The sequence below is a fragment of the Lytechinus variegatus genome, chromosome 11, assembly GCF_018143015.1.
Source record: "Lytechinus variegatus isolate NC3 chromosome 11, Lvar_3.0, whole genome shotgun sequence".
In the NCBI taxonomy this organism is placed as follows: domain Eukaryota; kingdom Metazoa; phylum Echinodermata; class Echinoidea; order Temnopleuroida; family Toxopneustidae; genus Lytechinus; species Lytechinus variegatus.
In genome coordinates this window covers 15549569-15656314 of record NC_054750.1, presented here as the reverse complement: position 1 = coordinate 15656314, position 106746 = coordinate 15549569, and the positions used below count along the sequence as shown (strand labels likewise).

Here is a 106746-nt window from a genome sequence, read left to right as displayed (position 1 = left end):
GGGTAATTTCTTCACATACAATCCTGGATTTGGGTCTCATCTATCTAATGAAAGTAAAAGTTTTGACAGACTGTTACACTTGAGTGAGCACTGTCCATTTTTGTAAAGCTCGCAGAAATCTGTTTGCGCAGAAATGCCTGTTTGTATGCTGTGTCAAGGGGAAAGGGTGAAATCAAGCTTACCCTGCGAAACATTTCTCATACATTTCCCTTGCACTTTTAGTCACTTGAAATAAAACGGATACATTCAAGCATTTTCTAACAATTTTGCCACCCAAATTGAAATTTTAACACTTAGTATACACAACTTTTACCCTTTTTGTGCCTGCTGGATCTGAGGACATAACTGAATCTGAACCAAAGTTTATATCAGACATCTCTAGCATTTTTTCACTAAGTTTTTATCATTTAAAGTGGGTTTACATTTCATTTTTTATTTAATACTTGTTTCTCAACACTTTTCCCAAGCTTGACAATGATTAACAAAATGAAAATCAAGCCTAAGCCATTTCATGTAAATCACAGCTCAGTGTAAAGCAAATATCGTCCCGATGGCCTCGGTGTGTGGGGGAGTGGGGTGGGGCGCAATGCACTCCTCGAAGTGGTTTGGGCAAAGAAACAAGTTAAATAGGTGAAAGATATCTTCAAATCAATTTTACTAGCTAAATTCCACGTGTTATTCATGATTAAGGTCTACTTTTATTCGCATAACTATTTAAAAGTTCTGCGCAAATCATTTTCACTAACTTTTCAAAAGCAAGTGGTGCTCACTCAAGCGGAAATATTTTTCGACAGTTTTATCGTTATTTGCTTAAATGGACCTGTACCAATGTTAAAATGTGGAAAAATCTTCAGGATATTACAAATGTATAATTTTACAGGATTTTTTCTAAGTCTAAACTTTTTTTTGATACGCACTGTAGAGTGTAACTGTTTCGTGCAACAGACCCCAGCTGGACATCGTAACGTTGTAATTCATGACCTCCCTATACCACCACTCTCAGTCAAAATAAGAAATAAATAAAGTTGCAGGTATGTTTATATTTTAGGCCAAAAAAAATATCAGCACCGATTTTATCCAATTCACAATTATCTTTAGTGGCCCTGTTGTATTACATCAGAAACATTCACAAAAAGTAATGATTTAATGAAAAGTCTGATTTTTTTAGGTATGAATAAAAAGGGATAGAAATAGTATAACTTTTAAGTCACCGAATGTCATTATATAATGAGAAATGATAATTCATATATTCTCTGCAAATATGAAATTTTACAATAATATACATTTCAAAGAAATCAACACAAACCTATAATTCTAGCAGATGGCATGATTTCTAGAAAAAAAATAATTTCATGAAGTGGGTGGACATAGTTATGTGTGGAGTAACGTTAAGTCTATTCAGGATAGCTCTCATTTATTAAAAAAAAAAAAAGGATGATAGATAGCTTTAACGAAAATGTTTAATTTTTCCTTTAACTAAGTGAGAAATGCACAATATAAATTGTACCGAGATAGAAAACAATTTTATTTAAAATGATTTATTCAGCATCCTTATCAGTATAAAATCACGTTGCACAAGGATAAAACGATACAGCCAAAAAGTGACCTTAAAGAACTTGAAAATATTAGAATGTAAAAGAAATGAAAAATACAATTAGCATTAAGTAAATAGAATCCATTACACTGTAATGAATCAAGATATGTCGTTAAAATGATAATAATCACCAGTCATTCTCTAGATTTGCATTTAAATTCTAAAGCATTTACTCTCTTTCCACGTTTTTCTGATGGGAACGTCGTGGTGTAGTGGTTACGACCCTCTTTCAATCAGATTTGGACGTGGGTTCGAATCCCACCCATGTCGTGTCTTCATTTAGCAAGAAATTTAGCGCAGTTGCGTTATAGTTTTATGCACCATAGAAACTCTATGATATGCATAGAGTATCTGCGATATAAGTGGACATATTATATTTTCATATTATTAATATTTTTATTTCTTGTGGATAGAGTCTTGTGAATTATGTTCAGATATCTATTTACATTTATTCATTTTGTTTTATTACTTTTAAGGAACCTGCAGACGTTACTAGTACTGCTTGTTGTGCATGCAGGTTCCTTCATATTTCACTTTATTTACTGCCATTAATATCTCTTGTATTTTGTAAGTTATTTCTTGTATATGTTATTATTTTGTTATCTTGTGAAGTATGAAAATAAATTCAATTAAATTTAATTCAATTTTATGGCTGCAGGATTAGCCTGTTTAGTTTTGAAAAAAAAAATGATTTACAAAGGCTCCCTGAAGTTAAAGCAAACATCATCCAACATGCAGGGCCTTGCTTGTCCACTGAGGATTAGGGTTACTGGGGGTGCTGACCATTGTCACAGCACCCAAAAAATAATCCTCTGTGGCCAGGTCCATGTCAACGTGTAAATACTACGAACAACATAACGAGAGTGGATACTTGGTAATCTAAAAAAATAGATACAAGTTATGGATAGCACTGTTGATTAATGCTTTGAATCAACATAAAAGGGCTTGCGTCCAAAACAGGGGTGCACAAGTCTGAATATTTACAGAGAGTTCATTACACAACTAGTTGAAACATGAAAAGGATTTCTTTTCCATTCTGTCCTTGCATGGCCAGGGGAAGTGATTGTCTACAAAGCACTGAATAAACATGCTCTGGACAGAGTATTTAAGTAACTATTTGAGGGCACTTCGGCCAACCAAGATATTTAAGAGAAGGAGCTTTCGATTTCTAAAGAAGTACAAGAGAATACCACTCTCGTACACTCCAGTAGCATTTGGTGGCGACCTCTGTGTAATGCCACCAGTCTCATTGAAAACTGGCAAGTGATTTGTGTGGAAAATATGTAATTGAGAATATTTCCGGGAATATTTCCAATTTTATTCAAACACAAAATGTTGATAATAAAACACATGACGAAATCCCAAATTGTTTCCTGAAATTGGGCGAAATAACAGTTTCAAAACCCACAAAATCTGACAATTTTTAAATCAACATTTTGTAAATTTCCATGTCACATTACAAAAATTAAAGATAAGTTTCGGGGAATATATCTATTTGTGATGTATAATATGTCACAGCAGCGGCTACATGCGGTCAGTCGATTAATTTTAAATCATTGCAACATCTGCTGTCCCCGTAAAAGTTAGCAATGTCATATCCGCTGGATATCCGACCAAAGGTTGCGAAAATAATTACCATTACAAAGGAATATTTCCTATTCTATCTGACCAGGGGCCCGTTGCAGAAAGAGTTGCGTTTAAACGCAAGTCAAAAAATCAATCGCAAGTCCCAAATGCGCGCTGTTGATTGGTTGAAAATCAAGTTGCGCATGATTTTTGAGTTGCGATTGATTTTTGAGTTGCGATTGATTGCAACTCTTTCTGCAACGGGCCCCACGGTGAGTCTGTAGTGAGGTGGGGAATCTAATACAGGGCCGTACGCAGTTTTTTTTTGCGGAGGGGGAGGGGGGGGGGGGTAGGACGCATGTAATTTTTCTGAAAAAAAAACCGAAAGCGACGAAGCTTTGCACGGGGCGCTGTTGCATTTTGTCCCGCATTTCGTAAAGTGAAATTGAAGGATTTCATCACTTTCGTGTATATTATTGATGAATTTTGTGAAAATTTTCAGTTAAAAAAATGTATAAGTTTTCAAATTAAAAATGTCTTAGGCTGGTGGGGGCTCCGAAGTTTCAAGTATAACGCTGGCAATATTTAGAACAAGCCTAGGTAGCCTACTTTAATAATCCGAGCGCAAAGCACGAACTGAAATTCTTTAAAAATTGTCCTAAAAACCATTCCCGTTGAGGACTCTTAACGGTTTGTGGTTATTCATTTTTTATACAATAATTTCATTTCTTTTATATTATATTCTCCACTTAATTTACATCATGAACCTGAATAAAGAAAGCTAACAAACATGAAGAGACTTTCAACATGGAAATAACATATATGCGGCACACCCCATGAGCTTGGTTGTGGAGAGGGGTAAGTTTAAAAAAAAGAAGATTTTATCATATATTTTTTTTACAATAAAAATAATATACATACGTTTGTTTCCGAAAGGAATGATTTCATTCAATGGCAATACAGGAAATCATGAGAAAAACAATACCAATGGACATTATGCGTAAATAAGATAACCATCACTACCGTCACCATGGTAATGATTATCATTATCATTTCTATTACACCCATGGGCAAAATACAAACAAAAACAATTTCCATTATTTTTGAATTATTGTTTTAGTTTATTATTGTTTTGTACTTGTTTCTAGTATAAAAGAAACTGTTAACGCCCTCTCTGTTTATTGCCTGACAGTTTTCGGCTGGCACAGAAGAAGTTTTGTTGTTTGGGTGTTACTTGATGCTGTCCGAACACATTTGCATGATTTTGTGAAGTTTAAAGTAATACTGCGTATAACATTAGCTGAAATGAGTCATCAACCGGTAAGAAAATCGTATTTCATCCCAAATGTTGAAGAAGGTCGTCTGTTTTATACAAGTTTTACTTTGATAGCGAATTTGTGTCCGTGTATTGTTAAGTCCCGCATGTTGAAATTTGTATACGCCTAGAGTCTTACTCTTAGACAGCTGGCAGCCGTCTGTTTCGAGGAGTTTTTTAACATTTTTTTTTTAAAATTTCTCCTCATACACAGACGGCTCGCTATCGTGCAGCCACCATTAGGGGACTTGCAATGCAAAATCCCCCCGTCGGGGCTCTTCAATTTTTGTCTTTTTTAATGAATAAAAATTTTGAAAATTAATGCGACCATAATGCAAATTAATATTCCCTCTTGTCTTGGCATTAATTGCCAAAAAACGGAGAAAAATCATGTAAAAGGAACAAAAACAGTGACTTACCTCGGTTGTCGCTCGAATTCACTTCCCCGTTTTATCCACTCATTCAATGAACAAGGTTATAATATAACCTTGTTCTCAGTTATATCTCCATGTGTGGCAAAATAAGGGTGGCAATGTTTGGCTTATTTTCTCTTTTTCTTTGGGGCAAATGTTCGATTTTTTTACACTGACAGTTTTCATTACACCTATTATTCATACTACTTGGCTCTTATTTCAATTTGATTCTTTAAATAATTTTCTACTTAATTAAAAATAGAGATCAAAAAATGAAAATTTTCTTGCCATATTACTTTCCACCAGTCTGCTTTCCACCAATAGAGGGCGTACACAAAAATATGCCCCAAATTCAACTTTTTGAGCGCTCTGGTGAATACAAAAATTATTCCCAACTAATGAAAAATAAATTGCAACTGTATGAAAATTAGTAATTTTGGTCACAAAAATGATATTTTAATGATTTTTTGAAGTGTGTGCTCTGTTCAACATTGGCATACCATAGTCCTACCTGTAGATTCACCACAGGCAGGGTGGTAGCAGTGAACAAGTGTTTTATCCGATCTTAAGTACATAAACATATGGCCATTGAGTCCCCTGTACAGATCGCGCTAGAACTTCGGTCTCTGTATTTGGTGAGTTAAGCCAACGGAGTTCAGCTGAACAACCAAAATAACAGAGACCGAAGCTTTTGGTCTAGTAGAGTCTAGGCCTAGTCATTCTAGACGACAGCCCCATAATTACTTTACATGTAGGCACTTGTTCACTGCTACCACCCTGTCTGTGGGGAATCTACAGGTAGGACTATGGTATGCCAATGTTGTACAGAGCACACACTTTAAAAAATCATTAAAATGTCACTTTTGTGACCAAAATTACTATTGCTGTTGTCGATAGGCCTCATATCGACATTGATGTCGACATACGAAGGATTTTCAATGTTTCCGACATGTCGACATGCACGCACCCACATCGACATGCAAACATAAAATAAAAAGGGGTCTAGCCTAAAGTCACGAGTATAAAGCTTAGCTGAAAAGTTGGAAGCTTTTATCCACAGTAAGTGGCGCGATTAAAAGGTTTATTCAGCTATAAAGCGGCACATTAAATGAAAAAAGAATACCTGCGAGCTGCGCGGCAGCAGAAATACGTCAGTGCCTGAGCTGAGTCGAGTGTGGGCCGGCCTGCCCGATCGAGCTGCCGCGCCCCTCGACGATCGCGAGCGTAGCGTAGCCGTAGTAGCATTCACCGTACCCATCCATATGTACCCATCGCTATTCACCGTGCTTGATAATACGTTGCTCCTCAATGCATTACTTTTCACATAAACGTTTTTGTCAAAGTTGTGACCGCCGCAATTGAGCGCTTAATTCAAATCACGAAGTCACAGAAAACTTCCCTTCCTTCGTTTGGAGATCGTTGCACGGATCGCCGCGGAAGTGATACTGAAATTATCGGTCGATTTTTATTATTTTTTACTGTCAATTTGAGGAGCTTGCGTTTGCAGCACATGTGTACCAGCGTATAATACGCAATGATCACTATTGTAATTGGTGATTCTCAAATTGGCTCCGAGTGTTATTGCGCAATGCTTTCGAGACCGGATCGTGGTACAAAACTTGATTCTCCAGAAAAAGATGTGGATTAAATCGGTGATTTTGAAAGTGAATTCACTCTAGCTTAGTGAAAATATGTTTTCCCGAACTGAGCCTGTATTATATAGATCTAGATCTAGTGTGGGGATATTCTTCGTGTCAAGGTGAATACGTTTGATTGAGAGTGTTATGTTCCACGATCGAATGATTTTTTTTTGTTAGGGAGCCTAGGCTAAATTACGGTCCCTTTTTCATGTCGACATTGTCGATGTCGGGATTAATTTTTAAGCGACATGTCGACATGGATTTTTGTTCCCGACAACAGCACTGAAAATTACTAATTTCCATACAGTTGCAATTTATTTTTCATTAGTAACTTGTGAATAATTTTTGTATTCACCAGAGCGCTCAAAAACTCGAATTTGGCCCTTTTGGGGCATATTTTTTGTTACGCCCTCTATTAGTGGAAAGTAATATGGCAAGAAAATTTTCATTTTTGATCTAGATATTTAATTAAGAAAAAAATAATTTAAAGAATCAAATTTAAATAAGAGTCAAGTTGTATAAATAATAGGTGTAATGGAGACTGTCAGTGTAAAAAAAATCAAGCATTTGCCCCAAAGAAAAAGAGAAAATAAGCCAAACATTGCCACCCTTATTTTGCCACACATGGAGATATAAGTGAGAACAAGGTTATATCATAACCTTGTTCATTGAATGAGTGCATGTAGGCCTAGATCTACCTGTGCATATCTGTTAAGAAACTGGGACTCCACTCACGTGCATTTGGGTTGCTCTAGCTTAGAACGAAGCTTTATATCACTAAAAGACAAGTACTCTAACAAGTAAATATATGCTACTTAATGAAGTAGTATTAATGTTTAATCTGTACTCACCAGTTCTTTTCTTGAATTTTCTGGCAAATTCTCATGCTTCTGAGTTGTGGTAGACAGCTACACATGCAACTTTATTTATAAATGGAGTGCCCCTTACGAGAGTTGTTAATGCTGCATTTTGGTCTGTGTTCAAGGCGTTATTCTGTTCTATCTTTTATACTAGGTATGAGATTGAAACCACAGCCATGACAGCAAGTATTTGCACTCTTCCATAGCCTGGAGGTGTCTGGGGAGTAAAAATCATCTACTTTACGTAGGCTTACTCCCCTAACGCCTGGCTCGGCTACCTATGCCTGGCTGTAGAGGCCAGGATTACCCATGGTGAACCTAGACCTAAATCACCAGTTTTAGTTTTTCGCCCACAGTTATGTACATGGGCAAGTTTTATGTTTACTCCCATTTAAACCATTCTTTAATAATTTTCATTCCCTAATAATGCTAAAAATTGAAAGAAGTTAAGAGGAAGAGCGTTCACTTACCCCGTCTGTTTAGTCCTCCATTTTGATTTCTTTTGTTATTAATACCTAGATACACACGCGGTAACAAGTGTGCAGAGCTGCAACTTAGATTTAAAAAATACTTGCATTTGTCAATAAAAATCACGATCCGAAAAATATTTGTTTCGGTTGATAAATATCAAAGTAATTTATATGATATTTATCAATTAAAACAAATATTTTGCGATTCCTGATATCTATCGGCAGGTGCAAGTATTTTTTTAATCCCGATCAACAATGAAGCGATGTTTGCCGACTAATTCGAAATCCAGGGTCAAACACGGTCTATTGTACGAGGTTAGTACATACTAACCTCGTACAATGTGTGAGTGGGAAAGAAATACATCATTCAAAATTGAAATAAAACGTACTTTGGACGAGATGACCTTACTTATGGCGTGCACCTTCATGTTCTTTTTTTGTTGTTGCTTGTTTGCTTGTCAAATTTCTTTTCGTCGAGATGACCTTCTTTTTTGTGGGTGATAAACTTTTTTTTTTTTTTTTTTTTTGCTTGTCAAATTTTCTAGCCCCTGGTCCCCCTACCTTGCGAATCTGCACGGGCGTCGGGGGCTGGGGGATGAGGAAAAGCGATGAGAGGAGAAAAAAATAGAAGGGAAAAAGAGGACAGAAAAAAAAGTGAACGAAAGAAAAATTAATGGAAAGTAAATGAAGAAAATAGTGAGAAAAGTGGTGGGGTAGGTCAAGATTCCATGCAAAAAGAAATGCGCAGAGTTTGAGATTTTGTCTGTTTGGGCTAATGTCTGTCTGTTTGTTGGACTGGTGCCTGTTGCAAAAATTATTAAGCTGATGGAATCAGGAAATGTTCCAACTGCTTCATGTGATAGAATTTAGCTGATGTAGGTATAAATCGCGCTCTAACGCTCTAAAATGTGTTCCTTATTAAAAAGTTTTCCTTCATATTCATTTTTGCAAAAGAATATAAAGTTTTCAATCAATTGTCTAGTTATTCTGTTTATGATAAAAATACTTAGAACTTACACTATTTTTTCACCCTGATAAAAAGATTGTGAAAATATAAGAAAAATCATTTAAAAATATCGGTAAAGGTTTTATTTGAAAAAAAATTGGAGTTAATAGAATTTCGAATGCTTGATTTGTGACGTCATAAACGAGCAGTTGCTCTATCTTCTATGTAATATAAAATGCCAAAATTTCCCATTTTTAATGGTCCTTAATGAGTGACCTACTTTTCTTCTTTTTGGAACGAGTATAAAGTTATCTATCGATAAACTGAATGTACAATAAAAGTCATTCATGTATTTCTTGACATTTTATTTACTTTTTTTACTATAATTATATCCGATATAGCTGCTCGCAAAGGCCTATGCCGTCACAAATAATTTAATCTTGCCTTTGAAAAAAAAATTTTTGGTGGGGGATAGATTTTCCTCAAATGCATTCCAATTTTAAAAAAAATTCTGCTATTTTCACAATAAGCTTTAAATGAATTCAACTTTGCACTACTTAATTTTTTCAAAGACAAAATATCGAAATTACATCTAGTCATTATCATCAACATCACCAATGTTATTATCATCATCATCACCAACGTCATTATCATCATCATCACCACTGCCACCATCATTATCTTCATCATCATCACCGCCACCATCATGACCATCATCATCTTTCTTTTTTCTTATTTTTTCCCCTTCCCTTATTTTTTTTCTTCCTATTTTCCTCCTTTTTTTAGAGGGGCACACCACCATGCCCCCTCACTGGATATCCGCCTCTATATGAGTTTGTTGGTGTATAAATTGGCGGATACCTCATGAATATTGATAAGCAATATATGCAAAAAACAGTTAGATATACAGGGCCCACAGTATGGAACTCATTACCAACTTCGATTACGGAGAATGTCTTTTTGAATACTTTCCAAAAAAATCTTAGTTTATCTGTTGTCATATTAATTTAATCTAAATTTAGATTTTAGCCTATGATATTAATTTTGAATTTTACCTGAGAGAGAGATGGGTAGGGGGGTGGGGGAGTCGGGACAGGGGGCAGGTAGGGATAGGGGGGCAAGACGTATAATTCAAATACATGCGCCATCTAATATTATTATCATTATTATATTTGTATTTTGTTAACTTTTGGACTCCTGCCATTTACAAGCTTTCTTAAAAGCTTTCTACAGGTGTTCCATTTTCCATTTATTTCTATCACTTACAATATTAATTTACTATGCTTATGTATTTGATCTATTTTTGTATAAACATGTGTATTTCAAATGTACATATTTTGTTGTTTTTTAATGGAAAAGAATGAATGAATTGAATTGAAAAAAAGCACGAGCTGACCTTTTTTTTATATTTAAAACTGATAGAGAGACACATTTTAAACAATTTATGAATCTTATTAATAATTCATTAGCTTACCAATCGAATCATTCGATTGCGACAAGATCTGAGAATTGAGTGTTTTTAAGAATTCATTAAAAGCATAAAATTGTATCTCAACATTAAAATAAGGCGGGCGCAACACATGAGCTAAAGCTTTATATACCGATAAATTTTTTTTGACATTTTAAGTATTTTCGGTATTCATGAAAAAGATTGATATTTCATGAAAGCTCAAATCCCGAGGAGGAATATTTTTTATTAATTGACTTAAAAAAAACTGTTCTAAGCCCCATTTAATATTTGATTATAAGTTGCGTTAAACAGCGGAAAAGCAGAAAAAAATAAAGTATATTGTGTTCCTCTATCATAATTCTCTTTCTCTTTAACCCTGGTTCCTTTTTTTGGGGGGGGAGTATTTTTTTTTAAAAGAGAGAAAAAAAGATTTTGCTGGCTAGTGGATGTAGTGGTAGGGACCTACCCCCCCCCCCGTAGTTACATGTTACGCCAATATGGGACCGAATGATCCTACATGTCCAAAGCGAAACTTGTGCAATCAATTAAACATTATTTTTAAAAAAATGAAAGCTTGCGCTGTTTAACTTCAATCTCTTTTACCTAAATTTGCGATGAATGCTAGCATTATAAAATATATAATTATCAACATCTGGCGAAAAGAATAACCAACCGATCAGCTGACGAGAACGCGTATCACGTGATCTTTATATCAGCTTCGATCACAAGTCAGAAGTGAAGAGCAACTGCCAAGAAAAGCAGGAAAAAGTTTTCAAAATGTAAGTTCCTCTTTATTTCTTTCAATTTTTGTTGTTGTTGATAACAACTATACAGTGCGTCCCAGAAAAAACGAAACCGAGATTTACCGATCATTTATCATTACTTAATCATAAATAAAATAGACAAATGACCTACCAATTTAAAGCTTAGAATCACCTCTTTCATCTGATATTACTAAGATTATTTCTCATTCACGCATGAGTGAGCAAATACAATTTGAAGAAAGGATATCAAAAACTCATTTGGCGGGGGGTATCTGGGTTTCAAAGAGAAAACCACATTTCTGAAAAGTTCAATATCTCCTTTTTAATTTGATACCTAAATTACAGAAAATGATCAAGAGATAACAAAGTTCTGGTCATTTGAAATAAGGCTTGAATTTCAATAATTTCATAAAATGAAGAGGTTCTCCAGGCTGGCTTTCAAACTCACTCGACACTCCATTTTGTTGACGATCAGCCATGCATTAAATCTTTTGTTCACCATGCGAAAGCTTCTGTGGGAAAGCGGTGAAAACACGTTTATCTCATGAAATTATGGAAATACAAGCCTTATTTCAAATGACCAGAACTTTTTTATTTCTTAACCATTTTCTGTAATTGAGGTACCAAATTAAAGAGCAGATATTGAACTTTTCAGAAATGTGGTTTTCTTTTTGAAACCCAGATACCCCCGCCAAATGAGTTTTTGTCCCACCTGCGAAGCAGAGTGAGACTATAGGCGCCGCTTTTCCGACGGCGGCGGCGTCAACATCAAATCTTAACCTGAGGTTAAGTTTTTGAAATGTCATAACTTAGAAAGTATATGGACCTAGTTAATAAACTTGGCCATAAGGTTAATCAAGTATTACTGAACATCCTATTAGAGTTTCATGTCACATGACCAAGGTCAAAGGTCATTTAGGGTCAATGAACTTAGACCATGTTGGAGGAATCAACATCGAAATCTTAACCTGAGGTTAAGTTTTTGAAATGTCATCATAACTTAAAAAATATATGGACCTAGTTCATGAAACTTGGACATAATAGTAATCAAGCATCACTGAACATTTTGTGCAAGTTTCAGGTCTCATGATTAAGGTCAAAGGTCATTTAGGGTCAATGAACTTTGGCCTAATCGGGGGTATCTGTTGAATTACCATCATAACTTTGAAAGTTTATTGGTCTAGTTCATTAAACTTGGACATATGAGTAATCAAATATCACTGAACATCCTGTGTGCATTTCAGGTCACATGACCAAGGTCAAAGGTCAATGAACTTTGGCCGAATTGGGTGTATCTGTTGAATTACCATCATAACTTTGAAAGTTTATGGATCTGATTCATGAAACTTGTACATACTGTAAGAGTAATCAAGTATCACTGAACATCCTGTGCGAGTTTCAGGTCACATGATCAAGGTCAAAGGTCATGTAAGGTCAATGAACTTTGGCCATGTTGGGGTTTTTTGTTGAATAACCATCATATCTCTGTAAGTTTATTGGTCTAGTTCATAAAAAGTGGACATAAGAGTAACCATGTATCACTGAACATCTTGTGCGAGTTAGAGTAGTATTCAAAGTCAGTATTGCTGCTAAATTGAACCGCGTGATGCAGGTGAGACGGCCAGAGGCATTCCACTTGTTGGTATCCTTTCTTCAAATTGTTTTTGCTCACTCATGTGTGACTAAAAAATAACCTAAGTAGTATCAGATGAAAGAGGAGATTCTAAGCTTTATATTGGTAGGTCATTTGTCTATTCTATTTATGATTAAGTTATGATAAATGATCGCTAAATCTCGGTTTTGTTTATTCTGGGACGCACTGTATGTACCCTTGAAATAAAATTGCATGTTAGATAAGAATATAGCTCGTACTTGAAATATAAAATGGAAATATCATCTTCCCAAAGATTCATAACCCAAAATACTACTGATGTCGCCTATGAGGACCATACATGTTAATGTTTGGACCTCATTGGTACTAGGAGTGGGCCTAGTAGTACTAGTGTGCGGCACCGTAAATTGTTTAGTACTTAGTAGTGGATCGTATTACTAGGGATGCCACCCCAAAAATTGAAGTCAAGTGTTGTAAATCTAGTTTTAAATAGTTTAGCTGGAATAAGCTCTGAAGCATGAGTAAAATGACACCAAGATCATGAAAATTGGACCAGGGGTTGCCAAGATACGGCCAATTTAAATTTGGAAAAAAGGCAGATTTCTTGCCAAAAAGTGGCAAACATCACTTATTCAATGAACAAGGTTATGATGTAACCTTGTTCTCGGTTACATCTCCATGTGTGGCAAAATAAGGGTGGTAATGTTTGGCTTTTTTTCTCTTTTTCTATGGGACAAATGCTTGATTTTCTTATACTGTCAGTTTTCATTGCAACTTTCTAGGCTCTTATGTAAATTTAATTCAGTAATTTATTTTTTCTTAATTAAAAATAGAGATTAAAAAATAAAATTTTCTTGCCATATTACTTTCCATCATAAGAGGGCGTACGCAAAAATATGCCCAAAATTCAAGTTTTTTGAGCGCTCTGGTGAATACAAAAATTATTCCCAAGTTACTAATGAAAAATAAATTGCAATGTATAGAAATGAGTAATTTTGGTAACAAAAGTGATACTTTAATGATTTTTTAAAGTGTGTGCTATGTACAGCATTGGCATACCATAGTCCTACCTGTAGATTCCCCACAGGAATTTCCGCTTTCAGACATGCTGAAACGGAATTTAAGATTTTCTAAAACGGAAATTTTAAGAAACGGAAAATCACTGTCCTTAGAATTAATACATAGGCCTACTGTGAGAAAACTGTCACTGGCTCTAAATGACCAATTTTGAGACTGATCGGAGGATGGACATGGAATGAAATTTGAAGAATTGTAAGAAGATTAGTTTTTAAATGTTTTTAAGGTAGTTTTGTTGCATGAGTTTTACTTTAACGACCCTCTGTTTCAAAGTCCGGAGACTAATCCACTGGGCCACAACACTCCACATTGTAGTTAATGAGTCTTGGACATTAGGGTATTCCAAACCAATTTGAATGACCGCTTAAGTTCTTCTCCACGAATGCTTCAAGCACTCCCATTACACGTTAAACTAGTTTCCAGTATTTGGTTTTAGGACTGTAATGAGAACGGGGTCTATTTGGTGACGGATTACTGTGCCAGGTGAAACATTTCTGTTACTCATATGCACACCAATACATAGAAAGGAAGAGAAGAAGAAGGAGAAGATCCCGGGGAGAAGATGTATGCTTACCTCACGGAGAATACATAGCAGTAAATTACACTCCTTGTGATAAAAATCCATCTGAAATACAAATGCTACAAAAAGGATGCCTCTTGACACAACTGTAAAGGCAGATGTTATGAGCACTGTATATAATTATAGTTTATTTACAATTCATGCAGAATCTATGTGAAATTGGTAAATCATACAATTAGAAATCAGATATGACCAAGTGCGAGGGATCAAAGAATTTGACACCCTTCTGAACTTGTCATGCCATGTAACATGATACCGTTAATTAAGACTGGTGCTTAGTGCCTACTTCTTGTACAAAACCTTCATGACTGAGTGACTTATTCAATTATTGCATATCTCTTTCCTATTTTCTCATCATGATTCATTGTTTATTTGCCTTTTTTTTCTACATTCTTTGTCAAATATCTCTGATTTGATTTGTTAGCAATAAAACAGCATGTTTACATGTAGGTGCAATTTCTTGGTATTTTTGTTCTTTTAGAATTGGCTACATGTATCAAGTTGTGCATGTTTGAGATTGATATCAATCACTTGCATATATGCATGTACATGTATCTATTTCTGTAAGACATCAATATGATTTCTTTACAAGGAAACACAAGTTGTTTTAACTCTTTATATGTAAATTTAGCTTCTGATTACCTACAGTAACTTTAATATTGTATACATTAATTTCAACAGTTAGCATATTCAATATGTTAATTGGAATTTGTTGGTAATGATATTGATTACCTTTATGTCCATGTATCAAACCAAGATCTGAAATTGTTTGCTGAGCACATTTCAGTTATTATGAACTCAAAGTCATACTGACAAAATTATTTAGTAGTCCTTTGATGGATGATTATTTAATTTTGAATATTTTTATTTTAAGAATTATGAATTGTTGTAATTTTTTGTGCATACTTTCATTTCATAGAAAATAATATACAGTGATACTTGTTTCGTCTATCATTTTTATCTCTATTTCTCTTTCTCTCTCCTGCTCTCTCTAATTCTCATTCTCTCAACTTTCTTTGTCTCCCTTTCTTCTTCTTCTCCTCCTCTTCCTCCTCCTCCTTCTTCTTCTTGTTGTTTCTTCTTCTTCTCCTTCTTGTTCTACTTTGTCATCTTCTTATCCTTCTTCTTCTTCTTTATCTTCCTCTCCTTCCCCTCCTTTGTCTTCTTCTCCTTCTCCGCCTCTTCCTCCTTCTTCTCATTCTTCTTCTTTATATTTTTATCCTTTTTCTTCCTCTTCTCATTCTCCTTTTTCTTCTTTTTCTTCTTTTCCTTCTTATCCTTCTTCATCTTCTCCTTCTCCTCCTCCTCCTGCAATAAAGAGGAGGACACAGTCAAGGCCAAGAAAGATTTAGTTTAATGAAAAAAAGTTAGTGTATACAGTATCTCTATAAAGAGAAGTTTAGTATTTTGAAGGGAAAATAATGTATATATTTTCTTTTCATATTCACAGAGTACATCTTCATCATCCTTATCAACACCTGCTAGACCCAGTACAGGAGATGTGAAGGAATTCAATTTCAGATTCCCTCTGTAAGTGTACTTTTTAATGTTCAATGCCTATTAATCAGTCCTAATTTGTATCCTGCATATGAGCTTTTTTTCTCTCATGGTCTTAAAACAAGAGTGGCTGTTTCTACCACACTTCTACACCTTCATCTCCAATAACAAGACATCTCTATCCAACTATCCACTTGGTCTCCCGGGGGGCCACTTCCATTGACGAGTGGATACCATGCGCAACCATGAGATCTCAAAAAGCACCCTAAACAAATATTTTCCATATTCTGAAAATGCACCCCTTAACAAGTATTAGCATGTGAAACCCTACCCTTTAATAACAAGTACTAGTATTGGAAACAAAACAATACTATTGGCAAGTATTCCCTGAATATTTGAAAATTCCCTGTATTATTGAACCCCTAAACAAGCACAGTGATATTTCAAAATACTAGTACATGCCACGGATGTCGGTCGTCGGTTTTACTTTTACGTACATTGTACATCATTGGGCTTAGTACAGCCCCACTCGCGCAAATCGTACACTCTAAACACGTAGTGTTGACTCTTGGGGCAAAAAGTACATCCTTTATAAAACATTTTAGTCTTGATTTTTATACCCTTGCAAATTTTACCCTAAACACATAACTTTCCTAGCGAAACAGATACATGTACCCTTTGTTCATTGTTTTAGTGTTTTTGACGTAACGTGCCTTATCTTGAAAAAGACATCTTTTTTACATTTTTTTTTTGGGTCGCGCATGGCATCCATTCTTCAATCTAAGTGGCCCCCCGGGCTTGGTCTACTAGCAGATTTCAAATTTGCAAATTATCTGACACCATCATGGCTCTTTAATACAAACTTTGTCTATTATCAAATCGGTTTAATTTCTGTGTGGTCCTACCATCAATTGCAGGGCTCAACTTAAGAATTCAAAGATGTAAGGCCATTTTTGATTGGGCACTTTCAAGGAAAGGAAATGTGGTGCTCACTTTGGGGGCATCCAAGGGCATTAATAAAAAGGACCTCAATAGAAATACATGTATGTACTTCCAATGAGCCCATCAATGTGACACATACTTGTACACTGGATTGCCACATGTTTTTGACAGGGCAAATTAGGCTAAAGAGATGCAATGGAAAATAGGAGATTAGCATATGTATATGCATATGTATATGTCTACTGTCTTTGTTAAAGTTATTTTGTTACGTAGGATGTTAGATTTGGCTATGTAGCAATTGAACAAAAAACTTGAGATATTGAAGTAAATGGAACTTGATTATATACTAAAGAAAGGCTTTTCGGGAGCACTTTTGACTCTGCCCCTCCTCAAGCCCCTCAGTCATACATTTTACAGTGATACTATTCTTTTTTTTCACAGGAATCAACGGAAGAAGTACAGTGTGATGCAATTCAACAGAAATGACAATGTTGATCTCTCCAAATGGAAGCAGGTACACATGCAATTGTATAGTTAATTAGTGGATAGTGCAATGGGGGGGGGGTCACAAACCATGAAATTCTGACTGACCACAAAATCTCAAATATCCAACACTTATGATCTATGAGGTGATGTGTTGTATACCACATGCAGAGCTGCCAAGTAGTACGATTTTTCCGTATTTCATACGGAAATCAATTTAAAATACGGAAGTACGCTTTTTCATGATAAAATACACGAAAAAACAAATTAGAGATGAAAAGGTATTCTGTGTGTTGCTGCCCTCTACGTTCAATGAGTTATGCTTTCATCAAGGCTTTCCGATTAGAATTTTCGATATCCTGGCGAATCATTGCGGGTGACAAGTTCCGAGCGCACGCACGTATTCTACAAGCGCAAAGCAGCGGCTCAAATCGCGATATTTTGCGACTGGTAAATACGTCTGTAAGGACGATGATGTCATCCAAGATGGCAACTTACGTTGACCGACGGAAGGATCGAAGATGACGATGGTTCGATCATAATTTGAAACGAATTAGCCGTAACTGCGGTCTAAGGTACGATATTTCTGAATTTCATACATTTTTCCGTAAATATGGATGCAATTTCTTTTTCATAATGTGATATTTTATGATTTTATGTGCAAAAAAAGATCGGAAAAAAAACAGGTTTCCGTCGAATGTTAGATCTAACGTTACTGCTAATACGTTGTCTGTACGTTCGGGCCTCCAAATTCTTCAGTCTGGTGAGTCAGCCAACGCAGTTCAGCGGAACAACCAAAATCTAGACTGAAGCTTTCGGTCTCGTGTGCGACGGTGTGGGGCGCAAAATAATGTAAGAAGTGATTGAACTTTGCCATTAGGCATGCATATTTATCTCATGGTAAAAATATGGATTTTTTGTCAAAATACTGATTTTGGGGGATAAGAATACTGAAAATGCAAAATACAACTTGGCAGCTCTGCACACACAACTCAAAATGTAAGTGCAATCTTAATTCAAACTAAGATCTGTACATGTATGTGACCCATCTTTCACACCTCTCTCTGTTTTGATCCTCTGCTCTTCGGAGATTAGTGATAAATTGCAGTTAATAGCATAGATGAGATAATCATGAAATCTAGCTCATTATTTAGGTAGCATGTGAAGAGTACAGGCGATGGGTATGAATTTATTTCTCTATAAAATACAGAGTCCATTCTTATATATAAAACAATGATATTGCGATTGATTAAACCCTGGTGATATGAAATAAGTATATTACATGTATATTTGACAATCATTTCTAACAGCCCAGTCTTATTAAAGCTTTGTGACCAGTGTTTAAGATTTCATTGATACTTCATGAAAATGAGAGTGTTTGACTGTTTATTAAAACATCATACTATGTACTATCTAAGCCAAGAGAGTTAATTTCTTACTCCAAGACATACATGTATCTACAGTTGGGATATTTCTATTAATTAAATATTCATGCTAGGGGAAATGTTTTTACACGTCTTCTGAATGAGTTTGTTTGGATTGTTTTTTATTGACGGAGATTGTTTGGATTGTTTTACATCTTCATGAGTTTTTTTTAATCCGAAGATGTGGACAAATAACTTCCACAATACCTCCTTTGACCACCATTCTCCAGGCTAAGATGGAACGAGAGAACAACAAGATCCACTACAAGACAGACCTCGATGACCTCCCAAAGTTTGGGGCCGGGAGTGAGTTTGGTCGTGAGAGGAAAGAGGAAGCAAGGCAGAAGAAATACGGCATCATCGCACAGAAGTACAAGGAGGAGGATCAGCCATGGATTCTCAAACAGGGAGCAGCTGATGGAAAAACGGCTAAAAAGTAAGTGAAGTATATATCATTAGAAAAAGATTGAGAACAAGGAAAAGGAGCAGTATACATAAAATGAGAAGAGGAAGAGGGGAAAACAAGAGCCAATGATGATTGTGTTGATGAAGAAGAAGAAGAGGAGGGGGAGGAGGAGGAGAAGAAGAAGAAGAGGAAGGAGAAGAAGGAGAAGAAGAAGGAGAAGAAGAAGAAGAAAAAAGTGAGGAGGAGAAGGAGAAGATGAAGAAGAAGAAGAAGAGGAGGAGGAGGAAAAAGAAAAAGTAGAAGAGGAGAGTAAAAGACTGGAGGTGAGGCACTAATTTCTCTACGGACAAACAAAATGACACTGAAATTATATTTTCAATGTGCAAGCCTAGAAAATGTCTATTTTGTGTAAGCCCCAAAAGCGTCTATTTTTTGTCCCCCTAAATCCTTGTGCCATGAAGTGACAGCCCTGGGCCCCATCTTACAAAGAGATACGATTGATCTAATTAATCTTGACTCCCAACAATGTAATAACTTTCCACAGGAAATTTGCAAAGTGTCCTTTGTAAACAAAGGAGAATTGACAAAATTTCCAAGAAATCGATGAACTTATAAATATACATCATATCTAGAACTTTTCTTGTGAACAAACATGCATAATAGATGTTGACGTTGCTGGCCATCCATAGTTGCGATCAATCAGATCAATCACAACACTTTGTAAGACGGGCCTCTGGTCATTTATAAAGAAAAAAATACATGTAGTCTACAATTTAGAAGACAATCGTGTTTTATTAATACACATCTTTATTTATTTTGAAATAATGTGTAATGATATAACTAGAGTCTGTCTCTTTGTTGCAGGTATCGTGGAAGGAAGGAGGGAAGGATAAATGAGAACTCTAGTTACTTCATCCTCTCTCAGCTGGCTGATGGAACGTTTGAGGCGTACCCTGTTGACTCCTGGTATAACTTCACAGCGATGCAGACGTATAAGACGCTAAACGCAGAGGAAGCAGAGGAGGAGTTTGGCAGGTAATCTTGATAACTTTTATTTTTATTGTCTCAAATGTTTCATCACTTGAATCAAAGGGGACATTCCCTCTGACATCAAGTTGCTTTAGTTAAAAGGATAGAGGTTTTGTGGCTGGACATTGCACCTCTAGGTCCAGACTTCAAATCAAAGGGGACATTCCCTCTGACATCAAGTTGCTTTAGTTAAAAGGATAGAGGTTTTGTGGCTCAGTCTCTGGACATTGCACCACTAGGTCCAGATTTCAAATCAAAGGGGACATTCCCTCTGACATCAAGTTGCTTTAATCAAAAGGATAGAGGTTTTGTGGCTCAGTCTCTGGTAATTGCACCGCTAGGTCCAGATTTCAAATCTGACATCAAGTTGCTTTAATCAAAAGGATAGAGGTTTTGTGGCTCAGTCTCTGGATATTGCACCGCGAGGTCCAGATTTCAAATCAAAGGGGACATTCCCTCTGACATCAAGTTGCTTTAATCAAAAGGATAGAGGTTTTGTGGCTCAGTCTCTGGTAATTGCACCGCTAGGTCCAGATTTCAAATCAAAGGGCACATTCCCTCTGACATCAAGTTGCTTTAATCAAAAGGATAGAGGTTTTGTGGCTCAGTCTCTGGACATTGCACCACTAGGTCCAGATTTCAAAACAAAGGGGGCATTCCCTCTGACATCAAGTTGCTTTAAGGATAGAGGTTTTGTGGCTTGGTCTATGGACATCGCACCACTAGGTCCACATTTCAAATAAAAGGGGACATTCCCTCTGACATCAAGTTGCTTTAATCAAAAGGATAGAGTTTTTGTGGCTCAGTCTCTGGATATTGCACCGCGAGGTCCAGATTTCAAATCAAAGGGCACATTCCCTCTGACATCAAGTTGCTTTAATCAAAAGGATAGAGGTTTTGTGGCTCAGTCTCTGGATATTGCACCGCGAGGTCCAGATTTCAAGTCAAAGGGGACATTCCCTCTGACATCAAGTTGCTTTGGTTAAAAGGATAGAGGTTTTGTGGCTGGACATTGCACCACTAGGTCCAGATTTCAAATCAAAGGGCACATTCCCCCTGACATCAAGTTGCTTTAATGAAAAGGATAGAGGTTTTGTGGCTCATTCTCTGGATATTGCACCGCGAGGTCCAGATTTCACGTCAAAGGGGACATTCCCTCTGACATCAAGTTGCTTTAATCAAAAGGATAGAGGTTTTGTGGCTCAGTCTCTGGTAATTGCACCGCTAGGTCCAGATTTCAAATCAAAGGGCACATTCCCTCTGACATCAAGTTGCTTTAATCAAAAGGATAGAGGTTTTGTGGCTCAGTCTCTGGACATTGCACCACTAGGTCCAGATTTCAAAACAAAGGGGGCATTCCCTCTGACATCAAGTTGCTTTAAGGATAGAGGTTTTGTGGCTTGGTCTATGGACATCGCACCACTAGGTCCACATTTCAAATAAAAGGGGACATTCCCTCTGACATCAAGTTGCTTTAAGGATAGAGGTTTTGTGGCTCAGTCTCTGGTAATTGCACCACTAGGTCCAGATTTCAAATCCCACTGCAGCATGTGTGTCCTTTGGCAAGACATCTGTCTACCCTTGCAACTCTCCATCCAGGTTTAGTAAATTTGTATTTGGTAGGAAGGAATTTCTTGAATGCTTGAGCACCCAATTAGGGTAGCCATGCCAAAGCCAGGTAATATTATGCAGTGCTGAGAAACAAATTCTATTGATTCCTATTTCTTTTATTGCTGTTGTTGTTTTAGCTTATACAGCAGGTATCATTCAGTAGTGAATATTTGCTCTGATGATCTAACATCGTCTTATAATAGTAGCATGAATTAATTTTTCTGCTGATACATTAAATGAACATGAAAATGGCACTTATGGGATTAGGGAGCTGCTTGAATAATGAAGAAATTAAAATATGAGTAATAATGTGTCAAAATGAAATTGTGTATCTTACTTTATAGTTTAAAATGCCTTTGTTCTTTTTACGATGGAAAAATAAATCTATTCATCTGGACTTACTTTGATTGGAACAGAGAACAGTTTCACGTCCAATCCGGGACGCTTCTTCAGCTCTTATGAATTGACGGGATATCGTTGTTGCCGATTGGCGCCGAAGCACCGTCGATGTTATTGGCTTGGAGACGTCGAGAAATTTTTCGGATTACAGAATTGTAAATTTGTGATTTGTTCTTTTTACAGGAGAGACAAAACGATGAATTATTTCTCGGTGATGGTGCAGAAGAAACTCAGGGACTCAAAGGAGGAAGAAGAGATAGAGGAACAGTCATCTAAATCAAAAGGCTCTGATCTTGTAAGATTAACTTACCTTCCCACATTATCTGTCAAAATATTCTTCATGTTCTTAAGGGAGGGATTTAGGCACCTTATCAAATATCAGAGGTGCATATTTCCTGCTGGAATCGTGCGAGAAGCTTTTCATTCTGAACCATCACAGTCAACAGAGACCAAAAAAATGACTGGAGGAGAGCAACAATGAAAAGAAAAGCATAGCATCCTCGGGACCCTGCACAGACTTTTGACAAGTTACCTTCTGTTATATTGACTGGCCTTGAGGGGAATATTGTATTAGCTGCCTGCACTAGAATCATACTGCCCCGAGTCGCTGAACGAGGTCAATAAGATTCTTCTGAGGGCAACATTTTTGTCTCGATCTGCTATGCAGGCGAGACAAAAATGTATAGGCGCTGCTTTTCATTTCATTGAAATCTTAACCAAGGTTATGTTTTTGAAATGAAGAAAGTATATGGACCTAGTTCATGAATCTTGGACATAAGGGTCATCAAGTATTCCTGAACATCCTGTCTGAGTTTCAGGTCACATGATCAAGGTCAAAGGTCATTTAAAGGTTATGAACTGTGGCCGTGTTGGGAATATGTGTTGAATTGGCATTATAACTTAGAATGTGTATGGATCTATAGTTCATTAAACATTGACATAAGGGTATCAAGTATGAATGATTGTTTTGCACATGTCTTAGGTGACATAATCATGGTCTAAAGTCATTTTTGGTCAATGGACATAATATTTTATAATCATATTAGTGTTTTCTTCTGTGAATAATTTTTCATTAGCTATTTTAAAAGGCAGGACTGCTGCTATATTGATTTGCGTAATGCAGGCCAGACTGCCACAGGCATTCCACTCGTTTTCTGTTCTCCCCTCAAGGCCAGTCAGTATTATTACCTATAGCTGTAGTACATGTAATTCAAGCTATTATATTTAGCAAATTATATGTGTTTGCCTGTCAGTTTCTCAAGTTCAGGTTCATCATGTACAAAAATGTAATTCTAGCAAAGTAATTGTAATCTAAACTGTTACTGTGCAAATACCATGATTGTGCACACATTCTTGCACAGGGTTCGATGAACTGGGAATATAGACCAATAATTTGATACAGAGAAGCATTAGGGAAATTACACATTTTTCAGAGGAGAGATATATGAATATTAAAGGGGAAGTTCACCCTGACAAAAAGTTTATTGTAAAAATAGCAGAAAAACTTATAAAAAATATTGCCGAAGGTTTGAGAAAAATTCATCAAATAATTAAAAAGTTATTAGAATTTCAATTATTTGATTTGTGACGTCATATGCGAGCAGCATTCATACATAGCGAATGGTATAAAATCAAAGAAATGTCATTTTCTCAGAAAATTGAAAATGGTTTTCACTGTACCTTTTATATATCAATAGACAAATCATTTCACACCCGATCATGAATAGAAAACAAAATTAAGTCATCAGGAACCATAAAAAAATTGAAATTCATGCATTTTATATTACATAACACATGGGGCAGCTGCTCGTTTATGACGTCACAAATCCAAAACTTTGAACTCTAATAACTGTCTTACTTTCCAACGGATTTTCCTCAAACCTTCACCAATATTTTTTACTAATTTTTCTGCTATTTTTACAACAAAGTTTTTTTCAGGGTGAACTTCCCCTTTAAGGCCACAAGCAATACAGCCAAGGTTTCGCTTAGGCATTGTGACATATATTGTGTTGAGTCAATCAATTTGACAGATCAAATACATGTTTTTATTCTGTCTCAAGAACACTTCATTCAGGCAATAACAACTAAAGGTGAACTCACACCTTACAATTGGTCTGCGACCCGATTCAAGAACAAATTGATGCAAATATTGAAGCATGAAGCATCTTACTGTGCAAGGCTCTAAATCATCCAAATAATTATGTCCAAATCTGTGCCAATGCTACCTACCATTGTTATTAGAACAAAAGCGAATTCAATGTCTAGTCGTAATGACGTCATAGCAATCATACGATTATCTACGTTTTGAAACCAATTTGGCTTTTACTCCAAAAGAACAGCCTGCAATCATCAAAGATTGTTGCATTAGTATTTTTGCATGTATTGAACAAGAAATAAAAGGATACTTTTCATTCCGATTTTCCTAAAATGAGCAAAATGCAATTTGTTCCTAATTAATCGGATCGTGGATCAGTCGTAAGGTGTGCAGAGGCCTTTACTTGTATAATTGGCACATGAATGCGTGATGTGTTTCCATAATGTGTAGTCTTGACTTGAATATAATAGTCTTTTTTTATTTAATTCAGACCCTAATGGAGGATGATTACTTCTTATCATCTGGGGAAGAGAATGAGGATAGCGATGATGATGGTGGTGGAGGAGGAGGTAAGGGTTGTTTAAAGGACAAGTCCACCCCAACAAAAAATTGATTGGAATAAAAAGAGAAAAATCCAACAAGAACATAACACTGAAAATTTCATAAAAATCGGATGTAAAATAAGAAAGTTATGACATTTTAAAGTTTTGATTACTTTAACAAAACAGTTATACGCACATTCCAGTCACTATGCAAATGAGGGAATTGATGACACCACTCACTCACTATTTCTTTTCTATTTTATGGTATGAAATATGAAATATATTAATTATCTCCTCATTGTCCTGTGAAACAAAGTTTTATGTCTCCCTGAACCTATGGAATTACCATTGTTTAACATTTTATGGTTCAGTCAACTTTGTCCATAAAGGAAACCAAAACCCAAGACGAGAAGCAATCTTATTTGAAAGAGTAACATGAGAGGAACAATTTAAAAAAGGTTTCATCAAAATCGGTTATGGAATAAGCAAGTTATGGGAGTTTGAAAACTCTTGTACTTTCTATCGGGATCCTCAAATTGGCAAACGTGCTTCAAAATGGCTGATTTTGTGGACAACTCTCCATTTGTTTTGTACACAAATTTTTAGATTTTCCTCATTATCTTTCAAATTGCATTTTGCCTCCTGAGCACAACATGTCATAGGGACATATAATTCACACCACATATGTCAAGGCTCTGGAAAATCTGAAAATGTGTGTACAAAACAAATGGAGAGTTGTCCACAAAATCAGCCATTTTAAAGCATGTTTGCCAATTTGAGGATCCCCATAGAAAGTACAAGACTTTTTAAACGTCCATAACTTGCTTATTTCATAACCGATTTTGATGAAACTTTTTTTAAATTGTTCCTCTCATTTTACTCTTTCCAATAAGATTACTTTTCTTCTTGGGTTTTGGTTTCCTTTAATGTCAAATCTGTAAAAAATTGAAATATTGTATAATTCAAACAATGGAAAAAAAAAGAAATAGTGAGTGAGGGACATCATTGATTCTGTCATTTGCTTGTGACTAAATTGTGCATATAACTTTTTTGTGAAAAATAAGTGAAACTTTGAAAATGTCATGACTTTCCTATTTTACATCCGATTTTGATGATATTTTCAGCATTATGCTTGTCCGATTTTTCTCCATTGATTCAAATCTACATTTTTCTGAGATGGACTTGATTTTTGATCAGTGGGAACGTTTCTTGTCACAATACTTAAAACAATTTATCTGGTAATATTTGAGATCAACAGGAAGAAGCTTACTTTTTTTTTTTGGGGGGGGGAATAAAACTTTACGTCTGTGTTACAGGGAGCAGACCTAGTTCAGTCTACCCAAGCATTTTGTTTGCAACGTTACAACATGTATAGCAGCACGTTTTCAATGAATTGCATTTTTACCTGAAATTGGACACAGTAGATCACACTATCATAATGCACATTCTCAAGGTATAATGTATTTTTCCATATCAATTATTACTATAATTATTCCTTGCATTTCCCATTAGGCCCAAAGTGCTCTCACGTACCCTGAATTAAATTGTGTATTGTTTATTTAAGAAATGGATTTATGATGCCTTCTGGACGATACAAATCTAGATCAGGTGCCTGTTCCATAAACAGTTACAGCTGTTGTAACTGTGTCATTATGGCAACTACTATGGCAACAGGGCTCAGCAGCTAATCAAAATCAAGGTTACCATGGTAATTTCATAATGGCAAAGTTACAACAGTTGACACTCTTTATGAAACGGGCCCCAGATTTGTAAACTTTAGTCTGTGAGGCATAAAACGTCAGCTTATGTAGGCCAGCAAACACTCTCAATATTGGTAGTATAATACTGTATCTATCATATATCGTCTGACAGGTAAATCCAAGTCTAAAAAGAAGGTGAAAGGCAAAGATAAGAAGACGACCAAGAAGAGACCTAAGAAGAAAGATGTAGACAGTGAAGCTGAGGAAGAGAGTGATGAAGGTGACTTTGATGGCAGGGAGTTTGATTATATCTCAGAACAATCAAGGTACTCTATTCACATGGAAAGGAAAAGCATGATTTTAGAGAAATCTTTATCAAAAGGAAGTGTGTCTCAGAATAAAATTAACTCATTTTCTGAGAAAGGTATCACAGTTACCATACATGTTTTGATTAAAAATTTTAATACTCATAGCAAAAGTTAAATCTTTCTTTGATTTCAAAACGACTACTCATTAAATCATGATATATTTTAGGAGTTACCTAAATTAACCTGTAGAGTATGCTCTTTTGAAGTAAAAATTGGACACAACACATTTTATGGTTTTGGGGGTAGAGAGCTTCTTGCACCAAGTAATAATGTTCTTTTTTGATCCTTTAGTGATGATGATGAGATGGAACTTGCCAAAACAGACATCAAAGGTTTAGATCAAGAACTCCAACAATTGGAAGAAGAGGAAGATGATGAGGAAGAATCGAAAGAAGATAACAAAGAAACCAAAGAGGGCGACAAACTTAACGAATCAAAAGAGAGCAAGGGCAAAGATAGTGATGGTGAGGTTTTTTTATATTGTTAAGCAGTCTTAGATTTTTTGACACAACTTTATGATTTTCTTCAGACCTCAAGAGGCTAAGGCCAGGGACCAGATTTCCTAGACTCCTAGGCCCGTATTCTGAAGTCGGATGCAATTTGAACTTGGGTCTATAGTTTTGATCAATTCTGGATAACCAATTGTGACACAAGTCTCTATCAGTTCATGTTCAATATATCAACCCATCTTGTACAACGCTTATTGTTTAAAATGTTATGTTCAGATTGAGGTATGTTATGGCTAAATAATACATTGGGAGCATTTCATCAACATTTTGGTCCGTCAAGTTGTCAGATCTGGCAGGAAGCACCATTACTATGGTAACTGTCCCATAAAACAGTATTTGTCCGGTAAAACATCCGACAGTTTCTTTCATGCAACACTCCCAAGTATTTCTGCAAGTTTTTACCAGAAAGTAAAGTTTTAAATGTTATTTTTATTGTGGATCTTTCATGAAATGTATTTTGATTCCTAATGATAATCTTTTTGTTGTAATTATTTTATTTAGAGAGTAGTTCTGACAGCTCAGGTTCGGACAGCGACATCGATGAGAAGAATATACAATCTGCAATGCTTCTTCAGGTAACGATCATTTCTGGATGCTTTGTAGTTAACCCTGTGGAGACTGATGGGTGTGTTGTAGCACAGCTAGCCAGTATCTTATGAGTTATTCTTAAATAAACCAAAGCTGACTGTCTACAGTGAAAGGGTTTTGATTTGCAACTGTTTAAAGATAAATGAAAGTAGTTGCATTAAACACTGATTTCTCGAGAAAGTGTATGAAACCAGGCTTAATTGTCACTATATCATGGAGGATCTAGATCTGGTACAGTTACATAAACTGAACTTTGTGAAATCTTGAAATCTACGCTGAAAAATGTTCACACTGAAGATCACCAACACAGATAAGCGCACGTGGGACAGTGTATTATTATTGCTTTGAATGTTGGCCCGACGCTTGACCCAAATCCCGTGCTTATTTGCTAATTTCTCAGCAATAACACAATTTCTTCCAGAATCCTTTGGCACATATCTATACAAACAGACACTTTGGTGGTCATTTCATTGGATTCTGTATGAACTCATTTTGTAATCGTTACCACAACTGGAATTTATCTTTAAGGTATGCTTTACAAATCTTGCATGATATCAAATGAATGCAAACCCTATGTTCAGTCACATTGTCAAACAAATTTAGTGAAAATATGCTGATTAGTGTTGTGATAAATTCTGTTCTGTGTTCTGTTTCAATTTGATGGTGTGTTCAGAAGAAACATGGTCGAAAATCAAATGAAAAGACGCCCTCTAAGTCAGGTAGCGGGAGCCACAGTAGATCACAGACGCCTACCGTACCAGACAATTCTCAAACAGATACTACGTTATCAGATGCAGCTATGAAACTTGAAAATAAAGGTATGACGAATTATTGTTATTCTTATTATTATATCTTCATTATCGTCATCAGCATAATTTTGGTTTTCAATATCTTCATCATCATCATCAAATTTACTATCAGCCAATCAGATTGGAGGATTTCAGTAACTTTTAACTGTTATTGCACCTTTACTAATATATAACAAGTTTTATGAAAAGGGTCCCAGGCCTTTATAAATTTTGATAGTTTTAGGGCAAGGCCGCTTATCTTAAAAGCCCATTCTCCTGTCACTGCAGAAATGGAAAGAAAATGAAAAAAAATGGGTACCCAAAATATTGATGGCCAATTAAAGGGGCATTGAGGCCAGTGAACATGGCATCCAAGACCATGGGTTAGGAGTGATTCAAGCCTTGTGAGTTATATTATTGAATGCACTCTATTATTACCCTATCCTCCTATGACTTCCTTTATTCAGTGCCTTATTCATTGAGTTTATCTTTGTAATGCATTACTTGTTATATGATATATCATTTGTATGGTACTCATTAAATTGTTTACTGTGGAAACTAAATTTCCTGATAAGAATGTTGACTGATGTACTTTATGTAATTTTCTTTAGATGTATCAAGTAAGAAGAGATTGAACCCCACTGATTCACCTGCTACTAAGAGACCAAGGACGGAGAGTCCTGTTCCTGGTTCATCATCATCATCAAACAAGACAGCATCTGGGTGAGATACTTGTGCCCTGTGTGAACAAAAATAATACTAGGGCGAAGGGCCATTTTGGGCATCCATCCCCCCCCCAAAAAAAAAAAAATGTTAACAATGAATACATAAATAGATAAATAAATAAATGAATGAATGGATGAATGAATAAGTAAATGAATAAAAAATCAATAAGTAAATAAGAAATTAAATAAGATAAAAATAAATAAATACTAAAGCAAAAAGATAAAGATTATAAATGATAATAGAAATATAAGATGAATAACTAATTGATTAAAGAAATAAATTAATCAAGAGATAAATAGAGAAAATAAAAGAAATATGTGAAAGAAGACATCTTCTGGGTAAGGGCTATTATTTGCACTCTAAATGCCATGAAAAGAGGGCTCAGCAACCAAGCGTAATCAAGGTTTTACATGGTAGTTACAATAATGGCAACGTTACCATTGTCTCGTTTAAATGGGCCCCGGATGAAAGTCAGTAAACATATACAATTAAAGATAAATGAAAGTAGTTGCAGTAAACACAGATTTCACGAGAAAGTCTGTAAAACCAGGCTTAACTGTCACTATATCATCGAGGATCTAGATCTGGGACAGTTACATAAACTGAACTTTGTGAAATCTTGAAATCTATCCTGAAAAATGTCCACACTGAAGATCACCAACACAGATAAGCGCACGTGGGACAGTGTATTATTACTGCTTTGAATGTCGGCCGGATGCTTGACCCAAATCCCGTGCTTATTTGCTAATTTCTCAGCAATTACACAATTTCTTCCCGAATCCTTTGGCACATATTTTTTTGTTTATACAAACAGACACTTTGGTGGTCATTTCATTGGATTCTGTACAAACTCAATTTGAGATTGTTACCAAAACTGGCATCTATCTTTAAGGTGTCTAAATAGAATAATTAATAAACTATTTTTGCCCTTTTCATTGCTTGCAGTCATGTGCCCTTGACAGAGGAAGAGGTAAAACGATACTTAATGAAGAGACCTATGACCACCAAAGACTTACTAGTCAAGCTGAATCCCAAGAGGACTGGACTTCCTAAAGAACAAATCGAGACCAAGCTGGCTGAGATTTTGGGCAAGCTTGCACCAGAGAAGAGGAAAAAGGATAAAAAGATCTACTGGTTTATCAGAGAACATTCCAAATAGTGACGGTTTTCAGATGGTGGTTCCATGGACAGTGATCAGAAAACAAGCAGGAATTTGGTGTTCCTGAGAATCAGGGGTTGTGTGAGGTTGCATAAGCCTTTCTCGGGAAATAGTCATTGATAGTGATGCATAATTTCTGGCATCATCATTGCTGACAAAAGGAGAATCATGATCAGGAGTAGTGTCATCATCACCATTATCATCACCTTCATTATCATCATCAGAAGCAGTATCATTGATATCATTATCATCACCATCATCACCATCATCGTCATAAATACATGTACCACTATCATCATCATCATCAATTCCAACACCATCATCATCATCATCATCATTAATACCACCATAATCATCATCATCATCAAAAGCAATATCATTGATATCATCACCACTATCATCTATAACATCATTATCATTTGGTTATACTTGTTCATTGAAGGGTATTGGGAAATACATGTCCTTACTAAAAAAGCCTTAGCTACCCTTCTTGCTGGAGGATCTTCATGTGACCACTATTTACTGGAGATTTCTCCTATTCTTATGCACAGAAGCACCAGGAGTTAACAAGCAAGAACATTGATTTCTGTCGACCCAGGGCCTCCATTTATTTCGCAAACAAAATGTTTTGCACTTAACCCGTTGAAGACTGAGTGCATGCATTTGTGGGCTTGTGTTTTTGAGTGTTCTAACATTATCAGCAGCATTATGTGCCTCTATGGAATCAGGAGCATTTCATAAAACAACTTGTCTGTGATTTATCTGATGAATCTGCTATCAGCAAATAGATGCAAGGATTTCACAAGCTAACTCTTGTTGTTGTTGACTGAATCACACTAAAAAATGCTTTATGAAATGATCTCCATGTGATGAATGAACATGTTCGTACAACACAGGTCACCAGCATTAACCCATAGTTTAACTCAGAAGCATTTCATTTTTTGATTGAGCCAATTTTCATAAATTGCTACAAAACACATCTCCTAGCCATTTGAATCAGAATATTGGAATCCTAAACAACTATTCATCTGTGGAAAGCCAAGCAATGTTGAATACAACCATACAAGTTTCATTTCTTTTACTGTCTACAAACCATTTATTTGCTTTCGAAACATTAATTTTTGCTTGAAAATTGTTTTTTTGCTTACCAATATGAAATCTCTGATGCCATCTCATGTGAACAGAGCTATGTTTGTATGCATTTGTACAAATAAAAATCTCATTATTTTCATTTTGTCCATATTAGAAATAAAATTGAAAGGTAAGTAAATATTCTACCCCAAATTCTTTATGTCTTGTCAAGACCATATCTTTTTACAATACAGGCTGATGAGAAATGCATTAAATCTCAGTACTGAGGCTCACAGATTTAAGTGCTACTAAACCAAATGATTGGCTGGTTACTGATAAGATTGCATGAAATTTTTATAGATGTAGGTGTATCTTGTAGCATGTTTTAAGTATCTGAATGGTAGAATGGTAGATCACATAATCATGACAGGAATTTGAATAATGTTGAAACTCTCAAGGAATTCTGAAAATTGTTTCCTTTGGTAAAGTGTTTTGTAAATTAAATGACATGGATGATAAAAAGATCCAATGAAATGCAATCACTCTCTCAACTTCTTCCGTAAAACATTTAATTTTTGGTTGAAATATGACATGTCAAAGTTGAAATGCTGGTGGTCTGTACAGTGATAATTTTCAGAATACCAAGTTGAGATAATATAGAGAGCTATGTGTATTATCCTAGGGAGATAAGACAAGATGAAATGGAATTCAACTGCAGGGTACATTCCTCAGCATTCCTTGATAGGAAACTTGTCAAAATTCTGTTCTGCATCATTTCACAAGAATCCCCGTATAGAAGAGCTGTGTATCTTTTTGGAGCAGCTTACCCGCATTTCCCATTGAGTGTTTCCTGTGATGAAATGTGAGAATGGGTAATTTAAAGCTGATTCCTGTGGTGCAGGAAAGACTGGTCTCTGACTTTTCACAAGGTATCTTAGAAGTGACGACTAATTAAATTTGACTAAATCAAGTACATGTATTAACTATTAACTTATGAGAAAACCACCCATAATGATTTACCATCCTGTCTGCAATTGCTGAAAGACTTTAGAACATCTAAAAACAAGGAAAATCATTTCCTCTCAGTTGACTGAACTATAAGCTTTATGAAAAAAGGGGAAATGTTGAAAAAGAGAAAATGGTCCTGCGTAATGCTTCTGTAGAAAGTATCTTTTTCTTAAATTATACATTTTTGAGAATTTGTATAAAATGTATATTTCTACATGTCAACGACAATAAACTACATTGAAAATGTACAAATCTATTTGCATTCTCTCTTTTTGCAGTCTCGGATACCTTTACTACATGGTTAACATGCCTGGTAAGGTCAACCCAGAGGCCCGTATTCTGAAGTCGGGTTTAACTCAGACCATGGTCTGACTCTGTGCTAAAATTATGGGAAGCCAAAAGCGTCAAATTTTTTAAAAAGTATTTGTCTTATATTTACTGTGCTCTTTACCGAGTCTTCAATGGGGAAGACGATCATTTAATTATACTTCCTAGACAATTATAAATGATTTGAGAGTCAAATAAGCTGAAATATGATATCTCTATTGTTAGTGATTTATGTAACAATTGGCTATCCATACTTAAACCACAACTTTAAACCCGAGTTTAAGTTAAACCCGACTTCAGAATACTGGCCGGAGTGTTTCACAAAACTCCTCATGTGTTATACACTACATAAACATGTTTTTGCTGCTTAGTCAGACTCAATCATCTTTTTTACATAAGCTGAAGTTTGAATATTGTCTTCTTGAGTAAAACACTTGTTCTAACAAGCATTTGAATACTCATTTAATTACTTGTCAAAATTTGATGAGAGTGTATATAGGAAATTCACTCCCATTTTGTTACTCCATGGAAAATTTTTTGTATCTCATTTGTTGCAAGAACTTCTATCGGTTATTCATGAAGTGATGATACCTACAAATGGCCCCGCATTTGGCATTGTTCTTTGGGATTCTTACCCATTGTCATGTAGTGATTGTATAAATCACTACAAACATATAGTCTAGACAGTATAATGTATAAACCACCTTCTCAGAACCATCCCTTTCATGTCCTTACCCCCTTCTCGGAACCCTTATTCATTAATTTAATCCAAGCCAAAACAATCCTTGTTGTTCATACTTTCAAACAACCCCTAATCAGAGAACAAAGAACTGCCTTCCCCTTCCCAATAATTGATTGATTAATTAATAATTTGACTTATATTGCGCCAAATCCACTCTGTAGAGTGCTCAAGGCGCTTTTTAGGAAATTATAAAAGAAATTAAGAAGAATTGAAGAGAATTTTTTTTTTTTAAGGTAATGTTTGAAAGTTTCAGATGTCAAGCACTGTTTGATGTTTTCAGGGAGGCTATTCCATAACTTAGAGGATGAGTAAACAAATGATCTTTCCCTCCAGGTTTTGGAAACTTTGGGGGTAACAAGAGAATTAGAAAAGGAGGAACATTAGGATCTTGTGTCTTTTGTCCTTCACCAAAACCCAATTATATAATGGGTGCACACCCAAGGGTGGAAGGTGAGAAAAGTTGAGATCGTCACATCTAGAGTTAATAGATCTACATCTACATTGCTATATTTTTTACAACTCTACATGTAATACTGCTCGAGATTGATTCTTGATTAAATTGTACTTGGAACAATCCTGTGTCATCACTGATGCTCGCAATCTGAATTGAACGATCCCAACATCACACCATGGCTTTTGCCCATTGCATCGCAGGTATTCACATTGCATCTTCCCAGCAGCTCTCTTAAAGTCCATTGATTTTTGTGTATGTCAAAATGGAAGGATTAAGAGTAGAAAAATGCCAAGGGGATGCATGTCTTCTGCTTAAAGACGTAGCATGGAAACTTAAAGGTACCTTATAATGTCCACACAATCATGGAGGAATTTACTATATTATAGAGACAGCTATTGCAAGCTATATACTGAAATATTTCCATCTGATCAGCTGAGACTCGTCCCCCAAAGTCACAATGCTTCATGAAATTTCCTCCTCTGTTGTAGAATTTCATAAAGGTGATGAACCACTCCGTAATTGCCAGTCTTGTCCTGAATTTAAGTCCTATATTAATGAATCATTTAATAAACTTATCCACATCTAGTGGCCTTGATCACAACTTGGAAATTCATCTCACTTGTCTGTTCAGTAGACGAGTGTAAAATAAGAAGAAAGTAGCTCCTCTCCACATTGAATCTCTCTGATAGACACAAGGGCAACAGTTCTCACACTTCTGTAAAGAAAGATAAGAAATTGGAAGTATAATGTCAGCTTCTAAAAATGTGGAGAAAATTTTTCTGAACTCAAGTGACATAATTCCAGGGGTAAACACTTCCTTCTGATTTTTTTGTTTATTTGTTTATTAGATTAAACAACCTTGAGCCAAATTTTGTTTATTCTTTTATAAATTTGATGGCAATTTTTGGAGAATGTTCTTTTTTGCACTCCAAAAGGAAATGCAGTGGGTTTGTGACCTTGGCCATCTGTCCTTCAGGGCCCTGTTGCAAGAAAAGGTACTATTATGGTAACTTTGCCATCCAATGGTAACTACCATGGTAATGATGCTCAACAGCCAATCACAATCAAGGATTCTGTTTCTGTTTATGGTAACTCCCGTAGGAACTCGGCAGGACAGCATTTTGCTGGTAAACGCCAAGCTGGTATATAACCAATTACCTAGGAAACATTTTGCGTCTAGGTTAATCAGTCAATAGTGGCTGACGTTATAGACAACAGATATCACTCTCGGGGCCTTTTTATTAAAGTGGAGAAAATGGCAGAGTTGTGGTTCGAACTCACAACCTCGCGATTATGAGTCCAATGCTGTAACCACTGGACCACACGACCCCAGACTTGGACATTCCATGCAAATAACCACTGCATAGCAAAGTTACCATGATGGTAAGAATAGGTAACATTTTATATGCAACAGGGCCCAGAAGGAGAGATGGCCAAGGCCACATACCCACTGCATCTGTCACTGTGCCTGAACACATTCAAAGTTGAAAATTCCAAGGTCTAAGTCAACCCATAACTGCACAAAAAAATGGTGGGTGTTTCATAAAGCTGTTCGTAAGTTACGTTTGACCGGTGACCCTTTCTTGTAGTACATGATATATCCCTATGTAGCTGACGTAGCATTTAAGAACATGTTCCAGTTGTACGTAAAGTCATGCTTAACTTAAACAGCTTTATGAAAAACCCACCAGGTCTCAAGGGCATATGAACTACCAAGTCCAACCCATGATTTTTTTTTCTCTCTCTCTGTCTGATATTTCTCTCTTGTTCTTTTCTATCCTCTCTCTGTAAAAATCATTGATAACCTTTCCCAGGAATTAGACTTCCTTCTGTTGTACAAATACTATATGAATTACTTGTACATTTATTCATCTGCAAATTTGAATTACAATCTGAGTTAATTGTGTGCTAAAATCATAGGTTTAGGTGGTTATTGTAATGATTTAATATCAAAGTTAGAGTTTAAAGTAACATCTAAGTACAGACATGAAGAACATTACTATGATTTTGGCCGAAAAAAAATCAAGAAAAATACTAACCTTCCAGCATTGCCAATATCCGGTAAAGTACTGAAGAAAGCATTGGGGATGTATTTCCTTAGTTTAATTGGAAAATCCAAAGGCACATCAAACTCTTGGTAGCACACATTAGCAGGAAATCCTAAAAGCACACACATGACCAAAGGTAATAGTGGAAAAAGGCTGCATGAGACTATGTTAAATTTGCCATTTTTGTCAAATAATTCAAGAAACATGGGTTTGAGAAATGTTTGATTCAGAATTTGATTGTAATCAAGCAATAGACCAGGGGAGCGTTTCATGAAGGACTTTTATCCGACAAGTCCTATTTTATCCGACAGTTACCATAGTAACAGTGCTTTTTAGCCAATCACAAGGAAAGTAGTTAGATCTGACAACTTGTCAGACAAAAATGTTGATGAAATGCTCCCCAGTTCATAGTTACTTCAGGGACAATTTTGGCCAAATGACCTTTCATTTCGTTCATTAAGATAGGCAGATTTCAAAGAAAGAAATTATGTATGCATGCCTTACATAGCAGGATGAAGAAATTGAATAGACCAGGTGATGAGAATAGCACATCAAAGAACACTCTATGAAGGTATTTGTTGCATTTTTACTTTGAAAGCATATTAGAGGATGTTGTACAATGTACTTGGCAAACTGTGAAATATACCAGTCATTCATGGACCCATTGTTTTTTGTGGATGTGAATGAAAAACACAATTCAAAATATATGAATAATCAAGACATCGAAGTTGGTGCTTATCTCTTTGAATTTTAAACCACAATGTCACTTTAATAGTACAAATGACCTTCCTCTGTTCATGCGCAAAATCTTCTGATCATGCACTATGAATTGGCTTTTTTCTTTGGGGGGGGGCATAAAAACAAATTTCTTTAAAATGCAAACTAGAGCTCCCATGCTAAAATGCTGGGTGTACTTCATTAACCTTTTACTGGTTGGAGAATGGGGAAGTTTGGAATGAGGCAATGCCGAGGATACAGATGCTGTACAGCGATTTGAACACAAAACCTCTGATCACTCGTGCTCTGTATGGCATGTGTAAGCGCTCTTCAGATGCATGTAATCGTAAAGATAAAAAATACAGTCAGACCCCAATCAACACAATGCTTGGCACTTTAAAGGTCAAATTAAATTAATCAAAAATACTTTGAGGGCACTGTAGTAGCTGCAATAAATACCTTTGTGCTGATTGTTGACATATTGTCCCACAGCCATAGGGTTCAAAGGGCAAGAGGTCAGCCAGGAAAGGTCACTCAACATGTAAGGTCCAAGTCTGTCTCTACGGGCACACGATCTGTCAGTATGATTGAAATCCAAGGCACTAGGAGGTTATATGTCATACAGGCTTTAACAGCATCACCATCAACATACACACAAAATAATGAAAAAAAATATTTTTTCCACATTGGGCAGATAAGCTAAATAACGCACTTTGAAAAATCCAAGAAAAGGGTAATGATCAAAAGTAGAACAAAGCTAAAAAAATGTAATTATTTTGAAAAAGGTATATGCTGTCATGTAATAAAAGTCAGGGATATTGGCAGAGATTTAAACCTTCACTGACAGGGATTGCACACTCCCTGTCTATGGTGCAAGTCAAGTTTGTTACAAAACTAGGAAAAATAACTGTTATCAAGTGGCATACTTTTCATTGTAAATTATAATGGGGGGAGCTTTAAGAGAGGAAAACAGATTATTTGCCTAATCATCAAGAGTTTATATTCATTCAATTAACCCACTTACTAAACTCTCTACTTCCAACTGACTCTGTAAGCTTCAGTCCGCATCCAGATCAGAAGTTACTAAGGTGACTCTGACTGTTCTGAACAATAATAAAAAGTTTATTCATACCTGTAGATCATTTTGGAAAGTTTCTTGTCATTTCCATCAATGTGAATTCCATCGAGGCAGCGGAAGACAAAAGGATTAGCAATGGACTGAAAAAGAATTGGTTCAGCTGGATAGTAGATAGTACCTATATCGGGCAAAAGAAAAGGAGTGACCTATACGTTTGAATTTTACATTGCATTCACATAATATGATATACAAAATAAGACTGATAAAAAATAAACTGAAGTACCTCTACATTCATTCATTCATCATTAATGGAAAAAATATAAAATGCAAAGAAATATACATTTATTTGTATTACATAAATCTAAGAATCATTTCATAATTTGAAAGAATTACTATTATTTTGAATGCAAAAGATCAAAAACCATTATGAGCAATTTTCTTGATATTGGAGATGACTTCAACTGTTTGAATTTGACTTGGGCAAGATTGTTTATATCACACTCTTAAAATTCAAAATTTACCTGGATACATTGCTACGACCGCTCCTTTTGGAACCACTCCCTTGGTGACATAGACCCCGACACCTCCGCCATCAATCTGACTTTGGCGACGCCCAACTGCGTAACCAAGAGTCTGGTGCATTACAATTGCTCCTGGGTCAAGGATTTCCTCCAAATTCTTATCTTGGTTGCTTAGCTTGTCCTGTCCAAGATGTGAACTTGTACTCTGCTGATGACTGTGAGTGGATATGGGGTTGGATTTCTGTCTCATCAGCGATCTAGAGTTAGGGCTGTGACCATTATGGCATTGGAGGTGGTGATTGTGGTTGTAGTGGCAGTGATGGTGCTGAGGATGAAAAGGATGCCGAGTTACAGATAATAGATCGTGATGAGAAGTAACGTTCTGCTGGTTACTGCAAATAAATTTCAGTAAACAGTTCCCATGTTGTGCATTAATATTCATCAGACTTCTTAATAATTCAGGATAACTAAATAAAGCCTTATTCACTAGTCTTCTGAAATCACCATCCATGGAGCCGAATCCAAAAAATTCTTTGGAACCACAGGTCCATTTCAGCATTAGTTGTTGTGGCAACGTCTCTTTACAATATTTATTTGGGTAGGTATTTGAAAACCTATTAAGACCTTGTCTTTCTCTTCCTCTTAATTTATATTTCCATTTCTTCTGATTCTGATTTTGATAGAACCATTTAAACATGTTGGAGTTCTTGTGAAATGGTGATAGTGCAGTTGTGCTTTGACAATCTTGAAGTTGGTTGTCATGGTGATTACATTTGGTGCTTGCATCATCTTGGTATGACCTTGCTTCTTCATTGACCTTTGACCTATCTATTTTGCAGTTCTCCGTCTCTAGTACATGAGCATTGTTTTCTCTCCTGTCTTGATTTTGGAGGTCATCGTCCAAAGCATAAAATAACTTCTTGTAGGTTTCCTCCACTTCCTCATCTGAAATGATTCTGTCTTGGTCCACATTTTTCACTGAACGCACAGTCCTGGAAATTCAATAATAGATGGTAAGCTCTGTTATCATCATCACCATAACCAAAATGATGATGATGATGATCATCATCATCAACATCTCCCTACCACCATAATCATCACCATCACCACTATACTACTACCATCACCACCACCTTCACCATCATCATCATCATCCTATTCCTCCTCAACATCATCATCAACATCATCAGCAGCACCGTACCACCATCATAATCATCACCACTACCACCACCACCATCCTCTTCATCATATCATCATCCTCCTCCTCCTCAACATCACCATCATCAGCAGCACCGTTCCACCATCATCATCCTCCTCCCCCACATCATCATCATCATCAGTTCATCATCAGTTCATCATCTCATCATCATCATCAGTTCTTCATCATCATCATCCTCACCATCAGACATCAGTTCATCATCATCATCAGTTCATCATCGATCATCATCCTCAGTTCATCATCATCACCATCATCAGACATCAGTTCATCATCATCATCATCATCATCATCCTCCTCAATATCCTCATCATCATCATCCTCATTATCATCGTCATCATCATCATCATCATAAGACATCAGTTCATGCATCATCAGACATCAGTTCATGCATCATCAGACATCAGTTCATCATCATCACCACTCTCATCATCAATCATCACATCACCATATCATTATCATCATCACCATTTCCATTATACGAGAATACTATAAAATTTATCATGATCATGAGGTCCTGGTTTACAAAATCATTCAGTGGACTAGCTGGTTTCATGCAAACTCCAGGAAGCCTTGACGCAAACCTCAGCATATGGGACTACAGTCGTTAGTCTAGACTAGTCTAGGCTAGGCCAATTGCCAATAGAATTATCAAGAATTATATTCCATACAGATACGTTAATATTCGTAAAAAATATACAAATACCTCTCTTTTAGATTCAGTGCAACCCATGGTACGAATCTGTACCGATAACTTCGCCATTTAGATGAAACATTTCTTAAAAACTTCGACATCATCACCAAAATGCATGATTTCGTAACATATTTGAAAAGCAGACGACATTTTTATGTAGTCTCTGTACCAGCAGTTTTAAATAATTTCTGCCTAAATTCTAATGTTGAAGATTACTTTTCGGGGTAAATTTGGTTCTAATATTACTTCAAACAATCTATATCGACTCTTTTTTTTTAATTTTCGAAATGATTTGGAAACGTTTCTTTTTTATATCAAGATGTCAATTAGAAATGAAATGACATCCATTTCGCTTCCAATTTGATATAATTAGAATATACAAATAAATAAAAATATTTTACAAAATAATTTCATATTTTAGTTACAAAAATAAGACATATTAATTAATAATTATTTTTGAATTATTATTAATATTTTATTTTGAAGAAAAATAGACAATTTTTCCCCTGATAATTGAAATCAGTTTATAGTTTTAACATCTTCACTCCGATATAAGCTAAAAAGGCGTATATCATCTGCTAATTTCCGTCTTACTGCAAGTCACGTTTGTGTATGAATGATGGCTGCGCAAGACGAATTGGGTAAGTCAATCGAACAAAAAAAATGAGGCTAAAAATATAAATGAATTATATTTTCATCATGCTCTCATTTTATTAGAAGTAGGAAATAGAATAAGAATGACAGGAAATATAGTAAGTTCGTATAAAGTGATTGTGAGAGGGTTTTTTGTTGTGGTTTGGTGTGGCGTGAGTGCAGTGCCAGGCATTGGCAGTGGCAGTGGGCAGACTGCAGTGGCAGTGGGCAGAGCTCAGAGTCAGTGTGCAGTCGCAGTCTCCTCCCGATGTCGGCGATGCGGCACAGTGGCAGTGCCACAGACTGCAGTGCTGCACAAGTTTGGGCCAAAGATTGAAATCAATTATGGTGGTGTGACCTAAATTCGCGTGTTACCTAAATAATTTTGACACACGGTTGAATACCTCTTCCTCTTTATCTACATGTAATTAATATCTTGAAAAAAACACAGAAAAAGCGACCCCAACCCAAGGCCAAATTACATAAACAAGCCACAAGGACAGTCTCAATTTCTTCTTCTTCTTCTTCCAGTAGTGTGCATAAACCTCCACGGAGTATCGTCGCACAACAGTTGGTTGTCTATCGGCTAATTAAACGTGTTGCTCGTAGCAAAGCTCGATGAAAATAAGTCCAAAAACGAACGCATATACACTATATACAAATTGTTCTCATATTTTGAGTTAGTTTAAGACGACATCTCTGACTCGTGTCTTGAAGATGTCGATCGATGGTGAGATGACCACATTTTCAGGTAGACCGTTCCACAAACGGATGGTGTTTGGGAAGAACGTATCCTTCAGTAGTGATGTGCGTGATCGTGGGATTAGAAATCTCTTGCTGTGGCCTCTGGTTGGAGTGTTGAGCGGTACCAACTGGTCATGCTGGTCGTCGGGGATGTCAATCAGATGGTTGGTGATTCGGTACATCATAGTAAGCTTTGACACTGCTCTACGATGTTGCAGGGTCTTCCACTGAAGCGCATCAATCATGGTTGTGACGCTACATCGTCTTGAGTAATTGTTCATCACATAGCGAGCTGCACTCCGTTGCACAGATTCTGCCTTGGAAATGGCTTTGCTGGTGTGGGGATCCCACACACAACTTGCGTACTCCACGATAGGCCGAACAAGTGTGTTGTAACAGGCAGCTTTGGTTTCCTTGGAGCATGACTTACCGGGCAAGTTTCTCCTTAAGAAGCCAAGTGTCTTCATTCCCTTTTTGGTAATGTTGTCAATGTGTCTGTCAAAGGAGAGATCACTCGAAATCTCAACGCCCAAGTACTTGGCAGATTCAACAGGCTTTAGTTCAGTTCCATGGACTGTATATGTATGGCTATGTCGGTCTTTTTTTTTTTTCCGTTTGGAGACATGAAGAACCTGGCATTTCCCGGGATGAAATTCCATTAGCCATTTCCTTTCCCATTCTTGTAGTGCATTTAGATCTTGTTGCAGCTGAACTGCATCATCATGGCTGTTGATGGCCCTATACACCATGGTATCGTCGGCAAAGAGCTTGACATTGGTGCCATCGGAGACACAGTTGGGAAGGTCGTTGATGTAGACCAGGAAAAGGAGCGGCCCAAGTACACTGCCCTGGGGTACACCTGAGGTTACTGGTGCAATGTCGGAACTTTCCCCGTCAATTACTACACTCTGAGTACGGCCATGAAGGAAATTTCTGATCCATGTCAAGAGGCTGCCGGAGAGACCGTAGTACTCTAGCTTACGTAAAAGATGAGGATGGGGCACCTTGTCAAAAGCCTTGGCAAAGTCAAGCAGAATCACATCAGTCTGGACACATGCGTCGATGTTGCGAGCAAGGTCGTCCACGGTTAGGATCAGCTGGGACTCACAAGATCTTGCCTTCCTGAAGCCATGTTGCACATCAGTGAGAATCTTATGAACATCAAAATGGCCCATTATGGTGCTGTGGATGATATGCTCTAGGATCTTACAGCATATGATGGTCAAAGAGATCGGGCGGTAGTTGGATGGTAAACTCTTGTCCCCTTTCTTATAGATGGGTGTTACATTAGCAGATTTCCATGCCTCTGGTAGAATGCCAGTGTCAATTGATGCTTGGTAAAGAGTGGCAAGAACGGGACCAAGAATATCTGCGAGTTCTTTCAGAAGTCGGGGAGGAATGTTGTCGGGTCCAGATGCTTTGTGTGGGTTTAGTTTCTTAAGGAGTTTGATTATTCCATTTGAAGTGACGTCAATGTGCGATAGGCGGGGGTACGGACTAGGACCAAGGTTGGGGATGGGCTCCCTGTCCTCGTCAACGTTGTTGAAGACATTTATCAAGACATGATTTGTCTTGGTTTATGAGGATATCCTTGTTTTCTGGGACAATCCCAATTTTTGGACCAGCGGCTCTACTGCCTATGCCATGGTAATTTTCTGTAAAAAAATAAGTTAAGTTAAACTTAAAGGTCTCAAATTGTGAAAATATTGGCAAAACATTGGCAAATTTGTTTACCTTTTGCGTCCGCTCCGAGAAAATCTGAACTTTTCGACAAGCATCAAGAAATCGCCAGTTTGCAAGTAGATGTCTCCAAAGAGTCCAAATAACATTAACAGTAGGCCTAACTAAAAGTTAGAGGCGCACGTAGCTACTGAAGTAAAACTTGATTGAATGAGTGAGTGGAGTGTGTTAGCGGTGATGGCACGAGACAGACAGATACAAATGACCGAGTGGTTGGTTAATGACAGGTTCTACACTGACAAGGATTATTACTCACGAATCACGAATGGGTTACTTCGACGGTACAAGACAGTGACAACAACTAATACTCACCTGACACTTGCACTGACGATGCCACACGGTAGATAACAGACAACAGGAACAGATATTCTAGACTTCTAATTAATACAGGTTGACCACGGCGCCGAGTGGGGAGCTTCTGGGATGTCCTCACTCGATGGCGTCTCGGGGTCTTCTCTCTATCATGTCTCCACGGTGTCTGCTCTCGATCTACTCTGGAACTCTTCTCAGCATGCACCAGCTTGTGTACGTGCTGTGCAACGCACACACGTACGTAGCAGGCGTAGGAGCATATAAAGGCTCCTCCAATCAGGAGTGCTCCTCGCCTACACACAGCACACACACGGACTTAATACATACATTGTACATAGCAGGCGTAGGAGCATATAAAGGCTTCTCCAATCAGGAGTGCTCCTCGCCTACACACTGCACACACGGACTTAATACATACATGAGCATAGATCAATACATAGACTTATACTTATACACATATTAATACATATAGGGTACTGCATGTACATGGCCCAATTACTACATTCCTCCCGGTTCCATCAGATTGCGACATATATTGTGCAATCTCAATAGATATAAACAGATATGAAGGAACCTGACAGAAGAATGTAATATATGCCTATATGATTAAAACTGATTAAATACATGACACCAATAAAATACCTCAGATACCGTACATAAAAAGTGTGATCTGAGCTGGACATAGAATTATTCAATAACAATCGTTCATTTAGAAAAAGATTGCTGGTCCAGCAAAAATAAATATATCATTACTGGAGAACAGCAAATATATACTTCCACGGAGGAACAAGAACAAGTAAATGGTAAGTATTCATCTGGCCAGGCGGGCACAGTCTGGTCTATGTATTGACATAAAGAATATCTTCTTATTTCTTGTAAGTCTGAAAGAAGATGTTCAGCCTCGCCAGCAATTTACAAAAAAGATTCTTTTAAGTTGACTATTACGGTAGTCTGTTCTTTGTACATTTGGCTGGAGCTCTGTTACCAATTAATATAGGCCTGTACAATGTGACCTTTACAAATATGATATATGATGTATGTTTGAGCTCTTGAAAACATATAATGTAATGATAATTCAACCAGATCTGTTGCAAATAAATATAACAACCTGGACTTGACATACATACATAGTATTTTCCCTTGAGAAAAAAACTACTACTATTTCAACATCCTGTATGACAATATTTCCAGGGTTGTTAATAAAGCCTTTGCAAACAAGGTAAAGGATCTATGGTTGAAATATCTATGTCTTTATGTAGTATAAAATATATACAAATGTGATAAAAGAACTATCTATTGCATTTATAACCAGTGTTTGCACCTATTACTTTGTATGTCACCTGAAGAGGTACAAGCCATTAAAATTTAGAGGTATGCCTTCACCTTCTTTATTGTGTTCATAAAATAAATCATATTGCCTAACAGAAATTTCAATTGCAGGACTTTCAGCAACTGATCAAGGAGATTCTACTCCATTCCAGGGGTGGTGGCCAGGGAGGAAGGAGCCATGGACAAGATAAATGGAATTGGCCATTACTTAAACTACATCTATACCTCTGGTTCCACCAGAGGAGAGAACTGAGGAATTCAAGGATGGACAGCTTAGGAGGTGTACTTCCCAAAAGCAATTGCTCAAGATATCTCTGCCCATGCTTGGTATCCTCAGTAGAGGCTCGACTGTCCTCTGACATAGTTACAAAGCTTACATTATCTACACCTAAGTTATTCTCTGTAACATCACTTACACATGTGGTATTTACAATTACATCATCTACACATGTGGTATTTACAGTTACATCATCTACACTTAAGGTATCTACATGTTTTACTGCTAAACGTTCTGGACAGTTTCTCTTAAAATGTCCAGATTTGTTACATGCAAAACAAACATCACGACAAGACACCTTGGAGTCAGTGTCTTCTGTCGAAGGAGAATGTGTATGCCTATTCAGCTCTGGGACAGCAGTTACCGATCCCTGGACTGAGGACTGGAAGGACTTCATCTGTGCCCCTAGAGCAGATTGAATATTATCAACCTTCTTCTCCAGATTGGGCACTCTGTCCTCCAGACTGTCCTGACAGGAGGACTGCTGAGTATTAGAGGCATGCCCGGAAATGCCCATACGGTTATTTCTGAGATCCTCCTCGACAGTATCGTAAGACCTTTGTCTTGAATATTTTGGCCGATGCTGAAACCACCGAACTAAGTCAATGGCATGATCAAGATTTTGAGGACGTAATTGGATAGCGCATTTCCCCGCTTCTTGATCTAATGAACCCTGACAAAACTTGTGCACTATTTGCCTCTCAACAATCTCCTCAGGCAATCCGTCAAAGACGCGTGAAGCGTAGGATAGGACACGATTGGCCCATTCCCCCTTTGTTTCGGTTGTTGCCTGCTGCGCAAAATCGAATTGCAATTGTGCGACAGGAAATTCTTTAGAAGCAAACCTTTGCTCAAGCTTCTTGACAATGTCTGTATAGGGAACGTTTATTTTGGAAGAAACAATAATTGATGCAAAATATTTGATTGCGCTTCCCTCAAGACAAAAGCAAAGTTCATTGAGCTGTTGGGCTTGATCCCAACCGCGATCTTCCGAATACAGCTTGAAATTACGTATGAAAGTGTGCCAACACCCTCTACCATCGAAGGTCACGGACTTGGGCAACGAGGACACTCGCGCACCAGGAGTATACCCACGAGAATAAGATCTCAGGGCATCGCAACCTCGATCTAAGAGCGGAAGCCTTGAATCCAAAGCAGATGAATGCCGAGATGATTTCAGTTCTTTTGACAATAATTTCATTTGAACAGCCATACAGTGCATCATCATTGCCATATAACTATCATCAGCTTTTGAATGATCATTAGAAGTATGAGAGGAAGATTGTGGATATGAATCATGTTTATTTGTATTCTGAACCCTGCTGTTTGATCTGGGTTCACACTGAGTATAAGGTGAATGCAGATGCAAATTATCAGCCTGAGGCTGTCTACCAGTATTGGGTTCAGTATATCTATATTGGCATTTATCAGCACATTCATATACAAGATCTGTTAAATCAAGATCAGATGAATAATGTATCCTTGAACAATCAAACTTCTCATAAACAAATTCATCTACAAAATTTCTTGGATAACCAAGCTTGTACAGATTATCTGCCAGTGAATATTCATATACGTATCCCCTACTAGTATTACGACTGTCTATAATGTCTTCAACTAATCTTTGTTTTACTCTGGCGATGTCACTTTGCATCATTATGAATTCCAAATAAACTCAGAAAAGTATTATCGATGATCACCCTGGTGATTCAAAGGCATATTCTTAAACATAATTTAAATGATACTTTCATAAATTCAAGTTCAATGATCTACAGGTGTAACTTAACAGAATATAGCTTGCAGATCAGTGAAAGAACTTAACTAGGTTTATCAATCTTGTGTCACTGAATACACTTAATGCCAAGGAAAGAGTAAAGTATGGTAATACTTGTACTGCAAGAACAATAATAATATAAGTATGTACACACTCCTGTAGCAATGGATGTATTCAGTGAAAGTATATTTACAAGTTACAGTGCAGCTTCAAGTTTCAGAAACTACACTTGTAGAATAGAATATCAAACTTCTACTTCTCTGAGTAATCGCAGAAGTGACAATAAGTTTTACTTACTCTACAACTATTAAAAGAGCCTAACAAGGATTCAACTTATCGAAGCCTTAACGATTACAAGAGTAGCATTCAATGACAATTGTCTATTTCTGATGAATGCAATATATAAATGTCAAAACACACATTTATCCTACATCCGATTTTCTTTATTTTTCTTTTTCTTTTTTTTTTTTTAGAATGTGGATAAGTTACCAAATAAAAAAAAATGAAAGTGAATGGCAACAAGCCTAAAAATGGCTCTACTATTTAGAGATAAACTTGCGCAAAATGACAGCAGTGAATTTTGTGTTTCACTGAAGGATTGAATCCTTGAGCCTGAATAAAAATTTGCAAAATTTTCAGCGCAAGAATGATGCTCCAAAAATACAACAGAGCAAACCGTATGAAAAAAAGGAATTTTCTTTTCAAAGAATATTGATATCAAACATTGATTCTGATATCAAAGATCGATAGTATCTGTACCTTTCACTTAAAATCAGAGTAAAGAGTTGGTTTAATTAAAATAAGTATCTTCAAGGGCTTATCAAAATTTAATTCAGTACTTCTTGTACCTTCAGTTGAGTTCTAATTAAATTTACAAGAATTCTTCCAACGAAAAATTTCTGATCCAACACTGCTTGTTAAAATTAATCAACAAAAAAAACCTACATTTCAAACACAGAAAGACAATCCAGGATAACCTCCAAGAAAAATTTCCTACAAAGAACTAAGGGCCTGAAATTAAATTCCAAGTCCTCGCTCAAACAAGTGTACACCGAGTCAAAAGGCAAAGCAAAACAATTGCACTTGTTGGCTCCAGGTATACACTGTCAGGAAATTACAAACACCTGAGAGATTAACAAGATTATCTGCGATGGAAAAATCCCTAAACTATATGAAGATACTAGATTTATTTGGGATCAATTAAATTCTCACGATGGATTTTACTGATATATGAGCTTAAAAAATCAGAAAAGACAGAAGCGTCAAAAAATCTGAAATATATTTTAGGCAAGAAAACCAATTCACAGCTCTAACTCAGCTGATAAGCTCAACTTCAAGAGGTTAAATGAATTTAAATAAATTCTTTTAATTTCCAGCAAGAGTCAAATTGATCTCAAAGACAAAAATGCAAAGTGCTACTGCACAGACACGCAGGTACCGGTATACGGCTAACGTGAAAGTCGTTCGCTGGTGACTACTAGTCGACACCAGACAAAGTTGGGGTGATAAAGTTAAAGATAGATCTAAAAACATGAAATATCAATATGGGAATATAGAATTTAGCTACACTGCGTAAATATTGTGTCAAGAGACAATTGGCGGCTAAATCCAGCAAATTGTCAGTAAAAACTGACGAAAAATAAACTCGCTCAAAATTTGCCTTCACGGTGACGATTACCGGCTCGTGAACGTTATCCCTGCCTGGAGTTACGGGCCAAAGATAGAGGTGCGTTGCGCTGGGGTTGGTTGAAAACCGCGCGACGTTAGACCTAAAATTAACTAATAAAGAATGATCTAATTACAAAATCAACCTCTACGAGTTCCTACTTAGAACTAATCTTCAAAATAAATCAACGGTCAATCACTATAATAGTATAAAATCAGAGTTTAGCAAATTCTAACTCTGATCGGCTGTGACTGTGTTCACGACTCTATCTCGATCAAGTGAACAATGTAGCAGTCACGTGATTGGCTCGGCAGGGATCGATATGACTCGAGCCAAGCGAGGCGATCGAGGGTAGATTTTTGGTCAAAAACAATCTCGAAAGATATTTCAATGATATTTGTTAATTAAGACAAATCTTTATTATCATCTAACTTTTGACCTGCTGATTTCTTGATCTCCAAGCAATATGGAAATCAAAATCAGCACATAGATCTATAAATAGCGATGATTCAATTTAGCTAGAATCAAATGACATATAAACATGCAACATGAAGAACATAGAGAATAATATATCTAAATTATCAAGAAATTAATAGCCTACCGGTTTCTCTGCATAACTACACAATTTCAAAAAATTATGGAGCCTACACACAACCAGCCCAAACTACTAATTATTCGATATGGAAGATAAAATTATTCAGACTTCTCTTTCCCAGTCCCAACGGGTCTGACACTGGTAATAATGACAGAAGTCTATTCACATAAATATTTCAGACTTCTCTTTTTTCCAGTCCCAACGGGTCTGACACTGGAATTATTTATAGAAGTCTATATATTCACACACAATTCTACCGAGTGGGTGAACAGTTAGCAACAATGAATGACAATTGTAATTAGTACAAGAAACAATCACAATATCGGATGTGATGAATGAAATGCTTTAAAGAAAATTCACAAGATGTGTATTAATTAAAACAGTAATCAAGAGTATATTTTCAAGTTACAGGTAAGATCCGAAGCTCAGAACCCACCTATTTTTCTAGTAACAGGTAAGCTCTGAAGTTCAGAAAAACCCACCTATAACCACCGACACAAATGTAATTTCGAGTTGGGCAAAAGTTTGAAGTAAATTCAGATTATTACCAAACTCAGCAACCAGGAGTATTAAAACTTCTAACACTCTTTCCGCCACTCAATGTGCACAGAACTGGTTGTAAAAACACTTGCTGAATGTCGATAGAAAATATATACTGGAAAATATATAAAAATATATGAACAGCAACTCTACGCCCTCAAAATATTGGTACACTGCCTGATAAACAAGACTATGAAATTGTAGGAAACTTATACCATCTGGATTAATTACTGAGGATCGAGGGAAAATTTTCCTAGATATGGCAAATATTTATCAAAATCCACTCGTAACAAACAAGAAATGATAAAACTAAAACAAGATGTGTGCGAGATGCATGCGAATCCACGCAATCCCGGCACACAAATTAAAAATTCTCGAAAACTTCTCACTCACTCTCCGTTCGTTATTCACTTCAAAATCCCTCACAAATCAATCTCGTGAGCAGATATGAAATACGAACGTGTATGAACTGATGAAAATAAAAATGACAGGCGCACAGGACGACCCGAAAGCACGCATACGCCAATGAAGTAAAACTTGATAGTGAATGAGTGAGGGATGGATTACTGTGATGGCACGAGACAGACAGATACGAATGACCGAGTGGTTGGTTAATGACAGGTACTACACTGACAAGGATTATTACTCACGAATCACGAATGGGTTACTTCGACGGTACAAGACAGTGACAACAACTAATACTCACCTGACACTTGCACTGACGATGCCACACGGTAGATAACAGACAACAGGAACAGATATTCTAGACTTCTAATTAATACAGGTTGACCACGGCGCCGAGTGGGGAGCTTCTGGGATGTCCTCACTCGATGGCGTCTCGGGGTCTTCTCTCTATTATGTCTCCACGGTGTCTGCTCTCGATCTACTCTGGAACTCTTCTCAGCATGCACCAGCTTGTGTACGTGCTGTGCAACGCACACACGTACGTAGCAGGCGTAGGAGCATATAAAGGCTCCTCCAATCAGGAGTGCTCCTCGCCTACACACAGCACACACACGGACTTAATACATACATTGTACATAGCAGGCGTAGGAGCATATAAAGGCTTCTCCAATCAGGAGTGCTCCTCGCCTACACACTGCACACACGGACTTAATACATACATGAGCATAGATCAATACATAGACTTATACTTATACACATATTAATACATATAGGGTACTGCATGTACATGGCCCAATTACTACACTACTGTCGTAGCCAGGAGGCTTCTAGAGAGTAAAAATCATTTACGTAGGCTTACTCTCAATGAAGCCAGGTCTTCCTTCTCATTCACCTACACGAAGGATGCCAAAACCTAGCCATTCGGCTTCTAGAGAGTAAAAATCTACTAACGTAACTTATATACAAAGCCAGGTCTTCCTTCTCATTGACCCACACGACAGAAGCCAAAACCTGAAACTTTCACCTTGAGATTTCTACTTTCCTTCTAAAAGATCTATCCCTAAATCATGTACATGGGACAAAACTTCATTTCCGACATTTCTACGCTCTCATTGTTATTTTAAACAAGAATTCATTAAAAAAGTGTGAAAAATATTGTGAAAAGACGGAAGAGACTTGCTCGATGTTTACACCGCCATCTTGTTTCCTATTGTTCTTCGCCAACATTACAGACGCGTGCGTCGCGTAAGCAATATTTTTTTAATCCAAGTTGGCAGTCAAACTGCCAACTTGGATTAAAAAAATATTTGCATCTGCCGATAGATATCAGGAATCTCAAAATATTTTTTTTATCGATAAATATCATATAAATTGTTTTATGATATTTATTTATCAACCGAAACAAATATTTTACGAATCGTGATTTTTATTGACAAATGCAAGTATTTTTAAAATCTAAGTTGCAGCTCTGCACGCGTGTTACCGCGTGTGTATCTAGGTATCATAACAAAAGAAATCAAAATGGCCGCATAAACAGACGGGGGTAAGTGAACGCTCTTACTCTTAACTTCTTTCAATTTTACGACTATTTATTTAATGAAAAGTAAGAAAAATGTAATTAAATGGGGGTAAACATAAAACTTGCCCATGTACATAACTTTGGGCGAAAAACTAAAACTAAAATTGGTGATTTAGGTTTAGGTTCAACACGGGTAATCCTGTCCGACACGGAAAGGCATGTACGGTGAATCCAGGCGTTAGTGGGGAGTGAGTACGTACAGTATATAACTTTCACTCCCCACAACGCCCCAGGCTACCCCTGACGAGTCACAACCCATGCAAAGGACGTACCCCTACCCCCCCCCCCCCCCCCCCCCCCCCCCCCCCCCCCCGATGAGCTTGAAGACTTTTTTTTGCTTGTCCAATTTTTTGGCGGACGAATTTGTCCCCCCTGTGGAAAATCCTAGGTACGCCACTGGTCAACGCAATATTATTACCTATGCAGTAGTGTGCGTCCTCTTTGCACGAGGCTGGATACATATGTCGTTTGGCTGGATACAAGCTCACACTCAGAGAATTTGTTGTTCATTCTCATTACTGTTTTATATTATAGAACTACTCGATAGAGTATTCCTACGGATTGGGTCCGCTGAGAGTGATGAACAGCTGGAGAATGTTGTCTGCCGCTTTCTTCCCCCTGTGCTTCTTAAGCTCTCCAGCAGCCAAGAAGGAGTCAGGAAGAAGGTAAAACAGCACTGTAACCAAAAAAACAAATTGTTGTGTTTAGGACAGGCAAGAGGAGTGAAAGAGGAAGAAGAAGAAGACAAGAGCAAAGAAGTCTAAGAAAGAGGAGGAGATGGAGGGGGAGGCTACTTGAAAATAAATGCTTCATATGGCATGCATCTCACATCTCATAATAGGGGGAGGGCTACAGTATAAGAAAAGAAAAGCTTTATACGGCATGTATCTCAATCTAATAATTAGGTATCAATTTGCAGTTTTGTATAATGGAGTTATTCATAGAGCAGTTTATTTATTTTCCATCATTGCTTTCATGGTATTACATGTACAGCTCAGTCAGACATTGTGTATTAAAAAAAGATACAATTACTTACCTGATCACCATTTTCATATTTGTTTTGTTTCTTTGTTGAATATATTACAAAAGCCGATACTTCCCTGTATTTCAATTCATGCATTTTTAATGACTTGTTTTATATTTTGCACTTAATTTAGATTTTTTTTTAATGTATTGTAAAGTGCATTATCATGATTTGTGAATATGTTTAATTTTTTTAATATTTTGAATGCAGGTCTTGGAATTGCTGGTTCATGTAAATAAACGGTTAAAAAGTAGGCCACAGGTTCAAATCCCTGTTGAATCTTTGCTGTTGCAATACCAGGACCCATCTAGTATTACATTTGTAACTGTAAGTATGCAAATGAGTTCATTCTGCAATTTGTCCATGTACTTGAATCGATGCCCTGTCATTAATACCGATTGGCCATAATGACTCATGGCAGTTACATGTGTTATATGGACATTGAAGATTGGATCTATTTCAAAGCATAACATGCTTTGAGTGTACCTGTCTTTGAAATAGACTGGAAATTTTATTATTTATAATTATGAAAGTATAATTTAACATTTTCTAGTAAACCTTTATTCAACCCAGTGTGGCGAGCATAAACATGGATGATAACTTTTTAGTGTAATAGCAAGAGCATGGTTAACTTTTCACTGATTTAAAAACAAAATGTAAATCTTGAAGTAATGTTTATATTTAGAGAGTATACATTTAAAACCTATAATACAATGTGAATCTTTGATATATATATATACATACATGTAGGACAATAAGTGATACAAGTTTTGAGTTTACACTTAACACAATCTGATCTGTTTTTCTGATCTGGTGTTAGGATTGAAATTGAAAGGCAAGAAAGAAGTGATGACAAGAGAGTATTTTTTTGTGATGGAAGGTGAAATTCTCAGAATGACTTTAAAGCAGATGAGATGTGACAGCTAGGAGTAGAAGGGTATATGAATTGTGACATATCTGCAGTGATTAGTAGATGATATGAGGACTCTTAACGTTTCATGCAGCTTGACTATTCATCATTGTTCGACACAGTTACAAATCAATCTGCTTCAATTATATGTTTGCATATAGTTTTTTAATATGTTGTAGATGTTTTAGTGGTATTTATTGTGTGTTTTGTTTGCAGAACTTCACCATCTTGTACTTAAAAATGGGTTTCCCGAGGCTTGAGATTTCAAAACAGGCAGAGCTAGCTCATTCTCTCATCAAGTGTTTAGAAGGGAAACCCCCTTTACAACAAGACAGGTTTGTACTAATTGTTTCTTGTATCTTCCAAAAATGTCTTTACTTCCAGTTTCCATTGAGTGTTCAAGCAAAGGTTGGCACTTTGAAATACACAGTTGTAACAGCATTATGACTTTAAAAATTACTTGTTTTTTTTTTCATTCACGAATTTATGATTTTTTAGGTGTACAAGGAAAATATCTAGAAAAAAATAATTTCATGTTTTGCTTTTCAAACTTTCCAGTATTTCTTTTATAGCTGATGGCAATTCATAAACATTTTTAGTAAACATGGAATTGAATTGTTGACAAAAGTATTTTTCAATCCATTGGTTCTAAAAGAATTTATGCCACTTTTTGGAATGATATTTTGTCCCTCATAACGATAATTTTCTCCTTCATTTGTCCCTGATATTGATAATTTTCTACTCTTATCCCTCATCATCATAATTTTCTCCATTTGTCCCTGTGATGATAATTTTTTCATTCTTTTTGTCACTCATTATCATAATTCCCTTCATCGTTTATCCCTGAGAATGATAATTGACACCATGTTATGTCTCTCGTAATGATAATTTTCTCCATCTCCCTCATATTGATCATCTTCTCCATTCTTGTCTTGCAGTATCCTTCAGATGTTGGTACCTACGCTCCCGCATCTCAAGCTTCCTGATGATCCTACCAAGAGAAGAGCCATCTTTGGTCTGAGTGAGAAAGTCGAAACCATTCACCTACTAACAACATTTCTCATGGATTATCTACTCCTACCTTACACTTTCAGGTGATTTGTTTTTTATTGTTTGATATGAAGTATTATTGATTGTGATTTGTGATACTAGTACTGGTGGGAAAATTTTAATTTTAGTTAATGGAAACATCCTTTCTTTGATTGCTGTGTTGAAATTCAAAGGCTTGTTTAATATGATATGTCAAGTCCACCCTGAGGGCTAGTCCATTGGAAACCTTAGCAGCTGACATTGAATTGGTAAAGATCATCTAGATTATCTACTCCTACCTTACACTTTCAGGTGATTTTTTTTTTAATTCTTGATTTGAAGTATTATTGATTGTGATTTGTGATAATAGTACTGGTAGGAAATTTAGATTTTAGTTACAGGAAACATCCCTTCATCGATTTCTGTTTTCAAATTGAGAGGCTTTTTTTTATATGTCAAGTCCACACAATAAGCTAGTCTTATCTGAAAAACTAGCAGCTGACATTGAATTGGTAAAGATTGTCAAGTACAGAAATTTGAAGATATGAATCTGATGCAAATAAAGTTTTGCATTATGTTGTCAGTATTTGATAAACCTAACATGGACAGTTTGTATATCAGTGAGCCCATGATGTCATAAGCTCACTTTTCTTCATGCCGTTTTTCTTATGGCATCAGAAATATTTCATTCTTTTCACAGATATGTATAATAGACCTACCTGTTGCATCATTCAGAGCTGCCAAGTAGTACGATTTTTCCGTATTTCATACGGAAATCAATTTAAAATACGGCAGTTCGTTTTTTCATGATAAAATACGGAAAAAAACAAATTAGAGAAGAAAAGGTATTCCGTGTGTTGCTGCCCTCTACGTTCAATGAGTTATGCTTTCATCAAGGCTTTCCGATTAGAATTTTCGATATCCTGGCGAATCATTGCGGGTGACAAGTTCCGAGCGCACGCACGTAGTTTGCAAGCATAAAGCAGCGTCTCAAATCGCGATATTTTGCGACTGGTAAATACGTCTGTAAGGATGATGACATCATCCAAGATGGCAACTTACGTTGACCGACGGAAGGATCGAAGATGATGATGTTTCGATCATAATTTGAAACGAATTAGACGTAACTGCGGTCTAAGGTACGATATTTCTGAATTTCATACATTTTTCCGTAAATATGGATGCAATTTCTTTTTCATAATGTGATATTTTATGTGCAAAAAACGATCGGAAAAAAAACAGGTTTCCGTCGAATGTTAGATCTAACGTTACTGCTAATACGTTGTCTGTACGTACAGGCCTCCAAATTCTTCAGTCTATGTATTGGTGAGTGAGCCAACGCAGTTCAGCGGAACAACCAAATGGTAAATCTAGACTGAAACTTTCGGTCTCGTGTGCAACGGTGTGGGGCGCAAAATAATGTAAGAAGTGATCGAACTTTGCCATTATACATGCATGTTTATCTCATGGTAAAAATACAGATTTTTGGGTCAAAATACTGATTTTGGGGGATAAGAATACTGAAAATGCAAAATACAACTTGGCAGCTCTGATCATTGTGCACACTCTTTAAGAAGTCAGAGCATGTTATAAATACTTGGAATGTGTTAATGTAAATCTATTTGTAGCAATACATTGAATTAGTCACCATTTTTATTAGCTCCTAATGTATCATTGTGACATAATCTTTGTATTTGCCCTTACCAGTGAAGAGAGACCCAACACAGCACCAGCTAGTGGTCAAGCCAGTGCGGCCACACCCAACCGACCAAGCTCCGCCTCCCAGCAGCCGACCTACCAGACCCCGCCTGGTCTAAGCCCCAATGCCCTCAAGAGGTTGATAGGGGAACATGGGTTGCCTGATGCTAATACCATTGAGGAGGTGAAATATAAGTTCTAAATGTTGCTTTGTCTATATTTTGCTTTGAATCTTTCTGACCAGTATAAGTTATAACTCTTTATACCATTTTTAGCACCAAAATGAGATTTTGTAAACTCTGAAAAAGTTAATATGTGCTTTTAAGTATGTTGACTACTTCCTAACAGTTTCTTTTTCAGAATATTACAGGAACTCAGAGAAAATGTGAAGATTTCAGCACATTAATTGTATATCTTTGTCAAATTTTTTTTTTCAATTAGCTCTTCTTTTCCTAGCGCAGTAGACCTTGTGCATTCTTTGCAACTTTAGCTTTGGTCACAAATGTTAACTATTTAACATTTCAGAAGCTACACATTATCTCTTCATTTTACTCTCCTTTGATATAGTGCAAAGTTGGCATCGTTCGTTTTCTAAGTGCTGATGTGTTGAGTGAAACAGATGTTGTTTGCCATCTCATAGTAGCAAGTTCTGACACCAGATATAGGTGAGTTCCCCATGGGTTGAGCTTACTTTATAAATCTGTATGGCAGCTTTTAATTCAATGGAAAAAGGAAATTAATTCTGTCTGATGATTTTTTTTTTTTTTTATGATCTTCTATGAGCAAAGTCATTAGTTTACTTTGGTTCTAATTCATGTTTGCAGACAAGTTTTCATTCAAACATAACATTTTACATTAATAACAATTCATAAGCAATTTATCTTAAAACAATCATTCAAATACCACAAATGAAAAATCACAATCTTTGCCACTCATGCATTAATTTAGCAATATAAAAAAAATACATTATTGTTAAGTACATATGTCTGGATATCACACACCCAACACACAGTAAACATAATCCAACTACATCTAATAAAAACAAGTAGATTCATTTTTCTACTTGAAATAAATGTATTTTTTCAATAAAATATAAACTTGTTACTTCTTTCAGCAGAAAAAAGGAACATTAGAAACAACCAAACAATGGGCATTGTACTTAACTTATTTCACTCAGTCAAAATATACATAACAAGATTACTTGTATCCGAATCCTCTCCGCTGAATTCATCTTCTTGCACTATAAAATGAATAACTAGACTTTCTATCTAGAAGAATTTCATCTTCAAATAAAACTTGATATTTGTGTACCCTTCAAAAGAGCAAACGTTGCCCATTTTATATAGGTTATTTGTTTTGAATAAGATATTTTGATAAACAAATGGACTTTGAACCTGAAAAAAATTACTCAATACAACTTTATATCATTAGAAAATTCATTCTACTTTCTCACAATTCCATTCTTGATTCATATGGCACTTTTTAGATAGAGAAAAGAATCTGAAGTTCTGATTGGCTCGATAACGTTACGTTTCTTAACAGTCACGAGTAATTTTAAGGAGATTAACATATGGTAGTGTAACCTTGAAAATAGTTAATATAGAAACCGTTGAAATTCAGGTGTAGTCTCTTTTAAGAATACACAATTCTTGTTTTTAAGTTACCTAATATACTACCCATAAAATCATATGAAAATGAATGTCTGTATCATGTCTTACAGCAGTAGTGTCACATCACATTTATGTATAAGAGATGATAAAAATCAGGAAATCACTCTTGCAATTATTTTGTCTGAAGTGTCATTAGTTGGGGATTACATGTAAGTTGAAATCACTATTCTAATGAGCCCCTCGATTTGGAAAAAGTAATGGCAGTGTTTTGCAGGCTCCTAATAATAAGTCATACTTAATTAGTTGTAACTGATTAGAAATTTTGTGTAATGAGTTGGTTTACATTTGCTATACTTTGTGGAACTGTTCTTTAGTTCACCTCTGGTTGATCTTTATGCACCGATGATTTACCAATAAATAAGACAGATTATATGATATAAAATTGAAACTGAAACTTGCTTATGGATGTTCCTCGTGTCCTATTATTACCAGTGTGGCAACAGCAGCTGATGTCTTTCTAAAGAAAATTCATAGGTGAGTTATATAAACAAATTCCAATAATTTTGTTCATTTATTAATTATTATTTTTTTTGCTTTTCTATTCATTTGTTTGGTTGTTCGTTCATTTATTTGTTTTATTGTCTCGCTTGCATTGCAGAGCAAGGCTGTAGGCGCCGCTTTTCCGACGGTGGCGGCGTAACATAGAAATCAAAGATATACAAACATTTATATGAAAGATATGTTATGAAGCTAAAACTAGAAAATACTTTTAACATGTGCATCAAATGAAATTTCAATAATTACGAACTCTGCCAGTTATAGCGCAGTGGAATTGAATCAAAAGCTCAAGAAAAAAGAGCAATTGTGCACTACCATATGGGTATTGCAAGAACATTTTTGCAATTGATTTTAATTTTCAATGATGCATTTCCATTTTATAGATCAAATTTAGTATAAGTTAATCAGTCTATACTTTCTGTTTTAAGAAGCAAACTGGCAGCAGATTGCCGAGATGCAATTAATTAAAAGTTTTGTGATTGATGTACGAACATTAAATTCACTTTCAATTAATTGAAGTTTCTAGCCACGCTCACAAAGACTTTGAGTAGAAGTATATTTGTTCTAGGCGGAAATATTGAGAATTTTTTTAGTAATATTACAAGTTTGCTATTATTAGGTAAAATCTTTGTAACTGAATGTTCATATTTCATGATATGTGTATATGATACTACTCATTTGTATGTATTGATATTTTTATATGACAGTGGAATCGATTGGAATGACATGACCATTGTAAGAAGACTATACACCCTGTTTCAAGGCAGTGTAGCAGTCAAAGGACAGGTAAATAAAAAGGAAGATTTTCCCATTTATAAAAAAAAAACATTAGATACCCTCCAAAGAATTGACTGTTATTCCTGATTGCCATGAATTTCTCGACCTTTAAGATGTTATTCTGCACAAATGCACTATTTTCGTGTAGTGGTGCAAAAGTTTACATTTGGTGAAGGAGACACATTTATTTTCAACCTTGCATTGGTTTGTTGAATGGCTCGATCATGCCATCACATCATGCTATATTTCATACTGTACAACGCCTACTTAGCTTGTTGTACGCGATCAAATGTGAGGCTGAATGTCACACATTCTTACCGTTGCACACAAGACGTACCATCCAAAATGTACCGTTGCACGGCTTTAGGTGGTGACGTCACAATGCGATTTCATTGATTAAGTAAGGGGACAATGCGCGTACAGCCCGCTGGCTAAATGCGCAATGCTGTCCAAGATCATGTACGTTTGTGGGCCCGGCTTGAGGGATTTTGCTTTTCGCTTTCAATATTTTTGCTCCCTTTTCATAGATTACTGGAGGGAAAAACTCTTGTTTTTTCATATTTTCGCTAGATTCTGAGGCGTTGTACAACAAAAATAACGAATATTGTTATTCGTGCAATGGTGCGAGATTTCGCATTCGGTGAAAGAAAGAAATAGAGCATCTTTCTTTCACCTCATGCACCATCGCACTCATGCCTATTCGTTATTTTTATACTATCGCACTCTCATCATTCATTTGCTATTTATGTACTAAGAAATGATTTTTGTGTGATATTTTCTCAGCCTACACCAAAGCAAGAAGACAAGCGATCTCCTGTTGGCACCAGAACCAGATTAAAACTCTTCCCATATCTCCTGAGATCAAGACTAGCTGCAGACCAGTTTCCAGCATGTGTTCAGGTAAAGATTTTAAAGGTAGTTAAATCCAGGGGGCCGTTTCATAAAGCTGTTTGTAAGATAAGAGCAAGTTTGGTGAACCTTTCTTTTGCAGTAAATCATCGCCAATGAATATTCCATTTACCACAAGAAAGGATCACCAGTCGTTCTTAAAGTCGCTCTTAACTTACAAACAGCATTAGGAAAACCCACCAGGTTTAGCCCCAGATTAAACAGAAATTTTAGTTCACACTCCTATGGAATGCTCAGTTTCATCTTGTTGGTTTCATCTTTCTTTTGTATTAATCTTTCTTTTGTATTAATCATGACAGAGGTAATGTTCCAAACAATTAATTGAGATATGTTTAATCCTCACATTATCCTTTTCTCATTTCATAGCATAATTATTTTTGGGGAAAAATATTTGACCATATTATTAAATTAGATTGCTCGTGATGAATGTGGTGGCAAATGGCACTCCATTAAAGAGTGGTTTACACCACTGATATGAGAATACCACCCAAAGTGTAAACTTGCGAATCGCACTAAAGCAATATATTTTAAACATTTGATTATCTGTTGACTACATAATTCTGTAATTCCTGTGGGCTTTGTGCAGGGAATACCTTTGCTTATAGGATTGTATACTGTGTATGACTTAGATTGGTGATTGCTACTACATTTAATGGAAATAATTTCCCTTTTCTAAATCTAACACAGGTGATCTTTGACTGCTTGTATGGTGCAAACTCCAACAACAAGCTGAAATCCATGGCTGTTCAGTTTGTCCACCATCTCTGTGCAGCTTGCAGTGATGCCCGTATGCAACCAATGGGACCTATCCTACTATCAGGGATGGTCAAACTCATCGCTGAAGCCAAAGATGTAAGCTATAAGAATATGAATGCGTAGAAGCGTAGTGATATTTTTTTTTTCTTTTCTTTTGGATATAAGGAATGTATGTAGAATTCTGGAATATCATCTGATATTGTCGGGCCTGATTCATTCATGTTTTGTAGCATATATAACGTGGAGCGTTGTGGCCCAGTGGATTAGTCTGCGGACTTTGAAACAGAGGGTCGTGGGTTCGAAACCCAGCCATGGCGTAATTTCCTTCGGCAAGAAATTTATCCACATTGTGCTGCACTCGACCCGGGTGAGGTAAATGGGTACCCAGTAGAATTCATTCCTTAAATGCTTTAGCACCTATATTGCCGCTCAGCTACAGCCGGGGTAATAATAATATGCCAAGTATATTTCAGCGCATTGAGCACATAATGTGGATTTGGCGCTTTAGAAATACTCTGTTGATAATATTATTATATGTAATATTTTGTAGAGTGCTATAAAAGATCATTGATATATTTATCAGTCGTTAGTTCAGGGCCCTATGAAACAAAGCTTAGTGATTAATTGTTAATTTGAAAGATCAATTCTGATTGGTTCTTAGTCTATGAGCAAAATGTGCATGCAACGATGATCTTGATAGGCTATTTCATAAACCTTTGTGTTATGAGCCCCAGATTATGTAATATGGACCGCTGAGGAAAGGAATATAAGGTATTATACTGTCCCATTTCCCTTGTTTCCATTGTAGCTATGACATTAAGAACTTAGCATAGTGTATCTGGATTTGATAGATGTTAGATTGGATTTTAAATTTGAGATTTTTATTTTCTTGTAGAATGTGAAACTTAGGAGCCTTGCTTATGTTGCTGTTGGAAGGTTATCAAAGTAAGTGTAATATCTCATAATACCTTGTATACTTTTCAGTGCATGTTTGAATAGTTATAAAGTGCTGCCAACTGTTACAAAAATAATAATAATTTTGACTGCAAAAATATGAAAAGAAAAAGTGGGGTGAAAGAGGAATAGGAATACATGTATCATTGTATGTTAACATGTACACAAGCATCACTGAAGTGATCTAGAATAGAGATTCTTAAAGTATGGCCTGCGGGCCGTACCCAGCTGGACCTTGGCTACAAGGCACTTCATGCTTTGCACTCTTGATGTGCATTTTGCAAACTTTTTTTTTGTCTTTGGCCCCTTCAGGTTTCACTGGAGTCCCTTGTGGCCCTTCCAGGAAAAATTTTGAGAACCTCTCATTGAGAATTTACTAGTCAACTACATTGTAGTTTGTAGAGCAACCTACATGTATATACATTCCCACCTCATGAGAATGGTTGATAAATGATAAAAAATAAATTCATATTAAATTAAACAAAAATTGATGGAAAAATAATTCCTATGTACTCATCCAAAGTTTCCAACTCTGGTTACCCATAATTAAAAAAAAAATCATTTCAATTTGTTGTGTACTATTTCCCTGAATCAATGAACGAAATGAGTCGCGATATGTATATATACATCATTGAAAAGCTTTGTCAGCTTATCAGGGGAGCTTTTCATGAAAAAAAAATTGTCAGACGTTTTATCTGACAGTTACCATAGTAACAGTGCCTCACAGCCAATCAGAATCAAAGAAATTTGTCAGCTCGGACAACTTGTCAGACAAAAATATTGATGAAATGCTCCCCTGTTAATGAAATTGGGTTAAATGTATTCTGCCCCTTCGCTTATGTGAGAGATTTCTGAATGTTCTAAGATGGGACTGATTGTTCAGAAAAAGATGGGAATTTTATGAATATATTATTTTTAAAAAGAGATTACTATGAAACTAATGATGTCTCTATATATTCATATCTAATTATTCAGGAGACTACCACAGCTATTCACCAAAGATATGGGACTTCTACAACAATTCTTTGATGCTGTATGTAAGGTAAATTACTTCAGATGTTAAACTCTGTCATGATTTTATAGACGTAGAGGATCTATTTATCTCATTTCTAGTTCTGTTTTGTAGTTCATTTAAAATTTGTAATGCTCTAAAATTATCATGGCTTGAGCGGTTCATGAAGTTGAATAAGATAATACACTGCTTCGCAGGGTGCGGAAAATGGGCATGCATTTTGTGCAGGAATGATTGATTAAATCCAACGAACAGGGTAATAAGCAATCTGTGAGCACTAAGTATTTGTCTTAAGCTCCCTTTGAATGATCAGATTATCAGCAAGTATGGAGATAAATGGGGGTTGGTTTGACAAGAAGGGTTATTACAGTGTGGAGCGCTGTGGCCCAGTGGATTAGTCTCCGGACTCTGAAACAGAGTCCCAACCATGGCATAATTTCCTTCAGCAAGAAATTTATCCACAATGTGCTGCATTCAACCCAGGTGAGGTAAATGGGTACCTGGCAGGAATTTATTCCTTGAAACGCAGTGCGCGTAACAGCTGCACTGCTAAAGCCAGGGTAATTATGCTGCATATACTGTAGAGCGCTTAGAGACTCTTGACAAAGAGCGCTATATAAGCAAGTATAATTATTACAGCTATATTAATGACTTGCTCTTATGCAGTTTTGATTTCCCTTTATCTTCCCTAGGAAGAAGATGATACCCGCTTACATGTACAGGAGGCACTGACCCTGATGGCTGTGGCTTACAAAGGTATCCAGGAACCCCTTATTCAGATCATGGAAGTTCTCATTATGGCCAACATTGAAAAGGTATAGCCTTCAGTTATGTTGTTAAATGTAGTGTGAATAGCTTTAATGTACCATCTACATGATGAGATGGAAAGATGTTCGATCTTGCCTCATTGACTTACATGTAATAGCCTCATTGATATGACATAACGAAACAAGTAACAATATTGTAATTTTGCATAAAGATTAGAATGTGTCTGATTTACATTTATGCCAAGGCAATATAGCATGGTGGTTAATCAGCCATACATGTATGTCATACATGCGTGTAGCAGTACCAGTGTATTTCTATGAAATTTTACCTAGAAGAAGAAATCAATTTGTAAAGTGTGAATCCATCAACATTGAAACTTTGTCTAATGTGCACCTGCTTTGTTTGAGAGGGTAGGGTAGTATAAATATCTTTAAATGAAACGACTATCTGGCGATACTCTGTTACACAGTCTTTGATATATTGCTTCACTTCTTTGTTCCTTTGTGATATCATTAATCTATGATATGTATTTAGGTACCTTGTCAATAGTCAGATCCATGTCTTTCAATTGGGAATACCGCAAGCAGACTCTCCTTATACTTCATCGTAGAAAAAAATAATGGGTAATGCAGGAAAAGACACAAAGTGCCCTTTTTTTAGGGGGATTCCAGCTTAAAGATGTGGCACGGACTTTTGACAAGTTACCTAAGAAAAAGCCTTTCTCTTTGTCCACAGTCTGAACCTCAAGCCAGAAAGACGGCTGTCCACTACGCAGCAACTGTGTTTCCTAACCATCATGTAGCATCAAGATATGCCTTACTCCTTGCTACAGGAGACAGGTGAGTATTAGTAGGGAGCATTGGATCTCTCATTGTCTCTCCCTTATCAAAATCAAGAACATCAAAATTTTCTCCCATCCCAAATGTACAATATTGAACTGTTTTTTTGCGTGCATGGCGTTATCACGAGCCAAAATTCCATCGCAGTAAGAATTGAGTGAGATCTAAATGCTTTTAATCTGCAATCAACAAGCCTACTCAACTTTGTTGATCAGTGGACTTGGATGCTGTCCTGGGAGAGAGGGGGGGGGGGGGGGCACTCACATATATTGGTGGTAACTTGCCAAATTGTTCAGCGCCAGCACCGCATGCGAGAGTTGCACGCACGGATTCAGAACTCCCTCCGCTAGCAGCTCCATGCACTGCTAGTGCCCATATATACATGCACAGCGCTCGCGTGCATTGTACATACTGAGTAAAATGTTCAGTCCACTTCATATTCATAGTTCAACAATCATATCAACTTTATTTATTAAAACATCTTACATGCCAAAAGGGCTCAAACAAATAGTTTTTTTTTATAAAAACCTGAATATTTTTTTTTCATATTACAGCAAAGAGGATATTCATCAAGAAGCAGTAAGAGCACTAAAGCTTAGAAGGCAGTTTGAGGACTATGAGAGGGTAGAAGGAGAAGCCTCAGATACCAGACCTGTACCAACATTCGCAGAGATGGTGCCTTACATCAGTGAAAAGGTTAGTGAACCATTGACTTTGTGCCAGTATAAGATGGCTAAGAGACCAGACTGGTACCAACATTCGCAGAGATAGTGCCTTATATTGGTGAAAAGGTTAGTGATATCTGTTCTTGGTACCATTTTAATGTGATTCAGACACCAGACCTTTACCAACATATGAAGAGTTTAGTTGCAAAAGTTATGAGAAACTAAAATGACATGATGTACTACCATATCATGTGAACATTAAATTGGGTATAAAAGAAATCTACCTGACTTCAATTTTTTTCTATGTATTGAAAAAAATTATAAGTGGACCTAACCCCTTTTGCAAGTAGACTGAAATTAATCCAATCTCTTTTGATTAAAAAAGTGATTTTTCTTTGTCACTTTCATTCACGTTTTCATTTGAATTTTAAATTTTCTTTGGTATCATCAGAGTGACTAAAAATTTAGAGACAGAAAACAATAAAATTTATTAAAAATGGACCTAACCCCTTTGACAAATGAGTTCTTCAGAAGAGTTTGGTTGCAATGATATTCTTTTTCAAAAAAAATCTGTGTGGACCTAACCCCTTTTGCAATCGAACTAAAATGGACCTAACCCCTTTTGAAAAAAAGTTCACTTTTTAATAGGAATTTCAACTTTTCTTTGGTATCCTGTAATAAAGTTACTAAAAGTCTATACATTGAGTCATAAAAATCAAATTTGATGAGAAATGGACCTAACCCCTTTTGCAAGTGAGCTCTTCATATGCAGAAATGGTGTCTTATATTTGGAAAACCTGATTGATCCCTTAATTTGGTACCACTTTAAGGTGGTTCAGACACTAGGCTTTCCAACCTTTGCAGAAATGTTGCCTTATATCATTAAATCATATCATTGGTTGGTACAAAAGATATAAGGTGGTTCTTTATATATAACTTTCATCAGCTGTATTTCAGCCACTATTTTGAGAAACATATTTGGTAGAGAGTGTTCAATTATGTAACCTTCACGAATCATGGATCTATGTTATAGATTCAGAAAACTATCAACATTTTTAGGAAGAAAAACAATCATATTTTCAGATTTTATTAAGTTTTCGAAAATCATGTATGATAATCCTTGAATCGTAACCTGGAATTACAAATAATTTATCAAGTAAATTTTCATTTTTTTTCTAGGCTAGTCAGAGAGTCAAGAGTTCATCTAGATACGTCACTGGTACAACACATCTAGCCTTTCGTCCAGAGACTTTCAAACACGTAAGTTGAGTTCAATTAAAGTTAATCTGAAGAATTTGCAGCAAACAGTGATTTCAGCCTTGGTTAATTTTTCGCAATATAATCACAGATTGGGAATTTACACGAACCTAAGTTTATGAATTCATGAAATCTTAGTTTAAAAAACACAATCACAAAATTACCATCACATGTTTCATTGGGTTAGCTGTTTGGTATCACGAAATAGAAGTGCAAGCATGAATGTATTTAGCACCATTAATGATAATCACACCTATGTTTTAATGCAGTTTTAAATGCAATAGCAATGAAAGACAAATTTTTGACAAGGATTACAGGTCCTTGTGTATTTCTTTATATTTACTAAAAGATTTACTGAATTCATCTTATATTAAAAACCTAAAGCACTGCTAGAAGATTCATTTGTTTTTATATTTTGTCTTTATCTGTTTACATGTAGGTAATCTTTTATCTTCGATCTTGCTTGCTCCACGACGCCGGCACCGACCTCCCCCCTGAGGTACGAGAACCCCTCCCGCTCGAGAACAAAGCCCCCATGGTCAGTCGCTACCTCCAGCAAACCCTCACCAACCCCACCCCACAGGCATCCAGGAGCAAGGGAAACTCATCGAGCACAGAACGTAACCCCGCCCTCTCGTACATGGCTCTGATTGGTCAGCTGCTCAATGGGGCGGGGAGTCCCGATGTCATGTACTGCTTGCTTGAGCTGGTTGCCATGGCACCAAACAAACTTGCAGGGCATTACATCAACAAGCTTGATTGGATCAAGGTGATTATGGTTCCTTTTTTTTTCTTTCTTGTTATCATGGCATTTTTTCTCAATCATTGTGCCCGTTATTACAAAATGTTGCAATAGATACAAACGCTATATGATGATAGGATATTATTATTGTCATTTTGATGCTTTACTTGTAGAACTTTGTATTTGGTTTATCTGAGCCGATGAGGGAATGGGCCGCTCAACTGTATGCCGTTGTGGCATGTATGACTAATACTGAGAAACTCAATGCCATTCTGATCGGACTCATCAAGTCAGCTAAAGACCAGGTTAGTATCCACTCACATTTTCTTATTTTGTCCCTAATTGTTCTAACCTGATTGCATCACAAATTTCTATCCTTATTTCCCTCAAAATGCATACTGAGTTGAGTAAATAGAAAAGTTAACATGTATAGCAGTAGCAGTGAAATTCCCTGTGAAAATTGAATGTATGATGGCAATGATACAATATTAGAAGTTTTACATCATTTAAAGTAAAAATTTGTATTTCTTGAAATGGTAAATAATTACTATGTGAACATATAATCTATTTTGCCTGTAATCAGATACATTATATAAATTGATACATATTGTTCATGAACCATATGAAGCCCTCAATTGATGAGCAGTATGATTTGCCTCTCATTTATTCAGTCTGTAGAGGGACAGCATGGATCAATGCTTGCACTCGGATACACCATTGGACGCTACCTCCACAAAACCAAGAAGGCTTCCCAAGACTTGGTCGTTGAAGACATGGAGGTCGATAAGACGTCTTCCCAAGATGCACTTCAGTCTACAATCACCAAGGCAACCAATCTTTTGGGTGAGAAGTTTTTCTTTTTGATTTTTGAGGAAGGTGTATTAACAATCCCTGTCTGCAAAAGATTTTAATCATGAATTTTCGTATGGCTTTATCCACTAAACTTTAGACGAAACTTACTTTGTGTTGAGTGATTGGTCAATGATATTTTTTTTGTAGCCAGAAGACAAAGAAAAGTTTCTTTTTTCACCTTACATTTCATTAATTTTTTTAAAACCATTTTTGCAAGATTTTACTGTCGGCCTTTTCTCTCTCTGCTTCAGTCTCTTATGTCGATGATAGCAATATGCTATTTAGCCATGGAGCCTGCCTCGCCCTAGGTGAGATAGCCCGTAATGGACCCCTTCCCATCCCTCATGGTGAACTCTCCCAGACAGAAGATGGTAGGGGGGAAGAGACCAAAAATAGCAAGAGGGGGAAGTCTTCAGGCGGAGGGACAACAGAAGCAACTAAAGCCACCCTGGTCAAGAAGCTGATTGCGAAATTGGATTCCATTAAATTCTCTCAGAAGGTAATGTTCGTAGATTTCAGTAACAAAGACTAGAAAAATTGTGGTATGTTGAATGTTTTCATTTTTTTCCCAACGGATCTAAAATCATTTTGGTGTTGAGAGCTCTTTACCAAACTGAGCTTGAAGACTCATCGGGAAAGAACACTGGACTTGAATCCGGTTGGATGCCTGGTGCCTTGAACCAGATCCTTCAAAGATTACCTGCACCCAATGGTCCTTTAGGCCCTTCCTTACAGGCATTAGGCTTTTTATAGTAAACAAAGCTACTCTGAAAGTCTGCTGGTCAAAGGTGAAAGGCGTTATGTATGAAAATATGTTCACTGATCACACCAAGCATATATGTTCATGCCTCTGCCCACCAAAGATTTTTTAGTTCTCTGTCTGTCTGTGAGTCCCATCCCATCACATTTATTGAAATATCTTATTGTCGCAATATTTCAAGAGCCATGTGAGGAATCAACTGCAAACTCTACTTAGTCGGTTCGTGTATGAATACGTGAGTGCCGGTAATCCGATGAGATTTGTGGGTCACATGGTAAAAAGGTCATTAGTTTAAACTCCAAGAATGTATGTGTGTGATATACCCTTGTACTGGCAGTGGCAGAGGCATACATTTCAAATGCATGTACTCCAAAATCCATGTAGTCTTTACTTTACATATTTTTCTCTTGCCAAGAACCAATCCATCAATTTTCCTTTCAACTTGTTTGAATAAAATCTCTTCACTTTTATACAGCTAAAAGAGCAAGCCTGCATTACCCTTGGATACCTCCCAGTTGGTGATCCTAACTTCAAGTTTACTCAAGCTGTTCTAGAAGGCCTCATCAAATCTGCAAATGTAAGTACATTACAAGATGGTCATTGTTGAGACATGTGATTGTTTCATGAAAAAAATACTCAGAGATTTTCGAATTTTCTTTGAGCCAATCAGATGCAAGGATTTTGGTAGCTTATAACAATTGTCTGAAAATCACTATTTGTTTCATTAAATGCTCCTCATTTTTTGAAACCCTATATTCTTTTTCTTATACTGTATTCTGGTTACGTGTGGAATCTTCGCATCTCCGCAGATCTGTTCAAATAAGATGATATCCGTCCAGCACCCATTTTTCATACTATCTTAAAAATCTTGATGCTTTTAATTCATATTTTTAATCAATTGGCTACAGATATTGTTTGAAGAGAAAGGAATGAAAGAACTTAGACCAGTACTAATAGTGGCTTGCCAGAATTAATCCTTATATGGCACCAAAAGAAAGAACTGCAAAAGAGAAGGACACTTTCCCATCCATGGTCTCTGCAAAAAACATGTACTATGTTGTTGACAGTTTCATGAAGAGTTACATAGCTTTACCATTGTAACATGGCTGAGCAAATCACAATCAAAGTTTCCATGGTAGTTTTATAGAAAATATAGAAAAGTCACCATAGTTGTAACTCTTTCAGAAGTGGGGCCGAAGGTCTGTCCTTTGATTTCATCCATGATCTCTACTGTACCTTTCGATACAGAGCAATAACAACAAACAGATGGAAATCCACTTCAGCGTCGGTGATGCCATCTCACAGGCGTCGTTGGGTGCCCTCTCAAGGTCAAGCCGTGATGTATGGATGGAAGAAGAAGGTGAATTAGCCCCAATCAAATCACTGAAGAAGGGCCAGACAGACTGGGTGGAATGGACCCTTAATAGGATACTGAACGAAGAGATCACAAGCCAGAACCATCATAAGAGACAGGTATGTGAGATGAAGACAGGGTAGGAAATAGTTTTTATTGGGGGGGGGGCTATTTTTTTACCACATCGGGGCGATTGCTAAAATTTAGGGAATTTTGTTTCTTTTCAGTGGCTACTCTTTCGCTCAAGGAGCAGTTAATGCTGTAAAATCATATCTCATTATTGTGTAGAATATTGATTTTTGTAATGTTCTTGAATATTCTTTAAGACAGATTTTGGTGTAACTTTGCCCCGAAGCTTTCCATTTTGCAAATTTTAGAGGTGATTTTGGCTGACATGAGGGCGAAATTGCCCATCATATCATGTATTTTTTGCACTAGAAGGAGATAGACCTTTGTTGTTTTATTAAATCTTTATGTAAAAATCACCCCATTGATTTTCCCCAATTACAAATGCTGTAACTCTAATTGGTTCTGAGCAAAAGTTAATTTGTTGAATCCTAGTTCTGCTGCCATGCAGTTTATCATTCACTGCTTGACCCAGTTACAGCTGTCTGGACAATTTCATGTATCATATTCAGCATGGGTCGATGAATACAACACAGGGTGAATGTTTATCTTCGGCCCTTAAACACCCAAGATGAGAATCCATGATTATTTCGACTTGTGTTCTCCCCACAGGCTTCATGTTTCTGGTTGCTGTCGGTAGCCAAGAAGTGCGGTAGTCACCCGTCCTTGCAGAAGCGTCTGGTAGCTGTTCAGGCAGCTTTCATCGATATGCTTTCTGAAAATAGTGGTAAGCGAAAGTGATAGCTAGAGCAGCCATTGGTAGCTGTAGGAGAGGTGCCAACTAGTACTGATTTTCAGTATTTAGTACTGAGAAATGAGAAGAATACTGATGGTTTCATGCAAAATACTGATTTCTAAGTTTCAGTTTTATGTGTTGTCCTATGGTATTTCTTCGGAAATACTGATTTCCTCACCAAAATACTGATTTTCTACTTTAAAATACTGAAATGCTCTTGTTCAAGTTGGCAGCTCTGCTGTAGTGTAAACAGACTGCAGTGGGTGGTACTATTAAGGTTTCAATTTAACTGCAGACTTAAGAATTTTAGTCCATACTCCTTTGGAATAAAAGGATTTATCTTTTTATCCATCAATAATGTAACAAAGAATTAATTGAAATCATTTTCTAAATTCATAATATCTTATCATTCCTTTTCATTAAAAATTTGATTTTTTTACAACATTTCACTGTAGGATTAACATATTTTGTAGATCCTTCTTGGAATTTGTAGTCTGATATGCAAGTATACAATGTTATCAACTTCAGAACCATAGATACAGCATTTATTATGCGCCATGTATCTAGTAAACTATTCTGAGGAAAGATATCCTGGTTTTGGTGTCAAAAAGTGCTAGAGACTAAAAAGGGTCATGAAATGTCTTGTTGATTTCTAGTGCTGGGCGATATTTTGATATAAATGAAATAATGAAGGAATATTGAATATTCAATAATGGTATCCCGGTGACATGATATGACCAAAATATTGTCGATTTTGAAAAGCACAGAACCCCTCTCTTACTCTCACAAAATTGCAGCTCATAATGAATGCATTCAATGAATTTTCAGTCTGGGTGATATATCATGTTATAGGTGATATTTTGCTGGAGATATTTGACTAACAGTGAAATTGAATATCGACCATTGATTTCCTACTGCATTGAAGACATTGCGATTGCTATGTCACAAGGGAAAACCTTAACGGTGCACTTTCAAATTTTGCAGCGTTTACCCAGGATGTAGCATCCAAAGGTCTGAGTGTCGTCTATGAGCAAAGCAGCGAGGAGGAGAAGAAGGCCATGGTCAATACACTAGTGGATACACTAGCTACTGGGAAAAGGTTAGTACTTCTTCACTACTTCTGTTTACATTTTAGCAGTGGTCTACTTTTACTTTAAAGTTCATGTACCTTTTCGTCCTTTTAATTGGCCTTTTTCTTACTGTACGCTAACATACAATAAACTAAATAATTATTATAATCTTATATTTTATCTCTACCAAAAAATAGATGTTTGTTGTGATGCAGCAAGGATGTTGTTTAACCCTTTTTGTAATATCAGTTTGCAAAGATGTTCATTCATGGGTGTCGATCGGTATCCATGGTTGGGGAGGATGATTGACACAAATGTTCTTGTGGATGGGGATATTTCAACATTACCCCCACTAAAATCACAAGTTAGGACATTTGGGAGTGGTTGATATGCATGGTGTTCTTGGAAATTCCTTCATTGTTGTAGTGTACTATACTTGTATAATATTTTTTTTTTAATTCAATTTGTGTTACAAGTAAGCCTATTCTAAACTCATACCGAGAAAAAATGACAAAAATTGACTGGACCATGTACACAGTGATCTGTTTATTGAGCATGATGTTACAATATCTCTTGAATACAATATCTACTTGAAAGTATATATCCATCTGCATGATTTATTTGTTCATTTATTCATTTATCTGTTTTATTCTAGCAGGGAGGCTCATTGAAAATTATATAAACCCATGCATTTGATTTTTGGTTAAAACAAAGTGCTTTCACCTGAAACTTCTACCTTTTAGATCCACCAAGAAGAATGTGACGGCAGACACAAAGGTGTTTGAAGAGGGCACCCTTGGCGCTAATCCTGAAGGGTAAGTTTTTACTCTTCTGTTGGTCAGCCTAATAACTAGTTTGATAATTCCATTGATTGATATTTGTCTTTATACTTTATTCATTTTCAAGTCTGCAAGTCTGTTTTTATTCCCTAAATCAAGCATTTGTCATGCAGTTAATTACAAATTTGTGATTGATCGCTAATCTGCTTCATGAAACGAGGTGTGCAATTTGATTTGCTACAGATAAAATTGATCAGTCAATCATAAAATTGCAACAGAATATTTGCGATTGATTGCAAATATTTCTTGCAACACCCTCACAGTGACCAGTGATTTATATGCTTGATTCCATATTAGAAACATTGTAATTAATCATAAAAATCAGCCCTACAATCAAGCTGTAAGCTTTGTTACAGTCTTCTAATCCGATACCACAATTTTTATTAGCATTTAAGTGTAATAATATAGGATATTTATATTGCGCACATATCCACCTTGTTAGGTGCTCAAGGCGCTCCTATATTACCCGGCTAAGCTAGGCGTTCATAACGCACACAGCTTTTAAAGGAATTACTTCCTACCGGTACCCATTTACCTCACCTGGGTTGAGTGCAGCACATTGTGGATCAGTTTCTTGCTGAAGGAAATTGCGCCATGGCTGGGATTCGAACCCACGACCCTCTGTTTCAAAGTCCGAAGACTAATCCACTGGGCCACAACGCTCCACAATAAATCGCAATTTTGTTATTTTAACAGGTTCTTTTTAATAAAGGGATTCGAACCCACGACCCTCTGTTTCAAAGTCCGAAGACTAATCCACTGGGCCACAACGCTCCACAATAAATCGCAATTTTGTTATTTTAACAGGTTCTTTTTAATAGAACCCAGATTTGCCACTTTATGATCTCATGCAGTACATCTCACTGTATTTCTTGCTTATTTCATTTACTTTTTGTATTTTACAGAGGAGGTTTGTCCACGTATCGAGAGTTATGTTCCTTGGCATCAGATCTCAATCAACCGGATCTCATCTACAAGTTCATGCATCTAGCCAATCACAACGCTATGTGGACATCTAGGAAGGTGAGTGTGGAATTGGCAATCATCATTGTTTGATCATGATTTAGCCAATCACAATGCTTTGTGGACATGTAGGGAGATGAGTGTAGAAGTGGTAATTAACATTGATCATGATCTGGCCAACCATGATGCTATGTGGACATCTAGGAAGGTGAGTGCAGAATTGGCAATCAATATTGTTTGATCACAATCCAGCCAATCACAATGCTATGTGGACATGTAGGAAGATGAGTGCAGAAGTGGCAATTAACATTGTTTGATCATGATCTAGCCAACCATGATACTATGTGGACGTCTAGGAAGGTGAGTGCAGAATTGGCAATCAATATTGTTTGATCATGATGTCAACAATCACAATAAATGTGGATTTTTTAAAGGTTAATGCAGAATTGGCAATCAACATTATTTGATCATGATCTAGACAATCATTAAATTATGTGGATCACTAAAGTGAGTGAAATATTGTCAATCAACATTATTTGATTGTGCATCTAGTTAATCACTATATGCTCTATGGACCCTTAGGCAGGTGAGTACAGAATTAGTAGTCATGATTATTTGATCATGATGTAGCCAATATTAAACAAAGTTGAGTGCAGAATGGCAGTCAAAACCAAATGATCATGATCTTGCTATAAATGTCAGTCATGGTTATTTATTGATTTTTTTAACCACTAGGGGGCAGCCTTTGGTTTTGGCACCATCGCAGCACAGGCTGGGGAGCAGTTGAAGCCGTACCTTCCTCAAATTGTTCCTAAGCTCTTCCGTTACCTCTACGACCCCAACGGTTCAGTCAGGGCAGCTATGACAGGTATCTGGGCTAACGTCCTCAAGGATAACAAAACGGTGGTAAGTCTCATTCAATGCCTGGGTCCCGTTTTATAAAGACTTGTTATTATATCAAATGCATAATATTTATAGCAAATTTACTGTCAACCAATTAAACTTAATGGCCTGTATTCACAAACGTGGTTTTCAAAACCCACGGTTGGGTCCATGGCTTATACAGGTTTCCAGTATAAATTATGCTTATTTTACCGCGTACATTAAACAATGTCCAATGCTGATGCGCGCTTTTGTCACAGTGCGCCAAATTGACGCCTGTTACCATGGTTAGATACGCTATTTTATTCATGAGTCCACTCTTCGAACATTGGACTCATGAATAAAATAGCATATCTAACCATGGTAACAGGCATCAATTTGGCGCACTGTGACAAAAGCGCGCATCAGCATAGGACATTTTTTAACACGCGCCCATACACACTAAATTAAACGTAATTTAGACAGGAAATCTGCATAAACCATGGGTTCCACCGTGGGTTTTCAAAACCACCTTTGCATATTCAGGCCAATGATTTCAATAGTTTTAAACTGTTATTGTTAATTTGTTATTGTAACAAGTTTTATGAAATGGGCCCTTGAGGACTTTTCATGAATTAGGTGTTGTTTGTAAAGATTGTTATCAAGAGAGAAATCTTCTCATGAGAGGTTAAAAAATACTACACCTGTGCATTAGGCAATAAAAAAAATGATGTCTCACAGTTTGATGCACAGGATTTTCACAAGGATCAACTTGCTGTTAGAAGCCATGTTTAGTGGATTGTTCTCTCTTTTTATAGCCATCGTTGAGCTTTTTTATAGCCCTTGTTTAAAAATGCCTTTAAAAAATGTGAATTTTTCTATTAGATTTCTCCATTTGGATAAGTACATACATGTAAAATAGCTAAAAATCAGCAAATTCTGTCTGCACAGTTTCTTAGAATAATTTGAATGATACAAATTACAAGTTATGAAGTGGATGTGAGTTATTAGCAAGTGCAGCTTACCCTTGGCGGTTTTTATTGTATTAAATGTGGAGTCTACCCTGATATCATGTTGATTTTAATGAAAGCAGGAAAATGAAACAATCAGTTTAGAGTTCTGGTAAAACGTGGCCATTGTATATTTTAAGTTTGTATCAAGCTTTGGTGAACTTTATTTTATTGTTTCCTATTTTTAGTTGTTTTTTTCTGTCATTTCAAATAAATAAATTTTGAGGGTGAGCTTGACCTTTATATTCATATATCTTTCCTTTGGGATATTTCTAGATGGACACATACTTGAAAGAGATAATTGATGATCTCTTAACCAATATCACAAGCAGTATGTGGAGGAATAGAGAATCTAGGTAAGAAAATTGTTACCAACCGTCATTGTAATATGAGTTGATTTATCAGTCTTTGAATTCAAATTTTGATTAATTTATTATTTCTCCATTCAAGTTTAACAAATGTACTTTCAAAATGCAAGATATATGCAACAGATATAGAGGATCTTCCAAGAAAAGTGATTGAGGAAACAAAGATTGTATGAAGCTGGTTATTGGCTACAATGCAAAGAACAGGAGACACAGGGATATATATATATATTTTTGCATCAGTGCAAAGTGTAGAGAAAAAAGTGACAATAATGAAAGTGAGGGGTGCTGATTTTAAGTGACTTGGAATGTTTACTGGCCAGATTGGATTTCATATGCTGGAGAGTAGAAAGAATGGGATATACTGACCGGAATTCACAAAGGTGGTTTCTGCAGAAACCATGGTTTCAACCGTACATGTAGGTTTTGCTGATTTTGCGATTCAAAAGGTGGTTTCACCCGTGGGTTTTCGGCATGATTTTGAGTCAAATGTTTTAGGTGGTTTCAAACTGTGTGTTTTAGAAACCATGGTTTTTGAAAAACCATGGTTTCTAAATCCCACAGTTTCTAAAAACCGTGGTTTCAAACGAAACCACCTTTATGAATTCGGGCCACTATGTTTACATCTATATATTCATGTGGTGACACAATTTTCGCTCTTGCAACTATTGCTCAGGTCTTAATTTCGTCTCAGATGAAAGGGGTGGGGTAGGGTTGCAATAGGGTTTTATTTTAGGTTTAGAGTTAGGTTTAGGGTAGAGTATAGTGATAAAACCAGTGTTGGAGTTGGTCATTCAATTAGAGTTTAAAGCACAGAAATTGTCGCCAGAGCAAATGTCATGAAACCATTCATTGAGCCAGTAAAATTGCTATTTATCTTTAATATGTGCTTGTAATACAATGTGAAAACATTGTGTTTTTTTCTTTATCTCTTGACCCATAGCTGTTTAGCTCTGAGTGATCTCCTGAGAGGAAGGAATGTGGATGACATCGTTGAGTCTCTGCCAGAGCTCTGGGAGAAATGCTTCTTGGTTCTTGATGACATCAAGGTAAGAAATGACTGTCAACTAGATTTTCTTTTTTCATTTTCATAACATATGAAGATGATATAACTCAAAAGGACCCCCCCCCCAAAAAAAAGGTTGGGTTGGTTTTAATAAAGAGGAAAATCAAACAAGCATAATGCATAAAATATCTTCAGAATCGAATGGATAACAATAAAAAAAGTTTTGACATTTCAAAGTTTAACTCATTTTTATAAAACAGATATATGCACGATAGGATAATATGCAGATGAGAGAAGCAATGATTTCACGGCTTCACTATTTTGGGGGGGTTTCTTTTTATTTGATTATATGAAATATTGAATATTTTATTGTTTTTCTCATTAGTATGTGACACTAAATTTGATTCCTCTCTGAACTTGTGGCATTTCCATTGTTGTAATCTAATGTCATTTAATGAAAAGGACCATTATTGCCATATCGTCGCACACACCACAAACCGTCCTCTCTGCGCACTTCGATGCGAAAGTTACTTTTGCAGAAAACGCATTTAAAGAAAAGTTTTTTTAAACCAGCAATAAGTGCACCTACAAGGAGAGCAAATTATTTACCAGTGTCTTCGTTAAAAAGTTCAGGTTCCAAAGTTTCATCCCGTATCTTTATATTTTCTTGAAGTTAATTATTTACGCCACAGTGGGCAACGTAACAGAGAGGACGGTTCGTGGAATAGATACAGTGCGCTTAACTTTCGCATGGAAGTGCGCAGAGAGGACGGTTCGTGGTGTGTGCGACGATATATATACGCAAACATTTGCACAGATTCTGTATATATAAAATAATCAAATGTATAATTTCTTTTGTATATTGTGTATTTTCTTTCAGGAATCTGTTAGGAAAGCAGCAGAAGCAGCATGTAGATCTCTCAGTAAGGTAAGTCAGGAAATGTTGCAAGTTCAGTTATTAGACCTAGAGTTTTAAGGCCACAGCACACCTTACGACTGTTTGCAATCAAATCGCATTTTGCTCATTTTCTGAAAATTCGAATGGAACATATGTGACAGTTTAACACATGACTGGAACATGATATTTGATGCTATGTCAGCTACCTAATCATATATTATGAAGCCCAAGAAAGTGTCACCTGTCCTGTGACAGTTAACACATGACTGGAACATGATATCTGATGCTATGTCAGCTACCTAATCATATGTTGTTAAGCCCAAGAAAGTGTTACCTGTCATGTGACAGTTTAACACATGACTGGAACATGATATCTGATGCTATGTCAGCTACCTAATCATATATTATGAAGCCCAAGAAAGTGTCACCTGTCATGTGACAGTTTAACACATGACTGGAACATGATATCTGATGCTATGTCAGCTACCTAATCATATGTTGTTAAGCCCAAGAAAGTGTCACCTGTCATGTGTAAAGTCATTTGTATCTTACGTACAGATTTATGAAATGCTCACTGAGTTTGTGTCAAAGTTGTGTGACATGAATGATGGTTTAATATGCCAACATGCAATATCCCTTGTACTACATATTAAAAAATGTAGTTATTTCTTTTTTATTTGTCTCTCCACCCTACCATATCATTTACCAGGTGTGTGTTAAGATGTGTGATATCAACTACGGTAAAATAGGTCAACAAGCAATATCTTTGGTTCTTCCTATAAAAAATGTAGTTATTTCTTTTTTATTTGTCTCTCCACCCTACCATATCATTTACCAGGTGTGTGTTAAGATGTGTGATATCAACTACGGTAAAATAGGTCAACAAGCAATATCTTTGGTTCTTCCTTGCCTCTTCAAGGGTCTCCCAAGCAGAGTCACGGAGGTCAGAACTTTCAGGTGTGTATCTTGATTAAACCCGCTGTCTACTGGATGTTGTAATTCACATAGCTTCTGTTCATGACCCACCCAATTTCGGTATGCAATAGGTTAACCATGGGGGGGGGGGATTTTTAATAAATCAGTTTATGAAGTCATATATTTTAAGTCTGACACACTTTGGAGATGTATGTTTATGCAAGGCTATTGGTTTGACATTTAGCTCTTTATTCAACAGTATTTGTGTGGCAAGTTCCCCCAAGTCTGCGCAGTCCCCCTTGTCTGCGCAAACGCATATCTGCGCGATTCTAGTAAAAGAAGATACGCAACGATCACGAGCTTACACATGCAATACATAGACAGGTATTCATAACAAAATATGACTTAAAATGGTGGAAAAGTAATGAATTTAGGGCATTTCATGTGACGGCCTCAAAATGCAGCCTTTCTCATCAATATCCCCGAATCGTGTGCAAAGGGAATGAGTGCGCCAAAATGGGGTACCATTTTTTTATTTTCAATCTGAAAATGACTGCCCGAAGTTTTTTCAAGAAAATCCTATATTTTCATTCATTTTTAAATGAGAAATTTGGTACACTTACTCTTAATAATATAAGGAACATTATTAACTGAAAGATTTTGTGAAATAAGAAGAAATTCATGTTAAATCTTAACTCAAACTATTTGGTGCGCAGACTTGGGGCCCACCATTATATATCGAAAGTTCACCCCTCCCCCCATAATTTGTTCCCCATATCACTCTTTTATTTCATTAAAACTTATATTTAACCTTGTTGTTTCTCATCTCCTTCCTCTGACTTCTCTTCCTCCACCTCTTCTTTTCTTCAACCCATCACTATCACAGTCTTTCAACATTGGTAGCAATGAGTAAGAATGCAGGTGACTCCATCAAGCCTCACATACCCCAGCTAGTAACAGCCCTCCTTGAAGCACTCAGTGGTTTAGAACCCCAAGTCATGAACTACATCAGTCTTCATGTAGGCAATGATAAAGATGCACAAGAAAAGGTGAGTGTAGCTCATATGATCATTAGCAGATGGGCCTACACCCACTTTGTAGAGGTATAGCGGCTCCGTGGATAAGTCTCCCGACTTTGAACCACAAGGTCTGGGGTTTGAATCCCACCGCAGCACTCCACGTCCTTTGGCAAGGCATTTATCTATATTTGTCACTCTCCGTCGAGGTGTAGTAAACGGGTACCTGGTCGGAAGAAATTCCTTGAATGCTTGAGCGTCTGATCAGGGTAGCCGTGCTAAAGCCAGGTTGATAGTATGCAGCACTTGGAAACATTGTATAAAGCACTATGTAAATGTTGCATATTATATTATCATTAGTTTTTCTACTTTCTATTTGGTTTAATCCCACATGATCTAACCCTTGTTGGTATACAACCGGTTCATCCACTAAGCATTTGGTCTAATTGCCATTGGTCTAAGTCCAATTACCATTTGTTTAATGTCCAGTTGGGCTTTACATGCTTTGTCTAATTCCTACTTGGACTAACACCAAATGATGAGATGACTGCTTATGAATCTACATTTTCACATCACGAACCTGTCTCATGTTGTGTTAAAAATCTATTTTATATTCTCCTTCTTTCAACAGCTGGACGTTGCTCGGATAGATGCAAGTAAATCATCTCCAATGATGGAAACCATTAGAATGGTAAGCAGCCTCAAATTTGCAACACTTTGTGCCCTTTGGTTCTGCTGTATCAAACAACCATTCTGTTTTTAATAGTAGTGTGAATATAATAGCTTAGCTATAGGAGCGCCTTGAGCACATAACAAGGTAGATACGTGCGCTATATAAATCCTTTATTATGATAATAGTGTATTTCTTTTTACCATGACGCTCTGCTAACAAAGTGTGATAGTTTTTTTTTTTTGTTAACATTCAGAAATTGGAAGTTGTCAATTAGTCAACCTTTCCCTTTCTGAATCTTCCAATTTCTACATACATGTAGACAGTACAATTAGAGATTGGAAAAGCTGCATGGGAATCCTGTTTTAAATTTGATTACAGGAATCCAGCTCAGTGCCTTTCCTTTCAATCTTCCAATTTATTTATAGACAAAACAAGTGATTTTTTGTTATTAAAGTATATTATACATGTATATAACTTGTTTGTATGGGAATATCTATCATTCTAGGAGATAATAGTAATCCCAAATTTTGAGTAGAGTCTGATTTGTACAGCTTATTTAAACGAGCAAAATAGTTGTCATTTCATTGAAAGAACCTGAACTGCAAAACAGAGATTAGTTATGTCAATTTCCTCCTTCTCATCGAATGTATATTTAAGATTTAGGGTTTTGTTTACTTTGTCTCCTCATTCTTCTCTCAGTGTGTGCAATATGTAGATTCAAATGTCCTCAATGAACTAGCTCCAAGGGTCAACGACCTTATACGAAGTGGTATTGGCGTAGGAACCAAGGTAAGATTTCAACATTCAAAAATTTCATCAAAAACTTAACAAAAATTTTGTGAGAGAGTTTTTAAAATCAAGGTCGATTGTCCCCTAGATCTGGTTTATTTACATAAACTTAACTCTTCAAGTCATGGAATTTATGCTGAAAAATGATCGCACTCAAGATCACCAACGCAGACAAGCACATGTGTGACATTATTTTCGGAGCTTTGAAATGACCCGACACCTGCCTGGAATAGTACACAAACTTGAGTATATGGGACTGCAAAAAAAATGTATTGAAATCAGTACTTCTCAATGCGTCACTCTACAATAGTTTGCTCCAAGTTAACCTAGGGTTAATGTAATTAATTCTATGAGAATGTCACTTGATTTTGCAAATCGTATGAGATTTTTTAAATGAATATGGACAATCTTTGTTTCTATATTGCTTTGCTACACATGTTTTATGCACCTGTCTAAAACCCTCTCTAAATCATATTCATCTTTCCAATTTCAGAGCAAAATTAGAGAAAGAACGCAAATGAAATGAAATTGATACTTTTAAAAAGATTTTAGCTTCCTGTAATTTTTGCTTGTGATCATTCGTGCACTATGCTCTAGTACAAGTTGAACATATCAAGTATTAATCCTTTTTCTCAGCTCTATTTGTTTCCTTCTACTCTGATTCTTGGTTACTTTACTTTTATATTGTTAAGTTTATTTTTTTATTTGTTTTGTAGGCTGGTTGCGCCAATTTCTTGATTCTGCTCAGTAATCAGTGCCCCCAAGATCTAACACCACATGCAGGTAAGTGGAATTGAAAGATGAGGGAGGGAGGGGGAAGGGGAGATGGGAGTGGCTGAAAAAGTTTTTTTTTCCATTTGTAATTGAGAAGGTATTTTCAGTTATTTTAATTGTTTGTGAATATCATCATCATGGTTATCATCAAAATCAAGAAATATTATTTTTACAATTACTGTTATCAACATCACAGAAGAGCACTATGGTCATTATTATCACCATCATCAATCATCATCATAATTTGAAGAATCAAAAGTATAATTTCTGTGATCATTATTATCATAGGCAATATCACAACAATAGTAAGATTATAATCATCGTTGTCATCATCTTCCTCATCCTCATTCTAATCACAACATCTTTTCCTTCCATTTTGTACTTCCATTCATTTAAAAAATATACTCAGATTAAATGCTCTTCCTAAAACTGATGCATGTCTTCAGTTTTCGAATATTGATATATTCTTTCAAAGACCATTTTCCTTTTGTCCTCACTGTCCAGGCAAGCTGTTGGCGTCCTTGCTCTCTGGCCTGAATGATAAGAGTATGGCTGTAAGGAAACTCAATGCATCTGCAATAGGAAATCTTATTAAGGTATGTTGATCGTGATATTGGCTGATTTCAAGCTTGCTGCTCTCAACAGATATTGTTTTAGGAGTTTTTTTGTTTTTTTTTAAACGCCCATCCTACCCTACGAGAGGTATTATGGTATCACGCTTGGAGTCTGTCCGTCCATCCGTTAACTTTTCCTTGTAAACGTGATAACTTCAGTTCAACTTAACCTAGGTTCATATAATTTGGTATCTATGATACTAGCATGGATCCCAGGAAGCCTATTGATATTGAGGTCAAAAGATCAAAGGTCAAGGTCACCATGACATGTTTTCAACTTACCCATCTGAAGTCCTTGTAAGTGCGATAATTTCAGTTGAACTTAATCTAGGCTCATATAATTTGGTGTGTATGATACTAGCATGGATCCCAGGAATTATATTGATTTTGAGGTCAAAAGTCAAGGTTCAAGTTGCCACCTTCCACTTTCTTGCATGACCAATTACTCCATTTTCTGCATTGCAGGCGGGAGTATTATGTGCTCGCACCAGCAACACTCTCGTTGTTTGAGGAAATTAAGAAAGTGTGATTAAACGGAGACTAGAGAGGATAAGTGGATGTGTTTGTGATATTATATCCTAATAATTATTCCTGTATATCAGATTGGATGTTTAGAAATGAGATTCTATGAAGACAGTTATCTTTGCAGTTTCACTTTCCATCACTAGGCAAGGATGGGTTTTATTCAGTATAATCATTGCTTGGGAGCATTCATCAATATACAAATAGCGAATAGGCATGAGTGCGATGGTGCGAGATTTCGCATGAGGTGAAAGAAAGATGCTCTATTCAACGAGGCGTTAGCCGAGTTGAATAGAGCTTTCTTTCTTTCACCGAATGCGAAATCTCGCACCATTGCACGAATAAGAATATTCGCTATTTGTGTTGTACAACGCCTCGGAATCTAGCGAAAATATGAAAAAACAAGAGTTTTTCCCTCCAGTAATCTATGAAAAGGGAGCAAAAATATTGAAAGCGAAAAGCAAAATCCCACAAGCCGGGCCCACAAGCGCACATGACCTTGGACAGCGTTGCGCATTTAGCCAGCAAGCTGTACGCGCATTGTCACCTTATTCAATTAAATCGCATTGTGACGTCACCTCCTAAAGCCGTGCAACGGTACATTTTGGACGGTACATTTTGGATGGTACGTCTTGTGTGCAACGGTACGAATGTGTGACGTTCAGCCTCCCATTTGATCGCGTACAACTAGCTAAGTAGGCGTTGTACAACATTTTTTGTCGGACATTGACAAGTTGTCAGATCTGACAACTTCTTGATTTTGATTAGCCGAGCACAGTTCTTATGATAAATGTCACATAAAACGTCTGACAATCCCTTTCATGAAACACTCCCAGATCTTGAAAGATCACAGAATGTATGTGTCTCCTTCCTGTTTCAGGTAGCCAAAGACAGTAGTGTAGAGAAGCTGATCTTGCGTTTAAAGACATGGTTCTTGGAGAAAGATGGTAAGTTCATTCCATAGATACACATACTTGTTTGAAATTGAATTCGTTGTTAGTGATTTGGGCCTGAATCATTGCGTTTATTTTGAAGAAAAAAATAATGCTATTAATAAACGGATAGTTATGGTTAACCAACATGGGTACAAAATATAAATAAGTAAATAAAAAATTTAAATAAAAAAAGAAGCTTTTCCCCAACGTTGCTGAAATTCTACATTTCACATCTCTACATCCATAAAATGCCCATATTCTCTATATTTCCCTGAATTTTTTATTAATGTGAAATTATCAGGAAAAATAAGAATATTCCATTCCGTTTTTACTATGAAAATAATTTTCAGTTGATGTCACATTCGATACATGAAAGTCTACATGCACTTCTCACAAAAATGTATGTGAAACCTACACAGAAATTTTTCAGCTAAACATTTCAGCTTTGGTTTATTTCCGGCATTTTAAATATTTTAGTGCTTCTGAAATGCAATTCTCTGCATTTGACCTATTACTATAATCGTCCTAATTCCATGAAAAGAACTTGAAATATCAATACTCCAACTTCCCCTCTCCAACAACCCAAGCATCCTTTTATTTCTTATCATTTGGTATAGATGCGGACCTCCATGAAGCAATGGGAACGACCCTACTAGCTATGGCTTGGTACAACCCTGATATCCTCAAGAGACATGCTGCCGTGGCCTTACCTTTGGCCTTTCTAGCCATGCACCAGAAGAAAGAACCTGGCAAAGATTGCATGTGGGAAGGAGTATGGCTCGATATGACACCAGGTAATGATGACGATTGGGATGAGATGGTGGTGGTGGGGATGATGATGATGATGGTGATGATGATGATGATGATGAGGATGATGAGGATGATGATGATGGTGATGGTGATTATGATGAAGATGACGATTAAGATGAAGATGATGATGAAGATGATGTTGATGATGATGTTGATGATGATGATGGTGATGGTGATGATGATGATGATGTTGATGGTGATGATGATGATGATGGTGGTGGTGGTGGTGGTGGTGACAATGATGGTGACGATGATGATGATGATGATGATGATGGTGGTAGTGGTGGTGATTGGGATGAGGAGTCTGTGTTGCTATCAACACTGAAAACCACAAATGTGTGTTTCATGATCCAAACTGAGGAAGATAATGATTGAACAATGAAAAAAAACTATGCCCTCAGTGGAGTTATTCAATTGGATAACTGATCACTAAAACATACACCAAAAAAAATCCCTCATATTTTTCTTCATTACCTGCAATGTATTCCAAGCTAACTCAGTCCTTGACCTCTCTAATCCTCAGGAACAGAGGGTGGCATCCGCCTCTACCTCTCGGAGATCGTCACCATCACCAAAGATGGTCTGTCCTCATCATCGTGGCCTCGCAAGGCCCAGGCTGCCCGGGCCATGGGGACCGTAGCTACCAAGCTAGGTGCCAAGCTTCAGCCCCCTCAGTTAGGGCTTCTTCTAGGGGCTTTACTTGATGGACTACAAGGAAGGACATGGGATGGCAAGGTAGGGACTATTGTTCAAAGATCAAAATTGCTATAAGTCACATGGCAAGGTCCTCTGTCATTTCAAGGTCATTCTTTATTATTTTCTATTTATGTTATTTCTGGCAAAGGAACAAATACATAGAAAATTGAAAGACACATCGACTGGTGGCCAGGGATAGCCAAAACGACATGTTTCCTATTAGCTTTAGGCACCTTGTGTTTTATCAAGGAGTAAATGTTTATCTTCCAGTATTCAAAACGTTCATTTATGTATTAAAATTATTAATTTTGTCCAAAATCTGAATAATTTGCTTCTGATGAATTTAAGAGGTATACCGAATCCGCCCCTTGTGTAGCTTGTACATACCTAGCAGTTCCTGATTTTTTTTCATAGACAAATTGGAAGTCATCAACTATCTTGAAAAGTGAAAAATAATCAAGATCTAGGACGCAGGCGATTCCTGCGAGAAGTGTTCTAAACATTATTTTGGTAGCCTTATCACAACATAGATATCTAGATGAGTACTGGATGATTGGCTAAATATAAATCATGGTTATTCCTGTCTGATGTAAAGGAGTTCAATTATGATTGGAACTAGCAGCTGAATCAGTTCTTTTGATTTTGAATCCTACATGAAACAAAGATACTGCCTGTAAGAGCTAATGGGTGTAGAAGTCCAAAGACATTTGCATCAAAATATTATTTTTCTTTTTTCTTCTTTTTTTCAGGACGAATTGTTGAAGGCAATTTCTACAGTGTGTATATCATGCAAGTAAGTGCATCAATAATTGTGAATATGATGTAAGTGAATTAATTTTACATTTACATGTATGCCATGGTGGAATTGAAGGAAGAGATTAAGTTAGTTTGTGGGGATTTTTTAGTTAGAAATTTGTGATTTATGTGAGTTATTCCACTTACAATTTAGTTAGAATTTTCTTGAAAAACTTTGGTTCATTCATTAATAATGAAACATGTACTGAAAAGAAACAGGATTCATCAACCGGGCTTACTTTAGTTTACTTACTAAATTCATGTTGAAATGCTATGATTGATGACAGGACTGCGTTACAAACTGAGATTGAAAACCAACCAACCATGGATACCGTCCTGAATGCCCTCTTCAAGGAAAGCCGTAAGGAACGTGTGGATTACAAGATGGCTGCCTTAGACTGCCTTGCCTCTGTACTCCAAGCACACGAAGCAGACAGATTCAAAGAACTAACTGATATCTTGTATCCCATCATCAGCAAAGTGAGTCTCCTTGTCTTAGTCATTCTTTTTCTTATGTATAATGCAGCTATTGAAAATGTTCTGTAGTCTGATTTTGTATGATGATAATGATAATAATCATTGCATTTATTATCATAAAGGTGTGTTTTCACCTGCATGGCCAAGTGAGACTATAGGCACCGCTTTTCCGACGGCGGCGTCGACACCAAATCTTAACCGAAGGTTAAGTTTTTGAAATGATAGCATAACTTAAAAAGTATATGGACCTAGTTCATGAAACTTGGCCATAAGGTTAATCAAGTATTACTTAACATCCTGCCTGAGTTTCAGGTTACATGATTAAGATCAAAGGTCATTTAGGGTCAATGAACTTAGACCATGTTGGGGGAATCAACATCAAAATCTTAACCTAAGGTTAAGTTTTTGAATTACCATCATAACTTTGAATGTTTATGGATCTGATTCATGAAACTTAGATATAATAATAAACAAGTATCACTGAACATCCTGTGCAAGTTTCAGGTCACAGGATTAAGGTCAAAGGTCATTTATGGTCAATGAACTTTGGCCACATTGGGGGTATTTGTTGAATTACCATCATAACTTTGAAAGTACATTGGTCTAGTTAATAAAACTTCGACATAAGCGTAATCAAGTATCACTGAACATTTCAGGTCACATGACCAAAGTCAAAGGTCATTTAAGGTCATTGAACTCTGGCCATTTTAGAGGTAATTATAAGATTGCTGTTATAACTTTCAAAGTTAATAGATATAGTGTATAAAAAGTGGATATAAGGGTATAGTCTAGGAGCCAGGGGGCTTTATTCAGAATTTTTGGTGGGGAAGGTTTGACAAGCTTATCCGGGGTAAAATTGTGCGCTGATTCCAAAAATGCCACTCTTATTGACCGTACTCACGCCATTTTGGTCATTTTGGCCAAATTTTGGCCAAAAATGACCATTTTGACCACTCTTTGGAAAATGGTCCCTTAACAGACTGCTTTTGTAGCCACATGCAATTAAAAGGGTCTATCTTAAGTAGAAATGCACACAGATTCCAGATAAAGTGCTTTCATTTGCCAAAATCACAATAGCAGTGGTCATTTTGGCCATAATTTGGCCAAAAATGACAATTTTCATGATTTTTTGGCCGAAATGTGTTACAAATATTGATCAGAGCTTCGACTGGATGTTTTTAGAAATCCACATTTATTTTCAAAATGTGCGCTGGATCATAACCATCAATCTCATGTAATTTATTCCATCAGTTTTTACCTATGAGGGTCATTTTGGGTACTTTAGACATAACTGACCATTCGCGCAATTTGCATTATTAACCCTTCAAATAGGCAGGAAATTGAGGTCTTCAGCATGTTTTTTCTTATTCCCTTATAAAATGAGAATGCATTTAAATGTCCTTCATGTGTAAAATTTTATGCTGATTCCAAATATATCAGTCTAAATGACCCTATTTAACAGTTTAAGGTCATTTTGGCCACTTATGATCCTTAAAATGACCAATGACATCAGGTCAATTTATCCAAAAATACTTTGAATGTTACCAGAATCGTTACAAGGGCATACTGTGACACCTAACATTGGTGTATTAATCCTTGAAATTGAACATCTCAAAAGTATTTTGACCTAATGCAGTTTATTCCATCAGTTTTGACCTATGAGGGTTACTTGGCGTACTTTAGCCACAACTGACCATTCACGCAGTTTTGCATATAATAAACTGCACATAAAATGGCCAATAACATCAGTTCAATTTATCCAGAAATACTTCGAATGTTACCAGAATCTTAACAAGGCTGTGCTGTAATACCCAACACTGGTGAATGAATCCTTAAAATTGAGCATCCCCAAAGTTGACTACCTTGGTCATTTTGGCCACCTTGACCCCCCGGCCAGCCCTGCTCATTGTGTATGTTAATTCAGGTGATATCGAACATGGTGAGGAGAAATTTTGGATTGCGTTAATATTAGCATCAATTATTGTTAAATGGGGAAGTTTGAAAGCTTCTTGGTGGAAATCAATGAAATTATTCCACACAGACCATAACTATTGGACCCTGTGGTCATTTTGACCACGTTTCCCTCAATATTGACCAGTGACCATGGACCCTAGGAATCTCCAATTAGTGGAGAGATCAGCTAAGAGAGAGACCTTGCATGCTTTGATGAGTCAAAAAGGGCTCAAATGCTGGTCAGTATCATTATCAGCATGAGCTACCAATAATCGGTGAAGAGTGTCATAATTGTGATAAAATCCTTTACATCGTGCATACATAAGGTTCTTTGACCATGGCACTGTGGTCATTTACATGATTTTAGCCACCATGACCACACAGTAAATGTTTATGGAAACCTCACATATATATGGGGCAGTAAATTCGCGCAATTTGCATTATTAACTGCTCAAATAGGCAGGAAATTGAGGTCTTCAGCATGTTTTTTCTTCTTCCCTGATAAAATGAGATTGCATTTAAATGTCCTTTAAGTGTAAAATTTTATGCTGATTCCAAATATATCATTCATAATAACCCTATTTAATAGCTTGTGGTAATTTTGACCACTTATGGCCCTTAAAATGGCCAATGACATCAGTTCATTTTACCCCCAAATACTTCGAACGTTACCAGAACCATTACAAGGTGTGCTGCGACACCTAACATTGGTGTGTTAATCCTTTAAATTGAACATCTCACAAAGTATTTTGACCTTGTGTAATTTATTCCATCAGTTTTGACCTATGAGGGTCATTTGGGGTACTTTATACATAACTGACCCTTTACGAAGTTTTGCATAATAAAGTGCACATATACATGTAGGCAGGAATTTGAGGTCTCATAGCGTGTTTTATCTTCTTCCCAATATAAAATGCAAATGCGTTCAAAAATCCATCTTGTGTAGAATTTTATGCAGATTCCAAATATATCAGTCTTATTGACCCTATTCAATAGCTTATGGTTATTTTGGCCACTTATGGCCCTAAAAATGACCAATGACATTAGATCATTTTACCCCCAAATACTTCGAACGTTACCAGAATCGTTACAAGGGTGTGTTGCGACACCTAACATTGGGGTGTGTTAATCCTTTAAATTGAACATCTCAAAATTGTTTTGACCTCATTCCATCAGTTTTGACCCATGAGGGTCATTTTGGGTACTTTAGACATAACTGACCATTCGCACATAGGCAGAAATTTGAGGTCTTCAGTGTGTTTTATCTTCTTCCCTTATAAAATGGGAATACATTTAAATGTCCATCTTGTATAGAATATTATGCTGATTCTAAATATATCAGTCTTAATGACCCTATTGAACACCTAATGGTCATTTTGGCCACTTATGGCCATAAAAATGACCAATAACATCAGTTCAATTTATCCAAAATACCTCAATGTTACCAGAATCGTTACCAGGATGTGCTGTGACATCAAACATTGGTGTATTAATCCTTTAAAATGAACATTTCAAAAGTATTTTGACCTCATGTAATTTATATCATTAGTTTTGACTTTTGACCATTTTTGGTAACTGACCATTCGTGCAATTTTGCATAATAACTGTGCAAATCGGCAGGAATTTGAGGTCTTCAGTGTGCTTTATCTTCCTCCTTTATAAAATGGGAATGATGCATATGTCGTTCTTGTGTAGAATTTCAAGCTGATTCCCAATATGTCAGTCTTAATGACCCCATTCAACAGATTATGGTCATTTCGGCCACTTTTTGGCCCCAAATGACCAATACCATCTGTTCAATACTTCAATTTATCCAAAAGTACTTTGAATGTTACTATAATCGTTAAAAGGGTGTGCTGTGACATCTAACACTGGTGTATTAATCATTTAAATTGAGTGTCCCAAAAATATTTTTGACAACCTTGGTCATTTTGGCCAGATTGTCCCCTGCCCAATGTGTATACTAAATTAGCCTATAGTGAACATAGTGAGGAGACAATTCAGGATTGTGTTAATATTAGCATCAATTATTGTTAAATTGGAAAAGTTTGAAAGCTTTGGGGTGAAAATCAATGCAAGGATTTCATATAAATCAGTGTTATTGGCCGAACTATTGGACTTTGTGGTAATTTTGATCACCTTTTCTCAATAATTTCTCGTCACCACACATTATTTGATTTAAAAAGAGCTCAAATGTTGCTTAATATTATTTTCAGCTTGAGCTACTACACCAATAATCAAGAATTTAATGAATGTGATAAAAACCTTTACATCAAGTACACATAAGGTTGTTTGACCATGCACTTTGGTCATTTTCATGATTTTATGCACATTAACCATTTTGTAATTCATGGAAACGAATTCAAGAATGATGTTAGATAAGACATATTACAAAAACTTTCTGCACCAGATTAATACAATGATTTAGAATATATCAGTCTTAATGACTACTTAGTGGTCATTTTGGTCCCTATAATTAGCAATGACAATTACATGTATCAAAAGTATTCCAATGTTCTTGCTCTATATTTTTGTAAGATTTGTTGTATCAATCATAATAAATGACAAATTATTTAATTCAATATGATATTACTAATAGTACATAATCAAAATGTGACCACTTTGGCCACTTTGACCGTTTATCCAATGTGTGAATTTTGAAATAAAATTGACTTAGCAGCAATTGTAGGTCTATGAACATGATGAAATGCGTAATCCCTTCTCATGGAAATATTAAAGGCTCACCTTGAGTAAAAATTGTGCCAAATATCATGTGACTGTCTACTGTGGCCCCTTTGATCACTGTATGTTCCTAAATAGCCAGAATTATTTTCCTTCTTTAAAGTCAAATTGTACTGAGAATCATTACAAAGCAAAATAGGTCACAGTGAAGTTCACAAAGAGTTTTAACTATCATTCATTTTTACAATCTTTTTTTTTCTTGTACAGTGATTCACAAAGCTCACATTGGCATGATTGGTGAGCAGCAAACTTACCCTTAATTCTTTTGAAGACGTACTGGGTAATAAAATACATTCTCTATATGAAATTATTCTCTGTGCCGAATTTTGGTCACTCTTTAACAATTTAGGGCAAGTTTTCCACTTTCAACTTTACCAATCATGCCAATGTGAGGTTTGTGAAACATTACACAAAATGGCAAAGGTAATAAAAATGCACCATGGTTAAATCTATTCGTGAAATCCACTTTGACCAATAGCTTTGTAATGACGCACCTTTGAGTTCAGGATTAGTGCCTTCCTCTAGAATATAGTTATCTGTATAATTTAAATAAAAATGAGGGAATGATGTTATGGCTACTCAATGACCACACAATGACCAAATGGTGAGGTATTTGGCACAATTTTTTTTACTCAAGGTGAGCTTTTAATATTTCCAATCGAAAGGGATTGAACGCATTTCCACAATTGCTCCTGTCATGTTTATTTACAAAAGTCATACATGCGATAGATAGTCAAAATGGCCAAATTGGTTTCAAAATTTTGATAATGTGCTATTAGTCATATCATATTGAAATCAATAATTGATAAAATACATCTTATTAACAATACGGAGCGACAACAACATTTGAATCCTCTTTGATACATGCAAATGTGATTGGTCATTGTCGGGACCAAAAGCGACCAAATGACCACTAGCTCATAAATGGTCATTAAGACTAATATATTTGGAATCATTAATCTACATTAATCTAGAAAAGTGTCTTAAAATAACATGTAAATGATGCTAAAGTGTCTCATTCCTGAATTTACTGCCCCATATATGTGAGGTTTCCATAAACATTTACTGTGTGGTCATGGTGGCTAAAATCATGTAAATGACCACAGTGCCATGGTCAAACAACCTTATGTATGCACGATGTAAAGGATTTTATCACAATTATGACACTCTTCACCGATTATTGGTAGCTCATGCTGATAATGATACTGACCAGCATTTGAGCCCTTTTTGACTCATCAAAGCATGCAAGGTCTCTCTCTTAGCTGATGTCTCCACTAATTGGAGATTCCTAGGGTCCATGGTCACTGGTCAATATTGAGGGAAACGTGGTCAAAATGACCACAGGGTCAAATAGTTATGGTCTGTGTGGAATAATTTCATTGATTTCCACCAAGAAGCTTTCAAACTTCCCCATTTAACAATAATTGATGCTAATATTAACGCAATCCAAAATTTCTCCTCACCATGTTCGATATCACCTGAATTAACATACACAATGAGCAGGGCTGGCCAGGGGGTCAAGGTGGCCAAAATGACCAAGGTAGTCAACTTTGGGGATGCTCAATTTTAAGGATTCATTCACCAGTGTTGGGTATTACAGCACACCCTTGTTAAGATTCTGGTAACATTCGAAGTATTTCTGGATAAATTGAACTGATGTTATTGGCCATTTTATGTGCAGTTTATTATATGCAAAACTGCGTAAATGGTCAGTTGTGGCTAAAGTACGTCAAGTAACCCTCATAGGTCACAACTGATGGAATAAACTGCATTAGGTCAAAATACTTTTGAGATGTTCAATTTCAAGGATTAATACACCAATGTTAGGTGTCACAGTATGCCCTTGTAACGATTCTGGTAACATTCAAAGTATTTTTGGATAAATTGAACTGATGTCATTGGTCATTTTAAGGGTCATAAGTGGCCAAAATGACCTTAAACTGTTAAATAGGGTCATTTAGACTGATATATTTGGAATCAGCATAAAATTTTACACATGAAGGACATTTAAATGCATTCTCATTTTATAAGGGAATAAGAAAAAACATGCTGAAGACCTCAATTTCCTGCCTATTTGAAGGGTTAATAATGCAAATTGCGCGAATGGTCAGTTATGTCTAAAGTACCCAAAATGACCCTCATAGGTAAAAACTGATGGAATAAATTACATGAGATTGATGGTTATGATCCAGCGCACATTTTGAAAATAAATGTGGATTTCTAAAAACATCCAGTCGAAGCTCTGATCAATATTTGTAACACATTTCAGCCAAAAAATCATGAAAATTGTCATTTTTGGCCAAATTATGGCCAAAATGACCACTGCTATTGTGATTTTGGCAAATGAAAGCACTTTATCTGGAATTTGTGTGCATTTCTACTTAAGATAGACCCTTTTAATTGCATGTGGCTACAAAAGCAGTCTGTTAAGGGACCATTTTCCAAAGAGTGGTCAAAATGGTCATTTTTGGCCAAAATTTGGCCAAAATGACCAAAATGGCGTGAGTACGGTCAATAAGAGTGGCATTTTTGGAATCAGCGCACAATTTTACCCCGGATTAGCTTGTCAAACCTTCCCCACCAAAAATTCTGAATAAAGCCCCCTGGCTCCTAGACTAGTAATCAAGTTTCACTGACAAGTTTTAGGTCACATGATCAAGGTCAACGAACGTAGTATTATATCATTTTATGAATGGTGTTTTTGTGAATAATTATTTTATAGTAGTTTTCAAAGTCAGCACTGCTGCTATATTGAATCGTGTGATGCAGTTGAGACCACCAGAGGCATTCAACTTGTTTGTTAATACATGTAGGTCAAGTGAGGTAATGTTTTGATGAGTTGGAAAAAGTCTTTGATATGATGATATTGATATATGTGATATTGTGTTCTTTTTCTCATAAACTATTTAGTTTTACTACACAAATAAACGTTAGTTATCTCAAAGGCCATAAACCAGCTATATACATGTATAACTCTCAGTCATGAGAGACCTTGTACGTTGTTGGTCAGTTTGCGCCCCTGTTAAAGCCTGCTCAGAATTTTTTCCTGAATAATTTTCCCTCTTTTGTTTTGTTTTACAGAAGAAGTCAGAAGATGGGAGTGATGAGGAGGATGTCACAGACAGAGCTCAACAGGATGAGAAGTTAAAACTCAAAGAATGTGCTTTCATCAACCTTGGTCTAGCATGGCCATCATCAGAAGACACTCAAGGTAGAGTCATGAGACACCTTTTCAAAAGTTAGATCCACCAATTTCTCACATTTGGTCATAGGCAAAATTAAAGCAGAATGCGGAAAAGCAACTATGAAAAGACACAAAGTGCCTTTATCGCTGGATTCCTGATAGAAATCAGGGCACAGACTTTTGACAAATTGCCTAATAGGAATATCCCGAAATGATTTTTTTCCAATTCAGAACTGTTAATCAGTGATGAAGTGCCTGCATTGTAAACCACAACATCAAGTGTTCATACCCCCAACCATGGCGTGGTTTCCGTTCGTGTTTTAATTCCTTCTTTTTAACCAGTTATTATCATATGATGTCATGACAAGATGATGTTGACCACATCAAACATGATAAAAAACATCCATAACACTGAATCCTACAACATACCATAACCCCCAGCTAATCTTTATGCTCTATGTCACCTTTCTGCGGCTGACCTGAGTAATTAGATTTGAATCAAAGATTCAAGTGTACAGTGTTTAGTGTCAAGTGTACAGTGCATACATAGGCTGAGGTAGGAAAGTCATGCTTGTTTTTTTTTTGTTCAATCAGTGTTTGTTGTTTCGTCATTTACAAATTTAATTAGATCTAATAAAGTATCACTGACGTTTGCACATGTTTCGGGTCACGTGGTAAAGGTCAAAGGTCATTAGAACTCCAGCTATATAAGTAAATGGCTGGCGAGACTGGCAAAGGCATTCCATTTGTTTTGTGAGATCTTTTTGAAATTAAAAAAATTTAAACACCATGGCCCATATTCTGATAGCAGGTTTAACTTAAACTCAGGTAGAAAGTTGTGGTTTAAGTATGGATAGCCAATTGTTACATAAATCACTGACAGTAGAGATATCATACTTTAGCTCATTTGACTCTCGAATCATTCATAATTGTCTAGGAAGTATAAATGATTGTCTTCACCATTGATGAATCAGGAAAGAGCACAGTAACCCTAAAAAACATACAACTTAATAAAGATTTTGATACTTTTGGCTTCCCATACTTAAACCACAACTGTAAACCCGAGGTTAAGTTAAACCTGCTATCAGAATACAGGCCTATGGGGTGTTAGTTTTGAGGTACTTTCTAGGTAGCATTGAGGTAAATGTGGTGCCCTGAGTGACTATCTTTCTACAATCTTGCTAACATTGTTCCATTTCATTTTCTTGACCTGCAGAAGCAGAATCTTTCAATTTTTGTCAAGTTCTATGTGAAGGTCTAGAGGGAAGTACTTTTAAGATTCAGCTCGCCATTGTCAAGTCCCTTCATCTCTTCTTACAGAGGTCAGTATGATTTCATCTACCCTGGCGATAAGCTTGTCTCAATAAAATCAGAAAAAATGGAGAAAATATTGGTGAAGATTTGATGATAATTGATAAAAGTATAAAAATTTAATAGATTTAAAAAAAATCATAACTTGTGACATCATAGATGAGCAGCTTCCCCTTTGATAAATATCATAATAATTTTCATCAAGAAGGGAGTATGAATGATGTGTGTAATGATATATCCTCTCCACAAATAAAAATACCTTTAAAGCTGTGGGAATTTGGCATGTTTGGAAATTAATGTCACTCAACATATGGAGAAGCTGTGTGTGTCTGTTATGTCACATAATACAAATGCATAACTCCATCAGCCTTTAACATATTTTCATCAAACCTTAACCAATGTTTCTTTTAATTTTTTTTATTTTAATTAAAGCAACTAATCAAGGTAATTTCTCCCTTTAAGGGGCATGGGAAAGGGAGGGGCACTGTCATAGTAGTGTGGACACCATGCTCATACCTGTAAACAAGCAATCATCCTACAGAGTGCCAAAAACAAGTATGATGGTGGTCCCCAAGTCTGCGCAGCTAACGATTTGAGTTCAGATTTGACATGAACTACTGTTTATTTTACAAAATCTTTCTGTTGATAATGTTCCTTACATTATCATGGGTAAGTGTACCAAATATCTCATTAAAATTTGAAAGAAATACAGGATTTTCTTTGAAAAAACCTCGGGCAGTCATTTTCAGATTGAAAAAAAAATGGTACCCCATATTTGCGCACCCATTCACTTTGCACACGATTCAGGGATTTTGAGGAGAAAGGCTGCATTTTGAGGCTGTCACATGAAATGCCCCAAATTCATTATTTTTCCATCATTTTGAGTCAGATTTTTTAATGAATATCTGTCTATGTGGTGCAGGTGTAAAGTTTGTGTTTGTTGCGTATATCTTCTTTTACTATAATCGCGCAGATACGCGTGTGTGCAGACTTGGGGGAACTTGCCATATGTCTTTTTTTTTCCCCTACGCTAAATGATGCTGCCAATATTACATTTTCATAATATACCATTCTTATTTGTTCGCCCAGCCATGAAAATCAACGCTTTTATGCACAAGTATGTTGTAAATTATTCTTCCTTGGACAGTGTAGATTCATTAATTTAATGATAGAAAACATTCATGCCATTGAAGTCATTCCTTGGATATAGGCAGACTAACTCTTGTTTATTTTCTGTTCAATTTTTTTAGGATCCATTTGCTGCAGGTGGAAAGCCTTACAGAAGATGAACTAGCAAGACTTTCATCAATTTTAGAAATGTTTTTCCCTGCAATTTACAAAATGTTAGGTATGTTTCTTTCATATCTTGGTTGGTTGGTTGGTCGGTCGGTCTGATTGGTTGGGAGGTCGATTGGTTGGTTGGTCGGTCGATTAGTTGGTCGGTCGGTCGATTGATTGGTCGGTCTGTCATAGTATGCCTACAGGAGGTTACAAGACATATGAAACAACAAAGTGATTAAATAATTGACTCAATGTAATTAGATTTATACTGCCCATAGAAATACAGGTATTGAAATACCCATTTGTATTGACCACTCCAGTTGTTTATTTGTTGGGGGGCATTTTATAATTGTGAGGGCAGTTGAAGAATGATTTTTTAGTGGATTATTTTTCTATGAGAATCTGATTGCTTACCATATTCAACTTTCAACTATGAATATATATATATATATAAGACACAGTTTATCTTGGGAAGAGCCTAGTTGTCAGCCCTCACAAACTTATGCACATACATGTATATAACATTTTGAAATGCAGGTATTGTGAAGTATGCTGCCATCAGGAAAGAATCCCTTGCTGTTCTGGAGTATCTTATGCCAAAATTGGCAGGTAATTAACAATGTTAATATGTTGGAAATTGTACAGCTGGCTTAATCCTAAAATAGACTGGGGGACAGATTCAGCACCCCCCCCCCTTATGAGCTCGGCCGCCAATCATGCGATCGCAACGAATATTGCACCCGCATTACCCATGGCATAATCTGTAAAACTATTAGATTAAATTCTTTGAAAATTCTCATTGCTAATTAATTATGCTAATTAATGCATAAAATCAAAAGTTTGCTCTAACTTACCGCCCTTTCACACGGTAAAAAATTTGTTATTTTCCAGTGAAAAATAAGGCTAATGACAAATATTTTTGCGTATGTGAAACCAAACTAGAACATGATTAGAATCACAAATGCTAATCACAGTCACGATTACAATAGCAATCACCATTGTAATGATTCAAGATTCATGTGTGTAAAGGCCCTAAGTAATGCCCCTAAAATGCTCATTTTTGATTCACAGACTTTTTATAGATATCTGATCAAATGTACTTCAAAAAATGTCAACAAAATTTATTTTGTATGTATTTTATTGTTTTCTAATTTTCTAATGTATTTCATTGTTTTTTTTGTTTTTTTCAATGGAAATTGTCGAGAACTTTAATTTATTTCAATCAGTAAAAGAAAAAATGATGACAAATTTATGAATTTTGGCTGAAAACACCATTTGCATTGTATTTGTACACAAATTCATGTTTTTGAGCAATTTTGGGTCTGCATGCACTTACGAAATGTTCCATAATTTTGGATATAATAAACTTTTTGACTTGGTGAACTCTATTTTCTGTCATAGCAATTCTCAAAGGGGAAGGGGGTGGGGGAAATGTTGTGGATTTCTCAGAGGCATTGCTTAAAGTCCATTTGTTCTACCCTTGTTTGACTGCGCAGAATCATCTCGATTATCAGTACTAACTTCCCATCAGTCCAAGCTACTCCAGGAAGGCATGTCAAAGGTCACGTCTGATGCAGACCCAGCGGTACGAGAGAGGGCGGCAAACCTCAAGAAATTCATCAAAGAGAGCTTTGTCTTTGAGGAGGAAGAGGAACAAGAAGAAGAAGATGAGGAGGATGAAGAGGAAGTTGATGGAGAGACTGGGAGGAAAGGAGAGGATGGAGAAAGCGGTGGGATGACTACGGAGTGAAGGGTCCCTCTGATTTCATTTCCAAGATGGAAACGTGCTGTACCACCGACAGGAGAATGGGTGATAAGTGAAGGTGGAACGTGTGATGGGAGAAGGGCAGAGGATGCGAAGTACTTCAAGATGGTAGATCGGTGTTGATGTGCAGAGAGAAACTTGACCATGATGGTTTGACCTGTAGGGCTGACTCTGAGTGTTTGACCTTGAGGTTAGACCTTTAGGAAGTGTCCTTGAGGGTTTGACCTTGAGAGGCTGACGAGTGTCGGCTTTGAGGGAAGACATGTATGATTCGTCCTGAGGGATTTGATCCTTAGGTGACTTTGAGGATTTGTCCCAAGGGTTGGACTTTGTGGTCGAGCTTGATGTGGATGTAGAGGGATGGGAAGAGGCAGAGGTCTTATCTCTCCAGAAATGGCCAGTCCATTGATCAAATTGATCTGGCACAAGGTAAAGTTGTCTTTACAACTCATAAGGTTTAGGAAGCCAAAGTTGGAAAGATGGAAAGATAAGGTGACATAGGAGTTCCTCTATAGAAGGCAAGAGAGAGGGAAAATTAGAGAAACAGACATGAATGAAACCTTAGTAATTCAAAAGGAAAACTATCCTTGTGGTAAAGAGATTAAAGTCACTTAAGGTGGCATCACACAAACAACCAAAACCATATCAGTTGAATAAACCATGTTAAATATTAGGTTTGGAATGTTTATCATATATTTACTTATCCTTAAAGATGATATGTTACAATTTTAGTATTATGTCCAAATATTTATCAGTTGTGATGAAAATTGAACCAATTCATTGACATTTTCTCATGAAGTTGGTAATGTCTAAATTTGTGCCTATCATATCAAAACATGAACATGTTAAGAGAAAATGTTGAACTTTGTATCATGTTACTTAAAGATGTTAGTCCCATCCTTTACAAAAATTACTCTGTATGTTATCGTCTGGAATTATGTCATAGTTTCACGAATTTAATGAATTTAACTGAGGGCCCCTTTCCTATATCTATAGATAATAAAACTCTTTATTTTTGCTCAATCCAATATACTTTTGTAACATTCGTTCAATCCAATATACTTTTGTAACATTCGTTCAGAGAGCAGAATTGCTGGTGGGGAATAAACAGATTTGTGTGAAAGCACGAAAAATTAGAAACTTGATGTTAGAAAAAAGTGAGATCACCAAGTTTATGTAAATAACGAGCTATCTACGGAATATGTAGTTTTTTTCCTTCTGCGGAACATTAATAATTTGAACAGATGGATTACAAATGGATAAATTTTTCCCTATCCTAGGTCACATCTGACCTAGGTTTATATCACCAAGTATGGTGTTGCAATTTTGAAAATTTTGTATTCTCTTGTATTTGTTTGCCTGATTGTATTAAAACTTCAATTCTTTTGAAATAACTCTTCCCTTTAATGAAAAAATATGCCTTTATTTTGAAATATGCTTTGACATCCATATATTTTCAGTATTTTATCTTGTGAGTAAAGCCTGTCTAAAGCTTTGGTATGAAATGTTATCGATACTCGAGCATCATCGGACCTTACAATATTACAAAAGCGCAGAAGTCTTTGAATACACTTTACCCATTAAAATTTAAATATGGCATTTTTGTGGCCTTACTGATAGCATATTTAAATCTAGCGCCCTCTCTTGGTAATGTCCTTATTCAAAGTAGCCGTTTGAGCACTAACTTTATATACCTAACAATTTGATAATAGAAAGCTACTGACAAAGGCCTTGTCCTGAGATTTTCAGCCTATCCCATGATTGAGAAGGTCTTTTATATATACACAGATGACAAATTAAATCCAATAAAATTGCATCTTTAGATTGTATCCATCCCACCGGGATCGTTTTAGGGTAAATGCATTGATATGAATTAGTAATGAAATGTAATAATGGGTAAGTGCATTGATATGAATTAGTAATGAAATGTAATAATGGGTAAGTGCATTGATATGAATTAGTAATGAAATGTAATAATGACACACATGTGGGGGGATTTAACCAAACTAAAGTCAGGCTTTAAGGAATTTGGTTTGATCAAATATTGTGTAATACATTCTTTGTGCTATTATGTACATATTTCACGAGGAGTAACTGCGGTTCATTATCATGCATTCAATTTTGTATAAGGAGTTAAAGAGAAATTCCAGTAGTTGCAGTAAACACTGATTTCATGAGAAAGTCTGTAAAACAAGGCTTAATTGTCATTATATCGAGGATCTAGATCTGGTACAGTTACATAAACTGAACTTTATGAAATCTCGAAATCTATGCTGAAAAATGTTCACACCGAAGATCCCCAACACAGATAAGCGCACATGGGACAGTGTATAATTATTGCTTTGAATGTTGGGCCCGATGCTCTACCCGAATCCTGTGCTTATTTGCTGATTTCTCAGCAATTACACAATTTCTTCCAGAATTCTTTGGCACATGCGTTTTATTCATACAGACACTTTGGTGGTAATTTCATTGGATTCTGTACGAACTCATTTTGATATCGTTACCAAAACTAGCATTTACCTTTCAGGGTATATCAAGCACTCTCTGAAAGTTGCATAAGATGTGGATTTGAAGCCCAAAGTATATTTAATTCCCCTGAAGACCATGGATACCGGATAGTACTGCAAAGGTGTTTCAAGAACATGGCTCACAAAGTGTTAGGTCTGACTATATTCATAGTGCATCCCTACCTCGAGCGAAGTTCGTGCAGGCTCCACTCCACTTCACTATCGCTACACTACGCTCAACCTACCCGAACTTCGGGACCGTGAACTTGTTTGGATACTCCTAGAGGCAAAGGTGGGATAAGTTATTGTAAAAATTATAGAAAAAAAATATAAGAAAAATAGCTTAATTTCTTAGTCTACACCCATATTTCACTCCGTGTCCATCCTTCGGTTATCCTCAAAATTGGTGATTTTGGGCCAGTATCTAATTCCTCACAGCCGATTTCAAAACATCGCATGCGATTGGTCGCAGGTCAAACAGCATAAATATTTATATTATATTGGATGGCTCAGAAAATACCAAAAATATTCTAAGAGTTTGGGAAAATATTCCACGAATCAGTTTTATCCCACCTTTGCCTTTAGGAGTATCCGAACGAGTTCACAGTCTTGAAGTTCGGGTAGACGGAGCGTAGTGTAGCGGTAGTGAAGTGGAGTGGAGCCTGCATGAACTTCGCTCGAGGTAAGTGCATCCCATGAGTAAGCTTTGATCATTGCGATGATGCATCTCATACCTCATACAATAGGAAATTAAAATTTTTAGCCAGTTGCCCTTTAGTATTAAAGTTTGGTTATCAGACTTAATATCATATCCCTTTGCTTGCAGTTACTTGTCATCGATGGGGCAACACAGGCCCGGAGTAGACAGTTTGTTACCCCCTGTGAATTGTTGGAAAAGTTATGTATAAGAGAAATGACAGATGATCATACAAACAAAGCAGCTCTTAACTAACAAGTTGAGATTGAAACGTGTGTACTTAATTGTAAACTTCAACCAAGAAATTGTCAAGAAGGAGCTGTGACCATTTGAATTCATGCTTCATGCAACAATGGGATTCACAGCGCTTTTAACTTCCATGCACTGGTTTTCAGAACCCCAGTACCAATTTCAAATATATTGCTTTATTGCAGTCAAAATGATAACAAAGCTCATGAATGGCTTGTGTTAGAAATGGAACACCGAACAAGTTTCTCAAATGTTGCAGTATGGTCATCTGATTTGTGTACTAGAGTTGAACACATGAAAAGAAGATTTGTGATGGTTAGATCATTTGCTCCTATTTTGATGTCCCGTCACTTAATCCATGATTTATCATCTGTTATTTCTGCAGCTGAAAATGAATAAAAAAATTACAAAAGTCTGGGTTAGCATAGAAAATGCATCACACATTAAACAGCTGGTTGACCAATCTAACCAGCTGGTTGACAAATGCAGAGTAGCGCAGAAGATCCCCTTCCTTCGTAACAACTCCCTGCTTCAGCCTCTCTTCACAGTATTTTGAATACTCTATAACACAGTATCAAAGATTCAGTGGTGCTAAAAGGTTAGTGAACTCTACCAGACAATGAACATATTTGAAGTGTTCAAGTTCTGCCATGTTTTTATTCAGGTAATAAAATATATTTAATAAAGTATGTTTCTCTGGGCTCGCTGAGCATTGTAGTGTTGTGGCCCAGTGGATAAGTCTTCTGACTTTGAAACGGAGGGTCGTGGGTTCGAATCCCAGCCATGGCGTAATTTCCTTCAGCAAGAAATTTATCCACATTGTGCTGCACTCGACCCAGGTGAGGTGAACGGGTACCCAGCAGGATTAATTCCTTGAATGCATGAGCGCTGAAAGGCAGCTCGAGCTAAAGCCGGGGTAATAATAACAACGCGCCTCGGGAAAGAATATTTCTGGATAGATGGCGCTATATAAATGCCTATTATAATTATTACATTCGGCATGAAGGAGTGCATTTTCTGGTGGGATTTTATAATTCACCAAGTTTAGCACCGCTGTATGTGATTCATTTTTTTTTCATCGACTAATGTGTGTCAATTTAATTGAAAATCATTTAAATTTGAAATTAAAATTGTCTTGTAAGCCAGGAAGTATCTAAGATACATGTTTGTCAAATTAGGTTATCCTGTACACCCGGGGGGCCACTTCCATTCACGAGTGGATACCATGCGCGACCATGGGGTCTCGAAAAGCACCCTAAACACGTAATTTCCATATTATGAAAATGCACCCCTTAACAAGTATTGGCGTGTGAAAACCTATACCCTTAATAAGTATTGGAAACAAAACGATACTCTTGGCAAATATTCCCTGAAATGAACCCCTAAACAAGTACAGGAATGTTTTATTGTTACGGGTCCTTCGGTCGTCGGCTTTGCCTTATTTGGTTTAGTACGACCCAACCGTCTACCCCTCGCGCAAATAGGACTCTAAACACGTAGTGTTGGGGCAAAAAGGACATCCTTTATAAAACATTTTAATTTTGTTTTATCATCCCAGCAAATTCGACCCTAAACACGTAATTTTCCTAGCGAAATAGATACCCTTTTTTCATTATTTTGGTGTTTTTGACACCCTTATCACGTTACGTACGTAACGTGCCCTATCGTGAAAAGGACATCCTTTTTACGTGTTTTTTTGGTCGCGCATGGTATCCACTCGTCAATGTAACTGGCCCCCCGGGCCTGTACATCATTATATAATTTTATACTCATTGCAATTACTATGACCTTTGACTTTTTTTGTTAGTGCCTAAGTATTATAATGTATGTTATCCAATAAATATATTGAAATATTTCAAAAATTGCCCGACCTATAAAGGCTTACTTATTGGTAAAACCAGAGCTAAAAGACCCGATTTATCCCCCCCCCCCCCCGGGGGGAAAGGGGATTCTGGGCTCCTCAGATGCTAATTGGATGTGGAAAATTTGGAAGAGACCAAAGGGTTCTCACCGACGAATGCCATAGCATGAATAGGCAACACACTTTATTGTTTAAAGGCGAGGTTCACCTCAACAATAAAATAAAGCAGAAAAAAATATATATATTGGTGGAAATTATGGATGAAAACCTGGCAAAGAGAGAGATAAAAAGCAATATTCTTCATCATAAAAGGGGGTATGAGATGATGTGTCTTATGATTGCTATATCCCCTGCAAAAAATCAATTTTAAATTTTTTTGAAAATGACAAAATGGAGGAATTGCTCATTAGACATCACAATATCAAACTGTTGCAATATTTTCTTTATTTTTTGTCTGCTTCTATTAAAACCATCGCATTGTCAGGTTGGACTGCTTTTATGGTCTCCTTAAAGGACAAGTCCACCCCAACAAAAACTTGATTTGAATAAAAAGAGAAAAATTCAACAAGCATAACACTGAAAATTTCATCAAAATCGGATGTAAAATAAGAAAGTTATGGCATTTTAAAGTTTCGCTTATTTTCAACAAAATAGTTATATGAACGAGCCAGTTACATCCAAATGAGAGAGTTGATGACATCACTCACTCACTATTTCTTTTGTATTTTATTATATGAAATATTTTCATTTTCTCATCATTGTCATGTGAAATGAAGTTTCATTCCTCCCTGAACACGTGGAATTCCATTATTTTAACATTTTGTGCTTCAGGCAAGGAGGTCCTAATCATCAAATTCGTAAAAATTGAAATATTGTATAATTCAAACAATAAAAAACAAAAGAAATAGTGAGTGACGTCATCGACTCTCTCATTTGGATGTAACTGGCTCGTTCATATAACTATTTTGTTGAAAATGAGCGAAACTTTGAAATGTCATAACTTTCTTATTTTACATCCGATTTTGATGAAATTTTCAGCATTGTGCTTGTCTGATTTTTCTCTATTGATTTAAATCAACATTTTTCTGAGGTGGACTTGACCTTTAAATCTGTAAACCAAAATTTTGATATTCAGTGAAAAAGCAAGCACTTGATTTTGATGTTTAAGAAGAATAATTTCCTAACTATCCATTAATTTAGGATGTGTTTTTACTTGTATCCACTAAGACTAGGCGCATCATTAATGAGGTAGCGCACACTTTAGTTAGTATATTTCGAAGAGACCATCAAAGTTTGAAGGTGTGGTTTTCTATGATGCGTGATTTAACGCAGAATGATAAATTTAGTCTGATTGGTCCTCTGTGGAATATTATTTGTATCATCTCCCAGATTCTATATCTGAGACAGGAGATCCCCCCCCCCCCGGTATGATCTAATACCCCTGCTCCGAAGATAAATCAGTTGTGTAATTGTTGCATGCATGAGTGACGAAGAAGCTTTCATATATACATGTAAATTGGACAATGTACATGTGTATGCTCGTTAAGTACAACAAATTGTTATAATTCATCGAATAAGATGAAACAGTGAAAGAATGAAAAAATAGCCATTTGCTTTTTCAGATCAAATTTTGCAACGTTGCAAAACTTACAGCATGGGAGGATATATTATGAATTTCAATTACAATAAGTAACGACAGACACTGTCAAAAAGGAGAATGGTTGAATACTTTAATATTTTAGTTTATTATTGAAACATTGAATTAATTTATGTTGTAAAAGAGAAGAGGAAAACGCAGGATTATGA

The 106746-nt window shown here is 36.4% G+C and overlaps 3 protein-coding genes across 4 annotated transcripts; 2 read left to right on the top strand and 1 right to left on the bottom strand.

Moving 5' to 3' along the window:
• Window positions 1-4349: 4349 nt before the first annotated feature.
• On the top strand, window positions 4350-30813 carry LOC121423952 (general transcription factor IIF subunit 1-like). The gene is made up of 13 exons (XM_041619502.1): window positions 4350-4480; window positions 15738-15817; window positions 17168-17240; window positions 18864-19069; window positions 19904-20074; window positions 22262-22373; window positions 24664-24742; window positions 26588-26741; window positions 27075-27247; window positions 27794-27867; window positions 28554-28698; window positions 29280-29391; window positions 30340-30813. The coding sequence occupies exons 1-13, from the start codon at window positions 4466-4468 to the stop codon at window positions 30551-30553; spliced, it is 1608 nt and encodes a 535-aa protein (XP_041475436.1). The 5' UTR covers window positions 4350-4465; the 3' UTR covers window positions 30554-30813.
• A 3845-nt stretch (window positions 30814-34658) lies between these two features.
• On the bottom strand, window positions 34659-40579 carry LOC121423420. Its single transcript, XM_041618752.1, has 6 exons — window positions 40442-40579; window positions 38520-39511; window positions 38053-38176; window positions 37380-37495; window positions 36195-36315; window positions 34659-34870 (listed from the first exon to the last, which is right to left on the bottom strand). Exons 1-6 carry the CDS (start codon window positions 40531-40533, stop codon window positions 34783-34785), a joined length of 1533 nt encoding a protein of 510 aa, XP_041474686.1. The 5' UTR covers window positions 40534-40579; the 3' UTR covers window positions 34659-34782.
• Window positions 40580-40984: 405 nt separating this feature from the next.
• On the top strand, window positions 40985-100665 carry LOC121424445 (proteasome adapter and scaffold protein ECM29-like). Of its 2 annotated transcripts, none has more exons than XM_041620134.1 (48): window positions 40985-41070; window positions 52558-52688; window positions 53258-53374; window positions 54174-54292; window positions 54896-55051; window positions 56694-56868; window positions 57252-57349; window positions 58787-58828; window positions 59560-59638; window positions 60413-60529; window positions 61226-61390; window positions 62190-62239; window positions 63224-63290; window positions 63953-64075; window positions 64764-64867; window positions 65422-65563; window positions 66712-66792; window positions 67229-67558; window positions 67705-67836; window positions 68203-68374; window positions 68635-68882; window positions 69619-69720; window positions 70392-70616; window positions 71236-71350; window positions 72344-72458; window positions 73173-73244; window positions 74174-74291; window positions 74967-75137; window positions 76379-76458; window positions 77411-77516; window positions 78354-78401; window positions 79081-79140; window positions 79270-79328; window positions 80173-80335; window positions 80934-80993; window positions 81675-81764; window positions 82481-82547; window positions 83043-83134; window positions 84555-84621; window positions 85227-85403; window positions 85943-86154; window positions 86865-86908; window positions 87198-87390; window positions 95164-95293; window positions 96483-96588; window positions 97828-97925; window positions 98396-98467; window positions 99355-100665. In XM_041620134.1, exons 1-48 carry the CDS (start codon window positions 41046-41048, stop codon window positions 99606-99608), a joined length of 5769 nt encoding a protein of 1922 aa, XP_041476068.1. In that variant the 5' UTR covers window positions 40985-41045; the 3' UTR covers window positions 99609-100665. The 2 variants fall into 2 exon arrangements, with proteins under 2 accessions (XP_041476068.1, XP_041476067.1); XM_041620133.1 differs by having other exon boundaries at window positions 95164-95320.
• The last annotated feature ends 6081 nt before the right edge of the window (window positions 100666-106746 follow it).

What these genes read in the sequence shown, in the direction of transcription:
- LOC121423420 (XM_041618752.1), bottom strand. Translation starts at nt 40,533, where the DNA reads ATGATGTCGAAGTTTTTAAGAAATGTTTCATCTAAATGGCGAAGTTAT. An exon ending in GCACTGAATCTAAAAGAGAG is followed by an intron (nt 39,512 to 40,441) that starts GTATTTGTATAT and finishes TTGAATTTCCAG; the next exon opens with GACTGTGCGTTCAGTGAAAA. An exon ending in GGTCGTAGCAATGTATCCAG is followed by an intron (nt 38,177 to 38,519) that starts GTAAATTTTGAA and finishes TGCCCGATATAG; the next exon opens with GTACTATCTACTATCCAGCT.
- LOC121423952 (XM_041619502.1), top strand. An exon ending in TTCAATTTCAGATTCCCTCT is followed by an intron (nt 15,818 to 17,167) that starts GTAAGTGTACTT and finishes TTTTTTTCACAG; the next exon opens with GAATCAACGGAAGAAGTACA. An exon ending in ATCTCTCCAAATGGAAGCAG is followed by an intron (nt 17,241 to 18,863) that starts GTACACATGCAA and finishes ACCATTCTCCAG; the next exon opens with GCTAAGATGGAACGAGAGAA.
- LOC121424445 (XM_041620133.1), top strand. Translation starts at nt 41,046, where the DNA reads ATGATGGCTGCGCAAGACGAATTGG. An exon ending in AAGAAGGAGTCAGGAAGAAG is followed by an intron (nt 52,689 to 53,257) that starts GTAAAACAGCAC and finishes TTTTGAATGCAG; the next exon opens with GTCTTGGAATTGCTGGTTCA. An exon ending in AGATCTAACACCACATGCAG is followed by an intron (nt 82,548 to 83,042) that starts GTAAGTGGAATT and finishes CTCACTGTCCAG; the next exon opens with GCAAGCTGTTGGCGTCCTTG.